The sequence below is a fragment of the Pelodiscus sinensis genome, chromosome 3 (genome assembly GCF_049634645.1).
Source record: "Pelodiscus sinensis isolate JC-2024 chromosome 3, ASM4963464v1, whole genome shotgun sequence".
NCBI lineage: Eukaryota > Metazoa > Chordata > Testudines > Trionychidae > Pelodiscus > Pelodiscus sinensis.
Genome location: NC_134713.1, coordinates 2,782,414 through 2,914,878, shown reverse-complemented (window position 1 = coordinate 2,914,878; position 132,465 = coordinate 2,782,414). Strand labels below are relative to the sequence as shown.

Genomic DNA, 132,465 nt, shown 5'->3' with positions numbered 1-132,465 from the left:
ACCGCGTCTAGATTGGCACGGACGCTTTTCTGCAAAAAGTGCTTTTGTGGAAAAGCATCCGTGCCAATCTAGACGCTCTTTTCCGCAAATGCTTTTAACGGAAAAACTTTTCCGTTGCGGAAAATCCTGCCAGTCTAGACGTAGCCTTTGTGTTTACAGCAAGTTTCTTACAGAGCTGGGTGCTGGGAGAAACAAAGTAACAGCTCTTCAGTTGCACATTGTTTGCAGGGTAACACCCACCAATGTCTCTCTAACCCAGTGGATCTAGTCACAATGGAAACTTCCTGTTTATTCGTGTCGCATTGTCCCTTCCCGTGTGGCAGGCGTACAGTTCCCAAACACCCGGCAGGAGGCATGCTGTTTTCTGAGCTGCTTCCTACTTTTCCTGTGTATCTTCGCCCTCGGGCTGCCCCTCGGGAGCCTTCTGCTCTCTGTGGCTGTTTCATCCTTCGGCACCAGAGTTGATGGTCCAAGGCAAGACCCCGGGGGTTGCGCTCCCCTTCACCAACTCCCCTTCTCTGCTGAGTTCCTTCCTGCAACCCCCTTCTCACGCTCCACTTTATGGTTTTACAGAGGCTGTCCCTGCCCAGCTGGGCTCTCACGTCTGTTAAACCTTATCAGCCTTGACTCTCCCCAGCCGGCTGCCTATCCCCAGGTTAATCGGCCTTTATCCTTAGTCAAGTGTGGCCATCAGAGGTGGTAAATTCTGCACTGCATTCAAAGCGGGGCCACGCAAGGTGGCTGATGGCAACGCCTCCATTGGATCCGTCTTCCCAGCCATCCATGTGAGCTGAGTAGGGACTCCTTCGTATCCCGGAGTGCCACTTATAATCATTTACCCTCTTCCTGGCCAAGCCACAATGCTGATGTTTTAGTGGCAACTAACTGGGAATGTTTTACATGGGAATGGGATAGAGCGAGACTCCCACCCCCATGCCTGCTGCCAGGTGCTTGGAGCTGTACACGTCACATGGGAGAGGACAACTCAGCACGAATAAAGGGGAGGTTTGTATGATGAATGGGTCAGAGAGACATTAATGATCGCTCGTTCCAGGGGGTTAATCGCTCTTAGTGTTAAAAACTGTCTCATTTTGTACTTGAATTCTTCTGGCTTTAGCTCCCCACCCTGGTCCTCGTGGTGGTTTTCTCCCCTGCTTTAGAAGAACACTTGAGCACCTGGTGTTTGGTCCCCGTAAAGCAGGGGTCACCAACCTTTTTAAGCACAAGATCACTTTTTGAATTTCAGTGCAAGCCGAGAGCTACCTCAAACCCAAACACCCTGGCCCCGCCTCCTTTGTGTCCTTTCTCTGAGGCCCCGCCCCCTGCTCACTCCATCCTCCCTCCCTCCCACATCCTCCCTCACTTTCATCAGGCAGGGGCAGCGGGTTGGGCTGCAGGCTCTGGTCTTGGGTTAAGGGGTTTGGAGGGTGAGGGGCTCTGAGCTGAGCCTGGGGCAGGCAGTTGGGGTGCTGGAAGGATTTCTAGGTGCAGGGTCTGGGAGGGTGTTTGGATGCAGGGTACTTGGGGCTAGGACTTAGGGTGCAGGACGGAGTTCATGACTGGGGCAGGCTTTCAGAATGTGGGCCCTGCTGATCTCCGGTGGCTCCTGTTTAGAGGTGCAGTGGGTTAAGGCAGGCTTATCCCTGCCCTAACCCTGCACCACTCTCAAAGGCAGCCAGCAAACTCCATCCCAAGTCCTGTTGTGCCCCTCACTCTGCTCTGAGGAGATAGGATACAGGGTGGGGGGGGCACTTTGACATCAGTGTCTCTCTTCTTCCTCCCCTGCCCTGCCCAGCAAGCAGGAGGCTACCGGGGGTTGGAGGAGGCAGGTGCAAGGCAAAGGGCAGGAGATGCGCAGCAGTGGGAGAAGGGGCAGCTGAAGCCCCCACACTTGAGAGTCTCTCGGCCAAACCAGTCAGGATCCCCTGTCAGAGGCTCCAAGATCGACCAGTCGATCCCCATCGACTGCTTGGTGACCCCTGCCGTACAGGGAGTTAGACGCTGTCTTCAACTCACCTCTCAGGGGACTTTGGGATAAGGAGCTCCAATCGGGGTAGCTTACGTCTCTCCTGGCAGGGCATTGTCTCCTGCCTCGGTCGCTTTAAACTCACTTTTCCAGGAGTCCGTCCAGTCAGCTGAGTTTCAGTTTTACTGGACAAGGAAGCCACCCCCTGCCCCAGCCGTTCCAAAACCATGAGTGAGTTAGACCAAGGATGGGGAGCTTAAGGCCCAAGGAGAGGTGACCCCCCGGCTTGCCTGGATCTGGCCCGCGAGGCTCAGAGCTCCCCCGCTCAGCACTGGGGAATGCCAGCTCTCCCCGCCCCCCGTGCCTGCCGCAGTGCTGCCGGGCTGGAGCACACAAAATCCACTAGCCTGGGCCCCCTAGTCTGTGGTGTGTGAGGGGAATGTGGGGAGGGTCTTTCTCCTCAGTCAGGGGCCACGTCAGTGAGGGATTTGGGTGTTTTTCCTCCTTACTTGTGCAGCCCCCTACCCCGAAAAGGTTCCCCACACCTGAATTAGACCCTAAAACCAGTGAGACTGGCTTACAAATATTGTTTGGGCCTCTTATTTTTCTGTTTGTGGAGTTTTAGGGTTCACATTTTTTTGAGCTTCTCGGCACACCCAGGAAGGCCAAACTCTTGCCTTTATTATTGTTTGAAATGAAGGCTGAGATTCTCACAGGTTCAGATGGGTGCTCCTATGGGACGTGAGCCGTCAGCCCAGGGATTGGCAATCCTAGGGGCCAATTTATGAATTTTGTTCCATGGTCACGGGCCGGCTCTGGGGCCTCTCAGAAAGGGCAGGACCTCAGGCGGGGTTGGGGGGCGACAGAGGGTGGGAAAGAGATCGTGTGAGTGTGAAAGAGAGACACTGTGTGTGAGAGACCGACTTTGTGACACAGGTTGAGTGTGTGGGGCACAGAGCCTGAGGAGAGTGTGTGTGCCAGTGTGCGTGTGTGTGGCAGTGACTGTGTGTGTGACACAGTGGGGCACAGACTGGGTGTGTGTGACTGTGACACAGACTGTGTGTGTGTGTTGGCTGCTGCTGGGCAAGTTTCTGAGAGAAGCCACGCTCTGTCTCTTTAAGAAAGGGAAATCAGTCCCGCTCTGTTGTCTCCCCTTCCACACACTCTGCAGAGATGCATTTTGGGGTGTGTTTGTGTGTGTGTGTGTGTGTGTGTGTGTGTGTGTGTGTGTGTACTCGCCATCCATGCTTCAGACTGGAACAGCTCTGCCCTGTGTCTGCCTCTCCCCGACCCCTGCTCTGCAGAGATGACTTCAGCCCTTCCCTTTTCCCTCCATCCCGCCATCCCCTTGCACCGCAGGAGAATCCTGGGAGCAGCTGGGCTGCAGGGCAGAGCCAGGTGGAGGGAGGAGCAGCTGAACACAGGCTGCCAGCTGTAAGTCTGCACCTCTGCTACTCAGCGGGGCGGGCCAGAGAGAAATGCTGGGAGGGCTGGATGTGGGCCCCGGGCCTGATTTTGCCCACCCCTGCATTAGCCAATAGTTGGGGCCTTGAAGGATTGTTTCAATGAGGAGGAGACATGGGTGATGGAGTCAGGCCTCGGTCTGTTTGCAACCCTGTGGATTTATGAGGAATGAACTCGAAACCTTGCTCCCTTGAATGCAGGAGCCACGAGGGGTTTGGCTCAGAATTTCTAAGCCTGCCTCTCGAGCCGGGAGCTCTGTCCCGGTGCTCCCTCTCCCGGCCCCTCACAACTGTGTCTCTCCCTGTCTGGTGGCTTCCTGCTCCCTCACACACCGGGGCACCTTGCATCTCCTTGGGCACCGGGGCAAGGTAGCGGGTGGGCGGCTCCCGCTCCTGGAAGGGGTGGGGCCTCAGGCAGAAGGGGCGGGGTCAGCCCAGAGCACCGCCCGGAACACAATCCCCAGCCCGTAGCACTACCCAGAGTGCACCGCACTCCCACAGTGATTTAAAGGGCCCAGGGCTCCGGCGGGGCCCCTTTGAATCACTGGGCCCTGAGGCTACTGTGCCCTTTGTCCCACCCCACCCCTGTCGGCGGGACACCCATCACCTGTCAATCTCCTGACCCCGGTTTGCAAGCAGCCCTACAGAATGCCCTGAGAGCATCACGTGGCATGGCGGCCCAGCCTTTGTCATGTCCCCTAGTGCAGTGTTTCTTAAACAGTGTTCCAGGGAACCCTGGTGTGCTGCGAGGCAGTCGGAGGTGTGCCATGGAGAACAAGAGTTAAAAATGGCCTCTCTTAAAGGAGCAGGCACTTTTTTTTTTTTTTGGCTCGACAAAACATCCTTGGTGTTCCTCATAAAAAACAAATATTGTTTGGTGTTCCTTGGCCTTAAAAAGTTTAAGAAACAGTGCCCTAGTGCCTTGGGCAGTAGCCTCCTACTCCTTCCAGCTATGTATAGAAATGGATCCTTCTATTTAGGCTGAAAACTGAGCCCCCTCCCCCCCTGAGACTTTTCACCCAGGCTTGGGGAGGATGACAGCCACGCCCACCTTCCAGCACAATAGCCATCCAGCAGCTTTCTCGAAATCGGCCTGGGTCCTGAGAGCTGTCATCATGGAGCTGGAGTGGACAGCTCTGAGGCAAGCATCCAGCATCCTTAAAAAGAACTACAGTGGAGAATTGATAGTCCCCGGATCACTTCCCGCTCCTGTCGGCAGTCTGGACGAAGCCTTGTGGAATAGTTTTTTGTCTTCTGCCGCCACCTAGGAACCCTAATCAGAGCTCCACACTCTTAAGACAAAGGAGTTCATTAAAAAGGAAGGGGGGGGGGGTGTCTAAAGTAGCTGTAACCACTCCAGAGAGAGATCTTGGTGTCACCGTGGGTAGTTCTCTGAAAACAGCCCCATCCGTGCGTAGCAGCAGTCAAAAAAGCCAACCGAATGGCAGGAATCATTCAGAAAGGGATGCATAGTAAAAACAGAAAATATTTTGCCTCTATCTACATCCAGGATGTGCCCACATCTTGAATACTTTGTGCCAATGTGATCGCCCCATCTTAAAAGAGATCTCTTGGAATTGGAAAATGATCAGAAAAGATGACTAAGGGTGGGGGATATGATAGAGGTCTGTAAAATCATGACTGGTGTAGAGAAAGTAAATAAGGAAGTGTTATTTATTTCTCATAACACAAGAACCAGGGGCCTCCAAATGAAATGTATAGGCAGCAGATTTAAAACAAATGAAAGGAAGTATTTATTCACACAGTGCACAGTCAACCTGTGGAACTCCCTGCCAGAGGATGTTGTGAAGGCCAAGCCTATAACTGGCTTGAGAAAAGAGCTGGATAAATTCATGGAGGTTGGGTCCATCAATGGCTATTAGCTGGGATGGGTAGGAATGGTGTCCCTAGCCTCTGTTTGTCAGAAGTTGGGAATGGGTACCCGGGGACGATCACTTGATGATTCCCTGTTCTGTTCACTCCCTCTGGGGCTTCTGGCCTGGGTCACTGTCGGAAGACAGGACTCTGGGCTACATGGACCTTTGGTCTGACCCACTATGGCCGCATCACAATTGATAATTGTCCATACATCAAAAGCAGAGTCCTGGATTTAAAACCCAGACAATTATGGTATCTCCTCAGCAAGTTAGGAAACACATTTGTGGCCAAGAAAAAGTTTTTTCTTCCAAATATTTTCGTTTTAACTTTTTTTTCACAAAAAACATGGTAACAAAACTGCTTTGGGTTTGGGAAACTTTGGCCAAGAGCACGAACGCTGTTTGGCCGAAGCATCTCAGTTTTTCCAACATTCTCAGATTTTTGCGGGTTGAAAGCAGCATCGTTTTCTCTCTCTCCCCCCATTTTTTTAACCAATTTCAACCTAACAAATATGAATGGAAAATGGACATCTTTCAAATATTCCACAAAAGATTCATTTTCCAGGAACAGATTTCAAGGGATTTTTTTCCACTAGCCCTAGCTGTCTCGTGTGCGGGCGGGAAAGGAAAACATCTGGAGATGGCTGCTATTCCGCACTCCCTTGTGATCATATCCTGTTAGGACTCATCCATTTCCCAGCAGCACGACTACAAAGGGTTAATCTCTTCCAGCCTTCTTGGTCAGACCTGTCAGCCGACGGTCAGGGCAGTGTGTGTGGGTATGTCTCCTAAGTCTTCAACTGCTAAGACACGAAGTCTCGTCGCAGCGGGCAGCCTAGAAGGCTGAAAGGAGCCCCGAGTGTTTAACGTCCGTGACTTTACTGCTAGGACCGAGGTCCCGTCGCAGAGGGTGGCCAGCAGGCCAACAGACGCCCCGTTATATAGGAAGAGCTTATTACACTGTAGATTTTAGCTGCTAGAACACAAAGTTCCTTCGCAGCGGGCAGCCTGGGGAAGGCTGGAAAGGTGCCCCAACGGATCTGTCACCTGGGAGTGACACAGATCCAAACGCCCAAGCTCTCCCTATGTCTGTCCCTTTATGACCGGCTGAAGTTCTTTTAAATTGTGCTTGGTTCTGTTACAGCAACTGAAGGAGTCAGGTTAAAGCTTAAACAGTTACAGGTTTATTAAGGGAACTTATAAATCATATGGTTACAATGGCTATTGCTCTATTTCATAATTATTAGCAAAATATAGATCTTAAAATGGTTACAGGAAAAAGGTAAAGATAGAAAATAGAAATAATGGTACCAAGTGACAGCTTAATCTTTAAAGAGCTCTAGCACTATGTATGTATATACTTAAACAAAGGACCACATCCAGGTACAATTTTTAACCCCTTCTGTGCCTCTCGACTCCAGCGTGTCAGGCCAGGGCCAGTCTCTCAATTCCTCGGAAAGACGAATACGAGGTGGGCGTCCCCATAGAACCTCGGGAGGTCAAACACCTAACCCGACCAGCAGGTAGGTGGTAGATTGACACACAAAGCAAGTGTGCTGCTGAACTCATCTTTATACCCCTGGGGGCCCGTATTCTCTTTCTTATCTTAAGAGGACAAATTTTACTGGTCCGTTTTGTGGTGCCAGTTCTTACAAGCAGGTTACAAGTTAATTTACACTTGTAAGAGAGGAAGATAACTAAATTAGGACTGCTGGATGTTCTTGTTGGGCGAGAGATTCCTCCCCCCGTGGACGGGTATGTGTTCGTATCAATATGGGTTAAGTCAAGGGCACGATGTACAGCCTCTTGGTCAACAATTAGTTTGACCACCCTCCTATCTCTGCTTACAGTTGGTCACGGTCACTGAGCCAGCATATCTAAACCTCCTGCTCCAAGGTTTTCAAAGAATATGCTGTTTTCCTGCTCTTATGTGCCCTGCATGGTTTCAAGCAGACAAAGATGGATGTTAAAATGGGGGTTCACGTCTGGCTACAAGTCCTGCCTACAGGGGAGACACAGGGGGCAGCTACCCTAGGCCCAGAGAGTCAAAAGGGTCTGGAGTTCCCAGCCGCTGCTGCCGCCGGCCCTTTAAATCGCTGCCGGAGCGCCACATGGAGCTGTCCGGGCAGCTGTGAGGGCTGGGGGCAGGGCCTGGTGTGGCACATTCCAGGCTGCACCGGCCCCGCCCCTTCCGCATGAGGCCCCGCCCCTTCAGGGAATGCTGACTCAGCCCTCCTCACACACTTTGCCCAGGGGCCCGGCAAGTCTGTCCGCTACCCCCTTTCTTGTTCCAACCACAATGCATATTGTTCTGTTGATAGAAACGTGGGATTTCTCAAATCCTCTTGGACCACGGGGAGCTGGATGTGAAGGTGGTAGGTCCCGCCTGCAAATCTGGCTTCCAGGGTGAATGTCCCGCAGGAAGGACCAATGGGCAGTCAGGACTGAACAGGCGGCAGGTGTGTGTTGGGAGCGGAAACAATGGGTCACCTTGACATGAATGGGTGATAAGCGGCACACAATGTGCAAGTCAAGATCAATTCATGCACGCTCCTCCCTGAGCCGTGCTCTGCACCGGGAAACGTTCTATAAATACGGGGATTGTTCCCAGCCATGTTTAAAGCCTCTCTTTGTTTCTCTTCTCTCCAGGCCTGCTGAGATCCCAGCCGATCTCCAGCCATGAGGATCTTCTGCCTTGCGCTTGTGGTTCTCCTCGTGGTCTCCTTGGCTTCCCCAGGTAAGAAGAAAGCACACACAGATCCTGGTGGGGATGAGGATAAAACAGGGATGTATTCTGTACTCTGTGATATCACTGGTGATACGCTCATATCACCCACCGGAGAATTGGCTCCGTCAGTATTAAACATGACCAAATAGATCCCTCGTGGTCTCCTTTGATTTGGGAACTAATGCCCTCTGTGCTATCGCACCAGCTTTCTGTGCAATTAATCTTGGTTTCAGGAACAGGAAACTCAGACCCCAAATGATCCGCTCTCGCCCCAAAGATCTGACCGACAAATCAGAAAAGGGCCCCCAGACACACAAACCATTTCAGATTCTGCTTCCTAGTCAGATCTTGCCCGTAATCAGGGTCAGGGGGAGGGCAAAAGAGGGACCTTATCTCCTGTCTACGAGTGGGATTGAATCTGTGTCTATACTAAACAGAGGATCGACACCGCAAAGGTTGTTCCTCCGGTGTTTGATTTAGCGGGTCTAGTGAGGACCTGCTAAATCAAATGCGGAGGGCGCCCCCGTCAACTCCGGAACTCCTCACAGTTGCAAGGAGTAAGGAAAGTCAACAGGAGAGTTTCTTCCATCGACCTCCCACTGTGGGGCCACCAGAGAAATTCAGCTTAAGGTATGTCCTCGACTCCAGCTACGTTATTTACATAATCTGGCTTCTTTAAGAGCCTTGCCAAGGAGAGCACCTGGGAGGAAGGAGAACTCAAGATGTGACCGGCTTTGTGGGAGCTGCCAGGAGGAATCCCCCTTCAGCAGTAGGGCACCTATGCTAAACACCTCTGGCTAACTGCCCTTTCCCCTATCTGGATTTATTGATCCAGGGGAAAGATAACAGAGAGGCAATTAATACAGAAGAATAAATAACAGGACTCAATTAATAAGGAATTAAAGGAGGATAACGTAACTAATGCCAGTCAACAAGGAGGTATGGAAAACAGATCCCATGAAACGAACTCAGTTATTATTTTTAGGTTTCCAATTTGGTTGATAGAGGTGATCGTGCTGATGTAATGAACTTAGATCAGGGGTGGGCAAAAGGACCTCTGCAGGCCAGATCCTGCCCGCCAAGCAGGCTGATCCAGCCCACGAAGGCCCTGCTGCTCCCCCGCCCCCAGGCCAATCAGCTGTACACATGAAGTCTCCTCCTGCCCTGCCAGGAACACGTGGCACTTCAAAGTGCTACGTGGTCCTGGCAGGGCGAAGGAAACTTCATGAGCTTCCCCCGCCCCCAGGCCCTAATTGGCTTGGGGGTGGCGTAGCATGCAAAGCCTCTTCCCACCCTGCCAGGGCATGGGTGCTTAGTGGGAAGGGGGGGTTAAGGGGCTCCCCCACCCCCAGACCAATCATGGTCTGTGGGTGGGGAAGCCCGGAAACATCCTGGCCCCGCCCCTTCTGTTTTAGGCCCCGCCCCTTCCGGGGCAGCCTGGGGCCACTTCAAAAATTTTTGAAGTGGCCCCCAGCTAAAAGTTATTTCCCACCCCTGACTCCGATGTACAGCATGACATTTTGATTAAACAAACTAGACGAATATAAAATGAACCTGGCACACATTAAATGGATTAAAGGCTGGTTAACTGATTGATCCCAAATTGTAAATGAAGAGTCCTCCATGAATGGGTGTGGTCTTAGTGGGGCCCCACTGACATTGGTTCTTGGCCCGAAACTATTTGACTTTTCTTTTATTAATGACCTGAAACAAAGCATAAAATCATCCCCGATAAAGTTTACAGAGGACACAAACGGGGGGAATGGCAATGAGTGAAGAGTACAGATCACTGAGGCGGAGTAACATGGGCGCAAGCAAATCACGTGTGTTGTGATACGGTGGCCTAGAAATATAAACACCCAGGTGCAAAGTACATACAGTTCTCGCGTGATAGGGCGTGCGATGCCGGGACGCTGCGATGTAAGGGTTTGGGGGTCACGGTGGATAATCGGGTGACCGTGAGCTCCCAGCGTGGTGCCGTGGCCCATCTGGCTCATGCGATCTTCGGAGGCTTCGGGGTGTTTTTTCCAAGCACTCTGCTGTAGCCGTTACATTGGGGAAGTTCTCGAGGCTGGGCTACCCAGGAGATCAAACTCAATATCACAGTGGCACCTTCTGGCCTTGGAGTCTGTGAACCAAGAAAAGATTTTGGTCCTTCAGGACTGAGAATTGATGCTGCTCACTGTACATAGCAGTATTAATCGCCTCTTCTTTGGGACCTTAACATCTGATTGTGCCATCACCCGGCTTTACCTGGCTGTCTTTCCAGCTAATACAATGCAGTTACAGCTGATTTAAGTGAGGTGAGGTGGCCGCTCCCCCCCCAAATATCAGCCTCCTTTACATCTCACCCAGAGAGAGCTGGAATAACACATCAGAATTCCAATGGACACAGAACAGACACACACACACACCTGGAGGGGAACATTTGAACCTGCCTTGGCCCACACTCATAGGCTGTGTCTACATTGGCACCCTTTTCCGGAAAAGGGATGCTAATGAGACCAGTCGGAATTGCAAATGCCACGGGGGATTTAAATATCCCCCGCGGCATTTGCATGAACATGGCTGCCGCTTTTTTCCGGCTCGGGGCTTTGCCGGAGAAAAGCGCCAGTCTAGACGGGATCTTGCGGAAAATAAACCCTTTTCCGGAAGATCCCTTATTCCAGAAGATCCTTTGAAAGCAGGAATAAGGGATCTTCCGGAAAAGGCTGGACCAGGTGGACCAGCGCTTGGTTCAGGAGCCTCGGGACTGTGAATCAGCCTGATCTCTTCATAGGGAGGGGATGCCAATGGGAGATTTGTCACCCCACCTGGGTGCACCTACCAAGGGCCACGCCACACGGGCCAAGCCTATTTAGTGCAACACATGAGCTTGTTTTGCACGTGTGCAAGACTTGGCGTAGCCACAGAGCTGCACGATGTAACGGCGCTTTCTTTCCCTTGCACAGGGTTCGGGGTCGCTCGGGACACGCAGTACTGTGTGAAATTCGGTGGACAGTGCAAACCGGCCTGTACCTACACCATCAATAGGATCGGATGCTGCCGCAATGGGGTCTGGGTGTGCTGCAAGCAGTAGAACCAGCAGGAGTCCTGAGACACCCAGCCCAACGGGAGAAAACTCAACAGAACAAGCTGTTCTCCTCCGGATACTCCCGGGCTCTTATTAAACAAGTGGATCATGCCAGGGACTTTGCAGTGTCCAATCTGATCTTCTCCTGGTGTGCGGCTTTGATCTTTGCCCCATGGTAGTGTTGCAATAGCTTTCTCACGTGGCGCTGGGCTCTGTAGAACAACAGGTTTTACCCTGTCGAGGTTTTTTTGGAAAAACGGCGTTTTTTTCCCAAAACATTTCACTGACGTCCACACTGAAATCGTGTTCTTTTGAAAAAAATCGAAAGACCAGAGGGGTTTCTCCGACATTGATAAGCCTCTTTCTATGAGGAAGAAGCCTTTTTCTGAAAGAGCTCTTTTGGGAAAAGGCGTGTGTGGATGGGGAAGAGGGAGTTCTTTCGCACGAAGAGGAAAAAGCACAGGTGCCCTGGTGGCCACTCTGTCCATAGCAATCACAGCTTACATGCAAGATAGCATCCACTCAATGGGGACGTTATCTGTCGAAAAAGCACATGGCTTTTTCGATGCGCTTTGGCAGTGTGGACACTCTCTTTCAGAAGACGTTTTTTCGGATGATCTCTTCCGGAAAAGCTTCTTCCGAAAGAAAACTGCAGCCTAGACATAGCCTGAGAGACAGACCGTGCCCCCGGAGGGTTTACAATCCAAACAGACAAAGGACCCTCTCTGTGCAGGTGAGGATATGAAGCCCCTGGGGATGAGCCAGGTTTCTGAAGGTTGCACAGAATCCTAGACTCCCAGGGTGGCCAGAGACCTCAGAGTCATCGAGTCCGGTCCCCTGCCCAAGGCAGGACCAACCCAACTCAATCATCCCAGCCAGGGCTTGGTCCAGCCGGGACTTCAACACCTCTAGGGATGGAGATTCCACCCCTTCCCTAGGGAAATCATTCTTCACCACCTGCCTAGGGAAATAGTTTTTCCTAATCTCCAGCTAGACCTCCCCCACTGCAACTTGAGCCCATCGCTCCTTGTTCTGCCACCTGCCCCCACTGAGACCAGCCTCTCTCCAGCCTCCTTGGAACCCCCCCCCCCCTGCAGGGAGTTGCAGGCTGCTCTCAAATCCCCCCCCCCCTTCTGCAGACTAAACAAGCCCAAGTCCCTCAGCCTCTCCTCACAGGTCATGTGCTCCAGCCCCCGAATCATTTTGGTTGCCCCCCACTGGACCCTCTCCAATGTGTCCACATCCTTTGTGTAGTGGGGGGCCCAGAACTGGACACAATACTCCAGATGTGGCCTCACCAGAGCCAAATAAAGGGGAACAATCACTTCCCTAGATCTGCTGACAGTGCTCCTCCTAATGCACCCCAATATGCCGTTAGCCTTCTTGGCAACGAGGGCACCCTGTTGACTCACATGCAGCTTCTCACCCACTGCAATCCCCAGGTCCTTTTCTGCAGAACTGCTACTTAGCCAGTCGGTCCCCAGCCTGTACCAGTGCTTGGGATTCTTCCGTCCCAAGGGCAGGACTCTGCACTTGTCCTTCTTGAACCTCATCAGATTTCTTGTGGCCCAACCCTCTAATCTGTCCAGGTCACTCTGGATCCAATCCCTGCCCTCCAGGGGCAGTGGGCAAGCGACCAAGGAGCTTGCGAACAGGTGATTGCTAACAGGGAGTTTTGAGAGGGAGTTCTCCAGGTGAAGGAGAAGCAGATACAGGACTCTTGAGGGAAGTGTGTTTTGTTATTGGGGCTTTCTCAGTGTGTGCAGAGCTTGTGTTTGTTTGGTGTGTGGTGGTTTGTGGGTTTTTTTTTTCTTTCCCTGCTCCCCCCCTGTTTGAGTGAGGCTTTAGAGGGAGAGCTCTCCAGGTAGAGGAGAAGTAGATACAGGAGTCTTGGGAGAAGTGGGTGTTGTGCTTGGGGCTTTCTTGCTGTATGCTGAGCTTGTGTTTGTGAGTGAGGGTTGTGTGTGTTCTTTTTTGTTTGTTTGTTTATTTATTTATTTATTTATTTTCCCCTGTGTTTGAGAGTGAGGTTTTCTTTTTTTTTTTTTTTTTCCCCTTCCCCCCTCCCCTTGATAGAGTTTGTGCTGTGATTGGTAGGGGCTGTGATTGGCAGGTGGAAACTGTTGGCTTCTAATTAAGTTTGAATTGTAGAAGCCTCTGCTGATTGGCTGAGCCTTGGTAGGGGGAGGGGCTTTATAAGGCAGTGGGCAAGCGACCAAGGAGCTTGCGAACAGGTGATTGCTAACAGGGAGTTCTGAAGGGGAGAGGGAAGGGCGGGAGGTTCTCTTGTCTTTCTTTTTAAATCCCTTCTCCAGGACAGCAGCAATGGTTGATGATGCGTCTGCTGCTGTTGTTACCTGCACGGCGTGTGCCATGTTTGTCTTCCTCCCGGAAGAAAGAACGGATTTCATCTGCACCAAGTGCAAGCTGGTCGAGATTTTGGAAGAAAAAATTAGAGGACTGGAGGCCCAAGTGTCGACCTTACGCTTGATCAGAGAGGATGAAGACTTCCTCGATAGAAGGCAGCAATTGATCCTTCAAGCACGGCAGGCAGAGGAGCCAGTGAGGGCAGTACGCGACCAAGAAGAGAACTGGCAGCATGTAACTTCTAGAAGGGGAAAAAGGCCAGCACGGGATTCCCCCGATGCTATAGAGGTAAGCAATCGCTTTCAAGCTCTCTCCACAGGCTCTGCAGTGCTGAATGCTCTGGAAGGGACCTCACAAGGTAGAAACCAGAAGGGAGCACCATCTACTGAAAGGCATGGGATGCGTAGTCCTAGGGATGGGGGTTCCACGGCCACCACCCCCAAAAGGAAACGACGGGTGGTGGTGGTCGGGGACTCCCTCCTAAGAGGGACTGAGCCATCCCTCTGCCGTCCGGACCTGGAATCTCGAGAGGTGTGCTGCTTACCGGGAGCTCGCATTCGGGATGTCACTGAGAGGCTTAGCAAGCTGATCAAACCTTCAGATCGCTACCCCTTCCTGCTTCTCCATGTAGGAACGAATGATACGGCCAAGAATGACCTTGAGCAGGTTGCTGCGGATTATGTAGCGCTGGGAAGAAGGATCCAAGACTTTGGAGCGCAAGTGGTGTTCTCGTCCATCCTCCCTGTTGAAGGGAAAGGTCTGGGCAGGGATCGTCGAATTGAGGACGTAAATGCGTGGTTGCGCAGGTGGTGTCGCAGAGAGGGCTTTGGTTTCTTTGACCATGGGACTCTGTTCCGGGCGGAAGGATTGTTAGGAAGAGATGGGATCCACCTAACGAAGAGAGGAAGGAGCATCTTCGCGGGCAGGCTTGCGAACCTAGTGAGGAGGGCTTTAAACTAGGTTCGTCGGGGGACGGTGACCAAAACCCTGAGGGGAGTGGGAAAGTCAGATGCCGGGAAGAAATGCATAGAGCAAGGAGCGAGAAAGGAGGACCCCAGTTTCGAATGGAGAAGATAGTGCAATCAACTGGTTACCTGAAGTGTTTGTACACTAATGCGAGAAGCCTGGGCAACAAGCAGGAAGAACTGGAGGCCCTGGCCCAGGCCAAGAAATATGATTTAATTGGGATAACAGAGACTTGGTGGGATGACTCGCATGACTGGAGTGCTGTCATGGAAGGGTATAGATTGTTCAGGAAGAATAGGCAGGGGAGAAAAGGAGGAGGAGTTGCACTATATGTAAGAGAGCACTATGATTGCTCTGAACTCCAGTATAAAGAGGGAGAAAAACTTGTTGAAAGTCTATGGGTCAGGTTTAAGGAGCAAACAGCAGTGATGTTGTGGTTGGTGTCTGCTACAGGCCACCGAACCAGGTGGATGAGGTAGATGAGGCTTTCTTCGAACAACTGAGCGAAGCTTCCAGATCGCAGGCCTTGGTTCTCATGGGGGACTTTAATCACCCTGACATCTGTTGGGAAACCAATACGGCAGTACACAGGCAATCCAGGAAGTTTTTGGAGAATGTTGGGGATAACTTCTTGGTACAAGTGCTGAAGGATCCGACCAGGGGCCGTGCACAGCTTGACCTTCTCCTCACAAACAGGGAGGAACTAATAGGGGACGTAGAGGTGGGTGACAACCTGGGAAGCAGTGATCATGAGATGGTAGATTTCAGGATCCTGACCAAAGGAAGAAAAGAGAGTAGTAAAATACACACCTTGGACTTCAAAAAAGCAGATTTTGACTCCCTCAGAGATCTGATGGAAAGAATCCCCTGGGATGTTAACATGAAGGGGAAAGGAGTCCAGGACAGCTGGCAGTATTTTAAAGAAGCCTTATTGAAGGCACAGAAAGAAACCATCCCGACACGTAGCAAGAGAGGCAAACCTGGTAGGAGACCGGATTGGCTTACAGGGGAAATCCTTGGTGTACTTAAGCACAAAAAGGAAGCTTACAGAAAGTGGAAACTTGGACAAATGACTAGGGAGGAGCTTAAATGTATAGTTCGAGAATGCCGGGGGGTTATCAGGAAGGCGAAAGCGCAAATGGAGTTGCGACTGGCTAAGGATGTGAAGGATAACAAGAAAGGTTTCTACAGGCATGTCAACAAAAAGAAGGTGATCAGAGAGGGTGTGCAGTCCCTAATGGATGAAGGAGGTAACCTAGTGACAGAGGATGTGGGGAAAGCTGAAGTACTCAATGCTTTCTTTGCCTCTGTATTCACGGACAAGGTCGGCTCCTGGACTCCTGTGCTAAGCGACGCAAGATGGGAAGAAGATGGACAGCCCTTGGTGGGTAAAGAACAGGTTAGGAACTATTTAGAAAAACTAAACGTACACAAATCCATGGGTCCGGACTTAATGCATCCGAGGGTACTGAGGGAGTTGGCAAATGTCATTGAGGAGCCTTTGGCCATTATCTTTGAAAAGTCGTGGAGATCGGGCGAAATCCCGGATGATTGGAAAAAGGCAAATGTAGTGCCCATCTTCAAAAAAGGGAAGAAGGACGATCCAGGGAACTATAGGCCGGTCAGTCTTACCTCGGTTCCTGGAAAAATCATGGAAGGGATCCTAAAGGAATCCATTTTGAGACACTTGAATGAGAGGAAAGTGATCAGGAATAGTCAGCATGGATTCACAAAGGGCAAGTCGTGCTTGACCAATCTGATTAGCTTCTATGATGAGGTAACTGGCTCAGTGGACATGGGAAAGTCAGTGGATGTTATATACCTTGACTTTAGCAAGGCTTTTGATACGGTCTCCCACAATATTCTTGCCAGCAAGTTAAGGGAATGCGGATTGGATAAATGGACGGTAAGATGGATAGAAAGATGGCTAGAAGGCCGGGCCCAGCGGGTAGTGATCAACGGTTCAATGTCAGGATGGCGGTCGGTTTCTAGTGGAGTGCCCCAAGGTTCGGTTCTAGGACCGGTTTTGTTCAATATCTTTATTAATGACCTGGATGAGGGGATGGATTGTACCCTCAGCAAGTTTGCAGATGACACTAAGCTAGGGGGAGAGGTAGATACGCTTAAGGGCAGAGATAGGGTCCAGAGTGACTTAGACAAATTGGAGGATTGGGCCACTAGAAATCTCATGAGATTCAACAAAGACAAGTGTAGAGTCCTGCACTTGGGACGGAAGAATCCCAAGCATAGTTACAGGCTGGGGACCAACCAGTTAAGTAGTAGTTCTGCAGAAAAGGACCTGGGGGTTACAGTGGATGAGAAGCTAGATATGAGTCAACAGTGTGCCCTTGTAGCCAAGAAGGCTAATGGCATATTAGGATGCATTAAGAGGAGCATTGCCAGCAGATCCAGAGATGTCATTATTCCCCTTTATTCGGCTTTGGTGAGGCCACATCTGGAGTACTGTGTCCAGTTCTGGGCCCCCCACTACAAAAAGGATGCGGACGCATTGGAGAGGGTCCAGCGGAGGGCAACCAAAATGATTAGGGGTCTGGAGCACATGACCTACGAGGAGAGGCTGAGGGACTTGGGTCTGTTTAGTCTGCAGAAGCGAAGAGTGAGGGGGGATTTGATAGCAGCCTTCAACTTCCTGAAGGGAGGTTCCAAAGAGGATGGAGAGAGGCTGTTCTCAGTAGTGACAGATGGCAGAACAAGGAGCAATGGTCTCAAGTTGTGGTGGGAGAGGTCCAGATTGGATATTAGGAAAAACTATTTTACTAGGAGGGTAGTGAAGCATTGGAATGGGTTCCCTAGGGAAGTAGTGGAGTCTCCATCCCTAGAGGTGTTTAAGTCTCGGCTTGACAAAGCCCTGGCCGGGTTGATTTAGATGGGATTGGTCCTGCCTAGAGCGGAGGGCTGGACTTGACGACCTTCTGAGGTCTCTTCCAGTTCTGATTCTATGATAAGGGGATGGTTGGATGAAATAACATGATCTTGGTAACTAATTGACCATTCATTTCCAGTTGGAAATAGGTCAATGGAGGGATGATAGGAGTTGCTATAGGGAACTTTCTGGGTGTCTGGCTGGTGAGTCTTGCCCACATGCTCAGGGTTTAGCTGATCGCCATATTTGGGGTCAGGAAGGAATTTTCCTCCAGGGTAGATTGGCAGAGGCCCTGGAGGTTTTTCGCCTTCCTCTGTAGCATTGGGCACAGATCACAGCTGAAGGACTCTCTGCATGTTGGGGCCTTCAAAGTATTGGAAGGCTTCAATATCTGAGACATAGGTGAGAGGATTATTCTAAGAGGGGTGGGTGAGATTCTGTGGCCTGCACTGTGCAGGGGGTCAGACTAGATGATCATAATGGTCCCTTCTGACCTTAAAGTCTATGAGTCTATGAGTGTATCTACCTCTCCCTAGCTCAGTGTCCTCCACAAACTTGCTGAGGGTGCAATCCATCCCCTCATCCAGGTCATTAATAAAGATGTTGATCAAAACCGGCCCTAGAACCGGTCCTTGGGGCACTCCGCTTGAAACTGACCCCCAACCACGGGTTTTCTGAAGGTCTGTCAAATGTCCTAGGCCAGTGTGGGACGTGGGAGGTTTTAAGCACACACAGCCAGCCTGATCAAGACCTAGATTTTAGGCAGCCTTTAGGGGATTCTCTTAAAATACGTGGCACTATCCAAGGACAGGCGTCCATCAAATGGAATCACATCTGTGCCATGCAGCGATCTGGGTGGGCCAGCTCTACATGGGGACTTCACAGCGCGGTCACTTCCTGGCTCGGAGGAAATGAAAACAACGCAGGACAAGCTCACTTCTTGCACTGAACTGGCGGGGCTCGTGTGACGTGGGTGCCCACGGGTGGGGTGACAATCTCCCATTTGCTCCCTATGAAGAGATCAGGCAGAATCACAGTCCCTGAATAAAGGGACCGCCCCCCTCCTTGTCCCTGGAGCACTACACACTCCAAGCGCCAGTGTGAACCAGCGCCAGTGCTGGGACCCAGGCCCCCGGCGCGGTTAGCTACTCCCCTTGCAGAGATGGTTGATCTAGAAAGCTGGGAGGTCTCTTCCCCCAGCGCTTGTGCCATCGGGCCCTGTAGTAGTCAGGATTTACTGGCGTGGCGTCCAAACCGGTCACCTCCTCCGTCAGTGATGATACGCAGTCGCTGTGTGCTTGTGTGCTCAGTCGTAACCGTGTCGCTACCGGCTGTCTGCCGGCGTGGGCGGGCGGGCAGGGAAAACACCCGCCAGCGTTGCGGACACTTGTGATTTCTCTTCCCAATTAAGATGCTCTCAGCAGGAGCTGGGCCAGTGTGGTTATGATGCCGATGCACCAGCCCTCACATGAATTTAAGCCCCGCCTATGGGGAAAACCCCTTTCTCATTGGCTGCCCACCCCGGAGCCCCACCTTCCAGAGCAGAGCAACCAATCAGAGCTGCTGGAGGAAGCAATCTTTCTTTCCACTCTTCTCAGTCACATGAGGTTGATCTCAACGGATGGGGAGGAGGTAGAGCTGAAGATTAGCATTGTCAGGAGTCGGGTATTGACCCAGACAGTCCGGTATTTTTGAGTCCTGTCCGGTAAAAAATTCAGAAAATACTGGACACCTAAAATGTCCCGTATTTTCTGATTTTTTTTCCCTGCCAGGAGGCAAAATACCAAACACCTGGCAACCTACACACACTCAGCAACTGGGCCCAGCCCCCGACCCCTAGCCCCCATCAGCTAAGCCCTCCCCTCACTTACCTGGTTCCGCAGGGGAGCCGTCTTCTGGCTCGGAGAAGGAAAAGAAGATGGCTGCCGGCAGCCTGTTAAAGCCAGAAAAGTCTCAAAGGTATTCTTAAAGGGGCCATGCTGTTTTTTTTTTCTCGACAACTTTGGTCTCCCCCTTTTTTCTCTCTCCCTTCTCTTCTCAACAGAATTTTTTCTCAGGTGGTTTTTTTGGGGAGGTGTTCAGTATTTTTGGTTAAACCATCTGGCAAACCTACGGAAGATCAGGAGGGCAAAGCTGATGGGGGCTAGAGGGACGGGTTTGATTTTGATGTCTGGAGCCAGAATTAACTGCTGGGCGGGGGAATGGCACTTGCATGGGGGAGCAGAATTCCCAAACCCAATAAATCTGTGTGAACAGGCAGCAGTGTTCCCACACACTAAAGATGGGCATCGGAGTTCAAAAAGACCACAGCCCCTTTCTAAACGCATCTGGTCATTGCGAGGGACCAGCCTCATGATCTCTGCGGATCTGACTCATGGTTTTGGCTCTCCGGAAGTCGGCAAAACTCTCCCTGGGGGCAGACAGACCCTTCGTTCTTTTACGCGTCATTCCTTGTCCGGGCGCCTGCCAGGTTTTATCTGAGCTGGGAACAAACTTGCCACATCCCCCTCTGAGCCGGATCCGAAGGAGGGAGAACTCCACCCTCTCTAAGCAAACTGGGCCTATGTCACGGGAGAAACATAATGGCTCTGTGGAAGAATGGGGAGGGCGGAAGACTTGAACGCTGAATAAACAGAAAGTGCCTTTTATTCAGAGAGGATCCTGGGGGTCGGAATGACCTGAGAAGCCAAGCAACCTCTATTTGGGGAGGGATAATGTATTGCTCCTCCCCTCGTGCTGCATTCTCTGGGGACTTTATAAATACGGGGACTTCTCACACACGCCGTTCGGATAACGGCACGCTTACTCCACCTCCGTGCCTCGGCCTGCCAGCCCCACCTTCGGCCATGGAGATCCTGCACTCTCTGTTCGCTGGGCTCTTCTTGGTCTCCCTGGTGACCGCAGGTAAGACTGAGGCAAGGAGGGGCCGGCAGACCGCAACGCTAATGAGCATTAGGCAATGACAGTGATGAGGGACACGGTTCCTGTCCCTGGGATCGGAAGGAAGCAGGAAATTCAGCGCACCAGGTGCCAGAGATCGGGATGTGAAGGGCGTATGTGGTTTTGAGGGCTGCAGTCGGTGTGTTCAGGGTCTGTTACCGGTGTCTGGGGACCAGAGGCTCCCATGGTGAGCCAGCCGGGCTTCATGCGAAATGCAGGGAGCATGGTGAAGTGGGAAAGGGACAGGCTGCTGTACCTGGCGCAGGTGTAAAGCTAGACAACATTTCTCAACCCAGGCCATGTCCGTGTGCAGCAGCAGCCAAAAAAGCAAACAGAATGCTGGGAGTCATTAAAAAAGGAATAGAGAATGAGACAGAGACTATCTTATTGCTTCTGTATAAATCCACGGTATGCCCAGGTGACGGCGCGTCGGGGATCCCCCGATCCTGCACCCCCATAGCGGCAAGAGGAGACTCCGCCAGCCAATACATTAGAGAGGGTTTATTGCTTCTCCAGGATACAGCACAGCACAGACGTAAGGACTACGTCTAGACTGGCACGATTTTCCGGAAATACTTTTAACGGAAAAGTTTTCCGTTAAAAGCATTTTCGGAACAGAGCGTCTAGATTGGCACGGATGCTTTTCCGCAAAAGCACTTTTTGCAGAAAAGCGTCCGTGCCAATCTAGACGCGCTTTTCCGCAAAAAAGCCCCGATCGCCATTTTCGCAATCGGGGCTTTTTTGAGGAAAACAAAGCTGAGCTGTCTACACTGGCCCTTTTGCGGAAAAGCTTTGCGCAAAAGGGACATTTGCCTGAACGGGAGCAGCATCGTATTTCTGCAAAAAGCACTGATTTCTTCCAGTAGGAAGCCAGTGCTTTTGCGGAAATTCAAGCGGCCAGTGTAGACAGCTGGCAAGTTTTTCCGGAAAAGCGGCTGATTTTCTGGAAAAATTGGCCAGTCTAGACACAGCCAAGGAGTCAGGGGCTGGCAGCTCTAGACCCCTTTGGGTGGGGGTCCATAGGCCCCTCCACTGCCAGCACTCTGCATAGTCTGTTCTCTTCATGGCTTTCCAGCCAGTTTCCAAGCCCTGCACCCCATCCAGGTGTCCATCTCCCCCTCCCTTCCTTTGTCTCTCCCACCAGAAGAGCCTTGTTATCTGCTCAGGCTGGGATTAGGTGTCTGGGCTAGTCCACATGTGGCTGAGTCAGTGTGAATCACACATCACAGCGTGGGGCAACCCCAGGTTACAGAGCAGACAGTCCCCCCCCCCCCAACTACGTCACAGCCCACAGCTTGAATACTGCTGGTTGCCTCATCTCAAAAGAGATTTCATGACATTGGAAAAAGTTCAGAAAAGGGCAACAAAAATGAGGAGGGGTTTGGAACAGGTCCCATATGCAGAGACATTAAAAAGACTGGGGCTTTTCAGCTTGGAAAAGAAGAGACTAAGGAAGGATAGGGTAGAAGTCTCTACAATCATGACAGGTCTGGAGAAAGTGAATAAGGAAAAGCTATTGATTTGTTCCCATCACATAAGAACGAGGGGTCACCAAATGAAATGAACAGGCAGCAGCTTTAAAACAAACAAAAGGACGTTTTTCTTCACGCAGCGCAGTCAACTTGTGGAACTCCTTGCCAGAGGAGGTTGTAAAGACCAGGGCTTTAGCAGGGTTCAAAAAAAGAGCTAGATAAATTCATGGAGGACAAGTCCATCATGGCTAGTAGCCAGGATGGGTGGGAATGGTGTCCCATAGCCTCTGTTTGTCAGAGGCTGGGAATGGGTGACAGGGGAGGGATCATATGATGGTTCCCTGTTCTGTTCACTCCCTCTGGGGCTCCTGGCAATGGCTGCTGTCGGCAGACAGGATACTGGGCTGGACGGGCCTTTGGTCTGACCCAGGCTGGCTGTTCTGATGTTCACCCCCCTGTGACACTTGGGCCATACATATGTACAGACCCGCTGACGGGCGGAAAGGGGATACAGGGGGCAATTTCCCCGGGGTCTGGGGATACAAAAGGGCCTGGTGCTCCCGGCTGTCACTGCCACTACTGTGGGAGCAGCGGTGGCTGGAGCCTGGGCCCATTAAATTGCGGCCAGAGCGCTAGGCAGCTGTGAGGGCTAACAGTGAGGGTGGGGGCACAGAGCGGCATGGTCCTGAGAGCTGGCTGCCCTAGCTCCACCCCTTCTGCCCGAGGCCCCGCCCCTTCCAGGAGCACAGAGTCATCCCCCTCCCACCTTGCCCAGGGGCCCATCACAAGTGTTGGCCCCCTGCGTATGTATCAAATGGATCTGAACCAAATCCCAGCGCTCCTGGATTTTGGTATTTAAATCTGTCATTGTTGCTCACTTTGTCTGCCTTAGCCAAACCCCATCACCACAGGAGCTCACAAACGTTAATTCACTGAGCCTTTGCCCCCCCGCCCCCCCAGGAGGTAGCGACGGGTGACTGTCCCCACTGTATACTAGGCTGCTCAAGCACAGCGAGGGTAAGTGACTTGCCCAAGGTCGCACAGGAGACCTGTGGCAGAGCAGGGACTTGACCTTGGATCTTGTAAGGGCCACGTTCTCCCGGAAAGCACTGTCCCAGCCTTTGGGCATAAGCTATTCTTTCCTTTCTGTAGGACACCGGAGGATGCCAGACACCCTGTCTTGCATCAGGCGTGACGGCTACTGTAAGGCAAAATGCACGGCGATCGCTGACCGCGTTGAAGAGGAGCTCGGGACCTGCAGGAATGGAAGGCAGAGGTGCTGCCGCCCGAAGCGCCTGGTAAGGCTGCTGTGACTGTTTTTCTCGGCTCTGGGCCTCGGCTGATTCCACTAGGCAGAATCGGGGCTGCCTGTCTGGGCGGGACACGTTCCTGGAAGTTTCTCCGCAGGGTACAATCTTTCATTCAAGGTTCGTCTTTCGCTCCTGGAGACTGCGGGCCAAGCCTGAAGAGCTGGCGGCTGCGGGACAGCCTCTCAGCTGGTCCAAAGCGGCACCAGTGGACCCAGGCCAGTATCCGTCCGTCGAGGCTCTGACTCTGTCGCCTGTAGGAGCACAGGAATGATCAGCGACCCAAAGGGACTTCCCTGTGCCCAGGCAGGAATGTGGGTATCAGCAAGGTCACAGAATCCTAGGAAGAGACCTCAGGAGGCATCGAGTCCAGCCCCCTTGCCCAAAGCAGGACCAACCCCGACTCAATCATCCCAGCCAGGGCTTTGTCCAGCTGGGACTCAAACACCTCTAGGGACGGAGATTCCACCCCCTCCCTAGGGAACCCAGCCCCGGGCTTCCTCACCCTCCTAGGGAAATAGTTTTTCCTAATCTCCAACCTAGACCTCCCCCACTGCAACTTGAGCCCATCGCTCCTCATTCTGCCACCTGCCCCACTGAGACCAGCCTCTCTCCAGCCTCTTTGGACCCCCCGGCAGGGAGTTGCAGGCTGCTCTCAAATCCCCCCTCGCTCTTCTCTTCTGCAGACTAAACAAACCCAAACCCCTCAGCCTCTCCTCATAGGTCATGTGCTCCAGCCCCGAATCATTTTGGTTGCCCCCCGCTGGACCCTCCCCAATGTGTCCACATCCTTCCTGTAACCGGGGCCCTAGAATTGGACGCAATACGCCAGATGTGGCCTCACCAGTGCCACTGTCCAGAACTGGATGCAACACACCCGATGTGGCCCCACCAGGTCTATCTCCCGACACCTCTTGCATGATCAGCTCCAGTTCAAATCCTCACCACAGAATCACAGCGCCCATGGGTGGGAACCAGATTGATGCTACAAGGTAGTGGCACTTTGAGTCATTTCCAGTTCCCTCTTCCTTCCCATTCAGAGGCCACTTCCTCAGCTGGTGTAAATCAGCCCAGCTCCATTGACGTCCATGGAACAACACTCCTTGTTGGGTACACGAGGCCCCCTTCCAACGCAACGGGTTTTAGTCCAGCCTCATGCAAGGTGACGTATCTAACCGCAAACAAACCAGGCCCGACAGGGGACGGGGTGCTGGAAAGCAGTGATCCTAAAGGCTTTGGAGCAGAGCAGACAAACAGTTCAATGTCAGCTCCCCATGGCAAAGGGGTGATGCTGTCCTCGAACGTACCAAGCGGGAAGCAGCGGGTGAGGGCAGGGAGGTTGTGTTACTTCTGTATCGATGAAACTGACACTGGAATACGGTGTCCCCTAGAGCTGGGCTCCACAATTAAATGTGCGCAGGGGCTGAATGAGCCCTCCTCTGACATCTAGTGGCGAACAGGTGGAAAGACAGCAGGAGCAGACGGTATTTGCATAGACACACCCACACTGCCCAGATTTTCAGCAGCTGGTTTGCCAAAGTGACCGATGTTGGTTGGCTTGAGGTTATAATTCACTTTAGTATGTAGGTAACAAAACTGTCATTATCCTCCTTCTTTGAGTAAAGGACAGCAGAACCAGGATGCTATGTTAGGGTGTCACCCTAACCTGAATCTCACTTGCTAAGCCAGGACTACAGCTGCTAAATCTTTCTGCCCATTACAGGGGATGGAGGTAAGTGTTCTTATGCGGGGGTATGACTGGTGCTGAAAAAGTCCTAGATACCATTTGACTTCTTTTGTCTTAAAGTTTCAAGAGAGAGATGATTAGGGCCCACTGAGAGTCCTTCTTTCTGTTCAGTGCTTATTACATCTGAAATCACAGGCCCAGCGATTCAAGAAAGATGTGGAGAAATTGGAGAAGTTCCAAAGAAGAGCAACAAAAATGATGAAAGGTATAGAGAACATGAGCAACGAGGGACGACTGAAAGAACTGGGCTTGTTTAGTCTGTTAAAGGGAAGACTGAGATGGGACATGAGAGCGGTTTTCAGGTATCTACAAGGGTGTTACGAGGAGGAGGAAGAAAAATTGTTCCCCTTGGCCTCTGAGGATAGGACAAGAAACAATGGGCTTAAAGACGGTTTAGGTTGGACATTAGGAAACACTTCCTACCTGTCAGGGTGGTGAAACACTGGAATAAGTTGCCTGGGGGGGTTGTGGAATCTCCATCCCTGGAGATATTTCAGAGCAGGTTGGACAGACACCTGTCAGGGATGGTCTAGAAGGTGCTTGGCCCTGTTGTGAGGGCAGGGACTGGACTGGATGACCTCTCGAGGTCTCTCCCCACTTGAGGGTTTTGTGATTCTAGAGACTAAGCCTTAGATCGGCTCTGGGGACGGCACCGGAGTGAACGCCACACCGAGGCTGCAGTAGCAGTGAAATGCTCCGTGAAATCACTCGGAACCGGGCTAAGTGGCGGAACCTCAGAACCCGGCTTTGAGGGGTTAGTGGGGGGCGGAGGGAGCAAGCAGCAACAAGGACATCGCAGCAGCAGAGCGGAGGGGGAGGGGATTTTGTTCTTCTAAACCCCCCCCCCCCCGAGGTGGGAAACTGAGGCAAAGGACACTGCCCAGTGTACTATGGGGTGGGTGTTTACTTAGGGTTTGACATGCTTTTGCCTCATCCATGCCGCAGTGCCCTGGGGTGACAGAGTACTGGGGGGGGGGGTCCAACTTGGTTCTGTCTGGTATTGTTAAGAGGGACCCCTCGATATTCAACCCTGCCGGTGTGGCTCTCAGCACCGCTTGGCAGTGGGGTTACCGCCAGGGCTGGGGAAGCTTTTTTTGGGTGGGGGGCCGCTGACCCACAGAAAAATCAGTCGGGGGCCACACACGTGAGACGCAACAAAACCCCTAAACCCCTCTGTGATGTGGCCCCTGACTGAGGGGCAGAACGACCCTCCCCACATTCCCCTCGTGCAGCGGAGCCTGGGCGGGGGGGGGGAGGCTAGTCGATTTTGTGGGCCCTCCCACATTTCTGAGGCCAAAAATGAGGGGTTCAGTGTGTGGGAGGGGGCTGCAGTGAAGTGGGCTTGGGGGGGATTGCTGGGTCTGGGAGGGTGCAGGAGCCGGCAGGGGGGTGGGAGGGCTGGGCGGGAGGTAAGGTGCAGGAGAGGAAAGGGGGGTGCAGCAGTGGGCTGAGGCGCTGGCTCCCCAGTGCTGGGGGCGGAGAGTACCTTGAGCCTCGGGGGCCGGAACCAGCCCCTAGGGCTTCGATCCCCCGTCTCTCGATACACAAACCTTGAAGGGTAGAAAAGAGGCCCGGAAAGAATTTGAGGGCATTAGAAAATGCTTTGCTGTGAGAGACGTCAAGGGCTCGACCGGTTTAGAAAGAAGCCTGAGACGGGACTGGATGACTGAGCTGAAGCTCCTTCGGGGGCAGAAGGTACCAGGTACTAACGGGCTCTTTCATCTAGTGAAGGACATCAGAGCAAGAACCAATACCGGGGGCGTGGTGGATTCTCCAGGGCTAACGCTCCAGCTACACAAGTTACTGGGCTCAATACGGGGGACCTTCACGAACATCCGATCTGGCATCTTGCATCTCCCGGCCTAGGGAACACCGCCCAGCACCGCGTGCGCCAAACCTGGAACGTCTGACCGAGCTGCCGTGTGAGTTCTGGAGAGGCACTTGGGCGCGACGTAGGAACAGAGTTTTTCAATTAAGCGTCTCCCCCGCCCCAAGCCCTTCGTACACCTTTTTCCTCCTTGAATGGGGCGGTCTTCAAGGCAGAGACCCCATCCTTGTTGGTGCAGGGCCTACAGGACAAAAGGTACCCGATCTTGACAGAGCCCTCCGGACTCAATTATACCCTGAGGATGAAACAGGAACATCCACCTATTTTGCAATGATCCAACCACAGCAAAGGATCTGAAGAGAACTGAAGGGGATGGACAGATTTCCATTTGGATTCGCTCTGCCCAGCAGGGTGCTGCTGGATCTCCCTGGAAAGAAGGATAACCCGAGTTTTGCATTCAGGATCAGCTCCCCCTTTCCTCCTGCTTACAACTGCTTTGCTAGTTATCCGATTCTTTCTGAGCTAGGTAGGAAGGAGGGAAAAATCCCCACCCAGGCCTGCATGCTGGAGATGGTACTACAAATTCCACATGAAAGGGTGACTGATACGGGGGTGGGGGAGACACAGTGACTAAGCACACAGGGGCGGTGTATTGTCGTGAGCAGACGCACCACGCCCGAGTGACAGCAAAAGCCTTGTGAGCAGCAAGCTGTGTGCACAGATCCGTTAACTTATGTTCCTCCCCGAATCCTTCTCTCGCTCAGGAAACTCCTGTCACCTTCATCGCGTGCATGACCTCCCTCTGATTCTGTTCCTTAGCTCTCCAGCTACTCTGGCATCCTCGCTAACCTTCAGCCATGAGGATCCTCCACACTTTGCCCTTGTTTTAGACTCCGTGTTGGCTCCAGGTAAGAAGGGATCGTAAATAGAGGAGTTAAGAAGAGAATTAGCAGTCTAATAAGAGACTGAATTTGTATCCCCAGACAGGAGTTAGGGAGCTTTTCAGCACTGATCACTAAGCCCTGGTCTACACTAGGGAGTGATTTCAAAATAACCCCCCTAATTTTGAAATAATAAGTGGAGCGTCCTCACAACCAAGCCCCTTAGTTTAAAATAACGGGCTGGTTAGTGTGAAATCGGTATGCCTGCTTTCCTCGGGGAATAACGCTGATTTCCAAGTAGCAGGAGTGCGGACGCTCCGCTGCTGGTATTTCGAAATAACGACTCCCCAGAGTCATTCGAAGTGATTACTCCCCAGGGTTTCCTGGGACTCTAAGTCGAGGTAGTGCATCCACACTAATGGAGCCTGCCTGGGACTCATTTTGAGGCTTCCCCGTGGTGACGACACGCTAGTTCAATGTTATTTCGGGAGTTGTTATTTTCAATGTAGTTATTTCAAAATAATTTCCTAGCATAGCCCTGCCTGTAATGTCATTCGGGTTATGGGACTCTGGCATACGGCACATTCTACAATCTCAGACCGGTGGAGGTAGCTGTGAACATCATCATGACCAGGGCTTGACAAACGGCGGCGAAACCTACTCACCAGCCCAGCACTGCGCATGCGCAAGACCCGCATTGCACATGCGCACGCCGCCGGTGAACGAGGAGGCCGGCTGAAATCTACTCACGACAGGTGAGTAGATTCAGTGATTTGTCGAGCCCTGAGCATGACCACTGATGGGTAACAGAGCCAGATCAAGAGTTTGGAGTAGTTTGGAGTATACTGCGGGAATTTGCATATCTTCTTCTGATCTCACTTTCGAAAGTGGATCTTTCAAAAGTGAAAGTAGTCTGGACGTGGGTCTTGACTTAAAACCTGCTCTTCCTTAAAAAATGAGGTTTATGTGGTTTTTTCAAAAAAGGGGATTTTCCCCCCAAAAAAACACATCGGCTGTGTCTACATTGGCACCCCTTTCGGAAAAGGGATGTTAATGTAGCACTTTGGAATAGGCAAATCCGCAGGGGATTTAAATATCCCCCGCGGTATTTGCATTAACATGGCTGCCGCTTTTTTTCGGCTTGGGGAAAAGCCGGAGAAAAGCGCCAATCTAGATGTGATTCTCCGGAAAATAAGCCCTTTTCTGGAGGATCTCTTATTACTTTCAAGTAGGAATAAGAAGTCCTCTGGAAAAGGCTTTATTCAAAGCTGATTTCAAAGTTCTGGTTTTCTAGTTATACTTATGGCTGCAGGAGGCAACTCTGGGGCCTGTTGTAGAGGTCCAGGGGCAAATTTCCACCCAGCTTTCACCAAGCCTCCGCTTGGGCAGCTGTTCTTGGACAGCTAGGCCTGGGCACCTGTAGCTCTGAAACTCAAGCGTCCAAATGACCTCCCTGTACTTACAATTGTGGACATGCAGCTACATCCACAGTGACTTGCCCTTATGATAAGCATGTAAAGTGAGTTGTCATGGGATAAGAGGGAAGATCCTTTCATGGACTGAGAACTGGTTAAAAGATAGGAAACAAAGAGTTGAACTAAATGGTCAGTTTTCAGAATGGAGAGGGGTAACTATGGTGTCCCTCAAGGGTACGTACTGGGACCAATCCTATTTAACCCATTTCTAAAAGATCTGCAGAAAGAGGCAAAGCGCGAAGTGGGAAAATTTGCAGATGATACTAAACTGCTCAAGATAGTTAAGACCAAAGCAGATCCTTCAAAAGGATCTCACAAAACTAGGTGATTGTGCAACAAAATGGCAAATGAAATTTAATGTTGATAAATGTAAAGTAATGCACTCTGGAAAAAATAACCCCGACCACACACACAGAATGGGGGGGGACTAATTTAGCTATAACTACTCAAGAGAGATATTTTTGGAATCACTGTGGATAGTTTGCTGAAAACATTCATTCAGGCTATGTCTACACTGCAGAGTTTTTCCAGGATACCAGCGGTATCCCAGAAGAACACTGCTGCGTCCAGGGAATGTGTCTGCTCTTCCAAAAAAATTTTCGGAAGATCAGACGCACATTTTTCGGCATCCCTGTAAACCTTGTTTTTTGAGGAAGAAGGGATGTTCCAAAACAGGGTTTTTTTCCGACATATGGCCCAGTGTAAACCGGCCAATGTTGGAAAAGCCTCTTCTGAAAAAAGAAGTGGAAAAAGTTACGCAAATTGCCGTTCACAATTTGCGTAGTTTTTTCTGGAAGAACTTTGTAGTGTAGACGTAGTCCCCATGTGCAGCCGCAGTCAAATAAGCAAACAGTATGTTAGGAGTCATTAAAAAGGGGATAGAGAATAAGATAGAGAATATCTTATTGCCTCTGTAGAAAACCATGGTACGCCCACGTCTTGAATACTGTGTGCTGCTGTGGTCGTCTCATCTCAAAAGAGATCTCTTGGCATTGGAAAAGGTTCAGAAAAGGGCAACAAAAATGAGGAGGGGTTTGGAACGGATCCCATATGAAGAGAGAATTAAAAGATGGGGACTTTTTAGCTTAGAGAAGAAGAAACTAAGGGGGGATAGGATAGAGGTCTATAAAATCATGACTGCTGTGGAGAAAGCGAATAAGGAAAAGCTATTTATTTGTTCCCACAATATAAGCACAAGGGGGTCACCCAATGAAATTAACAGGTAGCAGATGTAAAACAAACAAAAAGAAGTTTTTCTTCATGAAGTGCACAGTCTACCTGTGGAACTCCTTGCCAGAGGAGGTTGCGAAGACCAGGACTTTAATAGGGTTCACAAAAGAACTCAATAAATTCATGCAGGTTAGGTCCTTCCCTTATTTGCCAGAATGGGTAGGAATAATGTCCCTAGTCTCTATTTGTCAGGGGCTGAAAATGGATGACAAGGAGGGATCACGTGCTCATCATCTAATAAACCATCTTGTTAGTCTTTAAAGTGCTACATAGTCCTGTATTTTGATGATTCCCTGTTCCCTCCCTCTGGGACACCTGGTATTGGCCACTGTGGGCAGACAGGACACTGGGCTAGATGGACCTTTGGTCTGACCCAGCATGGCCGTTCTTAAGTTCTCATGCTCTTAACACGAGACCAAAGTCTGAAAACCTGATTGCTTGTGTACCAACAATGAATGAACAACGTCTCGTGTAGGCTGTTACCAAAATTCCTGTTTTCCTGTGGGTTTTGTGCCCTGACAAATAACTCCAAACTGTTTCCCTTGTGCAGGAGATGTGCACCCTTGAATACAGATGTCACTGCAGCCACCCTGTAAATTGGCCAATGTAAGAGGTGAATTCATTGTTGAAACTTCTGAGAGGAAGGGATGCTGTTTGAAGACACTATCTGACCCTAATCAGAGCTGAGGATAGCTCCAATCAAGGAAACAGCTGTTTCTCTCTCTTATCAGTCCTCTTTTAAAAGAAAGACCCTCTTGGGTCACTACACAGCTTAGGTGTTTTGTTTTTGTTCTTCTCCTCAAACCTCATAGAATCTTGTCAGTCATGTCTTCAAGGTGTATCTACAGTCACCTAGTGCAACCCTACGTAATACTGATGCTTAATTTCTTCATGTTAATAAACAATAGTTATTCTTAAAATTTAAAAGTTTATATAAGCTTAGAGGACACATTTTTTTTATTTGTTTATACATTACATAAATAAATACACATTTACAGATCCTAGTGTGCAAATCTATTATATTATACCAGCGAGATAAATCATGCATGCAAATTGCGCATCAAAGTTGTAAAATGGGTTACAAAAGCATAAAAATAAGATATTCAAATATTCATTGAACAGATGATGGGTACGCCGAATATGCTCCTTGCTTTGGATACCTGACTACAGAAGAGCTGATGGATGAGCAATATCAGCTACATGCCTCTGTGCATTGACTATAATCAATATGTCTGTCTTCGTTTATTTTGCTCACAAATAAATAATGGTAGGGACTCCCAGACTGTGATTCTAGCACTCAGAGAGGTTGGCTCTGGCAGGAATAGGCTCTTGAGATGCTGCCAGCCTCTCTCACCAGAGCTAGGGTGGAAGCAACCGATATGGAAAGGCTGAGGACCAAAAGGAACCAGCATAGTTCTGTTTGTTTAATGGGAAGTTCTGCCTCTCTTCTCCATAAAACGTGGGGCCTTTATCCAGTGTGTTCTTCCAGACAGGAGTGCTAGAGCAGATTTAAGTTTGTGTCAGGACAGCTTTTAACCCTCTACAGAGACAACAATCCCTCCTTCCCATTTTACAGATGGGAAGACTGAGACACAAGGCAGTGAAGGCCATTGGTCCTAGTCAGAGTTAGGACCAGAGTTAGTGCCAGCGCCGCTCCAAGAGTCTCTCTTCCTCCGATCCCATCCCTCAGCTCCAGTCCTTCAGCCCCTCCCCACAAGCTTCTCTCCTTCAGCCATTCCCTACACCAGGGGTGGGCAAAAGGGCCTCCGCGGGCCGGATTCCACACTGCAGCCCCTCCCCACACTCTACTAGCCCCGCCCCCAAGCTCCTCCCCTGCAGCCCCTCCCCACACTCCACTAGCCCCTCCCCCAAGCTCCTCCCCTGCAGCCCCACCCCACACTCCACTAGCCCCGCCCCCAAGCTCCTCCCCTGCAGCCCCTCCCCACACTCCACTAGCCCCTCCCCCAAGCCCCTCCCCTTCAGCCCCGCCCCACACTCCACTAGCCCCGCCCCCAAGCTCCTCCCCTTCAGCCCCTCCCCACACTCCACTAGCCCCGCCCCCAAGCTCCTTCCCTACAGCCCCTCCCCACACTCCACTAACCCCTCCCTCAAGCACCTCCCCTTCTCCCCTCCCCACACTCCACTAGCCCCTCCCCCAAGCTCCTCCCCTGCAGCCCCTCCCCACACTCCACTAACCCCTCCCTCAAGCACCTCCCCTTCAGCCCCTCCCCACACTCCACTAGCCCCTCCCCCAAGCACCTCCCCTTCAGCCCCTCCCCACACTCCACTAACCCCTCCCTCAAGCACCTCCCCTTCAGCCCCTCCCCACACTCCACTAACCCCTCCCCCAAGCTCCTCCCCTGCAGCCCCGCCCCACACTCCACTAGCCCCGCCCCCAAGCTCCTCCCCTTCTCCCCTCCCCACACTCCACTAGCCCCTCCCCCAAGCTCCTCCCCTGCAGCCCCGCCCCACACTCCACTAGCCCCTCCCCCAAGCTCCTCCCCTGCAGCCCCGCCCCACACTCCACTAGCCCCGCCCCCAAGCTCCTCCCCTTCTCCCCTCCCCACACTCCACTAGCCCCGCCCCCAAGCTCCTCCCCTGCAGCCCCGCCCCACACTCCACTAGCCCCTCCCCCAAGCTCCTCCCCTGCAGCCCCGCCCCACACTCCACTAGCCCCGCCCCCAAGCTCCTCCCCTGCAGCCCCGCCCCACACTCCACTAGCCCCTCCCCCAAGCTCCTCCCCTTCTCCCCTCCCCACACTCCACTAGCCCCTCCCCCAAGCTCCTCCCCTGCAGCCCCGCCCCACACTCCACTAGCCCCGCCCCCAAGCTCCTCCCCTGCAGCCCCGCCCCACACTCCACTAGCCCCGCCCCCAAGCTCCTCCCCTGCAGCCCCTCCCCACACTCCACTAACCCCTCCCTCAAGCACCTCCCCTTCAGCCCCTCCCCACACTCCACTAGCCCCTCCCCCAAGCACCTCCCCTTCAGCCCCTCCCCACACTCCACTAACCCCTCCCTCAAGCACCTCCCCTTCAGCCCCTCCCCACACTCCACTAACCCCTCCCCCAAGCTCCTCCCCTGCAGCCCCGCCCCACACTCCACTAGCCCCGCCCCCAAGCTCCTCCCCTTCTCCCCTCCCCACACTCCACTAGCCCCTCCCCCAAGCTCCTCCCCTGCAGCCCCGCCCCACACTCCACTAGCCCCTCCCCCAAGCTCCTCCCCTGCAGCCCCGCCCCACACTCCACTAGCCCCGCCCCCAAGCTCCTCCCCTTCTCCCCTCCCCACACTCCACTAGCCCCGCCCCCAAGCTCCTCCCCTGCAGCCCCGCCCCACACTCCACTAGCCCCTCCCCCAAGCTCCTCCCCTGCAGCCCCGCCCCACACTCCACTAGCCCCGCCCCCAAGCTCCTCCCCTGCAGCCCCGCCCCACACTCCACTAGCCCCTCCCCCAAGCTCCTCCCCTTCTCCCCTCCCCACACTCCACTAGCCCCTCCCCCAAGCTCCTCCCCTGCAGCCCCGCCCCACACTCCACTAGCCCCGCCCCCAAGCTCCTCCCCTGCAGCCCCGCCCCACACTCCACTAGCCCCGCCCCCAAGCTCCTCCCCTGCAGCCCCGCCCCACACTCCACTAGCCCCGCCCCCAAGCTCCTCCCCTGCAGCCCCGCCCCACACTCCACTAGCCCCGCCCCCAAGCTCCTCCCCTGCAGCCCCGCCCCACACTCCACTAGCCCCGCCCTGCCTCCGTTGTCCTGCCCCCGCCCGCACGGGCGCCCGGTCCCGCCCTCGTTACCCTCCCGCATCCCGCGGCCCCGAAGCGCGGCGGGCCCGGTTTGGCGGCGGAACGAAGGCGCCGGGGCGGCCGGGGCCCGCCGCCCTCTGTCCTGCAGGGACGACTTCCGGTCGGGGCGGACGCTCCGCCGGCAGCGTGCGCGCGTGTCTTCCGCCCGCACGCTGCGGGACGGTGGCCGCGGATTGGTCCGTGGAGTCACGTGTGTGGGTGCGGGGGTGGGGTTTCCAGCAACCCCGCCCTCTCCGTGCCCCACCATCCGGGGCCCAGGCCGGGACTGGGCTTCTGGCCGCTGGGGCTGCTGCTGCGGGGCCGCGGCTCGGCCGGAACCCAGGGGGAGAGCCACTTCCGCCCGTGCCCCCCCCCCCGTTGCTGTGACAACGCCCCCCCGGCCTAGGGTTGTGACCCCCCCCGCTGAGGCCTGGGGTTACCCCCCCGTGGGAGCAGGGGCCGTGCCCCACCCTGAGCTGGCCCCTCGCACATTGTGACACCCCCCCTCCCCCGGTCCTGTTGCCCCTCCCCCCACGGAGAGGGGGGCTTGTGACACCCCCCCAGGAGAGAAGCACGTGGCTCCCTCACCCCCAAGGCGGGCGCTGGGCCCCCCCACCCCTGTCAGTGATGCCCCACCCCACCCCTGTGCCTCCCTGCTAGTTCCTAGCCCCCTGCGCTCGGGGAAGGGCCCTGGGGATAGTCTGGATCCCCCCCCCTTCGGCCCCAGGAGAGTGGAGAGTTCGGGCTCGCCCCCTGCCAGCTGGTTACCTGCCAAGGTCGCGCCCAGGCCTGTGCCAGCCCCGGGGAGACATGGAGTTTGCAGAGCTCATCAAGACACCCCGCGCGGATAACGTGGTCCTGCACCGCCCCTTCTATCCGGCGGTGGAGGGGACCCTGTGCTTGACTGGCCACCACCTCATCCTCTCCTCCCGGCGCCAGGACAATGCTGAGGAGCTGTGGCTGCTGCACTCCAACATTGACTCCATAGAAAAAAGGTATTTTCACGTCTTTGCACCCATCTAGTTCCGTCTCTTCCTAAGGGGGGTGGGGAGCACGGCAAAGAATTGGGCATCAGGAGCCCAAGGGTTTAGTACTAAGCAGAAGCGTGAGCGTCTGGGTAACTGGATTCTAGTCCTGTTTTGGACATTGGTTGAGTTACTTCACTTCTGCTTTGGTTTCCTTCTTCTGTAAAATGGGGGTGATCATTGCCTGCTTTCCTGGGTTGACCGGAGATAGCAAAGTGTGTAGGTGAAAGCGTTCCCTGTAAGCTGAGCGCTTGGCTGGCTGCCCAGGAGAGATGCAGGTGCTGCCCAGCTGACTGGCAGAGAAGCCGCAGCTGACCACAACCAGCAGTGTGTATTTATATTGGTGGTGCACATCTGCACGTGCTTTGGTGCACGTAACAAAATTTATTCTGCGTACGGATGGAAAAAACTTGGAACATTGGCTACAGTATAATAATAATACTTAACTTTTGTACATTGCTTTCCATTTGTAAATCTCAACGTGCTTTACAAAGTATATCATGGAGGATAAGTCCATGGATGGCTATTAGTCAGAATGGGTAGGGATAATGTCCCTAGCCTGTTTGTCTTGCGAGGGGTCTTGTGATGATTCCCTGTTCTGTTCACTTCCTCTGGGGCATCTGGCATTGGCCACTGTTGGCAGACAGGCTACTGGGCTAGGTGGACCTTTGGTCTGACCCAGTATGACCGCTCTTATCATTATCTCTGAGGTATACATAGGTGAAATGATGTTTTCAAAGTGTCACAACAAGGCCAATGGTAGAGCCAGGAATAGAAACCATATTTTTGGAGACTCTGTCCAATACTCTCTACGTGAAGTCACACTGCCATATAGGAACTAATACAATACTATCTCTACCTCTTCCTCATCAGCCTGACAAATTTGAGGACTATTGGCTACTCTTCTGCAGTATAGACTCCATCACGGTGCCATTCTATCCTATCCCATCTGATCCATTTAGAGGTTTCCTCTTAAAAATCCTTGTTGCCTGCTTTAGAGGGAAAAAACGCCAGGGATTACAACATGGGGCCCTTATGTAGGGCCCAGTAAATAGCTCTGCTTTAGTTCACATATAGCGATGTCCCTAAGACAAACCAATATGGGATTAGCGCAGGATTACAGAATTTTACCCTTTCGCTTTGCTGATGTGAATATCTCTTTGATGGGCAAGTAGAATATTGTTTTTTTTTTGTAGTGTCCTTCTGATAAAGATAGGTGAGCAGATTTTTGTGCTTAGGCTGAAAATTTTTCATAATCATTTTGAGGCATGAGCTCCAAAACTGCTGCTCTTTTTAGTAGCTTTTTGCCATTCTTCAGTGACTCTTTTTACACGTACGGCCTATTGATCTCATTGTGGAGAAGAGCCGTCTTTATTGACTCTGCGATGTCAGGATACTCCAGGAAATGCAGAGAGGAAAAATAGCCCCACTTGTTGTAAACTGTTACTACAGGAAGTTATGAAATAGGAGGGCATGCAGGCACATGGGATCATCGTTGAAGCTGAACACTATTCCTTCATTTGTCCCAAATTCTTCCAGTTCTTCCGTGCTGGAGAAACAGTCACACAGCTACTGAGTGAAGAAATTAATGGTTTATTAGCTGAAATAAAGGCTTAGCAGACCAAATTACAGACCCACCGGATTTTATCTTATCTTTTATATAGGTGCTCGTACCTGCATTGACGGCTGTACTGTATTCAGTAGGGATGTTAAAAATCGTGTAATAGGCTAACTGTGTAACCGCTGAAAATCTCAGCAGTTATACGGTTACCCACACTGCAGGCTCTGCAGTATAAAACTTTGATTTATACTGCAGAGCCCGCAGCGAAGCTGCCCTGGGAGCAGGCTTCCTTGCATCAGGGATGCCTCCTCCCCTGGAGCAGAGCGAGCAGCCCTTATGAGTTAAACTGTTAGTCATTTACACTCTTAAATCCCTAGCATTCAGACAGTTACAGCTATACTGCCTGTGCTGCTTCCGAGGGCCTGCATGTCAGTCTGGGCCTGCATTTGATCAGGGCTAGCATTGTGCCATCAACAGATTGCACCCGCCATTAGCTGTGAGGCTAAAACATAAAGGGATGCCAAGACAAAACTGCGAACTGGTTTGAAAATCAGTCTGACTGTATTATAGGGCATATTTCTGTATCGCCTTTCTTCTGCAAATCAATCCTCTTGATAGGCGCTGCTTATAGAATGCTTCCCACGCTGTCTCTGAGAGAGCTAGCCACTCTATGCTCATTTTATAGGTGGGGGAACAGAAACATGGAGGTGAAGTGATATGGTCAAAGTCATAGCCAGCTGAATGTAGGCCTAGTAGTAAAACCTCCCTCCCAGTCTCTAATTTACCGAGCCCACTTACATTAAGCCCCACATAACTCCGTAATTGGATACGGGACAAGCCTGGTTCAGTCTAAAGATGGTGACAATTGAACTCCTCATCTGTCTTGCTAAACTCTTTCATCTTCTGCAAACATGCTCATGCGCTGAGTCATTTGAGTATTTATCTCCCTTCCCTTGTTTTCCTACTCACTTCCAGCCTTTGTATTTTTAACAGCAATGTTTTTTTATTGGTTGCTAGTTAACATGAAGGAAATCAACCTTTTTTCCTCAAAATCAATGCTGCTTTTTGGTGCATAAAGAACACCTAAGGCATTTTTAATAGGTGCTTTTTTTCCTGCATGTTTTTACATTAAACATGAAGGGCTAGTGTACCTCTTACTCCTGGAAGGTTCTGAGGACTAAAGAACCTAATACAGTGATGACCTTGCAGCTACCAAGAAAGTGACGCCTGTTTGTTTAAGGGGTGGTGGCATAGTTTTTATTCAGACTGAAATATTTTTTCTTTTGAGTTGAAGATTAACCAAAACACAGACAAAATTCTGTTGGATTCAACAGTACTGTGATTCCGTTAATGAATTAGAGAGCTCTCAGTCTGCGTTCTCTAGCAGTATCAGAAAGGTCACAGGTGAAATACCTGAGATTTGGGGATTGTTTGTGGGGGGAGAGGGGGAGATAAATATTAGAAAACAGGAAGAAAACTTTTAATCCTCCTCAACAGATACATACCCACACACCACCAGCAGAAGTCCCCCCCCCCCCCCCCCCAAAAGGCAAAGGCGTACATCCATTTTTTTTTTTTGCAGGCCACCATTAAATACTTGTTTTATCTCTTATAGCGGCACACTCAGAAGATTCCTATCCGGGGGGGGGGGGGGGGGGTGCGCTACGTCTACATTGGCAAGATTTTGCGCAAATACTTTTAACGCAAGAGTTTTTGCATTAAAGTATTTGCGCAAGAGAGCATCTACACTGGCATGTGCTTTTGCGCAAGAGATGTGCTTTTGCGCAAAAGCATCTGTGCCAGTGTAGAGACACTCTTGTGCAAGAAAGCTCCGATGGCCATTTTAGCCATTGGGCTTTCTTGCGCAAGAAATTCGTGTTGCCTGTCTACACTGGCCTCTTGTGCAAGAACACTTGCGCCAGAGGGCTTATTCCTGAGTGGGAGCATCATAGTTCTTGTGCAAGAAGCACTGATTTCTTACATTAGAACGTCAGTGTTCTTGCGCAAGAACTCGCAGCCAGTGTAGACAGGTGGCAAGTTTTTGCACAAAAGCGGCCACTTTTGCGCAAAATCTCATCAATGTAGACACAGCCCTATAGTATTAGCGAGTAACACAAGTTATGTGTAAACACGGCTTGCCGAAAGATTTGAATAGCACATTTTCTAAAAGAATGCGTAGCAGATAAATTACTACTTGTCGGAGCTTTCTTTTGCATGTATGAGCTGCTGGAAGACCTGTGTATATTCATCTAGGAATTTGGACTTCGATAAAGGCTACTTCTCTTCGTAGTTGAACATTCTGTGTCTTTCACTGCAGGTTTGTTGGCTCGTTAGGCACCATCATTATAAAATGCAAAGATCTGCGGATTATTCAACTGGATATACCTGGAATGGAGGAGTGTCTGAACATTGCTAGCTCTATTGAGGTAAGAGCTTTTAATATTTACTCATAGTAATAAATGACACTTCCGTAGAGTTCCATAGCACTTACATTTTCAAAGCATTGTTCAAGTCATAACTACGATCAACTGTTCAAAATAGTTGAAGTAGAAGCTAGCAGAATGTAGGCTTATAGGAGGGTAAAAACTAAGCTTTAATTTTCAGTTGCTGAGAGAGATCCTGGTAGTCATGTTTCAGATGATCAAAGCAGCCAAGGTGAGGAAGTTCTTATTAGGGAACTTGTATGGCCCTGGATCTATCAAATAATTGAGTCTAGTGGACGTTAGAGTAATACAGTAAAGCCTTATTGCCACTACGAATGCTTCAGACTGTTTTAGGACGTGAACAAAAGCATAAAATCACTCATTTGGGTTGGAAGAGTAATGGATTATTGTCTGAAGTATGTTTGGGTTTTCTCACACAACTAGCAAAAACATAGTTCCCCTTTTTAATCAAATGTCTCACCATGGTGTTTGGCTTTTCCCAAACATAACAGGACTGTGCTTGTGAATGAAAATAAGCCACTGAAGCTCTCTAATCTAGTTTCATTTGTCTAAGCTAAGTAACAAGCAAAGAGCAAGTAGCTTTAATTAGCTGGTTTTACCAAGATGGGTGAATGTTATTTAAAATGAGCTCTCTGAGCTGTCTTCCTGTTTAACGAGTCTCTTGTTTCCACACTTCTGCTGTACTGTCATGCAAATGTAACTCTTAGGAAAAACATTGCATGGGAAATACCCACAGAAAGTAAAAAAGCATCACAAGTGTTCTAGATCTGTCTGTTTTGCAGTGCTTTTGTGTGTGTCACTAAATTTGGATTTAGGCAAATTATACTGCAGTTAAATTACACTGTGCTTAAAGTACAGCAAGTAACTTGACAAACAGTTTATTTCCAGGCTAATTATAGAAACATAGTTTATATTCTCAAGCTATCCCTTGTCTTCTACTTCCAATAATTGATTCTGCAGGACTGTGTCAAATGGTCCATGGATTCATAGAAATTTAGGACTCTAAGAGACTGCTCTAGGTCATCTAGTTCAGTCCCTTGCAATGAGGCAAGGCTAAGTATTATCTAGACTGTCCCTGAAAGGCATTTCTCCAGCCTGTTTTTTAAAATGTTCAGTGATTGAGATTCCATAGTCACCCTTGGTAATTTGTTCCAGTGCGTGATTACCCCTACAGATAGACATTAGGAAAAAGTTCCTAACCTAAATCTTCCTTGCTGCAATTTAAACCAGTTACTTCTTATCCTGTCCTCAAGATAAGGAGAACAATTATCACCCTGTTCTTCATAACATCCTTTTACCTACCTGAAGACTGTTATGTCCCCCCTCAGTCTTGTCTTCTCCACTCTAAATAAACCCAGATTTTTCAATCTCTCCTCATAGATCGTGTTTTCTAGACCTTTTAATAGCTTTTTTTGCTCTTCTCTGGATTTCTCCAATTTGTCCACATCTTTCCCAGAGTGTGGTGGCCAGACCTGGATACAATACACTAGTTAAGGTCTCATCAGTGGTGGAGCAGAATTACTACATGTGTCTTGTTTATAATACTTGAGCTAATACATCCCAGAATATCTTTTTTGCAATGGTATTACATATTTCACTCCTCCTAAGTTTGTGATGCACTATAACTCCCTGATCCTTTTAGGCCATACTCCTTCCTAGGCAGTCATTACCATTTTGTATTTGTGCAATTGATTATTCCTTCCTAAGCATGCTCTCGGCACTTGCCCTTATTGAATTTCCTCATGTTTATTTCAGACTGTTTCTCCAGTTTGTCAATATCATTCTGAGTTTTAATCCAGTCCCCTAAGGCACTTGCAGCCCCTCCCATCTTGGTACTGTCTGTGAACTGTAAGTGTACTCTCTCAGCCATTAACCAAATAATTTATGAAGATAGTGAATAGACCCATAACTAGGATAGCTTTCCTTCCTCCCTCCCCGCCACTGGCTCCTACTTAATATGCCCCTCCAGTTTAATAGTGAAACATTGATAACTATTTTCTGAATATGCTTTTCCAATCGGTTGTGCACCCAGTTTATAGTAGGTTCGTCTAGGTTCTAGTTCTCTGGTTTGTTTGAGAAGATCTTATGAGACTGTGTTGGAAGCCTTATAGTCGAGATATATCACATGTACTACTTCTCCTCTTTCCACAAACAAGGTATAAAGTTGCTTTGACGTGATTTGTTTTTGACAACTGCATGTTGACTCTTACTTATTCTGCCGCTTACAAATTGCTTGTTTATTTCTTCCATTATCTTTCTGAGTACCATACTAAAGCTAGCTGGTCTGTAATTCCCTATGGCGTCCTTATTCCCTTCTTTATAGATAAGTATTGGATTTGCCCTTTTCCAGTCCCCTGGAAACTCTGGAGTCCTGCACTAGTTCTCAATGATCATCAGCAGGTCCCTAAGTATTCTAGGATGTGTTTTGTAAGGCCCTGCCAACTTCAAGACCTCTACCTTGTATAAGTAATTCTTGAGTTCACTAGCCAATTGGCCCGTCATAAGATGGGATTTTCAGGTCTTCTCTCCTGAGCGCGCGCTCTCTCTTGCTCTCTCTCAGCTCTCCTCCGCCTCCTGCCTCTCTCTCTCTCTGTCTCTTTCTTTCTCTTCTCCCCCTCCTGCCTCTCACTCTCCCTTTCTCTTCTCCTCCTCCTCCTGCCTCTCTCTCCCCTCCAGCTCTCCCTGCCCCCCTTCCTCTTCCCCTCCCGCCGTGGCTGAGTGCTGCCTGCTCAGCTGGGCTGCCGCGAGGGAGGGGGGCGGGGCGGTGACATACACGGCCAGATGCTGGGGCTGTGTATGTCAATGCCCCGGCCCTCCTTTCCCTTCCGCCACGGGAGAGCCCAAATGGCCCCTTGCAATGCTGGCTCCCCCGGCGGCCCGGCTGAGGGGCACAGCAGGAGGGAAAGGGGGGGGGGCGGTGACATACACATTACAGACTCGCAGACACTGGGCTACTATATATTGATTCTCTATTTTAGCCTCAGATCCTACCCCATTTACACACATGTTCACTATGTTAGTCATCCAATCACCCCTCAGTTGTTTTTGGTGAAAACTGAAACAAAGAAGTCATCTAATGCTGCAGACGTTGCTGTGTGTTCTACTGTTGTCTTTTTTCCGCTTCTCTGGGTGATGGGCCTGCCCTGTCTTTTGGTCTTCGTCTTGCTTCTCGTGTACTTGTAATATGCTTTCTTGTTCCCCTTCATGCCTCTAGCTAGTTTAACTCTTGCCTGGTGTTTCTTACTTTGGCCCAGCATGATTGCGGTGCTGGGTGGATTTGGTTTTACTCACCCGTTGTTATTTGATCTAATCTCCACTTTTTGTGTGAGCTTTTATGGAGGCTCCGGTTATTGAAGATTTCCTGTGTAAGCCAAGGTGGTCTCTTATCAGACTTCCTCTTTCCCATATACCAGCATAGATTGCTCTTGCACTCTTAACAGTGTTCCTTTAAAAAAACCTGCTGACTCTTCTGAATGGCCATTCATCTGAAGAAGTGGTTTGTGCCCACAAAAGCTCGTGATATCATCTACACCAGTGGTCCCCAACGCGGTGCCCGCGGGGGCCATGGCGCCCGCTGGGGCATTTATGTGCGCCCGCCGAGTGACCAGAGCCGGCCCAAGCCATTCTTGCACCCTGGGCGCGCGGCGCATGCGTGGCCCCGCCCCCGGGCACCCGGCAGCCCCAAAAGGTTGGGGACCACTGATCTACACGTTTTCATAGAATCATAGGACTGGAAGGGACCTCAAGAGGTCATCGAGTCCAGCCCCCCGCCCTCAAGGCAGGACCAAGCTCCGTCTACACCATCCCTGACAGATGTCTATCTAACCTGTTCTTAAATATCTCCAGAGAGGGAGATTCCACCACCTCCCTTGGCAATTTATTCCAATATTTGACCACCCTGACAGTTAGGAATTTTTTCCTAATGTCCAATCTAAACCTCCCCTGCTGCACTTTAAGCCCATTACTCCTTGTCCTGTCCTCAGAAACCAAGAGGAACAAATTTTCTCCTTCCTCCTTGTGACACCCTTTTAGATATTTGAAAACCGCTATCATGTCCCCCCTTAATCTTCTTTTTTGTCTGGAAGGTACTGCTAGACAATTCATTGTTTAAGTTTTACCAGTTACAGACTAACTCGGCTACTCCTCTTCAGCCTTTCATGATCACTTTCGCTCAAGCTGTCCCCTATCTTCAAATTCTCAGCCGGGGTCCTTCCTTTTAGTAAGAATCCAATCTAGAAAGCCTCTCCCCTAATCGCTTTCTCCACCTTCTGTAATAAAAAGTCTCCAGGGCATTCCAAGAACTTGTTGCATAATCTGTCCTCTGCTGTATTATATTCCCAACAGATGTCCATATGGTTGTAGTCTCTCCCCCCCTCCCCCCCCCCCCCATCACCGCCAAGTATGGTGCTTTGGATGGTTTTGTTGTTTTGAAAAAGCCTGATCAAAAGCTTTTTGCCGTTTGTATTAAAAACATAAAAGGCCTCAACAAACTCTGCTTTATTTTACACTGCAGCACAGTAAAATGGGCAAATATAAAGATGGGAACCATGGCAGGGAATTCTGAATTAATAATAGGATATGGAACCTTTTACCACTAGGTCATTCGCTAGTCCAGCCTGGCACTAGACAAATATTGTTACCAGCTAGCTGTTCAGTGCCCTGTAAAATCAGCTAATGATGTCAGGCCACTCCAGAGAGAGGTGTGTATCCTTGTCTGTTACTTCCTTGTCCATTCAATCCTTTGCCTCCCTGATAATTTTCTTCTTGGCCTCAGAGCTAAGATGCCGAGATGAGGCTGCCGCCCACGTTAGAGAAGCTTGCGCTGTTACGCCTGCTCTGCAGAAACCGTTTCTCAAAAAACTACTAGTGTGATAGGTCAGACTGCTGCAGGATCGCTGTTGGAAGTTGTAGAATTTTGGACCGGCTGCGGTAAAATACCATCACTTTTTTGTAAGGGTAGATGAAAGGTGTGAGTCTAGATCCAGATGTTCTGCACAAACTTTGAATTCAAATTGTATTGGCAAAACTAAAAGATGGGAACGTTGTTCTAAAATTTTGGCGGAAGGGTGAGCACACAAACTGACGCTTCATTTTTCCACAGGCGTTGTCTACCCTGGATTCGGTCACTTTGATGTATCCCTTCTTTTACCGGCCCATGTTTGAAGTTGTCGAAGATGGCTGGCGCGCCTTTCTGCCTGAGCGAGAGTTCGAACATCTCAGTTCAGTGGTAAGTTGCATATTAGGAATTTTTGTAGCCATACAAAGAAAGTGAAACAATCACTTGGGATTTGATCCGGCCAAATGTTTTTATGTGGGTGTGTGTTTGGTCTGAGCTGTTTCATGCAGCCCTGTGTAGGACGGAGCCCTTAGTGAAATCAGCTAAACCCAGTGGGGGATGGAAAATGGAAACTGTTCTTGGGCCAGAAATAACCTGTGTGCTCTTGGGGCTGGGTGTTTGGCACCTGTTCTGGGGTTGGAGAACTGTAACAGAGGAGTTTTTCAGCCCTTAATTAAAGGGGCTGGGCTGTTAGTCTCTAAAGCAGTGGTCCCCAACGTGGTGCCCATGGGTGCCATGGCGCCCGCCGGGCCATTTCTGTGTGCCCGCTGAGTGATCAGGGCCAGCCCCGTCCCTGCCCCCGGGCACGTGGCGCATGGGCGGTCGTGGCCCCTGGGCGCACAGCGTATGGACGGTCCCGCCCCCGGGTGCATGGCTCAAGGGCTGTGCCGGCCCCAGGCGCGCGTGACACAGGAGCAGTGCCGGCTCCGGGCATGTGGCATATGGGCAGCTCTACCCCTGGGCGTGCGGCATAGGAGCTGCGCTGGCTCCGGCAGTACGGCGCATGGGTGGCGCCGGCACCGGGCACACGGCGTATGGGTGGCCCCGCCCCCGTGCACAGCCCTGCCCCCGGGTGCCCAGCGTGTGAGTGGCCCCGCCCCCAAGCGCCCGGCATCCCCAAAAGGTTGGGGACCACTGTCTAAAGAACTTTCTCCTAGCCCCAGTTCAGGAATTGGAGTTGAATGGGTGAAAATAAACACAGAGTTCTAAGCAGTCTCAAGCCTTATTTGCAATGGGGGAAGTCTACACCCGCCCCCTCCCCAATCCTACTGGTTCATCTGAGCCATTGCCAACACTGTCAGCATGTGCAGGCAAGGCACCTGTGGAGGATCTGTTTTCACCATCATGTCAGTAAACTTGCTAAACCAAGTTAAAACTGATAATGGTTTAAAAAAGAAGAGTCTGGCCAAAGAGTTCCCACTAGGGATGTAAAATCCCAGTTAATCGGTAACACGTTAGGCTGACCTAACGTTTTACTGATTAAGTGGGGTCCGGTCTGGGGACCACTGCAGCCCCGCTGGAGCAGCCCCCAACTCACGGGGCTCCTGCCCCAAGTGCCACACCGAGGTTGGCTCCTGGCTCCTAGTGCCCATGCCGGAGCTGCCCCTTGCTCTGCTGGCTCCCAGCCCCCGCACTCCAAGGGCGGGCCCCATACGGTGCTGGAGCAGCCCCCACTGGTTAACCTGTTGCATCACTGGTTCCCAGCAGTGTTAATGCGAGCTCAGTTGAACCTCTGCCAGGCCCGAATGTTCCAGACGTGAAAGTTGCACAAAGTCTCTGTGGTGCTTCGCATGCCATTGACCACGGCCATGGGTACGTAATGAGAACAAAAAGTGAACGCTGAGGGTTTGTTTGGTTTTTTTTAAGCCACAGCTCAGTCGAACGTCTATGACACTTGCTGTTCCCCATTTATGGCTGATAATGAAGCGTGTTGTTTTGTCTGGCCGGATTGGTTTGCTGTGATCGGTACAGAACTGAAGTGTCCTTAGCACAGAGAGATGCTGGCGGTGGGGAGGAGGCAGCAGGATGCGACCCTGCTAAAAACAGCCTCCAGATTAGGAAGGCACAGCGTAGGCGTGTGGAGAGCCACGGAGCGTAAGGAGCCTGGGAGTTCAAGCATGTGGGGCACTCTGCTCTCCCCACCTAACCCTCGCCTCACTTTCTACCTGCCATTTATTTCTGTGCTAGCTAGATGCCCACAGTGTCTGTTCTCTACAAACTGCTATTACGTGTAGCTGTACATTAAAAGCATCTAGATACATTGTCATTGCTGGCTCCCTTGTCTTCCTGTGCACCTGAGGTTTGGACAGTTTTACCTTGCAGACCACTGCTGTATGGTGTTAGGCTTCCTTGAGAGTCACTGATTATGGACTGAAACCGCGAGCTGTTAACAGATAAAGATGAATTGACATTTCTTATTCCAAACCTTTAAACTCACCCTGCTGCGGGAGAAGTGATCGCGTGGAACTTGTTCAAAACACTCTAGATTTACTTCCCAAGAACAGCCGTTGAAATTACTGTTGACCGAATATTTCTTATTCATTCAACTTTTTCATTGAGCTGGAGGGAGCCAATTAATACAGGTTGAACCTCCCCAATCCGGGGCTCTCGGGTCCGGCAACATCAGTGCTCTGGAAGTGCCATGGATGTTACTGCACTACAGAGCTCCGGAGGTCGGGAGTGGGAGCCAGCAGGGATAACACAAGCGCTGGAGAGTCCCAGCTGGGCCAGCAGCGGCTGGGCCTGGGAACCTAGCGAGTCCCAGCTGGGCCAGCAGTGGCTGGGATGGGAAATCCCGCAGCAACCCCTGGTGGTACTGAGGCCAGGCAGCAGCTGAGGAGCCCCAGCCCTGATTGGGGAATACCCGGCGGGCAGCGGGGCCAGGTGGCGGCAGGGGGAGTCCTCACCCCAGCAGGGGATTCCCTGGCAGCAGCGGGGCAGCCTGGCAGCCCTGCCCAGAGTAACCTGGAAAACGCTGGTGGCAGCAGGGCCGGAGTAGCTAGGCGTCCCAGCAAGGGAACTCCTGGTGGCAGCCGAGCAGACAGCAGAGGGGAGCCCTGGCTGGCCAGCGTTAGCAGAGCAGCAAGCCCCAACATGAGTAGCCGGCAGCAGGGGAACATTGACCTCCCTTGGTCCAGCAAGCTCCCCGGTCCGGGACCACTCAGGTCCCGAGGGTGCCAGACCAGGGGGCAGCTCCTTGACGATAGGGTGGCTCCAACTTGCACTGGTGAGCCGTAACTGAGACACCTCACCGGTTAACCATGAACATCCCTCGCTAAGAGCTACTTTGCCATGTTAGTCTAAGGGCTGAATGAGTTTCACCTGGCTTGTGACGGGTCTGCGACCTAACCCCACTGCAGCTCTGCATTTACAGTGTGTTAGGAGCCGGGTGGGCAGGCTCAGTTTTAAGCTGCACCAAGTCCGGGAACTCAGATCCCTAACTCCCAGACATAGGCTGCTGCCATCCCGTGCTGCTGCCTCTGGATCAGGAGCTCCTGCCACTCCCACGCTGCTGCCTCTGGATCAGAGGCAGCAGTGTGGGGTGACAGTGGAGCTGGTTTTTAAACTGGTTCCCCTCAAAATAATTTCTCACCTGGCACCCCTCGCTGTATAAGAGGCAGCAGTGTGGAGTGACGGGGGGCTTCTCAGGAGTGGGGCTGGAGCATGCTGGCTGCCCTCACCCCCATTCTGGTAACTCAGAATAGTTGCGTAACCAATAAGAATTCATGAGATATATTAGATTGAATAATCAATAAAGGAGTATGTTTGTGCGCTAATAACTTAGACACTGTGGGTATGTCTAGATACATGCCTCTGCCACGCCAGACCCCTCGTGCACAACGGCTCGGGCATCTGCCCTGCCTCCCATGGCACCTGCAGCCCTGGGCGCAAGCTGGGGCGCCCCTCCTGCGTGCCCCCCCACCCCCCGGCCGAGATGCGCGGACCTATATTTTAATTCCTATAGAAATCAGTGCAAGTTTTCTACCATTCAAAAAAAGATAATGGACTACTCTTTTTCTACATTTCGTTCCTCTGGTTTCCTGAGCAACGCCGGGTAACTCCAGCTAGTTAAGTGATAATTAACATCCCTAGCATGAGAACCTTAGAGGTTTACAACGTTGAGGGGAAACTAGAAAAATTGTTGGTTTGCTTTAACTTTTCAGCTGGCACATAGATTCTGTAGAGCTCCTGCCATGTACCCCATGTGTAACTGCATTCACATGAAACTGATTGACAGAATGTCATCCTGCTTTTGTAATAAATTGCACAGTATCCTTCAAGTACAGCACTGCACACATTTAGTGCAAGAAGCAGGACAATGTAGCACTTTAAAGACTAACAAGATGGTTTATTAGATGATGAGCTTTCGTGGGCCAGACCCACTTCCTCAGATCAAATAGTGGAAGAAAGTAGTCACAACCATATATACCAAAGGATACAATTTAAAAAAATGAACAAATATGAAAAGGACAAATCACAATGCAGAACAGAAGGGGGATGCGGGGGGGTGGGAAGGGGGAGGAAGGAAGGTAAGTGTCTGTGAATTGCTGATATTAAAGGTAGGGAGAGTGGGATGTTTGTGAGTTAATGGTATTACAGGTGATAATTGGGGAAACTGTCTTGGTAATGGGTGAGAAAGTTCAAAGACTTGTTAAGTCCTCGTTGGTAAGTGTCGAATTTTAACATGAATGACAGTTCAGAGGATTCCCTTTCAAGTGCAGATGTAAAAGGTCTTTGTAGCAGAATGCAGGTGGCTAAGTCATTTAGAGAGTGTCCTTTCTGGTTAAAGTGGCAAGAAACTGTTTTCTCTTTGTGATCTTGTCTGATATCTGTTTTGTGGGCATTAATCCTTTGGCGAAGTGTCTGAGATGTTTGTCCAATGTACATAGCAGACGGACACTTTCGGCACATGATAGCGTAGATTATATTTCTGGATGCGCAGGAATATGTGTTCTTGATCTTATAACTCACTTGGTTAGGTCCTGCTTAGTCATGCTGCATGGCAACATATTCTTGTTTACCCTCCCCGTGGATGCTGTGGCAAGAACGTTGAATGCAGATGTGCTCCCAGGAAGATGGAGCGATTTAAAGTTGCAGTCTGTTGTCATCTAGTGATGGGGAGAGAGAGACCGAGTGACCAACTGACCGACCCTGTCTCAGTGGGGTGAGATATAGGACAATACTGTTCTAATAAATCCATCCCAACAGCAGTTTTTACAGCTCAGTTATGGCAGTAGGATTATATCTCTGCTATAGGGGCTCAGCTACAACAGTGCTGTGGCACCGCAGTGTGGAGCTTCCTACGTTGAAAGAAGGGATTTTCTTCCATCGGTATCGTTAGTTGACCTGTTAGAGCTGGTAAATAGGTCAGTGGAAGAATTGTGTCTCTACTGGGGGCTAGGTCAACCTGACTACAGTGCACAGGGAATGATGTAGCTAGGTTGGTTTCATTTTTAGACCTAGACAAAATCTGAGTCAATGAAAAATATCCTGCTGATGTCTTTGTATGAACATTATAGGAAACTAACCCTTTCCACTGGTTGAAGGCCCTATTAGTTTGTACTGAAGGTGTATACTTGAAACATGCTGACACAGATATGTTTACAGAGGCACATGCAAGAAGATGGTCAATTTTGTAATGTTAACCATCTCCATTGTTTGCACAATGAGCAGTACTTCCAAGTAATTCCTCTTCTGTACAGGCAGTCCCCGACTTACGCGGATCCAACTTATGTCGGATCCGCACTTACGAACGAGGCTTTTCTCGCCCCGGAGCTCATGGGCGGCAGATCGCCACCCGTGTCCTCCGGGGCGAGAAAAGCTTCTCCCGGTCTCCCTGGTCTGCTGGGGGGGTCCAGCAAAGCCGCTGGACCCCCCCCCCAGCTGATCAGGTACACCCAAGCAAAGCCGCCCAGGCGGGGGGAGTCCCGCTGCCTGGGCGGCTTTGCTCGTTTGCCCCGGAGCAAAGCCGCCCAGGCAGCGGGACTCCCCCCACCTGGGCGGCTTTGCTCCTGTCCTCCTGGTCTGCTGGGGTGGTCCAGCAAAGCCACTGGACCCCCTCCCCCAGCAGACCAGGGACACCCAAGCAAAGCCGCCGCCTTGGCGGCTTTGCTCCCGGGCAAACGAGCAAAGCCGCCCAGGCGGTGGCTTTGCTCTGGTGTCCCTGGTCTGCTGGGGGGGGTCCAGCGGCTTTGCTGGACCCCCCCAGCAGACCAGGGGGACAGGAGCAAAGCCGCGGACCACGCCCGCAGGGGGACAGCCCAAGCGCGCCCGGGCTGTCCCGCTGCGGGCGTGCTCCGTGGCTTTGCTTCTGTCCCCCTGGTCTGCTGGGGGGGGGGGGGGCGAGGTGCAGCTAGTGCCCCCCCCAGAAGACCAGGCTTTGCTTGCCTACCCCTGGGGTAGAGCAGCTGGGGGCTGCCGGGTTGGTCCCACAGCGCTGCTCCGGACAAACCCAGCAGCACCCCAGCTGCTCTGCCCCAGGCGTCCTGGAATCAGCCGCTGATTAGTTTCAGCAGCAGCTGACTTGGGGACGCCTGGGTTTCTTAAGTTGAATCTGTATGTAAGTCAGAACTGGCGTCCAGATTCAGCCGCGGTTGAAACTGATCAGTTTCAGCAGCGGCTGACGCCAGTTCCGACTTACATACAGATTCAACTTAAGAACAAACCTACAGTCCCTATCTTGTACGTAACCCGGGGACTGCCTGTATTTGCTAACAGGAAATTCTACCCTTCATTTGAGTACTTTGTAACTAGCCCAATATGAGGCATTGCACTTTAAGAGTTTCATGAATCATAGAATTCCTAGACAGAAAACTACATCACGATGGAGCTATGAAAAGAATCTAACTGGGCATACCACAGTGAATGAAACCACACTTTTGATCGTTAGGTTGATTGCTTCAGGGGAAAAAATTGAGTGTGAAATCCTTACAAAACATTACATCCAGTATAATTTCTCCATTGCCGACACGCCAGCTTTGCAGTTCCTCACAATAATGGCATTGCTGTGTGCCTCGTGTCTCAAAGGCCATATTCACCCCAAACTCATCTATTTCATCCTCGCTGGTAAAACACATGCTTTGTCCAACCCTGGGTAAGAAGAAAGCTTCACAGTAAGCCAGCCTCTTTGTGGGCTGCCTTGAGGAAGAATTTCTGGGCAAATGCACTGACAATTTAACTAAGACAAAAATTGATGGTGTTTTCATCCTCTGGATTGGCAGCCGAAGCTCCCTCATAGATTTACACAACTTCAACCACCACCCAGGTATCAGACTCTCAGAACACTCCCATGCCAGCATAAACTTCCTGGATTCCAGATGCAACAGTAGATCCTTACAGAGAACGATATAAATGTAATAAAGGTCCATGCTAACTATTGGGCAGAGGCACAAAATGCAACAGAGAGGTAGCAATAGCCGAGCAGACTAAGGGTGCGTCTACACAGCACCCTAAACTCAAAAGAAGAGACTCAATTTGCGCTATGCAAATTACGCATCTTATTTTGAAGTTGGGTGCGTCTTCGCAATGCCAGATTTCGAAATAATGCGCTATTTCGAGCCAGCTCTTATGTCTCGTGCAACGAGGTTTACTGGGATGGCGAAATAACGCGTCTGTTATTTTGAAAAATATTTTGCAATAACAGGCAGCTTGTGTAGATGCAGGGTAGCTATTTCGGGATACCTCCGAATATTCTGGTATCCCGAAATAGCTGTGCAGTGAAGACGTACCCTCAGACAACAGCGGTGCTATTCCTCCTCTTGTCAGGACCCTTCCACAGGTGAATCTTCTGCCCTTCCGTCTCTTGTGACTATAACCTGGATGTTTGTTGTAGCCAAAGCAAATGCCAGGCCAGTTTACGTAAACATCCATGTGGTGGGCTCTAGTGATCCACAAGTGCTCGTGTGAATGTGCAGTAGTTGCCTTTTGGAGTGGAAAAGCTCTGCTGGGATAGGTGGAGACAATACATGCCATGTACAGTGTCCCCATGGTGAAAACCCCCTTTCTGCTTTTAGAGGCATCTTGCACTTTCATCCGGCCTCCCTGGCCATAGTGCCACGACATTTGTAGCTGCCCTAGTATGGGTTTCCTAACTCCAAAGGAGCATTTATCGGGTTGTTACCAGCTTCAGTAGAGCAACCTCCAGCCTCTTTTCCAGAGCATGTCCGGTCAGGGTGGCCTGGCATTCCACCATCAGGGCAGGCTGCCAGGGGGTGGCCTTGCCCATCTGAAAGATCTGTAGTTGCGGGTCCTTGTCCCAGGCCTCCAGTATGTCTCTGGTCCACCAAGAACTAGATCCGCTCTTGCTCCAAACGTGGCTTTTAAAGTGATGATGATCATCGCCAACAGGCTGGGCTTGTACGAAGCGGCCGTCTGAGTCCTTGCTCCTAAGCAGTAAGTGGTTCTAGCAGAGAGGTCAGTAAATCAGCCCTCGAGTCAGGGAGATATACGTAGTGGCCTTTCCGTGTGTTCCGTGGTGGAGTCTGACCCTAGATATCCAGCAGTTTCTTCTTTGCTGAGCAGAAACACGCCTCGCTCCAGGGCAGACTCGGTGTCTTCTCAGTGCTGAGCAAGGTCTACCACGCACTTCTATCTTTCCCTGGACAGAGGGGAGAGAGACATTGGGAGCCCCGCTGTGCACGGGCACAGCCGTGGGCACTGGAAGTCTGTGTGAGGAGTCGGCATACTGGCTTGCGTGAGTTTGGGGCCATCGCAAATTTCTGAGGGAGAAATTAGGGCTAGGAATGTTCGGCTACCTATCTTTAACCTCCAAACCAGTCCAGTCTTCTAAAGCAGCTGGACCATAGATGCCTTGGCTTGGTTTTCACTGGGAAACTTGCTAAAACCTCCCCCTGTTGTTGTTGCGGGTGGTCGTGGTGGGGGAATTGTTGATGCTCTTTGTGTTAGTATTAACCGGAGGCCTAGATCAAGGCCCCTTGGCATTAGGCGCTTTGCGGACTTGTAATGAGTCACTTGTCCCAGTAGGGATGTTAAATTTCGATTAATCAACATTCTGTCGACTAGCCCATAAGGGGGGTGCTTGCTATCCCTCTGCTTCTCCCTTTCAATTGTGCAGGAGCCACCCGCGCTGTTTCCCTGCTGCCCTCTACCTCCGCTGCTCCTCCGGAGATGGTGCTGGGGGGAAGGAGGGAGGGAACTGGATCGAGTTTCCCACCCCTTGCTGCCTCTCTCTGATAGAGACAGCAAGGGGTGGAGAGGGACTAGTTGAGTTCCCACTCAACTACCCGATAAGCATTTGCTTATCAGGTAGTTGACTAGTCCCTTACTTCCTTATGTCCTGGTGAGTTCACGTTTGATCCCCTTTGTATGGGATTAAAGATGGCTGCATCTGCCAGGAACTCTGCTACTGTGCTTGCTACAGAGAGGCTAATAACACACAAAAAAGCAGACCTCGATTTTTGGCAGCACCGGCTTGCCTGGTTAAAGGATGTGCTCGTTAGTGCAGATGCATAGTTGGGGGGAGGGAGGAAATTGTCTCCTGATTTTGGGTGAGGCACTAGGGATGTTGGTGTGTAATTGAATAGTCACATAACCCCATGAACTTCTAGTGGTTAAACGACGATTTGATCGTCCCTGGTGCGGGGGCGGGGCTAGCCACCAATGCGCTCCGAGCCCCCCGGCCACCTCATGCTGCTGCCTCTGTATCAGAGGCAGCAGTGTGGGGTGACAGGCGGGAGTAGGTCTGTGAGGGAGCAAGGGCCGGGGGGAGAATGTGTGTAGCCGACAAGATTTATCACGTACTCAACTACACGTTGACACTCCCATGAGGCACAGGGGACAAACCAAAATCTAAGACCGTGTATGTATTCTCAGGTGGTATTTTACAACTTTTTTTTTGTAGATTTAACTTTAATGTAGAATGTCCTGACTTTCCAGTGTTCCCTTCTGAAACAGCCGCATTTGTTTTCCGTTATGACGCAACGTTCACTTGCATCTTTTCCAGACGAACGAATGGCGCCTGAGCTACGTCAACAAGGATTTCTCGGTCTGCCCCTCCTACCCGCCCGCTGTCACTGTCCCCAAATCGATTGACGACGAGGCTCTTCGGAGAGTCGCGACGTTTCGCCACGGGGGCCGCTTCCCCGTCCTCAGCTATTACCATAAGAAGAACGGGATGGTATGTCTTGTCTGGTTGCTTTGGGCACCTGGTTTTCAGGGCTGGACAAGAATCTAAGGGTCTCTTCCGAACTCTTTTGCCCTGTTTGTTGAAAAATGACGTTCTCCTGAAGACTTTCAGTGCAACTCCCCCAGTTTGTTCTAGGACCCTTTTTTCCCTAGTCATTTATATTAAAACGGGACCGTAAGCAGCTGTCGGTGTTGGAATATGGGGCTACCAACCTCGAGTGGTAGCAACTGACAGATTCGTTGGCACATGCTCAGTCATGGATAGGAAATGAGTTAGCTCCCGGCACAGAGGTGTCCTCCTGCTCGCCCACCTGTATGGCTGGCACCGGTTGGGCTGCCTCTCTCGATTGGCTGTGGACCACATGCCCCTCAGTGACTCATTACCCTGTCACCCTGAGATGCGGTCCATCTGGGTCATGACTGAGGGACGTGACAGCAGTGGGTGAGTGAAGCTGGCATCACTTCTGCCTACACCGCACCTAGTCTGCGAATGAGCAGAGGACTCTGCTCTCCAGGCCTTTAACAAGCAGCAAATTCTTTTGCTGTCTCCTCAACCCTCTTCACTTTTTGAGTTGTCAGAATCTGAAACACTGACCCCGCTCTGAGCCTGCCACTAGCAGCTTGTGATGACAAGGTCTCGGGGTAGCCGTGTTAGTCTGTAAATAAAATAACTTAAAAAACAACAGTGGTCCTGTAGCATCTTAGAGACTAACCAAAATATATAAATAGTGTCATGAGTTTTCCTGGGCACAACCCACTTCTTCAGCTGACAAATATGGAGCAATAGGCACAGAGGTTGAATTATAAAGCAGAAAAAGAGGGGAGAGGGGGAGGGGAGAGAGGGAAAAACCTGTCAATTAAAGTGTCTGTGCTAAATGAGGCTAATAGAGTAGGTTCTAAGGGTATGTCTAGACTACATGCCTCTGCCGGCAGAGGCATGTAAATTAGACTACCCGACAGTCAATGAAGCGGGAATTTAAATATCCCTCCGCTTCATTAAAATAAAAATGGCCGCTGTGCTATTTCACGAGGCATAAGGGATCGGTCGGCAAAGGCTTTCCTTGTCAACCAATCCACGTCTTGACTGCCGCGTTGTGCCGACGATCAGCTGAGCTGGCACGGCGCGGCGGCCATTTTTATTTTAATGAAACGGGATATTTAAATCCTCGCTTCACTGACTATGTCAGGTAGTCTAATTTACATGCCTCTGCCGGCAGAGGCATGTAATCTAGACATACCTTAAGTGCCTGATACTTAGCTTTTGATATCATTTGGGTGTTGAATATAATGGCCCATCCAGTTCATGTCTCTGTTCAGGCCATGCCAGAGAGTATCAGATTTGCATATGAAGGCCATTTCCACAGATTCTTTCTAGTTGATTCCTGACATTGTTTGGCAAGAGAATAGCCCCCTTTAGATCCAGTAGTGAGTGCCCAGACAAGTTAATGTGTTCCCCAGCAGGTTTCTGTGTGTGACCATTTTGAATATCTGATCTGTGTCCATTCATCCTTTGTCGCAGAGACTGCCCAGTTTGGTCAGTGTGTATGGCAGAGGGGCATTGCTGGCACTTGATGGCATAGATCACATTGGTGGATGTGCCGTTGTGAGCCTCTGATTTGGTGGCTTATGTGGGCAGGTCCTGTGGTGATGTCACTTGTATAGATATGTGGACAGAGTTGGCACCAGGGTTCATTGCAGGCGTGGGTTCCTGGGTGAGGATGTTTGAAGTGTGCTGCATGGTTGCTGGAAAGATTACAAAGAAATTCACCCAGTAGACAGATTATTCGATGATTCCTTTAATTGAGTACTTCATGCACGGTGTTGGGTTGAACAAGCTCTGGGCTGATCCTGTATAAGTATTTCCGTTTTTGCTCAGTCTTGGAATTCGGTCATTAACTCTCTGTGTGCGTGTGCGTGTGTCCCCTTCTGTTGTACTTTGTGAGAACTGTTATTCCCTGCTCTATGGGCATGCTTGGCTCATCACCTTCATGCTTTCAGTGGCCACTTGCACTAGTGTTGCACAATAGCTTTAGCATCTGTGAAATTTTTCGTATCTTAAACTATTGTGGAGCTGTGGTTTATTGGTCGTTCCAGAGCCACCGAGTAAATCTGCCCAAGGAACATGTTTGTATCCCATCGCAGACTACAATTTTTCAGAACCACTCTTGGGTAGAGGCTAAAAATAAAACCCGCCTTCAGCTGTCTGCCCAGTTAAGATGCTTCAGCAGGATTCTGGCAGTAGAGGCTGTGAAAGGGCGGGGGGGGGGACTCATGAAATGACCGCTGAGGAAGCTGTGCAAGGATCTTGCTCCCGCCAAGGAGCCTGCAGAATAATCATTTTTTAAAAGTTAGAAATCGTTTGAATCTAGTGGTCGATGTGAGGGCCGCTAAAGAGATGGGAAGGAAGTGAAGGGTGCAAAGAGGAAACCAGCATTGCAGCTGGAATGGGAGGAAAGGTAGAGTGATGGGCAGGTGTTTTCAGATGGCCGTCTCTGCCGCGTTGAGCTCTTTGGCCATTTCAGCAGCCAGATGGTCCAGGTGAAAGCTGAGAGGATGAGGGAGTGGGAAGGACAGAGCAGAGAAGCCTGAGCCAGCCTGGGGCAAGTCCATGGAGGAACTCCCCGAGCGGTTTTGACTTGGATGGAAGAGGCGTTTGAAGGCTGAGGTGGGCCGTTATCGTTGCTGCAGGCATGTGGCTGTCAAAGGAGAGCAGGAGCAGCGTGCAGGACTAACCTGGCAGAAGCACTAGCAAATGGGTTGCTCCTTATAATGGGCCACTGGCAGGGGCCTGGACTAGACAATGAGTCTCCCGGTTTCTGATTCTTTTTGTTCCCTAGGCAATGATGCGGAGTAGCCAGCCCCTCACAGGTACCAATGGGAGACGGTGTAAGGAAGACTCAGCACTTATTAATGCCACCCTGAGGGCCGGCAAGCGGGGCTACATCATTGATACCCGCTCCCTGAACGTTGCTCAGCAGGCCAGAGCCAAGGGTGGCGGCTTTGAACAGGAAGTTCAGTATCCTCAGTGGAGGCGGATTCACAAGTCTATCGAGAGGTAGGTGAAGGGCGGGGTGGCCATCGGGGGTCATGTTGCCACTTTCCGACCGTCTCGAGGGACTGGGCTTTCTCGAACTTGCGGATTGGCTGTGCTGGTGTCGTGTGGTTCGATTTCTTTTTAGGTCCAAGGAAAACCAGGACATTCCAGGGCGACTGCACCACTTTCTTATCTAGTGCAAGCTTTAAGCAGTTAATACGGTTAAGTTTTACAAGCCTTAAAAACAATTACTATACAATTTAAACCTTAAATACTATAACATTCTAAAGCAATTAATACAGCACAAAGCAATGCAAAAGCAATTAATAGAAGCTCTATGCTGCCTACACTACTAGCAAGAAGTCGTGGTTCCTTTTCTTCCCATGCAATGGAACACCACACACTGGACCACCAGTGTGAAGGGTCTGCCTACTTCTAGTAACATCGAACAGGACTTGTGGGTCAATCCTGCCCATTCCCTCCCATCGATTGTTCTCACTAAGCCCATTTTAGAGCGCAGCGAGACTTGGTCGTTCTAATAATATTTCCCAATTGATTGCTTTGTGTAGGATACGTAAAATGCCCTATTTGTGTAGTGTTGGAACAGACTCCGGACACCATGTATGAAGCAAGCAGAAGGGTTTATTAACACACAGCACTGGTGGAGTGTCACTTCGTTTGTTAGGTTTGGTGAACACTGCCAGACAATAGGTTACAACTAATTATATAGGGGTGTGTCTAGACTACAGGGTTTTGTCAACAAAAGTGGACTTTTATCGACAAAACTATACCTGCGTCCACACTGCCTTTGAGTTATGTCAACATAATGTCGACAAAACTCAGCAGTTTTGTCGATGTATGTAAACCTCATTCTACGAGGAATAATGCCTTTTGTTGACAGAGTTCTGTTGATAGAAGGCGTTATTGCATCTACACTGTCCTTTGCGTCCACACTGTTATGTCGACAAAGCGGCTTGCTTTGTCAACAGAACTGGATGCAGTCTACACGCTCTTTGTCGACAGAAGCTTTGTCGACAGTATCTGTCGACAAAACTTCTGTCGACAAAACCCTGTAGTCTAGATGTACCCTCTGATGCTTAATGGGCGGATGAAGTGATGGGGGGGGATCCCAGCCCTCCTGGATTGGTGCTAATTGTGAGGCAAAAGGAGAGCAATAATCTAAAGGTTACGTAGAGTTTTCCACCCATAGATTACAGAATACCTTCTATTTAGTTATACAACTATTTAAATAAAACCGACATCAATTGTCAATTATGTGTTAAGTGGCAATGTGTCTGTCAGCTTCAGGAAGGTATCTCTGCACAGATGTGATCCATTGGTGATGCATCTGGGGATTAAAACGAAGACATTAGGAGTACTTAGGAACAAATGTGCAATTGTCATCACCAGGGCTCGACAAATCCGCCTAGCTACTCACCCGTAGCGAGTCGATTTCAGCCGGTCGCCCTGTTCACCGGCGGTTTGCGCATGCGCAGTGCGGGGCTGGCGAGTAGTTTTTGCCGCGATCATCGAGCCCTGCCGATCACCATTGAATGTGTCATGTCCTGTCTCTCATCCTAGGTCCTTAGCTCCAGGGTGACCTTCCTCCGATGGCCTAAGCAGGGAGGGGAGAGAAGGGGGGATAAACCATCATGTACTGTATTTGTGTGCCAGTTCTAGACTTGACATTTAGATATGGGGTTCTTCACAGAGTATCATAACCTGCCTCAGAAATGTTTACCCAACATGCAGGATAGTAAAATGTACGATTTGGAGTCCATCCTGTCACTCAGGATGTTGCTGCTCTGTGCGTAGTTGACAGTTGTATGGCTGTATCAGTGATTTTTGCTTATCAGAAACAGAAGTACCAGTACCTTGTCATGTGTTCTTGACGTGGTCTCCCGTACCATGCTTAATCTGCATAGTTGTTCAAAACATTCCTGCCTCTCTCAGCTTCTCCCTCCAAACCATGCCTGCATGCTGTGTGCATCGGACTTGAGACAGGCCTGGGTTTTGCTTTTTAGTGATCCACAGTGTTAAAGGCAGACATCCCCATTTATCATCACGGCAGGGTAGTCCAGGCTCCCCTACCTGTGTCAAGTGTCCGCTTCCCCTGATGAGAAACACCAGGAGCAAGATTCTCAGCTGTGCTGGAGCTCTGCTTCGTGTAGCAGAGAGCTGGCTGTGGTTCCCCCATTCTCAGACTCAGTGAGACACAAGACCTCTCAGATGCTGAGAGTCACACAGCTGGCATAGGGTTCTTAATGTATCCTACACCAGTGGAGAGCAGGCATATCAGAGCTGCTCTCCCTTCCCCAATTTGCACTGGTGCCAGGATTATAGAGCAATGTTCCCTCTAAATTTTTTTCCATCCATGAGTGGAATAAATTTTATGTGCACCAAGGCAAATGCAGATGTGCACCCTCAATAGAAACACACACACTGCCAGCTGTGGATGCTCTGCTAATCAGCTGGGCAGCACCTGAATCTCTCTTGGGTGGCTATCCAAGCACTCAGCTTACAAGGAGCTCCGGGATACAGGTGTTAGCTGGTGCAGGGAGAGGCTGCAGTAGCTTTATCCTAGCAGCTTTATCCTTTGTTTTCCTTAAAAGGTGGTTGTAGTCTGAAAGTGACTGTTACAAGGGCAGCATGGGGTCTTTATTTGTCACGAAGGTCTCCAGATCCCATCTGTTCAATTTACAAATGAAGACTTGTTTTTGGTTGTGCCACTCAGTCTTCTGTAGCATCCATAGTAAAGATTTTGCAACTGGAACTTGGCGAGCCAGTGTGTTGCAGTTTGTGCCAGATGGCAATCCAGCTTTTTCTTACCGATATTGATTCAGTCATGGAATGAAACGGAGTAAAAATGTACTTAGCAGGGTCAGTGCATGTAACAGAAAGTACATAGGATGCAGGTAAAGTAAGTTTATTTAATCAGGAAATGTCAGCATGGAACATGCCTCTTAAGGCGCAGCATTGCAGCGGTTTAAGCACTGTTTATTTTCCCATGATGCTAAAATGTGACTCCGTCACAATAAGAACAGATGTGTTGAATAAGAGATGATCCCTTTATTAAAGTTGTGCTTTGTGCCATAACATTCCTTGAAGCATTAGATCTGTGTTTTGATTGGCGATCTTGTGGGTGTGTGAGCATGGTCTAACAGCCTCAGTACTATTATGAGCTCCGTAACCTTTGCTTTCCCCAAAGGTATAACATTCTGCAAGAAAGTCTCATCAAACTCGTGGAAGCTTGCAACGATCAGTCGCACAACATGGACCGCTGGCTAAGTAAACTGGAAGCTTCTAACTGGCTGACTCACATCAAAGAGATACTAACTGCGGCTTGTCTGGCTGCGCAGTGCATTGACAGGTAAAGCCCATCCCAGTTCTTGGTCGTTATCTGCAGTGCTGCTTGTGAAATGTTGCTGTTCTTTTGGGAGGAAGCTACAGTGTTTTACTGCACCGCACTTCCTTGCTTCTTCCCATTTCATCACCACCGTTAAGCAACAGCTTTCAAATAGGCCATGTCTAGTTTCTATTAATACTAGCAGGAGTGAAGAATCAGAACAATTAGTGAGAAACATTGGGTCATGAAGCTTCCTACTAAGGATATTAGGTAACGGTTAATTGACTAGTTGAGTAATGGATGGAACTCCATCAACTATTCAACTAGTCGATGGGCACTTCCGCATTCCTCCTTTGAAATGTACAGGAGCCCACACTGGGAGGAATGCGTAACTTCCCATGCAGCCCCGGGGCCGGTGGGAAGTCCCGCTCACTCCGAACTGCATGCAGCATGCCAGCTTTGAAATGTACAAGAGTCTCTAGCAGGGGCTCTCGTGCATTTCAAAGCAGCAGCACAGCATGAAGCCCGGGGTCAGCAGGGGACTCAGAGCCAGGGTCAGCTGGGGAACGGGTTCCGTGCAGCATTTCCCCAGAACCCAGGGTCAGCTGGGGACTCCCCAGCTGATCCCGGGTTTCACGGAAATGCCATGCTGGAGCCTGGGATCAGCTGGAGAGTCCCCAGCTGACCCTGGGCTCCATGCTAGGCAGCACTGCACAGCTGATCCTGGGCTCAGCTGTGCAGCGCTGCTGCTTTGAAGTACCCCCTCTTCTCCTCCCTTTGCTGCCTCTATCTGATAGAAGTAGCAGGGGGAAGGAAATCGATAAGCAAATGCTTATCGGATAGTTGACTAATCGGACAGTCGACTAGTCCTTAACATCCCTACCTCCTACATCATCTAATGTTTTGTCTGGCTTAACCTAGATCACCAATAAAAAAAAGTTAAACTAGAGTTTACACAGCTGAACTTGTAGCGTGAGTCTCCAGGAGAAGACTGAGAGGTCACGATAGCGGTTTTCAGGTATCTAAAAAAGTGTCACAAAGAGAAGGAAGACAAATTGTTCTCCTTAGCCTCTGAGGACAGGACAAGAAGCAATGGGCTTAAACTGCACCAAGGGAGGTTTAGGTTGGACATTAGGAAAACCTTTCTAACTGTCAGGGTGGTTACACATTGGAATAAATGCCTGGGGCAGTTGTGGAATCTCTATCACTGGAGATATTTTAGAGCAGGTTGGACAGACACCTGTCAGGGGTGATCTAGACAGTACTGCGTCCTGCTATGAGGGCAGGGGACTGGACTCGGTGACCTCTTGAGGTCCCTTCCAGTTCTAGCATTCTACGATTTTATGAAATGTATTATAAGGCAGCCAGACTTGATCCTGTTTCGATCGTGCTTGTACATACTCTGTGAACATCCTTTCCATTGAGCTACTCCAAAGTACCCAGTCTAATTTTAAATGACTAACACAATGGGGCTTCCATCATTTCTTTTGGTGTCTTTTCCACAGTTTAAGAAGCTTTGTGTTGAATAGAAGTGGTTCCAGTTCCAACCCCTGCGAGATACCACTAGTTACTTCTCTCTATTCTGAAAATTTACCATTTATTCCTGCCCTTTGTTTCCTGTCTTTCAACCAGTTATCAGTCCATGAAAGGACCTTCCCTCTTATCCTTTACTTACTTTACTTAAGAGCCTTTGGTGATGACCTTGTCAAAGGCTTTCTAGAAATCTAAGTACACTACATCCACTGGATCCCCCTTGTCCACATGTTTGTTGACCCCCCCTCAAAGAACTCTAGTAGATTAAAAGCTTCAGGGGGTAGCCGAATTAGTCTGTACTGGTCATCTGAAGAAGTGTACCCACAAAAGTTCATGATACCTTCTACATGTTATGTTAGTCTTTAAAGTACTACCAGACTGCTGCTGCTGCTGCTGTTGTTTGTTGTTGAAGTTTATCTAGCAGATTAGTAAGGCCTTTACAGAATACCCCTTTACAGAAATCATGTTGACTTCCCCCAACAAATTATGTTAATTTGTGTGTCTGATAATTTTATTCTTTACTATAGTTTCAACTAATTTGTCTGGTAAGTTAAATTTACCAGCCTGTAATTGCCAGGATCACCTCTAGAACCCTTTTTAAAAATTGTCATCACATTAGCTGTCCTCCAGTCATTTGTTACAGAAGCTGATTTAAAAGATAGGTTACAAAATTTCTCATTTGAGTTCTTTCGGACCTCTTGAGTGAATGCCATCTGGTCCTGGTGATTTGTTACTATTTAGTTTATCAGTTTACTCCAAAACCTCCTCTAATGACACCTCAATCTGGGACAGTTCCTCAGATTTGTCACCTAAAAAGAATGGCTCAGGTTTGGGAATCTCCCTCTCCTCAGCAGCTGTGAAGACTGATGCAAAGAATTAATTTAGTTTCTCTGCAATGTCCTTATTGGCATGAGTGCTCCTTTAGCATCTCGATTGTCCAGTGGCCCCGCTAGCTGTTTAACAGGCTTCCCGCTTCTCATGGTTTTTAAAAATAATGGCTATTTCTTTTTGATTTTTAGGGGAGCCATTCTTCAAGTGTTTGTGGTCTTTTTAATTGTATTTCTGCTTTTCATTTGCTAGAGTTTATGCTCCTTTCTATGCTCCTCACTAGGATTTAATTTCCATTTTTTTAACAATGCCTTTTTATCCCTCACTGCTTCTTTTACTTGGTTGTTAAGCCACGGTGGCTCTTTTTTGGTTGTGTGTGTGTGTGTGTGTGTGTGTGTGTGTGTGTGTGTGTGTGTGTGTGTGTGTGTGTGTGTTTTATTTGGGGTATACATTTAAGTTGAGCCTCTATTATGGTGTCTTTAAAAAGTTTCCATGCAACTCGCAGGGATTTCATTTTTGGAACTGTACATTTTACTTTCTATTTAACTAGCCTCCTCATTTTTGTGTAGTTCCCCTTTCTGAAATGAAGTGCCACAGTGTTGGGCTGCTGTGGACAGAGATGTTACATTTCATGTAGTCACTATTTCCAAGTGGTTCATATTCACCTCTTGGACCAGATCCTGCACTCCCCTGAGGACTAAATCAAAAATCGCCTCTCCCCTTGTGAGAGCCAAAACCAGCTGCTCCAAAAAACAGTAATTTAAGGTGTCAAAAATCTTTATCTCTGCATCCTGTCCTAAGGTGACATGTACCCAGTCAGTATGGGGAAAGGTGAAATCCACATCATTATTATTGAGTTTTTTATTTTCATTTCTAATGGAGTTGAGATCAGTCCTTGGATACTGTCAATTTAATAGATTGGATCCTAAGTGGACAGGTCCAGGGAGACCTTTTCAACTTGTGGGTGTGACAAACAGTGCTTTTTTTTTTTGTAAGAAAAAAGGTGCTGGTACTCCAGGCTCAAACTTGTTGAGCAAAAAAACCTGTTGAGCAAAAAAAAAAAAAAAAAAAAAAACCCCCACACTGAGGGCCAAAATGCAATCGCTACCCCTTTAAGAGCTGAAAATAGGTGACTGTACACTGTTCAGGGCCACACCGTCACAAAAAAAGCACTGGTGACAAGTACTCTGGATTCCCAAAGGGCAGAGCCAGAACTTACTAAATCCTTCAATGACATGGAGCGTAGGTGACTGTGATCTGGGGCAGGAAAGAGCACCCTGATCCTTTTTCCCCGTCACGTTGATAGAGTCTAAGTGGGAAAGAAGGGATGGTTGAGGGCTTGTAAGGCACCTAATGCGGTCTAGGCCCGTAGCAGTTAGGCTGATGTGTACTGAGATTTACCTGGCTCGTGCATATTTGTGCGTCTATTCCTGCCCTCTTGAATTTTTTCTCAGGGAAGGCGCGTCCGTGTTAGTCCACGGGACGGAAGGAACCGATTCTACACTCCAGATTACGTCTTTGGCTCAGATCATCTTGGATCCAAGGTGCAGGACCATACGGGGCTTTGAGGCTCTTGTTGAGAGAGAGTGGTTACAGGTAAGACACGCTGTTCAGGGAGAGCGGGTGTGGAGATATCTTGACATTGCGGCACTCGCAAGTTGTTGTTCAACTATGTGTATTGTGAGAGCGCCTAAGACCTCAGATGCGCTGGACCCCATTGTGCGGAACATTGTATCAACTTTATAAACCACAGTCCCTGTCGCACAGACACACCGGTTGGATGTATTGATATCCAGGGCGCCAAAGTAGCTGCTTCTCTTTGGCTTTCTGTCAGTGGGGTGTTACGTGCCAGCCCTCCTTCCCCATTGGCTCCGAGAGCTGTCAGTTTTGTGCTCTCAATAGCGTGAGGCTTTCAGCACCCTCTCCCGTGTCAAGGATACCACTGCATTTCTAAATGTAACATTCTTCTGCTCCTCGCCGTTCATCGCGGCTCGTGTTCTCAGCCAGGCCTTGCTTCTAGCAGGATGGGTCATTTCACACCCTGCTAAATTGTCCTCCGTGATTATTCCTGAAGTCTGATGAAATGTGACGTGACGTTCAAAGCTCTGGTATCGCCACAGCTGCTTTGTCGCTGGCACGTCCCGGCTGTTAGCGTGAAACTTGGTATTAATGTGATGGAGCGGGAGGCGGTCACAGGTCGAAATAGCTTTGCAGAATTATTTTGCTTCCCCTCCTGCAACACGCCCTTTTTATAGCACCTGTTGCGCTTTGTTTCTCGCGTCTAGGCCGGTCACCCGTTTCAGCAGCGCTGCGCTCAGTCGGCATACTCCAACAGCAAGCAGAAATGGGAGTCCCCCGTGTTTTTTCTCTTCTTGGACTGCGTGTGGCAGATCCTGCGCCAGTTCCCCTGCTCTTTTGAGTTCAACGACCAGTTCCTCATCCTGCTCTTTGAACACGCCTACGCCTCCCAGTTCGGCACGTTTCTGGGCAACAACGAAAATGAAAGGTTGGTGGATTAGAGAATCCCAGGGCGGGCAGAGACTTCAGGAGGCATCAAGTCCAGCCCCCTGCCCAAAACAGGACCAACCCAACTCAATCATCCCAGCCAGGGCTTTGTCCATCCGGGATTTAAACACCTCTAGGGATGGAGATTCCACCCCCTCCCTAGGGAACCCAGCCCAGTGCTAGGGAAATAGTTTTTCTTAATATCCAGCCTAGCCCTCCCCTATTGTCACTTGAGACCATGGCTCCTCGTTCTGCCGTCACTGAGACGAGCCTCTCTTCATCCTCTTTGGAATCCCCTTTCCTGGAGATCAGGCCATGTCCCCTTCAAGATGTTCTGTTGGGTTGAAAGAGAGACTGGCTCTGTTTGTCTCTTGGGGTGTGTCTAAACTACATGGCTCCGTCGACGGAGCCATGTAGATTTGTTTGTTCGGCAACGGGAAATGAAGCCGCGATTTAAATAATCGCGGCTTCATTTAAATTTAAATGGCTGCCGCACTGAGCCGACAAACAGCTGATCAGCTGTTTATCGGCTCAGCGCGCTAGTCTGGATGCTCCCGCGCCGACCTGAAAGCCCTTTATCGACCTCCCCGTTATGCCTTGTAGGATGACGTTTACCGAGGAGGTCGATAAAGGGCTTTTATGTTGGCAGGGGAGCTTCCAGACTAGTGCGCTGAGCCGACAAACAGCTGATCAGCTGTTTGTCGGCTCAGCGCAGCAGCCATTTAAATTTAAATGAAGCCGCAATTATTTAAATCGCAGCTTCATTTCCCTTTGCCGAACAAACAAATCTACGTGGCTCCGTCGACGGAGCCATGTAGTTTAGACGTACCCTTGGTGTTGAAAGACTTAGCCTTGATTTATGAAGATACAGCTGTTTCAGTCATCTTCTTTTCAAATAAATGGGCGTTCTGTCTGTGGTACTTTGCTGGCTCCTATTAGTATGGCACGGGAGCAGTACACAATCTGTCATTGGTTTCCTTGATGACCCCAGGTGAGGTATCTCCAGACTGTTCTCCCCATTTTACAGATGGAGAACTGAGGTCCTGAGACACCAAGGCCTATGTTTGTTCTAGACCCTGCTGCAAAGCACAGAACTCCTCCCAAACGCTTTGGGTGCCTAAACCTACTTGGCGCCTACTTTTTTGCACTAAAATTCCTTTGCCGCCTTTGTTTCTGCCTGTGGGCTGGTGTGTGCTGCCTTGCTCGAGAAGTCCCGATGCCTGGCTCTTGCTTATGCTCCAGAGCAGTTCCCAAGCCAGGCATTCAGCCACCTAGGTCACGGGCGGGGCACAGAGGAGGCCTATTGGCCTCAGGCGCGGGGATGGGGCAGCCGTCGTAGCATTTCACCCAGTGACTGGTTTACTTAGTTCACTCCTCTGGGCAGTGGCAGGAAACGGCGGGTTCAAGCCCCCTCTGCCTGCTGGGAGAAGGGTTTTGACTAAGGATTTGCTGCCCTCGGGTAGGTGCCCTAAGCGCTGGCGTATGGGACCCCGCTCAGGTCGCTGCTTTAGCAGTTCTCATGCTGGGGATCAATAGTCATTGGAGTTGGGGGGACTGGATCCTGGGTCCCCACAAGTGCTCTAACCACTAGGCTGAAGGGTCATTTTCATGCTTGTGTGTGCTCTTATCCCCCTCCCTCCTCCCACGCCTGCAGTGACGGTGGGAGAGTAGCATGGGACCGGCCCTGTAGTCAGGCAGTAACCGTGCTTCCCCAGGAGCCAGTCTCTCCGCCCCAGAGACGGATCACCAGGCTTTTGGGAAGCGCAGTCACAGGTGCCTGTCTAGCCCAGTCGGTGTGTAGGAGCCCGGCTTTGTGAATTGCATCGGAAAGGTGGATCTAGGACCGTGGTTCCCAGCCTTTGTAATACCAGGGCTGGCAAACCCATTCACAAACTTCTGGTGGGTCAGTGACATTTTATTTGATATTCGCATATTCATTATGCAAATGATGAATATGCAGATAAAACATTACCGGTCCACCAAATGACCAGCCTCCAGAACCCCCAGTGCCAGCCCCAACCCCTCCATCACACCCCAGCGTCAGCCACTGACCCCAGAGTTCCCTGCACCCAACCCCCCCAGTGCCAGCTCCCCATCCCAAATACCTCAGTGCCAGGCCCCTGCACCTTAGAGCCCCCCACAACTAGACCCCCCCCCAGTACCAGCCTCCTGTTTCCAGAGCCCCACTGCACCCAACCCCCCCCCCCGAGCTTCCCCCAGTGCCAGCCCTGCCCCCATAGTCCTCCCACTAGCTCAGCCTCCAGAGCCCCCCAGCACTAGCCCTGCCCCTGGAATCCCCAGTGCCTGCCCTGCCCCCCTTACCTAGCTCCGGGCTGCTGCCTGCGTCGCAGTGATTCTGGGGTCAGGACTGGGGGACAGCGCCCAGCACCTCCCCTCCTGCCGCAGCTGTTGAGAGAGGCGTGTCCTGCCCCACCTCTCAGCCAACCAGCATTGAGTAGAGGCGGGGTCTCCCCCCGGCCACAGTGGCGGAAGGGCCACGTGAAGCCCCCCCATCATGCAGAAAGCGCTCTTCCATGGCTGGGACGAGACCCTGCCCCTGCCCAGTGCTGATTGGCTGTGAGGCGGGGCCGGACACACCTCTCCCAACAGCTGTGCGGGAGGGGAGGCGCTGGGTGGTGTATCCCAGCCCCCAGAGCCACCGAGGCCCAGCAGCGCAGCCCGGCGGTTGGGAACCGCTCTTCTAGGACACTGAGAATCACAGCGCCTGTCAACTCCAGTGCATCCAGGCCTAAGGGGCCCAGCTCTCCCAAGTCCTAGGCCGCTGCCCGAACCACTGGCTCACTCTTCAGTCTGAGCACTGGAGATGTAGTCAGCCGCTGTGACTTACAGTCTTTGGCGTGCAAATTGGCCCAAGCCAGGACAGGATCACACACTGTACGCTTGGATTCCCGCTGGTGGTTTGGCAGGGACCAGCCTGACAGACAGCCTGTGCTTTGGAGCATCCCGCCACAAGGGGGACCCTCTGTACAGCTAAAGTTGTAACCTCGCTTCCACTTCCACCGAAACTTGTGCTTTGATACAGAATCTGTAGGCGCCCCCCCACCGCGGTTCCTCCTTCTCGGCTGCAAACAGCAGAGTCTCCGCTCTCTTTCTAAACGTGCCTGTGGAGATGGGTTGTCCAGAAGTGAAATTGACTGCGTTCTCCCTGCCTTCCAAAATGAGCTCTCGTCTCTGCCCTCTTGGAATCCTAGCGCACTAGGACTGGAAGGGACCTCGAGAGGGCATCGGGTCCAGTCCCCTGCCCTCACGGCAGGACCAAGCACCATCTAAATCAACCTGCTCCTAAATATCTCCAGAGATGGAGATTCCACAACCTCCCTGGGCAACTTATTCCAATGTTTCACCACCCTGACAGGCAGGAAGTTTTTCCTAATGTCCAACCTAAACCTCCCTTGCTGCAGTTTAAGCCCATCACTTCTTGTCCTGTCCTCAGAGGCCAAGGAGAACAGTTTTTCTCCCTCCTCCTTGTAACACCCTTTTAGATACTTGGAAACCGCTCTCTTATCCCCTCTGTCTTCCCTTTTCCAGACTAAACAATCCCAGTTCTTTCAGTTTGGAGTGAAATGAAATTGTCCCTACCAAATGAAGTAACTTGGCCTGCAAATACCCTTACTCTGTCCTAGATCTTACTCCATTAACGAGCTAAGTTAACCGGGTCCCTTGGCATTCACAGCATGTGGACGACTTGCAGATATTTTAGGTCCCAGGGACCTGGCTGATTTAGACAAAGGAGATTGTGGGGTTTTGAAGAAAAAAGGACAATTCAGTAATAGTATCTGTCTGTTCCAGGTGTAAGCTGAAGCTGCCCCAGAAGACTATGTCCCTGTGGTCTTGGGTGAATCGGCCGCAGGAACTGAGCAAATTCAAGAATCCGCTATTTGAGGCCAACAGCCTCGTCATCTGGCCATCTGTCGCACCCCAGAGCCTGCAGCTTTGGGAAGGTAAATCGGGCTTCCTTTGAGTGGTGCATTTTTGGGGAAATGGAAATTGTCCTACTTCTCCATTCAACCTGCTCTGATTCCATGCCTATGGCTTGACATCTCAGGGCATGGTTCCGCTCCCATTGAAATCCATTACAAGCGCTACTCCCGCAGCCCAGAGGTATGGTGTCACCTCGTACCACTGTTCGGCACTGCAGGCCTTATGTAAGCTCTTATCAAGGGCAGCCCACTGAGCCTTTTGGGACAATTAGTGAAACGAATTTGTTCCTTCCTTACTTATTTCTAAGGCGGCTGCTCCATCTCCTTTTCCCTTATGCTCCCCGCGCATTCCCGGGGCTTGAGTCATGAGTTAGCCCTCTGTCTGCACAAACCCCTCCATGCATGTATCTTACGAGCGAATCTCTGGTCCCATCCAAGATTTACTCTGGCGCTAAACTAGAGCCATGGAATAGGTCCAAATGGAAGACTGAAGATTGATCGGTCAGTTCAGGTCCCATGAAAAGCCAAGGACTTTAATGTCTCGAACCACTGACTTTTTAAAAGAAAGAACTAGTGAAGCCGTTGTGGTGGTCTGTATTTCCAAGCATTGTTTAGGAAAGTCCTTAATGTCACACTGCATTTTTCAAGCAGGGTGTGCCTCTTCTCTAAGGAGCTGTTGCCTCCTGGGAACACTAACCCACTCTTACTTTCCCCCTCTCTTTGGGGCTTTAGGTGTCTTTCTCCGTTGGAGTAGGTCCTCCAAGTTTCTGGATGAAGCCTACGAAGAAATGAACAACATCATCGAATACAACAAGGAACTTCAGGCAAAAGTCAATGCGCTGAGGAGGCAGTTGGCAGAACTGGAAACAGATGACGGAATGCAGGAGAGCTCCTGAGATCCTGCAGGGCTCTGGGTACCAGGTTTTTCCTCTCAACTCACCGTTACACTAAAGACTTTGCAGAGAATGTGCATGTGTTGCAGAACCCTCTGGTGCAATTGATCCTCCGCCCTTCACTGCTAAAACCTTCACGTTACACTAGCTCCATCCCTTCTGTTTGGGGGGGTCTCTGGTTTTGTTGTTTACAGGGGATGTGCACAATTCAGCATAGTGTTCTCTCTTGACAGTTGCTGCCTTGAATAAATTGTGTAGTCTCCGCATATGCTTTGTCTCTTACCTGTGTCAGACGTGGTGGAGATGACCAGGGTGGGTCAGGAGATAGATGCTTCAGGCTTAAGCTTGGGATCTTTCTTGACCGCTCGCCGTTTATGTGTCAAAGAATTCAATGTGTTGTTGAGGGGTTGGTGAAGGCATCTTTTGTGGAAGGTACCGTTTGAGACTAGCTAAGGCAGCTGTGTGCTTAGTGATGCTTGTTTTGGCTTTGGTTTTGATGTTGCGTTTCATACATTCAGCGTCTCTTTTATCCAGAAGAGGGATGAACTGCCTACAATTTCCGATGATATGAGACCTGTACACTTGAACTGGCTTTGGCTAGTCTGGGCTACTTGAATACAGAAGTCTGTATGCAGCGGAGCAAGGACTGCTCTGGGAGGCTTTTTGCCTTGACACTCAGTTGCATTATCTCTGGGTATCTCATGGACAAGTAGCTCTGAAGGGACAGCAAACTCTGACCTGCTCAGTTTCCCGACGGGATAGAAAAAGATCTGGCAGACAGCACCCCGTGTGGGGGATTGAGCTGGTAGCCAGAGCACTGCCTTTGGGAATTCTGACCGCACTGGCCTTTTGGAAAGGGTTGCGCTGACTCCTTGTGGTGCTAAGGTGCAAAATTTCCTCCTGGGTCCTTCGGAAACCACCCGCATGGCTCAAGCTGTGGTGTTGTCGTGTGTGCGTCTTCTAGGCCTTCTATCTGCTTTGGCAAAAGGCGGACAGTGAGCCAGCCACGCCTTAGAAATGAATCGATTAAAACGAATAGCTGCTAAAACTTGCTGGACACGGCCAGTTCTCCGGGTAAAAAGGGTGGATTTCCGTGGCTAGTTTGTGCTTTCGTCAACACTTTTTTCACTTTGTCCCCCTTTTGAAAAGATACTCCAGGCCGAGCTTTGACCCTTGACTTACCTAGAAAGCTCTGCTTAGTTCCATGTGGCTGTGGAACGATTCGTCCCCCTAAGGGATGTGGAGGGCTGATCTTCAGCCGACAGGGATCCTTCTTCTCTCTCGCTCACTAGCTCAGTGCTCTAGAACGGAGTGATCAGGCGGGGAGGAGCCTAATAACCTGGGGTGTGGGCCCGGCTGGCTGAACATGCTCGTATGGCATGTTGGCGATTAGTCCTTCCCAAGAGACTTCTTTGTTGATGGCGATGGGATAGGATGATGCTCGGATCCAGCCCCTGGCTAAGAGGCAGCTGCAGGCAGCTTTATCCGCCCCCGTAGCCTTTATTGCAGGAAGTCCTGTGCATTGCTCGCTGCGGAGCCCAGGAGCGTCTGTGCGTTGGCCGTGAGCAGGCCTGCTGACCACGGGGGGAGGGTAAAGGGGGCATTTGCCATGGGGCCCAGTGATTCAAGGGGGCCTGAGTCTCCTGGCTGCTTCTGCTGCTACTGTGGCACCCAGAGCTCCAGGCCCTTTAAATCCCCGCAAGGCAACTGTGGGAGGTGAGGGGTGGGCGCAGTGTTGCGGGGGCTGGCTGCCTGAGCTCCATCCCATCCATCCGAGGCTTTGCCCCTTCCAGGAGCGTGGAGCAACCTCCTCCCCCACACCTTGCCCAGCGGCCGTGGAGGCTGTCGGCTCCCCGGCCACAAGGGAGGCTGTTTTCAGTCAGATCGGCCATGGAGATGGCAGTGTTTGCGTACAGCGCGACTTGACATAATCGGGCTTTTGGGTGGCTTCTGTTAACTGAGTGCTGGAGCAAGAATAGTTGAACCATTTCCTGCTTTTGTGCTGCTTTCATCCCCTAAGATCCCTGGCTGGACTGTGGAAAGCAGGAGCCATCAAATGGGGCAGCTAGGCCCGTCAGGCTAGGAACACTGAGTGGATAGCAACCAATCGCGTTCGTCTCCGCTGGACTTCAAGTCTCTGAAGGGAACGTACCACTTCCCAACGCCTCCCGTTTTGTGACTTTACGACACAATTACCCCGTCATGGGGAGGCGCAGTTGGAAAAATCTTCCCAGTCAGGTATAATCTGTTCCCTTTGGAGCTGGTGGCTGTTTGGGAAAAGGCGCCAAGTCCATTAAGAGTCATTGCAAGACATAAACCAAACACAACCACTGGCCAAGGCAAAGGTGTAAGGCGGGGTGGGGAGCCCAAGGCTCAGGGGCCAGACCTGGGCTCCGGATTACCTGGAGGTTCAAGGCTCCCCTTCAGTATGGGGGAGCCTGTTCCTGTGCTCTATCCCCTCTCCCCCCGCCATTCTCCATGGAGCTGGAGCACACAACATGTACTAGCCTGTCCCCCCCCAACTCCCCCGCCGGCTCTTGTGTGTGAGGGGAATGTGGGGAGTGTCTTTCTCCCCCACAGTTGGGGGCCCTGTCGCTGAGGGGTTTGCTTTTTTCTTTTGCTTCTCACGTGTGAGCTGCCCCCAACTGATTTTTCTGTGGGTCAGCAGTCCCTGATCCCCGCCCCTGGTGTAGGAGATGTGACAATGGGGCTGGAGGTTTAAGTGTCTCTCACTGACCTAATTTTGTTCCCAGAGGCAGAATTAGGCCAATGTGGCACATTCTAGGTTTCCCACTTTGGAAAGCATGATTTTAGAGTATTTTTATTCTTAAAGTGAATGGACTCATATTAAAAACATCACTTGCCTAACAGGCACATTTGAATTCGGGATGTTCAGTATCGGTTAATTGAATCGTCCATTAACCTCGTGGATTCTCATCAGTTACTCGACTATTCTATAGTCCCAGGGGGTGGGGCCGGCAGCCAGCGCACCACTCCCGAGGAGTCCCCTGCTCGGGGTGCCAGGCAGGAGCTGATCCACAAAGGGAGCCAGTTTAAAAAACAGCTCCCCTTGCAGACTGGGGCCTGTCACCCCACGCTGCTGCCTCTGATAAAGAGGCAGTAGCGCGGGGTGGTAGCAGCCTCTGTCTGGTGGGTCGGGTCTGAGCTCCCGGACTGGGTGCAAGCTGGGACTGAGCCGGGCTACCTGCCCACCTGGCTCCTAATACACTAAATGCAGAACCGCAGTGGGGGTAGGTCTCAGACCTGGCACGAGCGAGGACTGAGCCAGGCTGCTGGCCAGCCTGCTAAGTTTCCTGGTGGCAGGGGGCGGGGGAAATGCATGTAGTCTATAGCATTAACCAATAAGCTTTTGCTCTTATTGGTTAATCAGTTACCAGAAATCGACTACACTATTACATCACTAATTTGAATGGTGAAGTCTTAACTACTTTGAGTGTAAGCTGCAGAAATTCCTGACTTCTAAATATTTAAAATCCTTGATTAAGAATGTGTTTTCTATATTACCTGATGGCGAGTGACCTCTAAACATCACTGTACTGCCTTTTTATTATAAAAATGCTTTTTCTAAAATATTCTGCCCTCGGCTGATCTAAATTTAGCCCCAGAATGGTCTTGTTTTATTGCAAACACTAGCTTGGCTGCTTTGAATCTCCTAGGGTAACAAAAGATCAAAATACATACGGTCTGTTTAATGGTGCTTGTTTCATTACAATGATTTTTCTGGGGATAGATGTTCAGATTCTAACGTTAAGCAGTTCTGAATTGTTTTTGACGGGGTGGCGTGGGAGGGCACTCTGGATCTTAAAACTTCAGTTATATGCAGAGGCAAGATTTTTCCAATAGTGACTGGTGATCGCAGGTAACTATTTGGTGACATGTCGAAGGGTTTCAGGAATTCGGAGTGCAGCTGTCAAAGTCAAGACCCTTTCACGTGTATCCGAGAGAGACACTCCCTCCCACCCCCTCATCAGTAGCTACTCTTTAAAATCTTGACCATGTTCTGTGTACCTGCCTTCTCATGCTACTTCTAGCAAGTATTTCAGACTTTTGGTACTGTGGTTACACAAGTCTGACTTGTAATTACCATCCCTTTTGGGATGGCACAGCGGAGATTATTCGGCTCCATAGTAGACCATCCGTAAAACACATCCCTAAAGGTTCTGTAACTTCCGAATGTAGCAGTGATCTCTACAGTAGCAGCAAAGCCACTTTTGGGCTTACATGTCTGGCTGTTCAGTCTAAACAGCACGCAGCCGAAGAGAGGGGGTAACCAGCTGTGACCGCTAACAAAAGGCCAAGAAATGTCACAAGAGGCTGGTGTTTCATCCTGACTTTGTGCTACTGGACTTCATCCTCTGCCCCATGCCACAAGAGTTTCCCTCGTTTTAGCTTCCGTTTGGATCGTTCATAACGCCGGTGGCTTCTGTTATTCCTGTTGGTTCGGCCTTTTTATGTCCGTCTTTGTTCACAGCAGGAAAAAAGAATGAAAGGAGGCAGATGATTATTTTTTCCCCAATAAACACCTTCCTCGTTCCCTTTAAATGGAGGAGTTGGAGGGAGAGTCAATCCTGCAAGGCGCTGAGCATGCTGGATTAGGGCCCAGAGTTCTCCATACCTCACAGGATCAGCCCCCGACAGCACACATCTTCTTTGGCAGGATGGCCTATGCTGAGCCCAGGTACATATACCTGCTTTTCCCCAGGGGAGAGGTGAAGTGCTCTTTGGAGCAGATCGTCACTTGCCTTCGGGTTGGACCTGACCTGTGAGCATCGTGTGGTAATAACCCAGTTTGGTTTTTCAGCCAGGCAGTGCCTTGTGCTGTTGCCAAGACACCTGATTCTATTTTCTTTTGTACAGACCTATCTGTATAGCGAGAGAGTTATAAATGTAATTAACAACCTGGACTTAGAACTCCTAAACCTCCAGGAAACGTAGAAACTCCATGTGGCCCTTCACCACTAGAATGAATTTGCACCGCGCGGTGATCACAAAGGGAATAGGTACCTCCAACAGACGGATATTCTGATTGTATCATTTGAATGTGGCAATCTATTCAAGTGCACTGCTGTCCATGTTGCGTACAATATAATTTGCACTGTATAGCAGATCAGCAGCTGTAATGTATGCTTGTTCTAGCCTTGCAAAGTGCTATCATGTACAGGTTCCTGTACAGTGGAAAATGTCTATATATTAGAAAGTCTACCTTTTTGTAACTGTGTGATATTGACTAGCCCTGTTTGTAACGTACTCTCCATGATGTATCCGTTAACTAGTAGGGGCTAAGTAGCAAGTGCGTACTGTTCAGAAAGCTGGAATCTCTGATCAGAGTTGGCTTTTGCCTCAAACTTAATGTAAAATGAACTGTGTAACGGGAATTGTGAGCTATTACGTTAGACGTCCGCTGTCTGTGAACAGAATCCCCGCCACTCCTACGTAGAATATATCACACAAGGCAAATGAAACGGGGGAAATCTATTGGCTGAAATTCTGTTCAGCTGTTTGGAAAACTACAATGCAGAATGGCCGTAAAAAGACTTGTTGAGAACTTCCTGTAAACTGTCTGAATTAAAACCTTTGAGACTTGAAAATAAATCTTCCAAGTATGATGCTCGTGTCGTTTCTCATCAGCATAAATCGTGTGTGTGTGGGCGAGAAGGAGAGACAGACAGACACATTCCAGCCTGAGAGAGAGTTACATTTTGGGGGATTGGGGTTCTGATGGGGTAGTTCTTGCTCATGTCCATTCAACATAGGTGTGTGTGCTCATCACATGCACTGGTCCTGGAAGTTTTTCCTTCAGCTGGCATGCAAATGCTGTGATATATGAAGAGCTCTCAGCCCTCCCTTCTCCGTTCCTTCTTGCAGCGTAGAGGTGCCAGTTATACAATTACCTTCCTGAACTGTAGATATGGTGACTTCTGTTTTCTCACCTTGCTTCGCATCTGCCCTTTTCGCTAGCTAGTTGGGGATAATACATTTGAATGACTAAGCGCTGGTTCTCTGCTCTCACCAGTGGCAATGAGAAGGGGCTCCGTTGCAACTAGCGGTCACATTGGTGTACAACTAGTCTAAGGGAAGAGAAGACACACACAATGCCTCATTTCAGAGCGCTTAAGCCAACGATATTTCTCCTCCTCCCTCCCCCTGACATAGACACAGAAGCCCTTAGCCAAACAACATGGCTACGTCTAGACTGGCATGATTTTCCACAAATGCTTTTAACGGAAAAGTTTTTCCGTTAAAAGCATTTGCGGGAAAGAGCGTCTAGATCGACGTGGATGCTTTTGCACAAAAGCACTTTTTGCGGAAAAGCGTCCGTGCCAATCTAGACGCAGTTTTGAGCAAGAAAGCGCCGATCGCCATTTTCGCAATCGGGGCTTTTTTGCACAAAACAATACCGCGCTGTCTACACTGGCCCTCTTGCACAAAAGCATTTGCGCAAGAGGGCTTTTGCCCGAACGGGAGCAGCAGAGCATTTCCGCAAGAACACTGACAATCTTACACGAGATCGTCAATGTTCTTGCAGAAACTCAAGCGGCCAGTGTAGACAGCGGGCAAGTTTTTCCGCAAAAGCAGCTACTTTTGCAGAAAAACTTGCCTATCTAGACGCAGCCCATGTGTTAAGATAGTGGTTCTCAAAGCTGCTGCTGACTGGGCTCTTCGAAGACATTTAGGGGTGATTAGAGCTAAATAGCAGCACAGTGAGAGCCAGGCCTGGTGGCTATAAACAAACTTTATGGGACCGCGGCAGATTTGGCCACACCCATGCGAAGCGAAAAACTGGCTAACTTAAAATCATGCCAGACCACAGATGTTGGCGAACACGAGACGTTCAACCTGTACATACATGCAGTAAGACATTCCCTGCAATAGCTCCAAGGTGAAAGCGTGTAACTGCTAGTCCCCTCATAGGGGAAAATATTCTGCCTTGATATTTGACAAGTAGTTCATTCAAATGTGCAGTAACCGCTGAGTATCCATGACATGCTGGGACAAGGACATCCATTGGAAACAGGAAAATAATTTCTGGAGTGCGGTTGGGGGACATGGGAGAGGTCTTCTCCCAGGCATATTTTCTAATTTTAAGCCATTTTCCCCTGACTTGTAATTTCACGGGGAGTGGGAAACTGTTTCTTTCCAAAGGTTCCTACATGGCAGGAATTGGGAGACATTTCAGAAATTCACTGCTGAAATGAAACTAACGGGAAAAGTTGACTGTACAATGTACCACTCCCCATCTGCCTGCGAATAATTCCATCTGCTTTGTGGTTTGCACGGCCTAGGGGTGTAGAATCATAGAATCATAGGACTGGAAGGGACCTCGAGAGGTCATCGAGTCCAGCCCCCCGCCCTCAAGGCAGGATCAAGCTCCGTCTACACCATCCCTGACAGATGTCTATCTAACCTGTTCTTAAATATCTCCAGAGAGGGAGATTCCACCACCTCCCTTGGCAATTTATTCCAATATTTGACCACCCTGACAGTTAGGAATTTTTTCCTAATGTCCAATCTAAACCTCCCCTGCTGCACTTTAAGCCCATTACTCCTTGTCCTGTCCTCAGAAACCAAGAGGAACAAATTTTCTCCTTCCTCCTTGTGACACCCTTTTAGATATTTGAAAGCCGCTATCATGTCCCCCCTTAATCTTCTTTTTTCCAAACTAAACAAGCCCAGTTCATGAAGCCTGGCTTCATAGGTCATGTTCTCTAAACCTTTAATCATTCTTGTCGCTCTTCTCTGTACCCTTTCCAATTTCTCCACATCTTTCTTGAAATGTGGCGCCCAGAACTGGACACAGTACTCCAGCTGAGGCCTAACTAGTGCAGAGTAGAGCGGCAGAATGACTTCACGAGTTTTGCTTACAACACACCTGTTGATACAACCTAGAATCATATTTGCTTTTTTTGCAACAGCATCACACTGTTGACTCATATTCAACTTGTGGTCCACTATGACCCCTAGATCCCTTTCCGCCATGCTCCTTCCTAGACAGTCGCTTCCCATCTTGTATGTATGGAACTGATTGTTCCTTCCTAAGTGGAGCACTTTGCATTTCTCCTTATTAAACCTCATCCTGTTTACCTCCGACCATTTCTCTAACTTGCTAAGGTCATTCTGAATTATGTCCCTATCCTCCAAAGAAGTCGCAACCCCACCCAGTTTGGTATCATCTGCAAACTTAATAAGCGTACTCTCTATCCCAATATCTACATCATTGATGAAGATATTGAACAGTATGGGTCCCAAAACAGACCCTTGAGGAACTCCACTTGTTATCCCTTTCCAGCAGGATTTAGAACCGTTAACAACAACTCTCTGACTACGGTTATCCAGCCAATTATGCACCCACCTTATCGTGGCCCTATCTATGTTATATTTGCCTAGTTTATCAATAAGAATATCATGCGAGACCGTATCAAATGCCTTACTAAAGTCTAGGTATATGACATCCACCGCTTCTCCCTTATCCACAAGGCTCGTTATCTTATCAAAGAAAGCTATCAGATTAGTTTGGCATGACTTGTTCTTCACAAACCCATGCTGGCTATTCCCTATCACTTTATTACCTTCCAAGTGTTTGCATATGATTTCCTTAATTACCTGCTCCATTATCTTCCCTGGGACAGACGTTAAACTGACCGGTCTATAGTTTCCTGGGTTGTTCTTATTCCCCTTTTTATAGATGGGCACAATATTTGCCCTTTTCCAGTCTTCTGGAATCTCCCCTGTCTGCCATGATTTTTCAAAGATCATAGCTAAAGGCTCAGATACCTCCTCTATCAGCTCCTTGAGTATCCTGGGATGCATTTCATCAGGACCTGGTGACTTGCTGACATCTAACTTTCCTAAGTGATTTTTAACTTGTTCTTTGTGTATCCTATCTTCTAAACTTACCCTCTCTCTGCTTGTATTCACTACGTTAGGCACACCTCCAGACTTCTCGGTGAAGACCGAAACAAAGAAGTCATTGAGCATCTCCGCCATTTCCAAGTTTCCTGTTACTGCTTCTCCCTCCTCGCTAAGCAGTGGGCCTACCCTGTCCTTGGTCTTCCTCTTGCTTTTAATGTATTTATAAAAGGTCTTCTTGTTTCCCTTTATGCCTGTAGCTAGTTTGATCTCATTTTGTGCCTTTGCCTTTCTAATCTTGCCCCTGCATTCCCGTGTTGCTTGCCTATATTCATCCTTTGTTATTTGTCCTAGTTTCCATTTTTTATGAGACTCCTTTTTTATTTTGAGATTGTGCAAGATCTCCTTGTTAAGCCAAGCTGGTCTTTTGCCATATTTTCTATCTTTCCTACACAGCGGAATTGTTTGCTTTTGGGCCCTTAACAACGTCCCTTTGAAATACTTCCAACTCTCCTCAGTTGTTTTTCCCTTCAGTCTTGCTTCCCATGGGACCTTACCTACAAGTTCTCTGAGCTTATCAAAATCTGCCTTCCTGAAATCCATTACCTCAATTGTGCTGGTCTCCCTTCTACCTTTCCTTAAGATCATGAACTCTATTATTTCGTGATCACTGTCCCCTATACTGTCTTCCACTTTCAAGCTCTCAACTAGTTCCTCCCTATTTGTTAAAACCAAATCCAGAACAGCTTCTCCTCTGGTAGCTTTTTCAACCTTCTGAAACAGAAAGTTGTCTCCAATGCAGTCCAGAAACTTATTGGATAGCCTGTGCCTCGCTGTGTTAGTTTCCCAACATATGTCTGGATAGTTGAAGTCCCCCATCACCACCAAATCTTGGGCTTTGGATAGTTTTGTTAATTGTTTAAAAAAGGCCTCATCCACCTCTTCCACCTGGCTAGGTGGCCTGTAGTAGACTCCTAGCATGATATCACCCTCGTTTTTTACCCCTTTTAGCTTAACCCAGAGACTCTCTACACAGCTATCTCCTACATTCATCTCCACTTCAGTCCAAGTGTGTACATTTTTAATATACAAGGCAACCCCTCCTCCCTTTTTTCCCTGTCTGTCCTTCCTGAGCAAGCCGTACCCTTCCATACCAACATTCCAATCATGTGTCCCATCCCACCAGGTTTCTGTAATACCAATGATATCATAGTTGTATTTATTGGTTAGCAATTCCAGTTCTTCCTGCTTATTACCCATACTTCTCGCATTTGTATATAGGCATCTAAGATACTGATTTGATCTTGCCTCCCTGTTGTGCCCTGACCCTCCTTTCTCCTTGCCATTATAGGCCGTAGTCCCCCCCATTTCCAACCCATCTCCCAGTACCGCACATTCAGCACTTACCTGTGGGCTTTGCTCACCTGCCCCCGACAAACCTAGTTTAAAGCCCTCCTCACAAGGTTAGCCAGTCTGTGTCCAAACAAGGCCTTCCCGCTCCTGGAAAGGTGAACTCCATCTCCGCCAACCAGTCCTTCCTGGAAGAGCACCCCGTGATCAAGGAAGCCGAATCCCTCCTGGTGACACCATCGTCGCAGCCAGGCATTCACCTCCAGAATGCACCTCTCTCTGCCCGGGCCCCTACCTTTGACAGGAAGGATAGAAGAGAATACCACCTGCGCTCCAAACTCCTTCACCAGTACTCCCAAAGCCCTGTAGTCACACTTGATCCGCTCAGTGTCACACCTGGCAGTATCATTTGTGCCCACGTGGATGAGTAGCATGGGGTAGTAGTCAGAGGGCCGGATAATCCTCGACAATGCCTCCGTAACATCTCGGATACGGGCCCCTGGCAGACAGCATACCTCTCGAGATGAGCTGTCAGGGCGACAGATGGGTGCCTCCGTTCCCCTCAGAAGAGAGTCTCCAACCACCACTACCCTACGTTTCCTCCTCGCAGTGGTGGCAGGAGACTGCTCAACCTTGGTGGTGCAAGGCCTGGTCTCCTCCACTGTGGGGGGTGACTCCTTGTCTCCTGCTGAAAGTAAAGTGTAACGGTTATGTAACACAGTGGGAGGGTTAGGAGCAGGGGTGGAACACTGCCCGCTGCCAGAAGTAACCAGCTGCCAGTGCTCACCCTGCACCACTGCCTCCTCCATAAGTGGCTGGTCAACAGTCCCACATCCTACGACAGTGACCTCCGTGGACTCCACAGGAATACTGTCCAGGAATTCCTCATGGCTTCGAATGCTCCTCAGCCTGGCCACCTCCTCCTGTAGCTCTCCCACCTGCTGCCTGAGAGATTCCACCAGCAGGCACCTTTCACAACGGTTGTCTCCCCCAGCCTGGAGATCACTCAGTGGGAATTGCAAGCCACAAATACAGCAAGACCACACCAGGACCTGGGTAGAGGCATCCATGCTCAGGTTCTCTGTCTGGATACAGGCACAGGTGGAGGAGACAGGAGAAGTACTGGCACAAGCGCTACGGGTCTTCATCACCATCAGTCACTCCCTCTTCAACTCCCCTGTCTGCAGTCCCCTGTCCGCTTCGCTCCCCTGGTCGCACTGCTCTGGCTTTTTAAAGCCTGCTTGCCTAGGTCAGGCCTGCCCCCTTCTGAGTCACACAGGGGAAGGCTGAGCCTGAGGCTAATCAGAGGCAATCAAGGGAACAATGGCAGGCTCTCAGTCCCAACTGCCACAGAAGCTGAAACTGAAACTGCTAGCACTCACCTGGAATCAGACTCAATTCACACCACTTCAAACTGTAAAATTCAAACAGTCAGGCACACACACACACTCACACCACAGCTTGTACTCTCACCGGGTAGCCTCTTCGGCGGTGGGGTCGCTTTGCTCTCCCTCTTCAACTCCCCTGTCTGCAGTCCCCTGTCCGCTTCGCTCCCCTGGTCGCACTGTGTAAAAGTGTAGCCATTTAAATGATGACCATCAGGGTATGGGTTTCTGTTACGGTTGCACTCTGCCAGCGTGTGCTGGCTCCAGCGGCTGGCCCAGCTCCCAGGGAGTCGGCAGCCGCCCCCTGCGGCGGACTATGCTGTAGAAAGCTTACGCTGCGGAACTCTCAGCCCAGCTGGTTCCCCAGGAGCGGCACCAGGGAGCCGGCTGCATCAGAGCCTGCAGCGGAGCCGGGGCGTGTTGTGCACCGGCTGCTGGCCCCGCGCCCGGGGAGCTGGCTGCGCTGCTGGCTCTGCCGTATATTCCTTATGCTCTACAACCCGCAGGGTGTGTAACTGTCAAGGTTTTAGCAGCTCCTTTTTTAACTTTTTTTTTTTTTAATTCCTAGTTCAACCTATAAGGATTTTTTTTGACTGCGTAGTGTACATGCTTGTGTCCCAGACTGAATGTGAGGGCTTGATGTCCTAGAATCCTAGGGTGGGCAGAGACCTCAGGAGTCCTTGAGTCCAGCCCCCTGCCCAAAGCAGGACCAACCCCAACTCCATCATCCCAGCCAGGGCTTCAACACCTCTAGGGCCACCCCAAACTGGCCTATGGATGGGAGACTTGGACCAAGAGATTAGAATTCAATTCCTGGCTCTGCCACCAACTTCCTGGGTGACCCGGGGCAAGTCACCTAAACTCCACGTGCCTCGATTCCCCCCCATTAAAATGGGGATGATGCGTTGAATCTTCATCATGCTGTAGGCCACTGTTCAGTTACAGTTGGCATTTCTGTCTGATTGACGCTTGTGGGCAGAACCAACTGTCTCCGGCGGGGGCCAGGTCTGTGAACTACGCTGCTCTAAGGAAAGAAACTCTCAGGTAAGCACGGCGGTGTTCCTCATCTCCCGCCTTTCGTGTGCCTCTTGCCTAGGCTGTGAACACTGAGGCAGGGACTCAGCCACTTCATGTTTGTACAAGGCCTAGCACAACAGGACTCTCCGTGTGGGTGAGAGCCCTGGGCACCTGTGTAATATGAAGAATAACAGAGCTGTCAGCTTATGTGGCGATGCCAAAAAGGGCTAAATAAATGGATCCCTGCCCTGAAGATCTTGCAAACTGAAGGCCCAAGCGGGGACCATGTGGCTCAAAGAAAAGTCTGGACTTGTTCATAGCACAGGTGTGGCCCGAGGATGCTTTTTGACCGCACGGGACGTTCTGTGCTCTTCAGCAGTCGGAAGGTGGGAGGTGAGAAGGCGCTAATTAGGGAGAGATGAAAAAAGGAGGGTGGAGAGCCACAGGGAGTGGCAAGGGAGGCAAGAGACTGTGCCAGAGAGGAGGAGGAGCCGAGCTGTGCACAGCTTTGAAGATGAAGAGAAGCTGTAAATGTTAGAGGGAGGAGGAGGGGCGGCGGCAGTCCAATGGCAATGCAGCCACAAGGTACGGCTTAGATTTCGAAGCGCACTCCAAGCCAGGTTTTCTGCCCGAGGGTTGCAAAACCATCTGGAACCCCAGTCAAGCCCTACCTGCCTCTCCCTTGTACAGACAGAAGACGCACTTTCATTGCAACTTTCACACGCACAGGGGGCTTGAAGCCAACGGAACCTGCATGCGAGGCCGTCCCATGGTGGGGCGCAGGGCCTGGGCCAAGCCCCCAGTAAGCCAGGCATGGGGCTCAGGCAAACCCCTCCTGCTGCAGGCCCTGGGGTACTATTTCAACTGGATTATCCTTGTCCATGTGCTTAATGATCCCCTCTGGGAATCTGAATGGCTTGGTGAGGCGTGAGTTCCCTCTATTGGGGCCTCTCTGACTCTTCCCCAATAGATCATGTGAACTCTGTTCTTTACTGTAGTTTCAAGCAATTGGCGTGGTACCGAATTTATGTAATTGCCAGGATCGTTGTGGTAATCTAGTCTGACCTCCTGGCTAACACAGGGCAGAGAACTTCCTCCAAAGAATTCCTAGAGCTGAGCTGTCAGAGAAACATCCCATCTTGGTTTACAAAATAGCGATGGCAAATCCAGCACGACCTTTGCCAAATGGTTCCAAGGGTAAATTGTTCTTACCGTTTAAAGTGCTACTCCTTGTTTCCAGTCTGAATTTGTCTAGCCTCTAATTCCAGCTGTTGGGTCGCATTATCCTTTTCTCTGCTAGACAGAAGAACCTATTATTAAATGTATTTTCCCCACATAGGTGCCTGTAGACTGTAATTAAACCAGCCCATAATCTTCTCTTTGTTCAGCTAAATAGATGGAGCAAGTTGCATCTATCACTAGCAGGCAGGTTTTCTAACAGCTTCAGCATTTTTTGGGTGGCTCTTCTCTGAACCCTTTCCAATTTCTCAACCGCCTTCTTGAATTGTGGGCATGGGAATTGGACACAGGATTCCAGCAGACGCGTAAGACTGGCCATCCAGAGCAGCAATCAATCTGGCCCAAGCATTTTAGGCCCTGCCTTCTTTCTCTGGTTTTCCTTAAGTTTCTTTCCACTGGCTGCAGAATCTCATGCCTCACCCTCTGCAAGGAGCGGGGTGAGGGGAGGAAGAGTTATTTTCTCCCTCTCCAAAAGAGTGGAGAAGAAATTGCACTGTGCGCGCAAGACTGAGGTAACGTTACTGGAGAGCTTTTCCTTTCCTAACTCTTTGTAGTTCAACCAGTGCAGCCTCGCGGGTACGTCAGCAGATTTCATTCCCTACAATTGTTTTTTAAGACGAAAATCCACAGCAGATTTTGCCTTCAGAGCTTGTAAACTCTTTGACTCAGTTATGCAGTGGGAACCAGATTTCTAAAACTCTAATTGCCACTGTGACACCTAAGGCCAGATTTCCTGATGGATCAGCACCCAGGGGGCTGAGGTTTTGAAAATCTGACTACTTATTTAGATGTTGAAATAGGGGCTGGAGCGCTTTTGAAAGTACTGGCCTTAAAATCCAACCATTCTTCTTCTGCTTCCATTAAGGCCAGGTCTACACTAGACCTGGAAGGTCGACTTAAAGTACACAACTCCAGCTACATATTCTACATAGCTGGAGACAGCTTACCTTTAAGCTGAGCTTGGCGGCATCCATGCAGCAGGAGGCTGATGGCAGCAAACACTCCTGTTGGCTTCTCTTAATCCTCATGACTGCCAGGAGTACAGGTGCGGCTGGAGCTGCTCTCGGCATTCAATTTACGGATCAAAATCAAAGCCACTAAATCGAATGCCAGAGCGTTGGTCTCCGGTGCGGCGAGTGAAGACGTGCCCTAACCAAAGGTGTTTTCTTCAGATTTCATGGAGATCAGAATCTGTGGGATTAGTCAGCCAGTGAAGCCAAAAGGGATTCTCTGGAGCTTGCTGGCTAGGTAAGGTCCCCGAACTGTGTGTGTGTGTGTGTGTGTGTGTGTGTATGTCTCAGCCCTGACAGCCTTCTGGCTTTTGCAGACTGGGCTAGAGCCATCAGGCGGGGGAATATTCACAGCCCAAGAGAGTCCAGAATTTGCCAGTACAGGCAGTGCCCGACTTACGCGGATCTGACTTATGTCGGATCCGCACTTACGAACAGGGCTTTTCTCGCCCCGGAGCTCACGGGTGGCGGATCGCCACCCGTGTCCTCTGGGGCGAGAAAAGCTTCTCCCGGTCTCCCTGGTCTGCTGGGGGGGTCCAGCAAAGCCGCTGGACCCCCCCAGCAGACCAGGGATACCCGAGCAAAGCCGCCCAGGCGGCGGGAGTCCCGCTGCCTGGGCGGCTTTGCTCATTTGCCCCGGAGCAAAGCCACCCAGGCGGCGGGACTCCCCCCGCCTGGGCGGCTTTGCTCCTGTCCCCCTGGTCTGCTGGGGGGGGGTCCAGCAAAGCCACTGGACTCCCCCAGCAGACCAGGGACACCCAAGCAAAGCCGCCGCTTGGGCTGTCCCGCTGCGGGTGGGCTCTGCGGCTTTGCTCCTGTCCCCCTGGTCTGCTCGGGGGGGGTTGCAGCTAGTGCCCCTCCCCCAGCAGACCAGGCTTTTCTTGCCTACTCCTGGGGTAGAGCAGCTGAGGGCTGCCGGGTTGGTCCCGCAGCGCCACTCCGGACCAACCCGGCAGCACCCCAGCTGCTCTGCCCCAGGCATCCTGATTCAGCCGCTGCTGGTCAGTTTCAGCAGCGGCTGAATCAGGACGCCTAGGGCAGAGCAGCTGGGGTGCTGCTGGGTTGCTCCAGTAGAGCCGAGGAGCCGCGCTACTGGAGCAACCCAGCAGCACCCCAGCTGCTCTGCCCCAGGCGTCCCCAAGTCAGCCGCTGCTGAAACTGGCCAGCGGCTGACTACAGGAAGCCCCAGGCAGAGTTGCTCTGCCCCAGGCTTCCTGGAATCAGCCGCTGATCAGTTTCAGCAGCAGCTGACTTGGGGACGCCTGGGGTTCTTAAGTTGAATCTGTATGTAAGTCAGAACTGGCATCCAGATTCAGCCACGGTTGAAACTGATCAGTTTCAGCAGCGGCTGACGCTAGTTCCGACTTACATACAGATTCAACTTAAGAACAAACCTACAGTCCCTATCTTGTACGTAACCCGGGGACTGCCTGTACTCACATACAGTGTTGAAAGAAACCATGATGCATTTAGAACCTGGAATTTATTTTCTAAAGTCTATTAGACAAATGCGTTCAATATGTGCAATAGAAAAGATTGTAACCCTACTCTGGTATCGCCTCCCTTATGTGCTTTGTTCAGTATCTATAGTAGACTCTATGCCTAAGCAAGCCCGATATGAACAGGGACTATCCCACCCGAGAGACCCGAAACTTGAGTTACTCAAACAATGAGTGACACATCTTACTACCTGCAGTTGAATCTGGTATGAATGCATTGTCTGGTATGAATCTGAATTTGAATGCATTGGACAGATGCATTTTTGTTCATCTCTTGGCTAGAGGGAGGTGATCTTCCAGAGGTCTTCACGGATCGGTTTCCGTCATTTCTGTTCACAGTGACCTTCATCCAATGCATTTGCCATCCCCTGGAACCGATGGTCTTCTCTGTTTTCTTCACCTTACGGACTGTAAAATTCTCTTCCTGCAAATGGTTTTGGGACCGTTTTTTTGTCTCTGATCATTAATAATCACGCTCCTCTGATGTAGGTGGGCTTGTTGCCTTTTAGAGTCACCCAGCTTTATGTTAACTTTCTATGTAACCTTCCTCTCTGAGTGCCGTGGAAGCATCATTTGAGGAATCCAGAGAATGTATCTCGATTGACTCTCCAGTTACTGGCACTGCATCATTTTCTCGGTCTAATTGGAGCTTCTGCGTGCCAGTTTTGAGACTTGCGTGACTGAGACAAATGATGCTGACTGGTGCTTCTGAGGTTCTGAAACATCACGTGTAGGTAACAATTCTAATTTATAACGAAATCATTAGCCCTCGGAAGGCCAGTGCACTAAGATACCCGCATGACTAAAGTAATACTTGACAGCTGCGCTGGCTCTTGGATTGTCATTTACCCGTGTGCAAAGAGAAATTACAGGCGCCTTAGTGATTTTGAATAAATCATCTGGAGTCAAATGACATTATGTCTGTGCCCGCAGATGCCATTTGCAATTGGTTATTTGCAGCTCGTTTCTCTCAGAAAAGGGTCATTTTCCTTTAGAATGGCTGCCAAGGCTCCTGGGGATAAAAACATAGTGGGAGCAGTTGTCACCACTTTGCACCCTTGTAGAATTTGTAAGGTTATTAATTATATGCAGTTTATGCATGTGATTAATGCAAAACAAATTAAATAGATTAAAATAGTCATGATTAATGACCGTTTGAATCAGAGTGTTAAGCAATAGTAGAACACCAATTTACAGTTGTTGTTAATATTTTGGATGTTTTTCTACATTTTCAAATACATTGATTTCAATTACAATATTAAATACCAAGTGTCCAGGGCTCACTTTATATGATTGTATTACAAATATTTTCACTGTGTAAAAAAAAAAAAAAAAAAAAATAACCCCACAACCAAAAGAGAGAGTATGTTTCAATTCACTTCAAATGCACTCAGTCCTATTTCTATTCAGCCAATTGCTAAGACAAACACGTTTGTTTACATTTATATAAGAGAATGCTGCCTGCTTCTTATTTACAATGTCACTAAGAACACGTGTTTGCAAAGCATCTTTGTAGCCGGTATTGCAAGGTATTTACATGCCAGATTTGCTAAACAGTCATATACCCTTTCATGCTTTGACTTGTAGGCTCTATATAAGTTGTCCATCTATATAATACAAATCTACAGTTGTCAGTTGCCTTTACTTTTATGAGGTGAATTGAAAAGTACCGTGGCTTAACAACCATGTAAAAGAAGCAGTGAGAGATAAAAAGACATCTTTTAAAAAGTGGAAGTCCAATCCTAGTAAGGTAAATAGAAAGGAGCATAAACACTGCCAAATTAAGTGTAAAAATATAAGAAGAAAAACCCAAAAGGTGTTTGAAGAACAGCTAGCCAAAAACTCCAAAGGTAATAAAATGTTTTTTAAGTACGTCAGAAGCAGGAAGCCTGCTAAACAACCAGTGGTGCCCCTGGACGATCGAGATACAAAAGAAGCACTTAAAGACGATAAAGTCATTGTGGAGAAACTAAATGAATTCTTTGCTTCAATCTTCACGGCTGAGGATGTTAGGGAGAGTCTCAAACCTGACCCGTCCTTTGTAGGTGACAAATTTGAGAACTTGTCACAGATTGAAGTGTCATTAGAGGAGGTTTTGGAATTAATTGATAAACTTAACAGTAACAAGTCACCGGGACCAGATGGTGTTCACCCAAGAGTTCCGAAAGAACTCAAATGTGAAATTGCGGAACTATTAACTATGGTTTGTAACTTATCCTTTAAATCAGCTTCTGTACCCAATGACTGGAAGATCGCTAATGCAATGCCAATATTTAAAAAGGGCTCTAGAGGCGATCCCAGCGATTACAGCTCGGTAAATCTAAGGTAAGTACCGGGCAAATTAGTTGAAATAATAGTAAAGAATAAAATTGTCAGACACAAAAGAACATAATTTGTTGGGCAAAAGTCAACATGGTTTCTGTAAAGGGAAATCATGTCTTACTAGTCTATTAGAGTTCTTTGAAGGGGTCAACAAACATATGGACAAGGGGGATTCAGTAGATATAGTGTACTTAGATTTCCAGAATTCCTTTGACAAGATCCCTCACTAAAGGCTCTTACGTAAATTAAGTTGTCATGGGATAAGAGGGAAGATCCTTTTATGGACTGAGAACTGGTTAAAAAACAGGAAACAAAGGGTAGGATTAAATGGTAAATTTTCAGAATGGAGAGGGGTAACTACTTGTGTTACCCAAGGGTTAGTCCTAGGACCAATCCTATTCAACATATTCATAAATGATCTGGAGAAAGGGGTAAACAGTGAGGTGGCAAAGTTTGCAGATGATACTAAACTGCTCAGGGTAGTTAAGACCAAAGCAGACTGTGAAGAACTTCAAAAAGATCTCACCAAACTAAGTGATTGGGCAACAAAATGGCAAATGAAATTTAATGTGGATAAACGTAAAGTAATTCACATTGTGAACCTCAACTATACGTATGATATGATGGGGGCTAATTTAGCTACAACTAATCAGGAAAGAGATCTTGAAGTCATCGTGGATAATTCTCTGAAGACGTCCACACAGTGTGCAGCGGCAGTCAAAAAAAAAGCAAACAGGATGTTAGGAATCATTTAAAAAGGGATAGAGAATAAGACGGAGAATATCTTATTGCCTCTGTATAAATCCATGGTACACCCACATCTGGAATACTGCGTACAGATGTGGCCTCATCTCAAAAAAGATATACTGTCATTAGAAAAGGTTCAGAGAAGGGCAACTAAAATGATTAGGGGTTTGAACGGGTCCCATATGAAGAGAGATTAAAGAGACAGGGACTTTTCAGCTAGGAATAGAGGAGACTCAGGGAGCATATAATAGAGGTCTATAAAATCATGAGTGGTGTGGAGAAAATGAATAAGGAAAAGTTATTTGCTTATTCCCATAATATAAGAACTAGGAGCCACCAAATGAAACTAATGGGCAGCAGGTTTAAAACAAATAAAAGGAAGTTCTTCAGACAGCGCATTGTCAATCTGTGGAACTCCTTGCCTGAGGAGGTTGAGAAGACTAGGACTATAACAGGGTTTAAAAGAGAACTAGATAAATTCATGGAGGTTAAGTTCATCAATGGCTATTAGGCAGGATGGGGTAGGAATGGTGTCCCTAGCCTCTGCTTGTCAGAGGGTGGAGATGGATGGCAGGAGAGAGATCGCTTGATCGTTGCCTATTTGATTCACTCCCTCTGGGGCATCTGGCATTGGCCACTGTCGGCAGACAGGGTACCGGGCTGGATGGACCTTTGGTCTGACCCAGTGTGGCCGTTCTTATGTTATGTTCTGTTTATCCCTGTCTCTGATACTGCATTTCCATTCTGATGTGAATGCGATGTCTATCATCCTTTAAGCAGAAATTAAAATGACACTTGTGTCTGCCCACTAATGCCCCATGTGATCCCTTATTGTGTAAGAGCAGAGACTTTGTTAGTTTTGTCGGATACCATGAAAATTAGAGCTAAAGCTTTTCAGTGCTGTTGGAGGGGGAAAGTTGTTTTTTCCTTCCCTTCTGGCTTACCCGATTGTCCTTGTACCCCTTAATTCCTCTCTTTCAATAATGAGTCTTCCTGGCTACAGTCTCTTGTCTGGGAGCCATGGAAATCAAAAGTATTTAGAAGTGGTTAATAGAATGACTAATTTGTGGTGGCTACTGTAATCTGTCAGATAGCCACAGATCTTTTCTTTCTCTCAATGCTCTTGTTTACTCTCATGTTAATCTGCAATGCACCTTTTGAGTTGGCATTACCCAGTGCAGAAGTGTTCTGTCACCTATTCTTGGTATTTTGTTTTAATTGTCCTAAACCAGTGGTGGGCTACCTGTGGCTTGTCATTAGAATGAAAATAACGATGATCCGATAAACAACAGATCAGTGGTTGAAAAGTAAAAGCCTTAACAAAACCACATCTGTGAGTAAAATGAATGTGAAATCAACAGGAGCAAAGTAAAAATAAAAGTGTAGTTAATGATTGGGAAGCATGATCAATAATTGTCATCGTGGTGAAAGATAAAAAATATAGAAGAACAAAGCATTTAATGAAAGCACAAAGATGACAAGTATGATTAGATTTACATTAAATTTGGCTTTATCTGTCCTACAAGAAGATATACAGTTGCCACATTGTATGTTGTTACAAAGTGATTTCTAATGAGTATTTAAAACCAGCCAAACTCAGCTGTCGTTTAGCTATAAAGCAGCTTCTATATAAAAGCAAGTATACCGAATTTTTCAAACAAAAAAGAAGTGAATTGATGGCAGGAAAATGGAGTGTTATTAGCACTACCCCTGTCAATAGTTACAGAATTGCTAAGACTGGCAAACTATAGGCAATTGTTGAAGAACTGATTGTTCCGGTTGTAAGGGACATAGTAATCACACTGCTAGGAGAAAAGCACAGAAAGCAATTATAAATGTATTTCTGTCAAATAGTGTGGTATCTAGTAGAGTATATGACATGAATAATGATTGGAAAAAAAACCCCCAATGTCTAGCAGGTGAATCTATATATTGCCTTGCAAATTGACAAATGTTACTAGTATGGCTAATCTCCTTGCATATATTCACTATACATAACCCGGTGCGACTCAACGCTGCAGCGCCTCCTGCTGGTCACTTGGGAATTAGCTCTGCTCAGTGCTGGAGTGCCCCTTTCTGGCCTGTGTCTCACCTACTTTTACCTGAGTGTGCTTATGCCACCTTACATTGGGACCTGTGTCCCTCCCACACCATGGTGCCTTGCTGCAGTGCCCCCACACTCTGGGGTCCTCCCCATCAGGGAACCCCCCACCCCCTATATCCACCTTGCCTCAGTGACCCACTGCCAGTCCTCAGTTAGCCCCCGCCTCAAGGGCACACTGCAGTCTGAAATGGCCACTCATCATTGGCAACGGGGTGTGGATCTGTTGCCTTCTCCTGCCCTGGCTGCCTCTCTGCAACACTGGTACCCCTCAGGCCTTGCCACCTGGGGTGAGGTCAGGCCAGAGTTCCCCAGCTCTGCCTGCCTGCCTGCCTTTCCCCAGCCCTGCTCTGTCTCAGGAAGCCTCTAGCTTTCCTGGCAGCCAGGTCCGTCCTGCTCCACGACTTTAGCATGAGAGTTTTCCTCCACTTGCGCAGGAGCTCTTGGGCAAGAAGGCAACATGGACACGCGGCAGGGGATTCTTGCGCAAGGAAGCCCTATGGCTAAAATGGCCATCAGAGCTTTCTTGCACAAGAGTGCGTCCGCACTGCCATGGATGCTCTTGTGCAAAAGCACATGGCAGTGTGAACGTGTTCTTGCGCAAGAGTTGTTGCACAAGAACCCTTGTGCAAGATGCTCTTGCGCAAGAATCCGCCAGTGTAGACATAGCCCCGGAGCCCTTGTTTATATAGCCCCAGCTGGCCCTTAATTATCTGCAGCCTCACTTGTGGTTCCCTACCAGTCTCCCTGAGCTGATGTGAACCCTTGTAGGGCCAGTGTGGGGCATTATATTTTGGAAGATGCAATGGTAGGAAGACTCTTTGATTTGTCATCCTTTACCCTCATACCCACAACAGCCAAAGATACTTTCAAATGTTCAATAATTCTTTTTTTACTGAAAATAATATTCCATGAGAGCATAATGTGGGTCTACGCACTGATGGAGTTCAAGCAATGCCAAGTAAATTGACTAGAGTTGCTAGTCACCAGAGTATAACAAACGGTGTCAAAAAAGCAGGGGTACCACTTCATACATTGTGAAGCCTTAGCAATGAGAAAAATGTCAACACTCCAGTCATCTGAAGAAGTGAGCTGTGCCCATGAAAGCTCATGATATCATCTACATGTTTTGCTAGTCTTTAAAGTGCTGCCAGACTATTTGTTGTTTTTTAAGTTTTTAACAGAAATAACGGCGGTCTTAAACGATGCCATTAAAAATGTGATTTAAAAAAAAATCACATCTTGTCCTATGAATTCGGACTCATTTAACACTATTTGCAGCAACATGAGAAGTGAACACTCAACATGAATGCTACACCCACAAGTCCGTTGGTCGTCTGGTTCCTGGTTGAAGGTATTGGCTTGGTTCTTCAAACTTCAGCCAAAGAACCAATATTGTTGTTTCCCAAGCATCGTCCTTTTGAATGGTCTTAAAGATATTTGGCTACCGCAGCTGACAAACCTGGCAGATGTATTTTCTTGCATAAATGAACTAAAAATGTAGGTCTCCAGGGAATATCAGTAGAACATAAGAATGGCCATCCTGGGTTAGACCAAAGGTCCATCTAGTCCAGTGTCCTGCCTTTCGACAGTGACCAATGCCAGATGCCCAAAAGGGAGTGAACAGACACAACAAGTGATCCCTCTCTTGTCATCTGTGCTTGATGTGTAATCATGTTTGATGAGTAGGATGAAGAAGAAGCCATGATAAAAAGCTGCGATTGCGGTGCTATTGTGTGACAAATGGCAGTTTCAATGATGTGCTGTGCCTTTTCAGTAATTCACCCTGCTTTTTGTGAAAATAATTTGACCCTAGACAGAAATGTAAAAGATAACATTCTTCAGGATCTGATAAACTTCAAGCACAGTTTGAGAATATTTTCCTGTGAAGACTGACATCCACAACTATATTTAGTATCCTTTTGTCAAAGAGGTGAACCCATCAAAGGACTGAATTGTTGAAGAACAAGAGGAACTTATTGAACAATTGTGTAATGTCCGTTTGAAACTTTTTAAAAGCACTGACTGCAACAGAAGTCAGAGTAGCCCCAGAGGTGTGCCATTTTTAATCTCCATTTGTTACACTCTGTGTACAAGCAGATTTTTGTCACTAAAATAAAAACATGAGACACAAAAGCTGGATGTAGAGCAAGCTCTTAGGCTGAAATTTTCAACTATTGAGCCAAATGTGTCAAAACTGTATTCCCAAAAACAGGTCTACTCAACACAGTACTTCTAAAAAAATTGTTTTCAATGTAATTTCATTTTATAAGTGCACTGGGGTCAGACATCTTGTTATTGACCTTGCTCATTATGTACCTACCCTCCCCGCAACCCAGACTTGTCCCTGGAGGTTTCTGTTCACTCCATAACTGTTAAACTTGTGATTCAGACTTGCTTTCAAACATTCACTTAATAAACTCGGTCAATTTTTATACCAATACCTCTGATTTCTTACTTGTAAGAGTGTGGTTGATTTATGACTGCATTTTCCATAGTGTTTTAATGATGATAACTACCTGGATTAAGAAACACAGTTTGTTTGAAATAACTCTCATATAGTAATCCACAAGTAATGCTTTCTACCTTCTCTGGGCAAGAGACTCCATCTTACCCTGGAGGACAATAACCTGGTCTCAGTTATTCACACCTTTCTCACTTCTCAGCTGCACAACAGCAATGCAATATACCTGATTAGGAAACTCCAGCTAACACAGGCTATTATGAGTACTTCAAACTTGCCCTTCACGTCCTTTGCTGGCTTCTCATAGCCTTTTGAATCAAGTTCAAGGTCTCAGGCCCTATCTTCAAAGGGCTATCTGGCCTGAACCAGGATACAGTATCTAAAAGAGCTGACCGCTCTGGATGAAAGCCCAGGTCAACAGCTCTGCTTCTCTAGCACCGGTGAACTCTCAAGAATAAGGCTAAGGCTCATCTGTGTGGCAGACAGAACTTTCCTGGGGGCTGGCCTGAAACTGTGGCATGAATTCTCTTCAGCACAAAGGACCATCAAACCTCACCACCTTCTACTTCATGTACAAATGGGTGCTGGAACAGGGGAATCAAGGGGCCATAGCCCCCCACTTCTTGAAAGTGGATGGGTCTGGTTCATCCACTTTTTGTTGGGGCAAAACCAGTCCCCTTCCTCTCCCCTTTCCCTGGAGGGTCCAGTCTCTGGCCAGGCTAGCATACAGCCCAGATGGAGCACCTAGGCAGTCCTGGGAGCCGCATGGACCCTTCACCTGGGGAGTGGGGGAGCTGAGAGCAGCCACCAGCCCATGTCCCTACTCCCATGGGCTCCTTTCTTGACCCAGACCTGGGTCTCTCCACCTTCCCTGGGCAGGGACATAGACAGGAGTTTGCTTTTGGTGCCCCAGCCTTGATCCAGCTTCTGTCTTGGCCAGGAACAGGGCCTTGGGGGAGCAGGGTGGGGAGAAAGACAGAGAGGGGTAGACCCTGGAGAGCAGAGGCCCCGGTGCCCCATACTTTTGGGATGACTCTGATGCTCTTGACATGCATCTGATGACGTGGGTCTTTGCCCACGAAAGCTTATGTTTCAACACTTCAGTTAGTCTATAAGGTGCCTGTGATGGGGCGCTCCCACCCCACACTCGGGGGGGCCGAGGCGAGGGCCAGGGAGGGCGAGCAGTCAGCCCATCATGGGAACCCCGGGGCTGGCCGCGGTCCCGGGGACCGGTGCCGTGGGACGCGGGGAGCAAGAGGCGCCGCCGGAGAATTCCCCCGGAGGAGGGGCTAGCGTGGCGCGGGTGGATGATGTCATGGGTGGGGGGGGGGTTGCCTGGCGTCGCAGACGTGGTGGCACCGGGGAGCCAGACCGGCGCAGAGTTTAAAACAGCGCCTGGCAGCCAGGGAGGAGGAAGGGACAGCGAGGCGCGGAACCCAGGGAGCGAGGGTGAGGCGAGGGCCCTCGGAGGGGACTGGTCCATAGGAGGGACAGAATAGGAAGCGGCCCAGGGCAGGATCACGTAGCCCGTGAGCGGGTGTGTTTAGGGGCACTACCCCCATCCGCTAGGCAGGGATCTGCAGTCCCTGCCTTAAGGGCCCTGGGTCGGGGTTCGGAGTGAGGGTGGGTCTGAACCCCCCTACTCTGCCCGGCAGGGCAAAGCGCATCCGTGAGACCGGCTGTCCTGGTCAAAGCGGGAAATAGAGTGACTCTGGGACTAAGGGGCCGAGGCCCGGGACTATTGTTGGGGGTGCCTAGCTATGCGATGGGTGCAATAAAAATGGGTGACGGGAACCCACAATGGCGAGGGTAGCGTGATCCTTTTACAGTGCCACAGGACTCCTCGCTGCTTCTGATGCTCTTGTGTGCAAGGCACATTTCTTTGACCGCATATTTTCTAACATGAATACAGACCAATATATATTTACCAAAGCCACTATCAAAACAAGACACTCCTCAAGCACTCATGATATATAGTCACACAGATGTGTAGTCACATTGCTAAATGCATTGTCGGAGGCCCTCACATGCTATGGTGATAACACAGCGTAAGAATCTGAATAGAATAGTGAAGGGGTGAAAGCTTCATTGCTTAGGACACATACAACTTGGCTGTACAAAGAAGTGGAGAAGGCCCTGTAGGGAATAATCTTCCTATGGCTCCCAGTCAATGGGACTAGATGATTTAATAGGTATTTTCCAGCTGTAATTTTGAGTTATTCTGAGGTGCCTGAATAAAGAATTTCTCTTAATTTTTTTTAAATAAAGGAAAACACACAAACAACCCAAAACCCTAATGGCCAGATTCTCAGACGGCATAAGTCAGTGGCAATAATAATAATAATGCTCTTGGAAAGGTAGCTGGCTCCTAAACCAGGAGCATTATCACTAGGCCTGAGTCTAGGGACCTCTTGTAGGTCTAAAGATGGCAGGACACATGGCTATATGGTGGCAGGTGACAGGTGGGGGAGGGGTCACTAAATTAAATTAATAGGCAGCAGGTTTAAAACAAACAAAAGGATTTTTTTTTACACAATGTACCATCAGCCTATAGAACTCCCTGCCAGAGGATGTTGTGAAGGCCAAGACTGTAAGAGGGTTCATAAATTCATGGAGGATAGGCCCATCATGGCTAATAGCTAGAATAGGCAGGAATGGTGTCTAGCCTCTGTTTGCCAGAAACTGAGAATGGGCAACACGGGATGGATCACTCGATTCCTTGTTCTGTTCATTCTGTGATATACAGGAGATCAGTTGAGATGATCTTGTGATCCCTTCTGTCCGTAAGTGCTACAAAGCTATGAAATTATCCTCTGGAGCATTAGGTAGAGGCAAATTTCTGGAAACAGGATAGCAGATCTGATGAATCAATGATCTAATAGAACATGACAAGTCCTAATAACTGGGAGGGGTTAGCAACACTCAGCTGTATGGCTATGTCTAGACTGCAGGCTTCTTTCGAAAGAGGCTCTTTCGAAAGCATCTTTCGAAAGGGCCTCTTTCGAAAGATCGCGTCTAGACTGCAGGCGGATCTTTCGAAAGAGAAATCCGCTTTTTCGAAAGAGAGCACCCAGCGAGTCTGGATGCTCTCTTTCGAAGACGGCCTCTTTACATTGAAGAACGCCTTCTTTCGAAAGAGGAACTTTCGAAAGAAGGCGTTCTTCCTCGTAAATTGAGGTTTACCGCCATCGAAAGAAAAGCCGCGTTCTTTCGAAATAATTTCGAAAGAACGCGGCTTGAGTCTGGACGCAGGGGAAGTTTTTTCGGGAAAAGGCTACTTTTCCCGAAAAAAAACCCTGAGTCTGGACACGGCCTATGCGGTATCATTTCTCCTGATTTGAATCCTTCTCTTTCTAAGCTTGGCCCACAAGTCTAAGATTTTTACTATGCAGCCTGCTAAGATATATCTTTCCTATTCTATCCCTTTTCTTGATACATTTTAATAGCATGCCAGTAATGCATGGCCTACAGGATCTAGTTTATCCTGTATGAATTAGCTTTAACAAGAGTTTTATGATAAAATAGAGGGTTAAAATGATCTCTTCTATTTTTCTTGGGGTTTTTTAGATATATATTGTGTAAGGATTATGAAAAGCCTTTACGATCAAACTTACAGGTAGTTCAGACAGAGATGGACCATTACTCAATATTGAGTGAGTAAAGATAAGTTCAAATCTGCAGATTCCAGCAAAATTTAAGAGAGACCAGATTTCCTGGTACCAAACCGCAAGATTTCCCACCTTTTCTTTGTTCTGGGAATCGGTCCAAGGAGACGTCAAGTATTCTCCTATATATATTCATAGACCAACCCCCCAATCTCTCTCCCAATTAGCTGTAGGTACCCACAGGAATCTTAGTGTGCCAGGTTCAACTTTGGTTAGGAGGTTGAACATTCTGGTGCCGAAAAGGGGATAAAGGTGTAGAAATTAAGGAAGTCAGAGTGGCGGCTGCTGCTAAGCCCATTCCGGAGTGTCCACTGTTTTCTCTCAAGGTCAGAAACAAGCTCTATTCTCTTTTCACTCTTTATATCTCTGTCTTACTTCATTTATTCTGTCTAAGTTTTGCTTCTAAGTATTTCGTACTTCACCTGCACCAAGGTCCCTAGGGCGGAGGGACGCTCAGCCTTTGAAAGAAGATTCTGTGAGTATGAAATTCTGTTAGGTAATTAAATCTGTATATTTAGATAAGTCCAGTTTATAACATAGATTTTGTTAATGTTATCCACAGAGGAGATTCAATTAATCTGTATACTCAGTGCTATATTCTTTGTTGTGTTTGCCACAGTAATCCCTGTACTAATAAAACTTATTTTAATTGAATATCCTGATTGTAAGTGTGACTGTTGCTCTGGACCCGCAGACCCTCATGAGGTGGAACTGTACCATTCCACTAGCTTGTAACCTGGGAGAGAGAGGTTTGTAGCCTGGGATAGAGAGGATGAATGTAGAATCTCTGATCAGACTGGTGAGTCTTAACACCTACATTTCACTATAGATCCTTCCCAGGCTACAACTAGTAGCAGCACAAATAGCTGTGATAAATAATACCTATCTTTCTACAGCACATGCCGACCGAGGGACTTGCAGTTCTTTATAATGAATAGCATCTAGACATTCTATTGTGATAAGTCCAGTTTTACAAATGGGAAACTCAAGGTACAGAGGTTAAGTGATTTACGAAGTCACACATCAGGTCAGTGGCAGAGCTAGGAATAGGACCCAGGAGTTGGGATATACATTCCCTTTTGGCAACCACTTGACCTTGACTTTGTTAGGAATATTCCAGTTCCTGTCATCCAATCCCTTCTGGTAACTACTTGGACCACTCCTTTGCCAAGCCTTGGAATAGAGCCTAGTAATCAAGGAAAGGGAGATGACTGGTAGCCTCAAGACAGAAGAGATTGTTCTGCCTCTTTTTGGATGATGTGTTAACTGCTGCCAGAACAGCTCCTTCTCTAGTAGCCAGGTCAACTTCTGAGGGGAATTCACTACTTTTCCTTGTAGTTTTTCATGTTTAGTGTTCCTATCAACATGAGTTACATCTGGCCACTCACAGCATGGTAATATTCTAGCTGACCTCAAGAAATGGAGCCAGTGTCCTCCTTGGCTTTGAATACATGTCTTCTAGTCTTCCTAGAGAGACTGAGCCCTACAATGGTTATGACATAATATGTTTATGGATGGCACAGCTGTTACTCAAGACATTAGACTTAAATTAGGATTGTCTCCCACTAGCAGTGGAAGAGAAACTGTCACACATTACTGTTGTAAAGTCTCAGAGGGGTAGCCATGTTAGACTGTAAAAAAAAAAACATTAAAAAAAAAACAACAAAAAGTCCTGCAGCACCTTAAAGACTAACAAAACATGTAGAGGGTATCATGAGCTTTCGTGGGCACAATACATTGCTTCAGATGAATGGAGTAATGGCCCAGGGTATAAATAAATAGCAGAGAAAGAAAGGGGATGGAGAGGGAAAGAGAAGGAAAAGCAATAGGAAAAAATATTGTCAGTGTGCGTGCTAACACTGGGTACTTACAGCCCACTCAATTAGCCTAATATAGCACAAACACTCTAATCAACAATATTTTTTCCTAATTTCTTCCTTCTCTTTCCCTTCCCACCGCCTCTCTTTCTCTATTTATTTGTACTGTCCCCCTTGCTCCATTCATCTGAAGAAGTGGGCTGTGCCCACAAAAGCTCATGATAGTATCTACGTATTTCTGTTGTAGTATTTCGTCTGCCCCAGCGTCCTGGAATGTATCACAGAATCAGGGAAATGCAGGGCGGAAAGGGACCTCAAGTAGTCATTAAATTCAGACCCTTTCATAGAGGCAGAACCAAGTATACATAGACCATTCCTGACAGGTGTTTGTCCAAGCTTTTCTTCAAAACCTCTAATGATGGGGATTCCAAACCTCCCTTGGAAGTTTGTTCCAAAGCTTCACCATTAGCCAGTTTTCCCTACTATCTCACCTAAATGTCCCGTGTTTGCAAATTAAACCCATTACTACTTGTCCTATCTTCAGTGGACAGGGAGGTCAATTAATCACAGTCCTCATTATAGCAGCCCTTAATATATTAGAAGGCTATCATCAGGTCCACCCTCAGTCTTCTTTTCTCAAGACTAAACATGCCCAATTTTTTTAACTTTTCCTCACAGATCAGGTTTTCTAAACCTTTTCTCGGATTTGTTAATGTCCTCTGGACTCTCCAGTTTAGCCACATCTTTGCTAAAGTGTGGTACCCAGAATTAGACATAGTACTTTAGCTGATATGTCATCCACCCGGAGTGGGACAATTACCTCTTGGGTCTTACATATAACACTCTTGTTAATACACTTCAAAATATTTTTAGGTCAATGTCCAATTAGTCAAGGTCATTTTGAAAGCTATATCTGCAGTTCTTCTGTAACTATTTCAGGGTTAATTGCTTTGGGCTAAACAAGTTCACTAAAAGAGGGCACTAAAGACTTTATTCCACTGTGTATAAGTTTCCTGGGTGATCCTAATAAAGAAATTGTGATGTAATACTAATACGATAAAAATGCCAGGTGTGTGCTTGAATGTGCTGGTGCTTTTAAAATCAAGTCCTTGTTATTTCTATTGACTTTTCAGCTAAACATTTTGGGCTCGTCTACATTGGCCCCTTTTCCGGAAGGGGCATGTTAATTTCAGAGGTTGTAATAGGAAAATCCGCGGGGGATTTAAATATCCCCCGCGGCATTTAAATAAAAATGTCCGCCGCTTTTTTCCGGCTTTTAGAAAAGCCAGAAAAGAGCGTCTACACTGGCCCCGATCCTCCGGAAAAAAAGCCCTTTTCTGGAGGATCTTATTCCTACTTTGAAGTAGGCATACCTGGGTGGTCGACAAATGCCTTTGATGTCGACACCCGGGCGTCCAGACTACCGCGCTGAGCCGACAAACAGCTGATCGGCTCAGCGCGGCAGCCATGTAAATTTAAATGAAGCAGTGATTATTTAAATCTCCGCTTCATTTTCCTATGCCTGGTAGCCTAATCTACATGCCTCTGGCGACAGAGGGATGTAGTCTAGACGTACCCTAATACAAGTGTTGGAGCATAAGCTTTCATGGGCAAAGACCCACTTCATCAGATGCATGTGATGAAGTGGGTCTTTGCCCACGAAAGCTTATGCTCCAACACTTCTGTTAATCTATAAGGGTATGTCTGCACTGCCACCCTAGTTCGAACTAGGGTGGCTAATGTAAGCATTCGAACTTGCAAATCAAGTCCGGGATTTAAATATCCTGGGCTTCATTTGCATATTTCCAGGCGCCACCATTTTTAAATGCCCCGCAGTTCGAACTACGTGCCCGTGGCTACACGCGGCACGGGCTAGGTAGTTCGAATTAAAGCTCCTAATTCAAACTACTGTTACTCCTCCTGCAATGAGGAGTAACGGCAGTTCGAATTAGGAGCTTAAATTCGAACTACCTAGCCTGTGCCGTGAGTAGCCGCAGGTAGGTTGTTCAAACTACGGGGCATTTAAAAATGGCGACGCACGGGAACATGCAAATGAAGCCCAGGATATTTAAATCCCGGGCTTCATTTGCAAGTTCGAATGCCTACATTAGCCACCCTAGTTCGAACTAGGGTGGCTAGTGTAGACATACCCTAAGGTGCCACAGGACTCCTCACCGCTTTTGCAGATTCAGACTAAAACGGTTATCCCTCTGATACTTGACACCATGCAAGGCACTGCAGTTAGCCGTAACGAGTGGAAATCTATCAACCTCATGAAGAAAACAAGACATGCATCTGAAGAAGCGGGTCTTTGCCCACGAAAGCTTATGCTCCAACACTTCTGTTAGTCTATAAGGTGCCACAGGACTCCTTGCCGCTTTTGTAGATGAGAAAGAGCATGTCTAAATACAATTAGTCTCTCAAATGTCTTTAAAGTGAGTTGTTTTGTGCAAGTTGTGACATTTTGGTTTGCAAAGGCGTGGTATTTGAGTCATATAATTTACCTCAAATTTTTCTTTCTGCTGCTGCTTGCTTTGAGTGTTCATAGATGAGCCTGAAGGCATGTCCACCTTAAAAAAGCTCCAGGTTGGACCTGTATTTCACATGTAATGAGTATTTTTGCAATTTCATTATAATTTCTTTTTTAAATCTAGGGTGATGCTTTGCACAATGGCTTCTGTAACAAGAGTTGCAACAAGTCACAGCCTGATTCTATCTCAAATAATTTCTACCCATAAATATTAATTAAATGTTACAGCCAGAGAAAAAAAGAATCCTGCCAGAGCATTTCTTTGTCAATTTGTGCTGGAATAGTTCAGTTGTCTTAGTCGTTTCTTTGGGAAGCATATTCCATCAGATGATCGTCTTGGAGATGGACTTCACCCATGTGATTCACATCACTACTTCGGAGACAAGTTTGTGGGGTTTTATTAATTCCTGGAAGCTTTTCATTTATCGATTATCCCGATGCAATTCCGTACTAGCCTCAAGCAGTATTCTATACATCTACACTGTAGCCTGCTTCCGCAAAAGCATATGCAAATGAAGTGTGGAATGGAATATTGCCATGCTTCATTTGCATAATTAATTAGCAGCTGCTTTTGCGCAAAAAACCCCTCTTGAGCAAGAGCCGTTCTTCCTGAAAAAATGAGGAAGCTCCTTTTTGCACAAAAGCGACTGCTAATTAATTATGCAAATGAAGCATGGCGCTATTCCACTTCGTGCTTCATTTGCATACGCGTTTGCAGAAGAAGGCTACAGCTTAGACGTAGCCCAAGTCAAGTATGTAATTGTGACAAATTAAGGATGTATTTGCTTAGACATGTCAACATGCCCATGTATCCCTTGTTAGGCCACCTTGTTTTCAAGTTTTTCTCTTTGTTACAATTGCCATCAAACTCTTCTGTTACTGAGTATGTGTCCTTGGCCTGACCTGCCATTTGTTCATGTTCAATTTAATGTTCTTCTCTTTGGCACGCTGCAAAACATTGTGCTCTCTCTCATTTCGTGGTTTTGTTTCCACTCCAAAGCTGCTGATCACGGACAATTACTTTCATGCTCTCCTCATCCTCAAAAATATGTGCAATAATTCATTTACACAAATCCTTATTTTTATTACAGTGACCACAATGATAGACATGTCAGTTGGCGTCTGATTTTGCTGAAAAAAATCTAATTTTAGAATCCAGGGAAATGCTGCATTTATATTGTGTGTCATGGATGAGAATCTCTACTTAGGTGAACAAATGACGGTCTCGCATGAGATTCTTATTGATAAACTAGGCAAATATAACTTAGATAGGGCCACGATAAGGTGGGTGCATAATTGGCTGGATAACCGTAGTCAGAGAGTTGTTGTTAACGGTTCTAAATCCTGCTGGAAAGGGATAACAAGTGGAGTTCCGCAAGGGTCTGTTTTGGGACCCGTACTGTTCAATATCTTCATCAATGATGTAGATATTGGGATAGAGAGTACGCTTATTAAGATTGCAGATGATACCAAACTGGGTGGGGTTGCGACTTCTTTGGAGGATAGGGACATAATTCAAAATGACCTTAGCAAGTTAGAGAAATGGTCAGAGGTAAACAGGATGAGGAATGCAAAGTGCTCCACTTAGGAAGGAACAATCAGTTCCATACATACAAGATGGGAAGCGACTGTCTAGGAAGGAGCATGGCAGAAAGGGATCTAGGGGTCATAGTGGACCACAAGTTGAATATGAGTCAACAGTGTGATGCTGTTGCAAAAAAAGCAAATATGATTCTAGGTTGTATTAACAGGTGTGTTGTAAGCAAAACTCGTGAAGTCATTCTGCCGCTCTACTCTGCACTAGTTAGGCCTCAGCTGGAGTACTGTGTCCAGTTCTGGGCGCCACATTTCAAGAAAGATGTGGAGAAATTGGAAAGGGTACAGAGAAGAGCGACAAGAATGATTAAAGGTCTAGAGAACATGACCTATGAAGCCAGGCTTCATGAACTGGGCTTGTTTAGTTTGGAAAAAAGAAGATTAAGGGGGGACATGATAGCGGTTTTCAAATATCTAAAAGGGTGTCACAAGGAGGAAGGAGAAAATTTGTTCCTCTTGGTTTCTGAGGACAGGACAAGGAGTAATGGGCTTAAAGTGCAGCAGGGGAGGTTTAGATTGGACATTAGGAAAAAATTCCTAACTGTCAGGGTAGTCAAATATTGGAATAAATTGCCAAGGGAGGTGGTGGAATCTCCCTCTCTGGAGATATTTAAGAACAGGTTAGATAGACATCTGTCAGGGATGGTGTAGATGGAGCTTGGTCCTGCCTTGAGGGCGGGGGGCTGGACTCGATGACCTCTCGAGGTCCCTTCCAGTCCTATTATTCTATGATTCTAAATCTGGTGCATAATTCATTATTATTATTGGAATAACAGACTATCCATTGGGCTACTGAGCAGTACAAGATGCACATTTCTGGGGAGCAAGACTGTGGCTGAGGGATATGCAGATGTCACCAGTTATGTGATACATGAATGGCTGGTCATAGCTGGAATAATTGTACATGCTCACAGCTGTGTGTGCCCAGAGCCTGGTGGGGTTGCTGATCACTAGCAAAGCACTGAACACATCACGGCTGTGTCTAGACTGTCCAGTTTTTCGGGAAAATCAGCCGCTTTTCCGGAAAAACTTGCCAGCTGTCTACACTGGCTGCTTGAATTTCCCCAAAACACTGACTTCCTACTGTAAGAAATCAGTGCTTTTTACGGAAATACTATGCTGCTCCCGTTTGGGCAAAAGTCCCTTTTGCACAAAACTTTTGCGCAAAAGGGCCAGTGTAGACAGCTGAGATTTGTTTTGTGCAAAAAAGCCCCGATGGCGAAAATGGCGATCGGGGCTTTCTTGCGCAAAACCGCGTCTAGATTGGCACGGACCCTTTTCCGCAAAAAGTGCTTTTGCGGAAAAGCGTCCATGCCAATCTAGACGCTCTTTCCCGAAAATCATGCCAGTGTAGACGTAGCCATAGGTTTGAGAGTGAAGCAGACACAGCAGTCCAGGCTGCATCGTCGGGAATGTCATCATCTCATTTCTCACAGGACCTTGTATAGTGTGTGTATTATGGCAGCACACAGGATTTTATGTAAATATGATATATTATGCCATAATAAATCCCAGACATTAAAAACCTCATTGAACTCTTAGGCTGCATCTACATTGCCCTCTCTTGTGCAAGAAAATATGCAAATGAGGTAAAGCGGTGACTATCGCTGTGCCTCATTTGCACACTTAATGAGCCGCCATTTTTGCATAAGGGGCTTTTGCACAAAAAGGAGCCGTCTACACAGCTCCTTTTTGCGCAAAAAATCCCTCTTGTGCAAGAGCCATTCTTCCTGAAAAAAAGTGGCAGAATGGCTCTTGCGCAAAAGGGTTTTTTTGTGCAAAATGGTGGCTCATTAAGGATGCAAATGAGGCATGGCGATATTCACCACTTCGCCTCATTTGCATATTTTATTGTGCCAGAGAGGGCAGTGTAGATGTAGCCTTAGAGAATATGTTATATCCCAGCCAGTAGGCCAGGTTTACACACATTTCCCCATAGCAATGTTGCAGGCTGTTTTTGAATACGTGCGTATGGCTCTCTCTGTTCAAAACTCTGAATGGTATCTCTCCTTTATATAGCCATTCACCGTGGCTTAATTTCCAATGTTAGCACTAGGTGATCGCTAATGCTTTTGTAAACGTGGGAGCCTCATTTCTTGGCCCCAATCGAGTTTTAGTCCCTGCCATAAGTGGGGACATATGGCATTGGTGCATGCTGGTCCCTCATAACCTCCGACTGTGGCACAGGCACGTAATAGCTTAGTCTTCTCTGGGCTGCAATACTTTGATCTTATGTTGGTTGTTGGGTTTGATTGTAGTGTGTGGGTGCTGGGTGGTGACGGAGACCTGTGATATTCAGGAAGTCAGGCTAGATCTCGTGGTCATGAGATGATTAAATGAGATGTATCCGCATAATCCTTGCAAGTGAACTGCATCCACATGCTTCAGAGCATGGTGAAAAAGAAAAACAAGTCACTGCCTGACTTGATAGAAAATTCCTTTCTAACCCCACAAAAGGCAATTATTTAGACCTTGAGGATGCAGGAACCAGCCAGTCAAGCACCTATTAAGGGTGATGCTTACTAGGTAACTGGTTACCCATTCAAATCCCTAGTTCATTATTGACCGTACAATGTTTATTGATCCCCATTCCTTCCTAATAATTTCCCATGCTTTACTGAATTTTAAGTATATTAATTCTGTTTCAATACCCTGATCTAAAAAAAAATCCGCAATTTTCTCACAGAAAGAAATCAGTTTAGTTGGGCACAACCTGCCTTTGATAAACCCAATGTTCATTACATCCCCATTATTATTTATCACCATAAATTTAATTATTCTTTCCTTCACAATTTGCATACTATTGATATCAGGCTGTTCTTGAATACGTGTGTATTAATCTCTCTGTTCAAAATAGGCAAAACTGTTCACATTGGCAAAACTTCAATTCATTTTGAGAATGGGTCTACTGTCACCAACAGGTACTTTTTTCACTTTTTAATCTTAAGCAATGGTTCCACAAAATCAATCTGCAAATTATTCCATTATCCTGATTTTGGGGGTGTGGGAGGGTGTAAAGGAAACACTTTTAAATTATTTATTGAGTTATTTTCTGCACAGATTCAACAATTGCCACAGTATTCTTTTCCTTTGTTTTTCATTTGTGGCCACTAGCTGAATGTTTTAAATTTCTGTATTGTTTTGTTCATTCCCTGTGTCTTCCTGAGGGTATGTCATGGAATATATTAGATCCTTCCTGATTTGTTCTGAGACTACGTCAACTGGTATTTTATTGCTTTTGTACGTGAACAAACAGCTTTCTGTTGCAATGTTGATTCATAGATGCCGAGGGTGAATCCTGTGACAATATTTTTGTTTAATCATGTGACTGACAAAGATGCATTTTGCTTCTATGGTGCTGCAAGTAAGCCACTGTCTTCTTGTTGCTGACTACTGAAATAGATAGATTCTGGAATATTAACTGAAGGAGTCAGATGCTCATGATTTTGTGTGAAAAAAAAAGTCTAATTTCTTGCCCCTTTGAGCACTTTAATTTTGAAAGAGGGTTAGCCAAAGAAACTTTGAAAGAATCATTTTGTATGCCTTTTATCCTTGAAAACAAAATGAGGGGAAGGAAAGGGAGCAATGCAAGAAAGGAGAGGCATAAACCAAGGAAGATCGATCAGAGGATACTTTTATGAGAATGCCAGAAAGGGAGGAATTCTGTGAGGGCATTACAGACACTTATGTAGCTAGGAAGGAAAACTGTAGATTCGTAGAAGCAACAGATGCTGTGTTGTGTACTCTGAAAGGGCATGTCTACACTACAGAGAAGATTGACCCTCCAGAGGTCGATCTTTTAGCATTAGATTTAGCAGGTCTAATGTAGACCCCCTAAATTGAACACTGAGGGCAGCTCCCACTAGTGTCCAGTACTACTCCTTCTGCCAGTAGTAAAGGGAAGCTAACGGGAGCATGTGCTCCTGCAGTGTAGGTGTGGTGGCGGCTTAGCTTAAGGCAGTAGTCACCAACCACTCGGATCACAATCAACCAGTCGATCCCCATGCCCAGCTTGCTAGGCAGCTGCCTCTCTTTGATCCAGCCCAGCTGGAGTGTGGCGCAAGCTTGGCGGGCTGAACACCGTGGCCAGCAGGGGTGGAGCAAAGAGAGGCAGCCACCTGTCCAGCTGGTCGCAGGTTCAACCCACCAAGGCTGTGCCATGCTCCAGCTGGGCTGGAGCAAAATGGGGCTGTTGCCTGGGTGGCTGCCCCTCTTCGTTAACTTGCCTCCTGCTCTGGGAGGGGGCAGTGCTGGGCCTGGACCACAGAGCCAGGGCTGGGTGGCTGGCACACATGCATGCTGGGGACCGGGCCATGCCGCGCTGTTCCACGCAGGCTGTGTGAGGCATCAGGGAGCCCCTTCCCCAGCACCCTGCTGTGCCTAGAGGGCTGGAGCTAGCTCTGGGCTCTGCCTGCCCCAGCCCTAACCCCAGCCCCAGAGCCACTACCTGCCGGCAAAGGGCTGGGCCAGACAGGGAAGAGGCTGAAAGTCCCACTGCTACTGCCCTGCTGGTGAGTGCGCTGGGAGCATAGGGATGTGGGGGCAGGATGGAAGGGGCAGGGGGCGATGCAAGGGGTCAGGCTGGGGGCGATCATGGGGCTGAGGCTAGTGAGGCAGGAGCAGGGGGGTACAAGTTTACTTTGCAGAAGCTACACTTCCCTTTACTCCCCACTTCTTTGCCTCCCTCCTCAACTAGCTCTTCTCACCATTTCACCTTTTCTGCGTTACTCCCCTAACCCCCTTCCACTGCCAAGCCCCCACTCCCCACCCTCTCCTGTTGCTAAACCGTCTTCCAGACCCTGCCCTTCTCACCCCATCCTGCACCCCACCTCCCACCTCCCTATCCCACTCAATAGCAGTCCAGTCTTGCACACTGAACCCCTCAGTTTTGTTCCCATCCCAGAGCCTAAGAGGGTCCACAACATCCATTCACTCTGGAACCCCAGAAAAGTAAATCTGGCCTAGGGGAAGCCTTGAACCTCAGTCCTCCCTGTCCTTTCGGGGCTGGAGACCCAGAAGAGTGAGGTGTCTCAGTTGGGGGCCACATCAGTGAGGGTTGGGGAGGAGTTTTTTTGTTTCTCACTTGTGTGGTCCGCAACTGATTTTTCTGAGGGTACATGGTCCCAGACCCCACCCCAGCCACTAATAAAGAAAACATGAAGCCTTTTGTGTTGGACATAAAATGAAGTGTGATAAACTTACAGGAGAAAGTTAAAATGTTGAAGTGGTTTCATAATTTAAATTAAATGGTTCTCCCCAGCTGCAGCCCTAGCACAATGGCTCAGGTGTAATTATGTAATTAATGGTGAATTTCCATTAGCAAGGGGTAGGAAAGGTTTGGAGAGGGCAGGGCCTCACGAAAGGGGTGGGGGTCTTGGGGAAGCAATGGGGTAGATCCTGGCTAGCCCTGACATTTAAAAAGTGAGTCTGGGTGTAAAAAGGCTAGAGACTGCAGGCTTAAGTCAGCCCAGGTAATGGGTTACTCCCCGTTGCCCCCCACACACCTCACAGGCAAGCAGCCCTGACTCCCCATAACTCCTGCTCTACCCTCCCCCCACAGGCAACCAGCCCTGACTCCCCATAGCCCCTGCTCTCCCCCCCCTCGCCCCACAGGCAACCAGCCCTGACTCCCCATAGCCCCTGCTTTCCCCCCCCCCGCCCCACAGGCAACCAGCCCTGACTCCCCATAGCCCCTGTTCTTCCCCCCCCGCCCCACAGGCAACCAGCCCTGACTCCCCGTAGCCCCTGCTCTCCTCCCCCGCCCCACAGGCAACCAGCCCTGACTCCCCGTAGCCCCTGCTCTCCTCCCCCGCCCCACAGGCAACCAGCCCTGACTCCCCATAGCCCCTGCTCTCCTCCCCCGCCCCACAGGCAACCAGCCCTGACTCGCCATAGCCCCTGCTCTCCTCCCCCGCCCCACAGGCAACCAGCCCTGACTCCCCATAGCCCCTGCTCTCCTCCCCCGCCCCACAGGCAACCAGCCCTGACTCCCCGTAGCCCCTGCTCTCCTCCCCCGCCCCACAGGCAACCAGCCCTGACTCCCCATAGCCCCTGCTCTCCTCCCCCGCCCCACAGGCAACCAGCCCTGACTCCCCATAGCCCCTGCTCTCCCCCCCCCCCCCCCGCCTCACAGGCAACCAGCCCTGACTCCCCGTAGCCCCTGCTCTCCCCCCCCCCGCCCCACAGGCAACCAGCCCTGACTCCCCATAGCCCCTGCTCTCCCCCCCCCCCCGCCCCACAGGCAACCAGCCCTGACTCCCCATAGCCCCTGCTCTCCCCCCCCCCGCCCCACAGGCAACCAGCCCTGACTCCCCGTAGCCCCTGCTCTCCCCCCCCCCGCCCCACAGGCAACCAGCCCTGACTCCCCGTAGCCCCTGCTCTCCCCCCCCCCCCGCCTCACAGGCAACCAGCCCTGACTCGCCATAGCCCCTGCTCTCCTCCCCCGCCCCACAGGCAACCAGCCCTGACTCCCCATAGCCCCTGCTCTCCCCCCCCCCCGCCCCACAGGCAACCAGCCCTGACTCCCCATAGCCCCTGCTCTCCCCCCCCCCCGCCCCACAGGCAACCAGCCCTGACTCCCCGTAGCCCCTGCTCTCCCCCCCCCCCCTCACAGGCAACCAGCCCTGACTCCCCGTAGCCCCTGCTCTCCCCCCCCGCCCCACAGGCAACCAGCCCTGACTCCCCATAGCCCCTGCTCTCCCCCCCCCCCGCCCCACAGGCAACCAGCCCTGACTCCCCGTAGCCCCTGCTCTCCCCCCCCGCCCCACAGGCAACCAGCCCTGACTCCCCGTAGCCCCTGCTCTCCCCCCCCCCGCCCCACAGGCAACCAGCCCTGACTCCCCGTAGCCCCTGCTCTCCCCCCCCCCGCCCCACAGGCAACCAGCCCTGACTCCCCGTAGCCCCTGCTCTCCCCCCCCCCCCCGCCTCACAGGCAACCAGCCCTGACTCGCCATAGCCCCTGCTCTCCTCCCCCGCCCCACAGGCAACCAGCCCTGACTCCCCATAGCCCCTGCTCTCCCCCCCCCCCCGCCCCACAGGCAACCAGCCCTGACTCCCCATAGCCCCTGCTCTCCCCCCCCCGCCCCACAGGCAACCAGCCCTGACTCCCCATAGCCCCTGCTCTCCCCCCCCCGCCCCACAGGCAACCAGCCCTGACTCCCCGTAGCCCCTGCTCTCCCCCCCCCCGCCCCACAGGCAACCAGCCCTGACTCCCCGTAGCCCCTGCTCTCCCCCCCCCCCCGCCTCACAGGCAACCAGCCCTGACTCCCCATAGCCCCTGCTCTCCCCCCCCCGCCCCACAGGCAACCAGCCCTGACTCCCCGTAGCCCCTGCTCTCCCCCCCCCCGCCCCACAGGCACCCAGCCCTGACTCCCCGTAGCCCCTGCTCTCCCCCCCCCGCCCCACAGGCAACCAGCCCTGACTCCCCGTAGTCCCTGCTCTCCCCCCCCCGCCCCACAGGCAACCAGCCCTGACTCCCCGTAGCCCCTGCTCTACCCTCCCCCCCATCTGCCCCACATGACGTTGTGACATGACGTCACGCGATGACATCACCGCCCACCTGCCTGGCAGTCCAGTTTCTCGAAGGGGGGGCGTGGCGCGCAGGAGCGAGCGGCCCAGCCCCCGCGCGGCCGGTTGCCAAGGTTACCGGGTGGTGGTCTGTTGACGCTAGCGCTCTGGCCCCCTCTCCCGGCCTATCAGGAGGCTGAGGCTGCCGGGGGCGGGCGGGGCTCGAGGGGGGCCGCGCGAGCCGGCTGGATAAAGGCGGGCCAACGGCCGCGGCGCGCGAGCTCCTGGTCCCCACGCACCGTTGGGCTGCGGGGGGTAGGGGCGGCGAAGGCAACGGGCCGCGCGGGCGGAACCACTCGCCTTCCTGCTGGAGGGGTCGGTACCGTTTGGGGAGCGGGGGGTGGAGAAGATGGTCTGGCCCCGGTGGCTGCCGCTGAATGAATGGGAGGGTCCACCCGTTGGGGGGGGGGGTCGATTTAAGTCGGATACTCCTGAGCTTCTCCCCCCCCCGCCCGAGCCTGCGTTGGCAGCTCCTCACCCCCCCCCCCGCGAGTCTGCATTGAGCAGCCCCCCCTCCGCGCCCGAGCTTGCGTTGGCAGCTCCTCACCCCCCCCCCCGCGAGCCTGCATTGAGCAGCCCCCCCCCCCGCGCCCGAGCTTGCGTTGGCAGCTCCTCACCCCCCCCCCCCGCGAGCCTGCATTGAGCAGCCCCCCCCCCTCGCCCGAGCCTGCGTTGGCAGCTCCTCACCCCCCCCCCCCGCGAGCCTGCATTGAGCAGCCCCCCCCGCGAGTCTGCATTGAGCAGCCCCCCCCCGCACCCGAGCCTGCGTTGGCAGCCCCTCACCCCCCCCCCGCGAGTCTGCATTGAGCAGCCCCTCACCCCCCCCCCCGCGAGTCTGCATTGAGCAGCCCCTCACCCCCCCCCCCGCGAGTCTGCATTGAGCAGCCCCTCACCCCCCCCCCCGCGAGTCTGCATTGAGCAGCCCCCCCTCCGCGCCCGAGCCTGCGTTGGCAGCTCCTCCCCCCCCCCCCAAGCCTGCATTGGGCCGCCCCCCTGCAGCCCACTCACCCCTGCTCCCCCCTCAGCCCAAGGCTGCTTTGGGGTACTCCCCCCCACTGCTCTCTGGACCCCCCCATCCTCTCAGCTCCGTGGAGCCCGGCCTGCCTTGAGCTCGCTGCCCCCCCTGCTGTGGGCCCCCATAGGTGGGGAGGGGGCGGGGGTCTAGTGTGCAAGGGGGGGCTGGCGCTCACAGGCTGGAGCGGGGGTGGGAATTGGAGACCCCCCCCACACACACACACGCACCTGGTGTCTCGGGCTGTGCGCGCCCTTGGGCCTGTGCTCACCTCTGGCCGTGGGAGCCTCCCCAGGGGTGAATCGGGGTCTGGCCGGACCCTCCTTTTGAAGGCGTCTGGGGATTTGCTGATGGAAGGCCCCGTACGGGGGCGATACGGTGTGGTAAGGCTGTGAGAAGAGGCCGGGCGCAATGTTCCTGCTAATCATTCCGTTCAGGGGAGGATTTTTCCATCCATGTGCGGAGTAATGTTTTTATGCTCACTGAGGCATGTGCGGATGTGCACCACTGATAGACACAAAGCCTAGCTGTGGGCACGCTGCTACTCATCCAGGTGGCATTTGAATGTCCCCTGGGTGACTGCACAACCATGCTGCTTACAGGGAAGACTGACTTCCTTGGCCCAGACTTGAAGGGTTAAGAGGGCATCTTATTTGTGCTGGGCTGGGACTGAGATTCGTGCACCAGTCCATTTGGGTCCTGCAGAAGCTGAAAGCAAGATGCAACCTATAAATTAGTCACTGACGTGCTGCAGAGTTTGCATTGCAGCCTCAGCATAAACTCAGGCTCTTGCCAAATGTACTTAGTCTATGTTTGTGTTAAGTCTGTGCTTTGCTGTTATGTGCCCTACCAGTCAGCTATAAAGCTCAAATAGATTTTAAAATTAACGTGGAAAACTTGCAGTGCCATACTAATGTAACAGGCACAATCTTAACAAGGAAGGTAGCCAAAGAGCCGGGAAAAAGCAGATCCATTCTGATGTCTACTTGTGTCACTTTAAATGCCAGCACTGGCAGTTTAGAGATTTTGGCCATATGGATAAGTATTATCAATAATGCTTAATATTTCTGTAGTGCTTCTTCTCCAAATAGCTGGAAGCATTTTACAAAACTGGTTGAGAATTTAATGCTCCACACAGTAACTGCATTTATAGTCTGATAATTTAGGTAGTTAGTCCATTTAGTAGAATTTAAGATGGGGAAGGAATCCTATCTAGTCTAGTGACTTATTGAGTCTGATGCTGTTGTCTTGTATGGATTAGATCGGGGTTGGCAACCTTCAGCATGCTGCTCCTCTGGATAAACTGCTGATGGGTTGGGAGACATTTTGTTTAAATTGCCTGTTTGCAGGCATAGTATCCCACAGCTCCGAGTGGCTGCTGTTCCCAGCCAATAGGAGCTGTGGGAAGTGGCATGGGCCTGGCCCCTCCACTTCCCATAGATCCGATTGGCTGGGAAAGGCAAACTGTGGCCAATGGGAGCTGTGGGGGACAGTGCCCGTGGACAGTCCACACAAAATGTTTTGCAGCTCACCAGTGGATTAGCCTGCTGGGCCACATACAGAAGGTTGTCAACTCCTAGATTAGACTGAAATAATACTTTTACAGAAAACAGGTGTTTGGTTTTTTTTAATTGTATGGAAGTTTAGATTTATATGACTCAGCAGAAATGAGTTTCTAGTCTTTATTCTTTAAGCATGCTGTAATTTCTAAAGCATAGTGACAATGTGGGTGTTATAAAAAATATGGCAAATGGTTACAGTTTTTATTTTTGTCTTACTGTGACTAGCATTTTTTTAATTTTAAATCATTTTCATTTGACTGCTAAAGGAATGTAGTTTTCCCCTCTTGCTTTCAGCAATCAACTTTGGTCAAGTGCTGCTTTCCCATGTTTGGGGTGGAGGGCATGAAAGGCACTATTTGTAAATCCTTTTATGCTTACAAGACACTGTGAGAGCCCAAGCAGATGAGTAAAGACTCAGCGTTAGGAATGTTAACAATCAGGTACTTATGTAAACGTGTAACGGCTTGAAGTTTTAGCAGTTACACATTTACTCATGGGGTGAGGGGAGGGGGAGCTGTCTTCCTGTGAGTACCAACTCCCACCTATCCCCCACCCCACTGCCTCTATCAGAGGCAGCAGCATGGCGGGGTTGGTGGCTTCACACGACCTGATCTTCATGGGGAGCCACCTTGAAAGTTGCTTCCCACATGTTCCAGCTCCCACCTGTCCCTCCTGCCCCCTGCCTCTCTATCAGAGGCAGCAGTGTGGGGAAGGACAGGCAGGTGACAGCACAGTCAGCTCTGTATCAGAGGCAGCAAGGTGGGGGGTAATGCATGTAGTCAGTAGGATTAACTGATAAACCTAGGTTTATCAGTTAATTTTGTACTCGGCTACATGTTGACATCTCTACTAGAAGTGTACAGGCAGTCCCCGACTTACGCGGATCCGACTTATGTCGGATCCGCACTTACGAACGGGGCTTTCTTGCCCCGGAGCTCGCAGGCAGCGGGTCCGCCACCTCAACCTCCGGGGCGAGAAAAGCTGCTCCCGGTGCCCCTGGTCTGCTGGGGACCGTCTCCAGCAGACCAGGGGCACCAGGAGCAAAGCCGCAGTGGCGGCGGGTCCCGCGCCAGAGCAAAGCCTCAGAGGCACGGCACCCCGCCGCTGCGGCTTTGCTTCCCGTGTCCCTGGTCTGCTGGGGGGGGTGGGGGGCGCAGCTAGTGTGCCCCCCTCCCCCCCCCAGCAGACCAGGCTTTTGTTGTGGACCCTGGGGCAGAGCAGCGGTGCTACTGGAGCAACCCAGCAGCACCCCAGCAGCACCCCAGCTGCTCTGCCCCAGGCGTCCCCAAGTCAGCCGCTGCTGAAACTGACCAGCGCTGACTACAGGAAGCCTGAGGCACAGTTGCTCTGCCCGGGGCTTCCTGGAATCAGCCGCTGATCAGTTTCAGCAGCAGCTGACTTGGGGTTCTTAAGTTGAATCTGTATGTAAGTCAGAACTGGGGGTCAGTTTCAGCAGCGGCTGAATCTGGACGCCAGTTCCGACTTACATACAGATTCAACTTAAGAACAAACCTACAGTCCCTATCTTGTACATAACCCAGGGACTGCCTGTAGTTGAAGCCATGATAATCAACTCTCCCAACTTCCAGATCTTCCCAGAGCAGAAATAGGATTCTCCTAATTTATCTTTCTGGATGGAGTGGAAGCTAGGACTGCAGAGGAACAGGAAAGACCCATGACCATGAAGTCACAGCCTCTGTAGAGATAGTATCTTTCCCCATGCCACCCACTTCAAGAGCTTCATATTTTTAGTAACTTGTAACTCAGGTATAACCTGTATGTTTAGTTTTAAAAACGCAATCATACTGAAGCTCTGACTTTTTTCATGGGATGGGGGGGGGGGAGAGTGGGGCATCAGCATGGCACATTGAGTCATTCGTGGTCGGGCACAAAAGAGGGGGAATGTGTTTTGAAGAGCCTGTACACCAGCTAAGGTAAACAGAGTGCATGTACTCCTGCTGCTTATCCTCCCTGCCAAGGCATGCTCCTGCTGCTGCTGCTGCAAGGAGGCAGGCAAAGGAGCTGTCTAAACCCATTTGAGGTTCCTTTGCCTCCAGGTGTTTTTTTCCCATTGTCCTGCCTGGGTTGCACAAAGATCATGGACTGTGGCAGAGATTATAAAACCTTGATTGTGGCTTCATGACCTTTTGGAAATAATGTGATTTACCTATGGCAGACCGTGTTGGGGACACAGTGCAAGCGGGGCCTTGGCAAGCTTCTTTGGCTGGGTTGCTTACTACATCTTTGTCTGGCAACACCTTTACTCTTCTAATTTGGAGCTATTGAGCAGAAACTGAGGCCTGGTGTGTACTAGCAAATCAGTTCAGTTTAGCTAAGTTGGTCAGATGTGTGAAAAAGCCACACTCCTTAGTAGTGCTGTGAAACCTACCTAAGTTCTTGGTCAACAGAAATCTTTGATCTATCCAACCACCTCTCAGGAAGGTGGATTACTTATCAGTGCTAAAGCATGCGTTCATTTTTTTGATTGTATCACTTCGGTATATATGGTTGTGCCAATTTTCTTCCACAAATTGATCTGAGGAAGTGGGTCTGGCCCATGAAAGCTCATCACCTAATAAACCATCTTGTTAGTCTGTAAAGTGCTACATAGTTCTGGCTTTTGTTAAAGCGCTACGGCGGCACTGTTGTGCTACTGAATAGTTTTAACTGTAGACAAGCCCTGACAGTCTTATTAAATGGCATTATAGTGTCATCCTTGCTATACAGAATAGAATGAAAAGTTGCTGCCCCATCAAACTAATTTCCATTCTGTCTAGAAGTAGATCTTAGATATGTGTCATTAAAATCCCTTCTATCCAAATGTCCTATTATTTCCCTCACACACACTCAAAAAAAATCCCTCAAGCAATTTAACAAAGATACCACAGTAAACAGATACTTCTCTAATGAAGAAATCCTAATCCTGTAACTCACAGCTTAAAATATACTAGCTATCAAGAAAAGAAAAGTCACAGTAAAAGGATTAAATCATCAATATCTGAAGAATTTAAACTTTCATTTAAAATAATTCAATATCTGCTCCTTGTGGTTATGAAGGGAAACATCTTAATGTAACCTGATGCTTCAGAGCTGTATTCCAAAGTGTGTAGAAACAATTTTTGTGCCTCTACAATTGACAAGGAAGTCAAAAAATCAAACAGTGTTGGGAATTAGGAAAGGAATGGAGAAATTTAAGGCAGAAAATATCTTATTGCCTCTATATAAATCCATGTATACCAACATCTGAAATACTGCGTGCTGATATGGTCACCTCATTTAAAAAATAAATCTTGACACTGGAAAAAGTTCAGACAAAAGCAACAAAAATGATTAGGGGGTCTGGAACAGCTATCATATGAGGGGGGATTAAAAAGACTGGGACTTTTCAGCTTGAAAAAGAGACGACGGGGGGATGTGATAGAGGTCTGTAAAATCATGACTGAAGTGGAGAAAGTGAATAAAGAAGAATTACTACTTTCTATAACACACTGTACATTTGGTATTTTCTGTTGTAACTGAATTCAATATATTTGAAAATGTAGAAAAACATTAAAAATATTTATAATTTATAAAGGATATTCTGTTAGTTGAAGAATGTGATTAATTGTGGTTACTTTTTATTTAAGTTAATTTGTTTTGAGTTAATCGCTAGATTGTGATTACTTGACAGCCTTTATCCAAACTGATATGGGGAAAGCAGCCAGCTAACCTATAAACATGTTTTGCCTCTTGTGTGAGGAACAGTGCTCATATTACTCTATTAGTGCATGTAAAGTTTATTGGCAAACCCCAGAGAAAGGACTAAAGACTGAAAAGTTAGATCAGTTTTTTAAAAGCTTATTATTTGTGAGGGTATTACATAATTTTTTCACAAGCTTATTACAAAACTTGGAAATTCCCTGCTGTATGGCACTTAATTGCTGCTTTGCATTTTAATATAAGCAGATTCTTTTTTTATTAACTCTTTGCACTGATATCAGTTATTTAAAATCTGTTATCTTTAAATATTGTAGCAATAATCATATGTTATGAACTCCCTTTAAGAAATCTTGTTACGTATTTTCAATTTTCTCTCTCACCTGGTGAAACAAGGAGGGTGAGGTAATATATTTTATCATGTGCGGGTGAGAGAAACTTCAAGCTTGAAAGCTTGTCTTTCTCATAAAAAGAGGTGGATCCAGTTAAAGATATTACCTCACCCACTTTGTGTCTCTAATATCCTGCAGCCAATGCCGCTACAACAACACGGCCACCAGGTGAAGACCTCTTAAATCAAACTAATGTGATGCTGTAATGTTCCTGGTTACTGTTGATCTCCCCGTCCCTCTTTCCCTTTACGTTCAGGCCAACTCCTACTCTCTCTAGGCTTATGATTGGCCTAGCAAAGAGGCAGGGCTCTATAAATTTCTCACACACCCCCTGTCACTTCTGCTAAATCATCAAGAGGAGAAAAAAGAGGTAAGCTCAGATGGCAGCAAAAAAACTCTGATTTATTGCATTAGCTTAAATGTTTTTCCTTTTGATTTATTACAAATACATGCTGAAATCATGCTTCTTTGGAGAGCTCTTTGGTTATATTTAATTAGTATAACAAACAAATTGTTGATTCTCTTGTTAATTTTCCTCCTAAGCTAAAATAGTGGAGGAGAAGCTAGATGGCAACAGATGTTTGACATTTGTAAGGAGACAAGAATATTTTCTCTTTTGGGGTCATAAGAGAACAAAAGGCTGTATGAAAAAAGAAGTTAGTTACATTAATAATGATTCTTAGCATCTTTCATCTTTAAAGGTACTAATTACTTCAAATGCTAAAGTTATGAGGGTGACTGTAAAATGGCATAATGATAGATTTTTTTTTTCAAAGTTGCCATTTCAAATTGAAAGAACTGAGTTTGTGCCCCAGGCGTTTTTTTTTCCCTGTTAAGTGATATTACTAATTTATATTGGAGTCATGCAGCAGCTTTTGCTGTGTTAGAAGTGTTTTTAGAACAGTGATTGCTGTTTGAATTTTCAGCGAGAGCCTTTTGCTCCTTACATTAAGAGTTCACATGAGAAGGGGAGAAGAGGAAATGATCTTGAATGTCATCTATAAAATCTGGTTGCCTATCTGTGAAATTAGCTTTCAATCAGTCTGTCTGGCAGAAAACTGGAATTTGCGAGAGGAAGCTGGAAAAGGCTTCAGTGTTTGAACTAAACATTTTTCATTAAAACAAAATGTATAATTTCAGAATGGACGAGAAAATGGGTGCTTACGTAAGATTTCAGCTAATGCTTTATTAGGTGTGCCTTCTGCTGTAATGCAGGTAGTGAACTGGCCTAAGGACCTATACTTGAGAGTAAGCACAAGTAGAAAGGCTCAAGTGTGTAGCTTGAGTCAGGCAAGTGACCTTATGACGCTGCAATATTGAAGACCAGTGCTAAATAAATACAGTAAGTCAGTTTACTTAGGTGAAGTAAGAAACTGCAAATTTAAGTTAAGGCTATTTTAGGATACTTTTAAGGAGCTGATAGTCACAAACATTAACCACAGTAAAGCCATAGCAACTAGTGACACAAATGCTAATGATTGTGAAATAAATGGATAATTAACCTTTGAAAAGCGAGGACCTTAAAACAAATGAAGTGTGGAAGTGGAACTAAGGAGAAAAGGGGTGAACTAATTATGACTAAGTGTAACTGCCACTGGGTGGACTTGAACCTATGACTGCTGGAGTTTAGTATAAGAGCCTCTACTACTGCTATAAAGCTGGCTGGCTCTCAGCTTAGGCTGTAGACCTCCCTTGTTCTTATATTTTGCTGTAAGTGGTCTAAGTGCCACTACATGGGACAGTGAACCACAGTAGGTGTGTGGGTTACATAAGCATGGGATAAAATAGGTGTTAGTGTGACATGGCTGCGTCTAGACTGGCAGTCGCTTTTGCGGAAAAACTTGCCAGCTGTCTACACTGGCCGCTTGAATTTGCGCAAGAACACTGACTATTTAATGTAAGGTTGTCAGTGTTCTTGTGCAAATACTGTGATGCTCCCGCTCAGGGATAAGCCCTCTTGCGCAAATGGTTTTGCGCAAGAGGGCCAGTGTAGACAGGTAAAAACTGTTTTGCGCAAAAAATCCCTGATGGCGAAAATGGCGATTGGGGCTTTCTTGCTCAAAACTGCGTCTATATTGGCACGGATGCTTTTGCGCAAATCTAGACGCTCTTTTCCACAAATGCTTTTAACGGAAAAACTTTTCCGTTAAAAGCATTTGCGGAAAATCATACCAGTCACTTTTACAGCCACGGTGTAAAAGTGGGACCCGGAACATAGTTGGAAAGAACAGGATTTACTCACTCTCCCTTGTGGTGAACCCCTAAACAGGACCATAGAAAAGATGTTATCCCTTTTGTGTTTTGTGGGTCTGCCATGTAATGACAACTCACATATTGTGGCTTGTTTGAGATAAACCCTTATCAAATAAATATTAACTATTAAGTAAATAAAGCTAAAATGCTCAGTCCCTTGCTCCCTGTTTTCCCCCAAATTATATATAGGGAGGGGGGAGCAATCCAGAGACTTGCAGAGGTGCCTCTAATTGTGTGAACTACATACATTGTGTGCCATATTTGCCATGAAACACTATTTCATTGTAAAACAAAACTAGGTTTAATTTTGTAGGTTAGACTCTATAAATAGAGTTTCTGATTTTTGGCTTTAACCACACACCAGAAAAATACTGAAAATGGTAACTTGTACCTTATGAATAGTCCATAGGCAGCAGTGTCATTAAAGACTGTGTAATGTAGAGCTATCCTAAGGCAGAATATCCTGTGGTCTCGCTGTCTACTACACTGGACTTTTTATATTTGTGAATAGCTTCTGCCAATGCTTGTGATGTTACCCCTATTCATTCTATTTCATCAGCTGTGTGTGGCAGGACGTGGCACTGGTTTGGTATTTCAGACTGAATTTGGGCTGCATAAAACTGTCCTTAAACACAGACTGTTCAATACAGCTCTGAATGTATAGAATCAATTTTTTTGACAGCATAATTTGTGACTAATACTTTCCCTTTTCTCACAGCTTATTTAAAACACAAAAATGGCAGTTGCAAAGAACTTGAGCAGGACTGTTAGTCAGTTGCTTCAGACCTCTGGTTGTGGATGTCAGGCTTCCATTGTGCCAGTTAGATGGATTGGTGTCTCACCACGTCAGGTGACCTCAGATGTCAGCTTTCATTCAGTATCTTTTTCAGAGACTGATCATCCTCGAGTACTAATTACAGGTTAGTCACCATTTAATTATTTCATTCTTCTTTTATTTGTTAGTTGGCAGTCTTTTTTTTTTTTTTTTTTTTTTTTCTTTCTTTCTTTCTATCAAGGCCTGACTCTGAGATTACATGGCATTTGTAGATGCTCAGCAAACAATCAGTTTTTTTTGAGTATTTCAGCACCTCTTTAGGTCATTATTATGTATTATTTATGTATTGCAGAAGTACTTGGTGGTCCCAGTTAGTATTAGCACTATATTGCAGCCTTTTTGGCCAGTTATTTTAGAAGAAATAGTAAAATCATGTCTGAATTGTATACAAAAATCATTCAGCCCTTGCCTGTAAAACTGCATAATAAGTTTCGTAGTTCTTTGTAAACCTCTATTTTGATTCCCAGTGTAATAGAATTATTAAGTTGATCTCTCTTTTGGTTCCAAATGTATTAAGTTGATCTCTCTTCTTCTTTAGGGGGTCTGGGCCAACTGGGGGTGGGACTCGCTAAACTCTTGAGGTACGTTCTGGTTTTGTGACTTCATACATAGTAAAAAGTTAAACTACAAGATCAGGATTATCAGAAGTGACTCTTTATGGCTACGTTTATACAGTAGCATTTTTGTATAGTCTCTTCCAATCTGTTTTATGGGAGAGGTTTTTGCGGGGAAAAAATGCAGTGTAGGCAGGGCCATTTTGTGCTAACCTCCCGCCCCACCTTTAGTGCAAGATCCTGTATACCTCCTTTTTTGAGGGATAAGGGATCTTGCGCAAAAGTGGCCCTGTCTCCACTGCGCTTTTTCAGCAAAAACCTCTTCTTCAAAACGGATCGGAAGAGACTATACAAATGAGTGTGAGCAATGCTAATGAGCGCGTCATTTGCATTTCCTCTTCTGCAGAAGTGCTACAGTGTAGACAGCCTCAGTTGAATGTCTAAATTTCAGCACCCAAATTATCTTATGAAAACTGTATCTAAGAATCTCAGAATGCCGAATGAGAATTTAAAAGTCCTTAGGACTACTATTGCTTCAGAAATCCAAGATATAGTTAACATTTAAAACCTATTTTTACATTTTTTGTGTTTAGTCTTATTCCTTTCTTTTAGCTTAGAGCTGAAAAACAACCAGTCATCCTTTTGTTTGTATTTTTGTCCTTAGTCCTGTAAATATATGTAATTTTGTACATGTGACTTTGTCATTGAGTTCAGTGAGACTACTTAGGTGCATAAAATATGTATTTTGAAAATATAAGGTCTTCATTTGTGGTCCAGTTCTTTTTGCTTTTATGCAGTGTCACAATGCTGCTGGGTTTGAGTTTCCACTATCTCTTTTCATGATCTTTTTTTGATTAACAGTTGTCAATTCTGTTGATACTACATCTTTTTAGAAAACCACTTTGGGTTTTCTGAAACCCAGTAACTTAACACCTAAACTTTGGCCTGGCCCTAATTGATTATCTTTCTTTTAGAGAATGTCAATGCTAGAAAAAAGTCACTATCTTTTTATCATGCAGTAGTTGTCATATAGTTAAGGTTAACAGGAGTGTTAAGATTTTATTTTGCAATTGAAATGGCAAAAAGCCATGAGATATAAACTTTGATGTTTGTTTGAGGTTTTCATGACATTTTGATAAAAAGTGAATTGATACAGAGATAATAAGAGTTTAAAATTATCCCATCTGGCACTTTTTCTGTAGGATTATCTCACTTTTTTTTCTTTGTATTGCTTTCCCAAGAAATCTGAAATACTATAGGGGCTGTCCTTCATATATATAAAATTGATCCTTGTGTGCTGATTCTTAGCCTCTATACATACAAGTGGTGTTTGTCTATACACTCTAGACCACTTGAGCTTTAACAGAAGCACCAAAACAAATCCTCTAAACTTGAGGACGACAGTGTGGCAGCCTGAACTCTGTTGGAAGGGTGGTAGGAGGGAGAGTGGCTTTCATTTCCATATTCAGCAGATACTAGAAAGCAATACATATCCCAGCTTTATCAAACTTGCACCCTAATGCAAAACCTTAGCAGTGACTCCAGCAATGTTAAGGCAGAGTAGCTTCTCAAATGTCAGATGTGCTCTAGCTGTTAATATAAAAGCATATGAGATCACTATTAAAGGCTTTGTGTTAGCATCACTTTGGTGAAGCTGGGTTGCATATTGTTACTTGGAAACGGAAATGAAAACCTTCAGGAGTGTGGGCCTGTGATATCAAGAATATCATAGGCAATAACAGTGTGAAAAAGAATGCACATGTCTCTGCCCTTAAAGTTTTACTGGCATTTTTTAACATGTTGGGTGGCTAGTGTGTGCCGCTATAACCTTAACTGCTACTAAACCTCGTTTTTTGTTGGCAAAATTTCTGAGGAAATACACGAAGTCTGAAGCCTGGCTTACACTTAAAAAATTAGATGAACCTAGCTATGTTGCTCAGGACTGTGAAAATTTTTGCATCTTGTACAACACAATTAAGCCAACCTAACTCTGTGTAGATGCGGCGAAGTCTTTGGTCAACTTAGCTAATGCTTTTTAAGGGGCAGATTAATTACATTGATGTGAAAAACCCTATTACCAATAAAGGAACCAAGTGGACTACAGCAACACAGCTGCGGCCCAATAGCTGTAATATAGTTGTACCTCAAGAATTAAGAAGGTAGATTGGCTTCAGTGCTTGCACTAGATCAGTGTTTCTCAACCTTTTTTATAAACAAAAATAAAAGTACTCCCGGACCTACAGTTTTCAGAGACACACAGTTTTTTTTCTGCTGTTGCAACGCATTTGTTTAAACAATTTAATCGTAGATAGGTGGGCGACAACATTTTTGGGTGTAAAAAGTACAAAAATAATAAAGCAGTATAAAACTTAAAACACAAATTCAGTTTTCTCCAAATTTCAGTTGTTGATGTACCCCCCAGCCTTCTCTTGAGTACCCCTACGGGTAATCAAACCACTGGTTGAGAAACACGGAACTAGACAATGTCATACCATACAATTTACTCTTCCCAAATGACTTCACCAGATTAGTTCCTATTAAAACTAATGTGGCAGAACAGTGACTGACCAATTATCTCCAAGACTACAAACTAATCGTACAATGTGGCTTCCTTTTCAGGAAGCGTTTTGGAAAAAACAATGTGATCCTGTCTGATATTAGAAAACCACCAGATCATGTCTTTTATAATGGTAAGAGGCTGGATTATAGAAAAGTCTTCATATTGTCCTTAATCCGACTCAGCACTTTTCAAAATATTTTCCTGATCTTGACAGTTTTGTGTGTGTTCTTTCTGATTTCTGAGATCTTCCTGGACATTGATTTCTCTCCTCTTTCCCCCCCCCCCCCCCCCCCCAGCATTTTTTGAGGTAAGATACATTAACACACATCTGAGTATCTCCTCCTACTTTTCCTCACTCTTGATATTTTTTTCTTTTTTTTAACAAAAATAAATCCCAAAGTTAAATTGACTCTGGCTTTCACCCCAGTAGGTTTAACTCTCTTGCTCCTGTTATAAGTGTTAATGCAATTTGCATTTCCCAAAAGAATAAGAACTGGGAAATTCAAATCCACATTTTGTCTATACTGAAATTGCTTTCTCATACAGGAGACCCTCTCAATTTGTGGATTCACTATCTGCATATTCATGGGTCTCTTGTCCCGGCTTAAGGCAGCTCGGGTGAGTTCCCTGTGGCTGCTGAGCTTACACAGCAGAACATAGTGGCACTAGTGTCTTGGAACTTGGTTAGGCTCCTTTCCTTTTTGCCATAAATGAAAAACAAAATGAAGGAGTTGAGACAGTTAAATGATCCTGTATAGGCTGGTCTGTCTCACACACTCTCTCTATATATATATCAATAGTTGATCAAATACAGAGGGTCCAGAATTCGCCTGTAATATGCAGAGATGGCTAATCACATCGTGATACCTCTCGTCATCTCCATATGCTAAACATAGGAAAAATACATTACATGCTCTTCTTGGTTTAATCCAATGCTAAAGCTGCTATAGGGATGATATCTGATGGCATGTGAAAGAGCAGTTGTCCATGAGAAAGTGTCCTTTCTGAGGTGTGACCCACACTGTGAAAAACATTGCAGAGCCTTTGTGATGGAATCTTTTGAGAGGGGGAGGTTGAGCCCTCTAGTGACTGCTACCTACAGAAAGTAGAAATCTGATGCGGAAAGTGGCCTTACAACAGCAGCAGCCCCAATGAGTTTGCAGGTTCTTGCCCACGTCTTGATTCAGAAATATCTATTTGGTCCACTTCTTTAGGTCCTTTTATCTACTCTGATATCTTGGACTACAAGAATCTCCGTGAGATAGTGGTGAACAATCGAATTACTTGGCTGTTTCATTATAGTGCTTTGCTCAGTGCTATTGGAGAAGCAAACGTTCCTTTGGCCAGAGCTGTAAACATTACTGGTAAGTGGTTTCAGCATTGTTTGACTAGCCTTTTGAGTTCGTGACTTCATGAAGCCTCTGGAGGAGATTTCGTTTGGATTCTGGTAACTTGTGTTTGTTCCAGGCTTGCACAACATTCTAGATATTGCAGCTGAGCACAGTTTGAGACTCTTTGTCCCCAGCACAATTGGAGCCTTTGGACCCACCTCTCCCCGGAACTCAACTCCAGATCTCTGCATTCAGAGACCAAGGACGATCTATGGAGTCTCCAAGGTTCATGCTGAGCTCATGGGAGAAGTAAGAACTTTGTTATGGGTTGTTGAGTCTTGACAGAAAGTGGATCGCGGCAGTGTTCTTTCCTCTTCCTATCCTCTCTTCCTACAAAAATCTTTTCATAGTAATATGAGGCAGAGATTGATGTTTCATTGAGGGACTTGGGGTGGGGAAAATCAAATGAATTCTTTGTGAGGAATTAGCATGAAGTTGGAAGTTAACACACACTTGAGTTTTATAATTTTGTCTTGGCTACTGACTTTGTGATTTTAGGAAAATCATTTTACCTCTCTGTGCTTCGGATACCAGCACAGTCATGCTTGGAGAGCTGAGGAATGGTACATTAGTACCTAGGAAGTCTTCCTCCAGTACCTTTTCTAATGACTCCAGGAATCAGGATGGATGCAGATCGTTGAGGGGGGAGGGTGTTAAATCAAAACAACAGATGGATGGGTTGGGGGGGGAAGGTTTTGGAAAGGAGGGAGGGGTGCAGTGCCTCTGGTATGTGAGGATGGATGTTGACGAGCCTCTAACATAGGGGACAGTGGCATGAGGAAGCAAGACATGAAGGGGGTTGTCACACAAAGCCCCTGGCTTATGGAGACGGATTGTAGCACAGTGCCTCTGACATTGCGGGTGGGGGAAGAAGAATTGGCATGTGGGGAATGGAAGCATCAGTGCGGATTGAGCCGCTGGCATAAGAGTGATGGAGGGGTTATCGTAAATGAGAGAACGGAGGATGGCATGTAGGGAGTTTGTGTGTGGGAGTGGGGAATGGAGGGAAACCATTAGTGTATGCAACACATTTAGTCTACCGACACAACAAAGCGTTCAACTTCCTACTTCCACATTTTAAAGTCTTGCTTGTGTCCTTCTTCCACAGTACTACCACTACAGGTATGGGCTAGACTTCCGATGTCTGAGGTATCCTGGAATTATCTCTGCTGACTCTCAGCCTGGTGGGGGAACCACGGGTAGGAGACTCTTTCCATGTCTCAATATAATAAACGAGAATATTAGTGTGTGAGTTAGGCACCAAATAGCAAAGGTGAGAGGGACATCAGTGTGTCGTTGTCTGGTGACCTCATTTTCCAAAAAAAACTAATCAGGCACTTCAAAATGCATTCACAAAACTGACTAATGGCCATCATAGACAGGTGAAGTCACAGGAAGAAAATCTATTGTAGCAAATTTCAAGACCAAATATTGTGCACTTTCTATGTGTTGCACAGAATTTCTATCAATGCCTGAGTGCACTTGCATTTATCTTCCAGAGAAAGTCATTTGAGGGCATTTTTGCTGATTAAACTTATTCTAAAAAGACCAGTTTCATGGGGAAAGTTGCTTCATTTAACCAACTCCTGAAATGCTGGTGAAAATACAAATCCTGTCTCTAATTTGAAGGATGCTGAATGGTCCCAGAGAACAGGAATGAAATACGGTTCTCCTCGCTGCTCAGAGCTAATCCATGCGCAAATGACCCAAAGTCATTACCCTCTGAAGGCTATTTGGTGGCTTACATGACACGGGTCGGTAGTCTGTCCTCCTTCCTCACTTCAATAACAATGCACAAAGTCGTGCCTCAGTCATCTGCCACCCTCCACCCAGAGGTGGCTGCATTTCTGTTCTCCTGAAAAGAGCTTTTAATATGACTGACTTTATGTGCATTACCATAGTGTGTAGAAGCCCAAGTCATGGGCCAGAACCCTATTATGCTAGTATACAAACACTGAACAAAAATACAGTCTCTTCCCCCATGAGCTTACAATCTAAGTGTAAGATGAGACCATAGATGAATGCAGATGGGGAGTACAAGGAAACTTTCTTTTTTTCCCTTCAGACTATGCAGTCCAGATTTTCCATGATGCCATAAAAAGCGGCAAATTCCAGTGCAACCTAAAACCAGACACACGCCTCCCAATGATGTATATTGATGATTGCCTGAAGGCTACACTAGATGTTATGGAAGCACCTGCCGCTGCACTTAGCATGAGGACTTACAACATCAATGCCATGAGCTTCTCTCCTGAGGAGCTGGCGCAAGAGGTCAAGAAGCATATTCCGGAGCTCCAGGTGACCTATAATGTGGATGCTGCCAGGCAAGCAATTGGTTAGTACCTGCTTTTTCATTCCAGTTCAGTGGTCCTGTATAAAACTTGTCTGGGTGAAGTCCCATCATCTGACAGAATATTTCCCTCTTCCCCACCCTCTAGGTGTTCTTAGACACCTAATATATGGGGATATACCTGTCTCATAGAGCTGGAAGGAACCTTGAGAGGTCATTGAGTCCAGTCCCCTAGAAGAAGTACCATCTCTGACAGATTTACCCCAGATCCCTAAATGGCCCCCTCAAGGACTGAACTCACAACCCTGGGTTTAGCAGGCCAATGCTCAAACCACTGAGCTATCCCTTCCCCTATCAGTGTGTCAAACCTGCAGTTTGTTTTATCTTGATGCCACCTAGTAGGGTTGCTGCTGCAGTAAAGCTTGCACTGTTCCAAACTCTGTTCTGGTACGTGCTTATGAAACATTGGAAGATCTTTGTTATATATTTCATGCTTTTGAGGGATGTTTTTTTTCCCCCTTTTCCTTGCAGCTGACAGTTGGCCGATGAACTTTGATGACAGCAATGCCCGGAGGGATTGGGGATGGAAACATGACTTTGATCTTTCTGAACTGGTGACAACAATGTTTAACATCCTGGGCTCTGACTCCAGGGTAGCTCAGATTAACTGAAACTCCTTGTAAGATGTGGTTTCCAAATTACAGCAGAGGACCAGGGAGAAACTGCTGAATTAGTTCATTATGCTCTATGTCTTATAGCAGGTAAACTATAAACTTTCCACATATTGCAGTAGAGGTGGGGTTGAAGTACTATAGTTTGAATTCACTGGTTATTTGAGACCGTACCAAATTATGTAGTAAAACTACATCACCATGAAATGAGAAACACATAGGATTCTTGGATTTTAGCATTTAATAATCTTTTTAAAAGCCTCATTATAAGGCTGGAAATGCAATGCAGTCATTGCTACCCTGGGTATCCTGAAAATTCACCACAACATTACAAGGCCTTGTACTGAGACACATGCTACTGAATTGACAAATTATACATTAAATTTCATTTTCTTAGTGCAGATAGCTTGTTGTTGCATTGTAGGAAGGTGGGATTTTTCCCTTGCCTCTCTCCTCCTAACAGCTGAGATCAGAAGAGCCATATTATTTTTAAACTTGGCAATGGTCATTAATGGTTATTCATAGAAAGCCTTTACCGAACAGTTGAATCTTGTAGTGCTATGTAAACTTGCAATTTATTTCCAAATAAGATTGTAGCATTCATCTTGTAATGTCCGTTACTGTAAAGCAAACCAAGACTTGAATTATTGTGCTTTTGAAAATACAGAGTTTTCAAAACAAGCCTTTTTGTGTTCTGTAGAAAATCTGTTGACTTCAGTTTCATCGTAAAGATGAATTTAGGAAACTAAAATCTGTGTTGCATATGTGAATCTATAGCTATCCTATTTAGAGTAATGCCCAGGAATGAACTCCCCTTTAATTAGCACCACATGCGGCCTGTTTCCAGTCACATTTACGACACCATTTGCAGTCAAATGCTGTACAGAGCACAGTCTGAAAGGCAGGTGGAGCCAGGCTTGCAAATTGTGCACTATATATTTGTATTTGTAAATACTATTTATGTATAGGTAGAATAAACACCTATCCTTCAGAGGAGGGGAATCCAGAAATTGAAAGTGCATCAGCACTTATTTATTGCACAAGTTCAAGACATGAAGCCAACGACAGCCTTCTAGTTGTGTTGTCTGAGTCGACTACTTGAAAATACTAGTTTTTCTAGTTGCTGAGTTATGCAACAGGTTGAATGTTAGTAATTGGTGGGATTGGGTTGAGTGATGTCTCAAGAATCTATATAAAGAGTGGGGGAAGTGCACAACCATGCCACCGCATTTTAACTACAATTGATAAAGGCTATCCTATTACTCGAGTTGCATGTGTAAGAGATGCTGGGACAGGTGCATGAGTTTTAATGGGGCCTGGAGGTTAATGCCTACTTCTGAGGCTTGCTAGCTTGGTCTTTCCTGATGTGCAGAAATCTGGTCCCTCGTGCAAGATGTGCCCCCTTCCGGGATTTGTTGGCCTCTCTTTTTCATACTAGAGAAAACTTTGTGTTGCTGTAGGTGATGCTGTGCCACTCTCCTTTTCGTCTTATCTGTTACCCATATGAAATAACAATTAACCAACGTAGTTTAAAGCTGACTTCTGGAAGCCACTTTTACCTGAATGCCCAAAGGCAGTCAGATGCCAATGCAATGCACAGAATTCCCATTGAATGCTACAGGTGTGTGAACTCACTTAGTGCCCAAGATTTTGCAGTAGAAGCTTCTTAGGTGTCTGTAAATGCCTCCGATCTGCTGCCAAAGCTCCAGGGCTACTCACAACCTAGGGAAGATGGGCATTTAGCTGCTTAAGTTACATGTCATTTGATCTGGTAGGCCCAAACAGCTCCGAGAGCATGTGTGCATGAGGCCGACTCTAGTGCCAGGAGATTAGAGCACTCAGGTGGGAGAAGGAGGACCGCATCCTGCTCCCCCATTACTCTAGAGTGCAACCGCTTCAAGAAGGGAGACAGAAGAAGCCCCTCGTCAGAATATCCCATAGCTCAGTGGTAGATCCCGGTTCAAATCTCTTCTCCCAGTCAGGTGGAGGAATGTTTCCCAGATCCTACATGAAAACTTTTAGCTCAGTAGTTAGAGCAAGAAGCTCTTCATCTGACCTTGGTAAAACAGCATAGGCCCCTAACATGAGAGGATTAGTAACTGATATTCCCAAGCAGAGGGATATGCCTCCCTGCAGCCCAGACATAGGCACCTCTCTCCAAGATGGGGAAGGACTTGGCACGTGCCCCATCATCAGCATGGCCTGTTGTCTAAGGGAGCATCTACACTGCAGGGCTTAACTCAAAATAAGCTACGCAAGTGGAGCTACGTCAATTTCTATCGCTACATCAATTGTGTATCTTATTTTGAAATAGGGAGCCATCTCTACAGCACTTATTTTAAAATAGAGCACTCTTCCTCCGACTTCCCTTATTCTGCATACAATGAAGGTTCAAGAGTTGGCGTAAGAAATCCTCCAACTTGAGTCTTTTGACACTATTTCGAAATAGCTGCCTGCTGTGTAGCCGCGGACTAAGTTACTTTGGAATAGCTCTAGTTGTTTCGAAATAGGATTGCAGTGTAGATACCCTAAGAGAGCCTGCTGCCGCGTATCTTGGCTCTGACGAATTGCAGTCTAACTTCAGGCACTGGGATTTAGTGATTCATTTTTTTTTCTAGTTGCTTAAAAGGCATTGTGATGTTCACAACACTTAACTGGTTTTGTGAGTGCAGGCCCTTGCTACCGGACCTTAGAGAGAATTCCACTGTTACAGAATCAACCCAAAGCTACTATAATTTCATTTCCTTTTAAAAGCTCGAATTTTTTAAATTAAATTTGAATGTAACATAAATACAATTTTGAAGAGCCTGTTGTAATAATAATTGGGATAACAAATATATCCACTTGTATGCTCAGTTGAGCAAAGCATTTAAAAGTCCATCAAAAGTTGCAATGCCCTGTAATACATATTGATGGAAAGCAGGTCAATTATTGCTTTCAGTAATGACTGTTGTAATGCTATAAATGTGCAAAAGAACCAGATATCAACTGTTTGGACTAATTTAGTGGCTATAACCCCTTGCCAGGGCTCGACAATTAGTGTAATCTACTCACCCGTGGCGATGAAATTACAAACCGGCACAGCCGTGCAGCACGGTCTGCGCATGCGCGGCGTGCTGAACCACGTGGCTGGCGAGCAGGCCTTGCTGCTGCTTGGCGAGCCCTGCCCATTGCTATAACTCAGACGCTGTCAAAATCATACATGTGAAAAACGGAAGCTATAGAACTTGGGGCAGGGGAGGGAATCTTCCCAAACTAGTTTATTCGACATTAGGCCTAATTAATGGACAGTCATGAAGGGATGGACTGTTCCACCCAGGAATCTTTGTAAGTCCCTAGAGATTTTTGTGGTGATGGGAAGAACATAAAAGAAGGAAGGGAGGCTGCAGAAGTGAGCTTCGCCTTGCCTATGATCTCGTAGGCCTCCTTCAGCCTAATCTTGAGAGCTGTCCTGAGTGGGACAGGGATTACATCACCACCTCTACTTGCTCCGGCTGCCTATCAGTCGCCACCTGCGATCAAGTCGGATTGGACTTTCGCAGCAACAACAGCTTCAGCTCCTCTCATAGAATCATAGAATAGTAGGACTGGAAGGGACCTCAAGAGGTCATCGAGTCCAGCCCCCCGCCCTCAAGGCAGGACCCAGCTCTGTCTACACCATCCCTGACAGATGTCTACTCTCAACTAACTCCTGTCCCTTGAAGGCCAGTCATTGGCACCTGTGATTCTATCTAAGAGCTTGTCCAACCCAGAGCGTTTTCCTTCAAAACGCTGCCCCCGCTGGAGGGAGAGGGTACACGGGATGGTAAAACGGGAGCCTCCTTTCATGCTTTACGTCGTGTGTGCTTTACCTGGTTTTCTTTCCGTTACTGTGACTTTAATAAAAAGTTAAGACTTTTCATGGTGCCTTTGTGTGACATTCCCAGGGTAGAGTCAGGTTTGCTGAACAGTTGTCACCAAACAAAAACCCTATGCCTGAGAATTCTACTCTGCCATCAAACGTC

The 132,465-nt window shown here is 48.5% G+C and overlaps 2 protein-coding genes and 2 long non-coding RNA genes across 5 annotated transcripts; 3 read left to right on the top strand and 1 right to left on the bottom strand.

Annotated features, from left to right (window-relative positions):
• Window positions 1-34,338: 34,338 nt before the first annotated feature.
• Window positions 34,339-70,335, top strand: MTMR9 (myotubularin related protein 9). Its single transcript, XM_006115820.3, has 10 exons — window positions 34,339-34,974; window positions 38,883-38,991; window positions 44,111-44,236; window positions 53,808-53,981; window positions 56,827-57,044; window positions 60,232-60,393; window positions 64,185-64,326; window positions 65,016-65,236; window positions 69,046-69,197; window positions 69,909-70,335. Exons 1-10 carry the CDS (start codon window positions 34,790-34,792, stop codon window positions 70,070-70,072), a joined length of 1,653 nt encoding a protein of 550 aa, XP_006115882.1. The 5' UTR covers window positions 34,339-34,789; the 3' UTR covers window positions 70,073-70,335.
• On the bottom strand, window positions 57,761-84,988 carry LOC142827724 (uncharacterized). The gene is made up of 3 exons (XR_012902430.1): window positions 84,876-84,988; window positions 58,462-58,638; window positions 57,761-58,371 (listed from the first exon to the last, which is right to left on the bottom strand). It is a non-coding gene; the product is annotated as an uncharacterized LOC142827724 (long non-coding RNA).
• Window positions 81,860-94,859, top strand: LOC142827723 (uncharacterized). Its single transcript, XR_012902429.1, has 3 exons — window positions 81,860-84,440; window positions 85,101-85,176; window positions 86,720-94,859. It is a non-coding gene; the product is annotated as an uncharacterized LOC142827723 (long non-coding RNA).
• A 16,543-nt stretch (window positions 94,860-111,402) lies between these two features.
• Window positions 111,403-129,142, top strand: LOC102451402 (L-threonine 3-dehydrogenase, mitochondrial-like). 2 transcript variants are annotated; one of them, XM_075923243.1, is made up of 9 exons: window positions 111,403-111,560; window positions 120,879-121,080; window positions 121,534-121,576; window positions 124,169-124,239; window positions 125,324-125,473; window positions 125,577-125,749; window positions 126,609-126,699; window positions 127,566-127,835; window positions 128,322-129,142. In XM_075923243.1, exons 2-9 carry the CDS (start codon window positions 120,897-120,899, stop codon window positions 128,459-128,461), a joined length of 1,122 nt encoding a protein of 373 aa, XP_075779358.1. In that variant the 5' UTR covers window positions 111,403-111,560; window positions 120,879-120,896; the 3' UTR covers window positions 128,462-129,142. The 2 variants fall into 2 exon arrangements, with proteins under 2 accessions (XP_075779358.1, XP_075779359.1); XM_075923244.1 differs by lacking the exon at window positions 111,403-111,560 and adding an exon at window positions 118,125-118,277.
• The last annotated feature ends 3,323 nt before the right edge of the window (window positions 129,143-132,465 follow it).

Coding starts and splice junctions, on each gene's coding strand:
- MTMR9 (XM_006115820.3), top strand. CDS start 34,790: ATGGAGTTTGCAGAGCTCATCAAGACACCCCGCGCGGATAACGTGGTC. Junction 34,975..38,882: donor ATTGACTCCATAGAAAAAAG/GTATTTTCACGT, acceptor CTTTCACTGCAG/GTTTGTTGGCTCGTTAGGCA. Junction 60,394..64,184: donor GCTGCGCAGTGCATTGACAG/GTAAAGCCCATC, acceptor ATTTTTTCTCAG/GGAAGGCGCGTCCGTGTTAG.
- LOC102451402 (XM_075923243.1), top strand. CDS start 120,897: ATGGCAGTTGCAAAGAACTTGAGCAGGACTGTTAGTCAGTTGCTTCAG. Junction 121,577..124,168: donor GGACTCGCTAAACTCTTGAG/GTACGTTCTGGT, acceptor CTTCCTTTTCAG/GAAGCGTTTTGGAAAAAACA. Junction 127,836..128,321: donor TGCTGCCAGGCAAGCAATTG/GTTAGTACCTGC, acceptor TTTTCCTTGCAG/CTGACAGTTGGCCGATGAAC.